General features: G+C 39.0%; 1 protein-coding gene and 1 pseudogene across 3 annotated transcripts; both read right to left on the bottom strand.

The window, feature by feature from the left end:
* Nucleotides 1–24,487: 24,487 nt before the first annotated feature.
* Nucleotides 24,488–84,928, bottom strand: LOC104602780 (putative inactive histone-lysine N-methyltransferase SUVR2). 3 transcript variants are annotated; one of them, XM_088894876.1, is made up of 11 exons: nucleotides 84,736–84,928; nucleotides 83,347–83,617; nucleotides 83,206–83,244; nucleotides 82,479–83,115; nucleotides 78,334–79,589; nucleotides 77,773–78,038; nucleotides 39,300–39,366; nucleotides 39,134–39,184; nucleotides 25,631–25,727; nucleotides 25,074–25,117; nucleotides 24,488–24,959 (listed from the first exon to the last, which is right to left on the bottom strand). In XM_088894876.1, the coding sequence occupies exons 2-10, from the start codon at nucleotides 83,527–83,529 to the stop codon at nucleotides 25,101–25,103; spliced, it is 2,613 nt and encodes an 870-aa protein (XP_088751002.1). In that variant the 5' UTR covers nucleotides 83,530–83,617; nucleotides 84,736–84,928; the 3' UTR covers nucleotides 24,488–24,959; nucleotides 25,074–25,100. The 3 variants fall into 3 exon arrangements, with proteins under 3 accessions (XP_088751002.1, XP_088751001.1, XP_010264894.1); XM_088894875.1 differs by lacking the exon at nucleotides 25,074–25,117 and having other exon boundaries at nucleotides 84,642–84,928; XM_010266592.3 differs by lacking the exon at nucleotides 25,074–25,117.
* Nucleotides 84,929–88,908: 3,980 nt separating this feature from the next.
* Nucleotides 88,909–93,365, bottom strand: LOC148804035 (cytidine deaminase 1-like; annotated as a pseudogene).
* Between the last annotated feature and the right edge of the window lie 18,070 nt (nucleotides 93,366–111,435).

Raw genomic sequence — 111,435 nt, 5'->3', positions numbered from 1 at the left:
ATTTCCTCAACATGTCATCCACTGTATAGTCTGTGAATAGCTCCAAGGATTTCATCCACTGTACAACCCTTATATAGATTAGGGCCTTTAGATCTTCAGCACTTCTTTCTTCTTCAAAGAAGATTTTGGAGTTTCTCTCTTCCCATAAAGACCAGCAGACTGTTGCTCTCAATCCTTTCCACATAGTCCTTCCCCTTTTCATACGCCACCTAAAAGAAGGAGCAAACAAACTTTGCATATTTGATGGAGGATTCCAAGTACACCCAAACAGAGATAAAGCCCACTCCTAAATAGATTTTGCAAATTGGCAGGACACTAGTAGGTGGAAACCAGTCTCCCCATTAGCCTTATAAAGAACATACCAATGAGGGGACAAACAAGAATTGGGTCTCTTCTTTTGGAGCAGATCACCGGTGTTGATTCTTTCTAGAAATGCTTCCCAACAAAAACTACCAACCCTAAGAGGAATTGGTCTGCACCATACCTCATTAACAGGGAAGGGGGGGTTATAGGAGGTGGACTGGCTTAACACTTTAAAGAATGAGGCATAGGAGAAGGAGCCAATAGGGGTGGGGGTCCAAATTCTAAAGTCTTCCTTAGATGGATCTAAGAACACATTATCAAGAAGTTGGAGTAGACATGAAACACTGTCGAGTTCTGAATCTCTCACAGCTCTTCTCAGACCCAAGTTTCAACCAAACCCAAAATGGAAGAGGAAACTGTTTCATTTTTTAAAACGGATAGTGCATACAAAAAAGGAAATTGGTCCTTTAATGGGGCATTCCCCACCCAAGTTTGTTTCCAGAATTTTATGGAGTTGCCTAAATTCAAATCATACCTGATAAGAGAGGAAAAAACTGGTAATAGATCATGAATGGCTTTCCAAGGCAAAGCTCTTGTGGTCCTAGTCTGGAGGCCGGCATCCCATCCATTTAGCTCCAACCCATGTATGCTTGTCACTATTTTAGCTCATAATTTCTCCTTTTCTAGTGGGAATCTCCACAACCATTTCCCCAAAAGAGCCACATTCCTTTTTCTAATGTTCCCAAGTCCTAATCCACTACTGTGTTTACTCCTGGTCACCACCTTCCAGCTTACCCTATGGTCCCTCTTTTTCTCTCCCGGCTCCCAAAAGAAGTCTCTCATCATCTTTTATAATTTGTTAGCAACCTTAATTGGGATTTTGAACATTGGAAGGAAATAAATGGGTAAATTTTCTAGGGTAGCCTTAATCAGTGTCATCCTACCACCAAGATAAAGGTAATTCTTTTTCTAAGAAACAAGTCTCTTTTCAAAATTTTCCACCACCGGATTCCAGAAATTCTCCCTCTTCGGATTGTCACCCAGTGGCATCCCCAAGTAGTTCAATGGCCATCCCGAAACTTCATACCCTAGCACTTCTGCACTCTCCCTAATTTCTCCCTCCTCCAAATTCACACCCACTATACAACTTTTCTCAAAGTTCACCTTCAGTCTTAACATGTGTTAAAAAAATAGTATCACCAGTTTCATGTTCCTAATGTATTCCAAGTTTCCTCCTTCACAAAACAAAATTGTGTCATCTTCAAACTGTAAATGGGTGAGGGGGGTTTCTTCTCTTTTGACTCTCCATCTTCTAATGAGACCCCTAGAGTCTACTCTAGTAATCAATCTCCTCAAGACATCAGTAGTAAATGTGAACAAGAAGGGAGAAAGGGGGTCCCTTTGTCTTATACCTCTAGTAGCTGGAAAGAAATCTACCACTATTCCATTCATCAGTATAGAGTAATGACAATTCCGAACACATCCCATAATCCATTTACACCATCTAGCCCCAAATCCAAATTTAGTCATAATTTTCCTTAAATAATCCCAATCTACCAAATCATAAGCCTTTTCCAGATCCAACTTACATACCACTCACTTTTTTCCAACCTTCCTAACATTTTCAACACTCTTATTCACAATTAGGATATGATCTGTAATTTGTCTCCCACTTACAAAGGCTCCTTGGTTTGGTGTAATGATATTTGATAATACTTCCTTCAATCTCAGTGATAGAATCTTCGCAAGGATCTTGTACAAGTTGTTTACCAAATTGATTAGTCTGAAATCCTTCGGATGGGATACATCTTTCTTTTTTGGAACCAAAGCTAAAAATGTGGAATTCACACTCGAGTTAATCACTCCTTTTCTATGAAATTCCTCAAACACCATTAACAGATCACCTTCCAATGTATCCCAACAGTCTTTGTAGAAGACCATTATGAAACCATATAGACTTGGAGCTTTAGTTCTATCCATAGAGAATATAGCCTCCTTAATTTCTTCCACCTCAAACATTCTTTCCAACCTTCTCCTGTTCTCAACCTTCTCCTACTCACAGGCCTTCTTAGTATGGATTTAAAATGTCCTACAAGGGCCCCAACAATCTCATCTTCTTGTGTTAACTCAACTCTATCCACCTCCAATTTGGAGATAAAATTCCTCCTCCTCCCATTATCCAAAGAATGAAAGAACCTTATGTTTCTATCTCCCACTTGTAACCATTTACATCTAGATTTTTGCCTCTAGCTTATTTCCTCCTTGTGTAGGCATTCCTCTAACTGTTTTCTCAAATCTCTTCTTAGTTCCCTATCTGCCTCTCCAAAAGCTCTCATTTTTTCTTTCAAATCTAAGCTCTCAAGTTGGTCCATCAAAATTCTTTTTCTTTCTTCAAGCCTTCAAAATTCCAACTGATTCCATTCCTTTATTTTTACTTTTAAAAATTGTAATTTTTTATAGAACCTCATCCCTTCCCATTCCACCCTTGGATTACACTCATTCCACCACTCATTTACTCTTTCAATGAAACCAGGATGGGATAACCACATATTTTCAAACCTATATGGGGAGGGTCCTCCACTTCTCCTTTGCTCCTTGCAAATCACTATAGGCTAGTGGTCAGAGGTCAAACAAAGAAGAGCTCTAGAATCTAAGTTCCACCAGTGTTCCTCCCAATCCAAAAAGAACAAAATCCTATCCAACTTGGAGCAAATGAGATTTGATTGGAGATTTGACCAAGTGAATGTTTTGTGAGCCAAAGGTATCTCTTTAAGTTCAAATGCATCCATAAACCAGTTAAACTTCCTCATACTAGTTATCACCCTTTGATTATTATTATTGGTTTCCTTTGTAAATCTAATCACATTAAAGTCCCCACCTACACACCAAGGACCATTCCATTGCCCTCTAATATCAGCCAACTCCTCCCACAATTCCTTTCTCTCTTTTTCTCTCTTTGTAGTCATTTGGTCCATAAACATTTGTTACTATCCCCCATAAAGAGCCCCAAGAGGGAGTAGCCACCCAACTAATACCCCTGGCTTTCCAAACACTCCTTGCCATCTATTATTAAATTCCATTCTCTTGGATTCCTGCATTAAAACAATATCTGGGTGCAGGTACCATGGCAAGGTGAAGGTTGGTTAGTCTCCAAAGGTTTGGAGGAGGTGAAAAAAAAGAGAGAGGGCGTGGGGAAGAGGGGAGAAGAGTAGAGGCAGTTGTCGTCCTGTGAGAAACCCTAGGTCCAGAGTTATCCCCCCTCAGGGAAGAGTTATTTACCCTTTTATATAGAGAGAAACCCTAAGCTATAAGGAGAAGGATTTAAAAGGAGACCTTTTCTGTTAGGAAATGAGATCTTTTCTTTATGTTAATTATTAAGAGAGCATTATTGGGGTTTCACCATGTGTCTAGCGGGATCCTTTGAAGATAGGGTTTCCTTTCCTTTTATGTATGTAACCCTTTTATACTGATGTGGCGCGGGTGACATCATCATTTGGGGTTCATCGCAAATCCATGTACGTTTTATTGATCATCATAGATTCACGTGTCTAAGCTTTATCGCAGATTCACGTTAGCCGAAGTTCATCGCGACATTTCCCAAGTATGAGTTCATCACAGATTTGCAATGAGTTATGAACTTATCACAAACGTGTGATGGTTATGGATTCATCGCAGGCATCTGTGTAATATCGATTTGACACCTTTTATATTTTGATTGTCTTAGTGACCACTATGTATCTACATTAGCCCCCTGCTTATTACCACTTACTGATAAGCATTTTGTCATTGTGTTTGCTTTGGGGTTTTGTGATGAAGCGATGAGGAACAGGATTGTAGATATTGTGGTATCCTAATATTTTACGTTAGGCCTAGTGATCGTTCCTATTCTTGATGAGATGTTGTGTGAACCAAGGATCAAAGTATCAATATCGGGTATCGTATTGGATAAGTCGGATACAGATACGAATATGCTTTAGAAACGTATGGATACAAATGAAAGATATAGAAACGCTTGGATATGCTAGTGGAATGCATACAAATCACATAAATACATTAAAAATACAAAACCAAGAGTTGAATTATCTATGAATAAGATATAAAGACATGAGAAATGCATACTTCAATAGGTTATATGAAGAGAAATATTACAATAAACAATACCAGGACTCTAGAACATTTAAACATTGTACAATAATTATCATTCTTTCAATTTTGTAATTATAATTTTCAATTTTTATTAATTTTGAGAATATTTATTAATTTAGTATTTTATTTAAATAACAACTATTTTAAATAGTAAATATGTTTTTATTTTTAACATATAGTATTTTTATTTTACACATAATTGTAAAATAAAACAAATAAATCATTTAAGATAGGTAAAATAAATTATATTTAATTTTTGATTTTATTAAATCTTTTGGTAAAATTAAATCATAAATATTTTGTTTTAATTTTTATAATTATAATTTTTTGTTTTCCATTAATTTTATTGGAAAAAATTATTCATTTAGTATTTTTATATAATAACTATTTTTTCAAATAATAACTATGTTTTTCATTTTTAACATATAATTATGTGTAAAATAAAATCGGACTTTGTCCACCGATATGGGGCGATATGGCCCAATATGGAGGCATATTGTACCGATATGCACGACTCATGGGATACGCATCTAGTCGTAGTGTATCATGCATCCATTATCATTGATATGAATACAATACGCCTTGTATCGGGAGTATCGTATCAATACCTTAATCCTTGGTGTGAACTTTGTGTTCAAAAAATTTTATTTGGGCGTGTTGATAGCCCCCCTGCTTATTGATGAGTGTGAACTTGTCAATAAGCATTGTGGTATTCAACTTAGTATTGGATGGGAATCGAGGGGTTCTCGTTCTATGATTCAGCTCCCTATCTTTTTGATAGGGTGTCATGTCGCCTTGTACACAGTTTTCTGGGTCGTCGAAGTTATTGAAGATGTAAGTGACGATAAAATCATAGGAGAATTTTGTAAGGTATAGTTCAATACTTTCTGTATTTTTATATCCCCTGTTTCTTGATAAAGTCATTGTATCAAGAAAAAAAGTTGAATGAATAGTTTGCTACTTTAATGTCCAGTCCCCCTATATCTTGATAGAATGCCTTCTATCGAGAAACACTTAAGTGAGGTTTTCCGTCCCCTCGTGAGTGGGAAGGTGTTTGTATGGGTCTTTTGTAGGCAAGGAACCCACCCCCCTTTTGCTTTAATAAAAGGCATTGCTAATATCACATCGGGCATCTAAAATATGGGACGAAGGAAAGCCCCCCCCATTTATTGTGCGAGTTTTTCGGACATGCTAACATATTGATATTCTTGTGATAATATTGTGGATCGTGTATCGATGTGGGGTGTGTTGTCACATTTTGGGAAGGTTGCATGTCATCTTATATGTGAAAGTCAGATGCGACTGAAGGTTGTATTTGAGGGAAAATAGACATCGTTGCATATGAGAAGTAAATATCATTGCAAAAAGGAAAATTGAAAATTGAAGTTTGTTATACTTCAAAAAGCTAAGTGTCGACTCAGCGCATTCCTCCCCATAGTTAGTGTTTTCAACGCATCCCCAAGTAACTTTGCCTATGCTCAAGTAAGATTTGAACATCATTTTGAGACTTAGGTGTCATCGGTCATGAAAGGCAATCAATATCCATTGAAACTTTAATCGCAAATAAACGGATTTTGAATTTTAAGGGAATTCTATGATTTCGTGAGGTACGGTGTTCACAATTATAGTGATCCTATGTTCACTCGGAATCAAAGCTTTGAAGAAAATATTGCTGCAACTCTTTGTGTTGGCGAAACAAATCGTGCATACTCTTTAGTTTGAGAATTCAATGTGACTGTCAAAATAAGATTCAATTATTTAAAGTTGGGTGTTTTGCAAACTTTTATCGCAATTGAGTACCACTATGATTGGACTATAAACATGAATGAGTATTGGCATAAGTACAATTCAGACTTTAATCGCAGACCGCTAGAGAAAGGAATTGAGTATCATACCAATTTCCAAAATATACTAAATGTATGTTAACATTAAGCCATGCCATCCTGAAAAAATTGAAGACTAAACATCATCGTGCCGTAGGTACTTATCAAAACATATTGGGCGCACTTTCGGGTTAAAGGCTCAACGCGATTGTTGAGTAAGATGGTGCAAATATTTGGAGTCACAAATTTTATCGCAAATTGTGCCTGTAGGTATCAGATAAAACCCAAGTAATCAAAATCGAATATTTTGTGAACCTTCACCGTGAGTGAATGCCTCTGTATGTTTCTTGGTGATCGGTCATCATAATTGGCCTCTAGTCACAAATCGTTAGGGAGAATAAAGAAATAGACTATTGTTCCGTTTCTTGAAACATCGCTAGGTGCGATAAGGTCATCTCTATATAATGCAAACAACTTAGCATGCACATAGGAAAGGGGAATTGAACCTTTTCATAGGAGGATACGACTTTCCTAAGGATTGGAACAAATGTGGCTGTGCCTTGAGAAAATAAGTCTCTGTGTGGGCGATATGGTTAGGGCTCGAGCCTGAGCCCTTTGTCGCCTTTTGCGATGAATTTTGGTCATCACATGAGAAAACTACTAGAACGAGCGTTGTTCTTAGCAAAGTATCATTATCTATGTATAGGATGGCTTAAGTTTGTTTTTCCACAGATCATTGCATTTATAAGTTGAACAAAGTGTTTGCATTTGTAAGTTAGGCAAAGATCATTCCTAATGTCGCCGAAGCCTCCCTGGGGTTGCCAGGGAATGTGGGTGCGCTTGGGGTTGCTAGGTGAAATGAGTGCGCCTAGGGTTGTTAGGGCCTTCCCGGGATTATCGGGGAATTTGAGTGCAAGCTGGGGTTTCCAAGTGATATGAGTGCGCCTGGGGTTGCTAGGGACTTCCTAGGGTTGCCGGGGAATTTGAATGTAAGCCTGGGGTTGCCAGGTGATATGAGTGCGCCTGGGATTACTAGGGCCTTCTTGGGGTTGCCGAGGAATCTGAGTGCGCCTGGGGTTGCCAGAGAATGTGAGTGCTCCTGGGGTTGCTAGGATCTTCTCGGGGTTGCCGGGGAATCTAAGTGCGCCTGAGATTGATAGGGCCTTCCTGGGGTTGCCAGGGAATGTGAGTGCGCCTGGGGTTGCCAGGGCATTCCTGGGGTTGCCAGGAGATAAGAGTATATGTAGTGTATCAGAATTTCATTGCAAGACTCGAAATACATTGCAAGATATGTAATGAATGTGTAAAACTCATTTCAAAATCTGTTAACCTAACTCGAAGTCATATTCTTACAATAAAAAAGAAAAACCATGTTTTAAAATCACGCTTTTGAGAAACAACGATAAAATTTCGGTGCTAGATGATAACATATCTTACATATGTTATTGAAAGTATGTTGTTGTTTTTTTTAATATATCTTAAGTGATGCTACATGAAACATGTTAGTGAGTTACGAGATATGCGATGAATGCGTAAATATTTGCCAAAAATTTATTTTAAAATTCTAGTTGAATTTGAAATCATGTGAAGTAAAATAAAAAAGAAAGAGAAAAAAAATGATGATAAAATATAATTTCGTAAATGCAATCATGTTAAAATGATAAGCATGAATCATTGTTTTCAAAACCGGACTAGATTGGACGGTCGGACCGGAAAAACGGGAAGACCTGATCGGTTCTGTTTTCCTCCAAAACCGCTTTTTCCCCCAAAACCGTTGATTTTGGTCAGCAAACCGCGACCGGATAGTTAACCGTTCGAACCATTTTCTAATTTTTTAATTTTTTTTAAAATTTTTTATTTTTTTGTCAGAACGGGCTGGCCATTCAGTTCGAACCGGTAACCGGACCCCTGACCGGTTCGGTCACTGATTCGTTTTTAAAAACCATGGAATGAATAGTTCCAATTCAAAAGTAGCCAAACAAGATGGACAACCGTACACTTCTTCGCACTATGGTTTTTTTTTTTTTGTGGTTCCAATGATTTATTGATTTGTTATGCCCTATTCTTATGAGTTACTGGGGCTGAAAGAAACGTGAACCAAGTCACCCTAAAAGTATTGTTCTATAACTTTTAGAGTTCTTACTTTAATTTGCAGATCATTTTATATAAATAAGTCGCTACGAGTTAGAAATTTGACCAGGCATCATAGAAACACCATCAGGGGGTTTATATGAGGATAGAAGTCATAACAAAGATACAAGAAAATATCAAGTGAACCCTATTCAACTCTCCAATGATCATGAGAAAATATCAAAATTCCTAGTATCAAATATTAGACCAGGATTAAGGATATTGAAATTTCATTACTAATAGCTCTTATTGTCATGTTATCATCTAGAAGATACAAGACAAATTTCTTCTTGGATACTCGTCCTTTTAAATGTTATCATCAAAATAAAATTTATCATCATCTATTTTCATTGTTAAATGGTAATTTATTCATTGACAAGAATAACATAAGTTGCAAAATGGCCCCTTAATTAAGGACGTGTCTATAAATTGGTTTTTTATAAGGCAATACCTTGATGTTCCATTTCTCCACCAAGCTAGTAGATGGTGGAATCCCCAACAGTATCCCTCCTTGTTCGAGTGGAAGTGATTAACGGTTCTGAAAATAAACACGATTTTAGTATATAAGCCTAAGAATTTTGTCTTCCCTCGCTAAATCTTTGACTATTAAGGAGTTCAACTGAAAGGGTCATATTTTATAGGAATTAGCAATTTGGGGTGTATGGAGGGATAGATGAATGAATAAATAAGGAAATGACTCATCTATACAGTCAAGAGTAAATGCATGAATTGGAGTCTTTTGAGTTTAAGTTTGATGGAAAAATTTAGTGTCAATTTTGAATTTGAGATTCTACATAGAGACTAAAGTTCTTTGAACTTAAATTTCAAATTTAAATTAATCTGACAAACATTCTATAACCTAATTCTGCAAACATGTAATGCAGTCTTGACTGAAGCGAGTCTAATCAGCCCAATAAATGTATGAAGACAATACCCATAGATACTAATAAAGAAAAGGGTCCATAGAAATGGACATTAATTGCTTTCTCGTGCTCTGTTAACCTGAGAGGTACCTCTAGATGTCCATTCCTCCATGCGACATATATTAAGGAAATAGGAGTACAGCTGTAAGCGTGATCTTGTTCTTCGTGGAGCCACCTGTCCATATGACATGCATTAGCCAGATCATAAGGATCGAAACCCAACTGAAATAAAGACCACTGGATCGAGAAAAAGATCTAATGCTGCTCATTTGCACAACAATAGATTAAAGCAATTTCGAATAAACCATTAGATTGTATTCGATAGAGTTTCTCCAGGAAATAAAACATAGTCGAATGATAGATTAAATACCAAATTGTGGCAGTATTCTTTAAAGAAAAAAAAAACATATGTAAGAATTAAATAAGATGAAAAAAGAAAAGAAAACCGAGTCTACCACAAATCTCAAGAGTTAAGGATGGGAAAAAAGGAAAAGAAAAAATAAATAAATAAAATAAATTGATGAAAGCTTTTGTGTTGAGGTTTATCGAGAGTTAAACACCAAGTCAAAACAAGAGTAAAAGAAATCCCAGTAAAACAGAGTATGTTGATCTAACGCATGGAGATGTGTTCCCCATAGACGAATTAGAGTGCGTAGTGGAGGTGGGGGGGCTAAAGAAAAGGATCTACGATTTTACCATAGACCTAAGCAATGTCAATCAGAGAAGAGAAGAAAAACAAAAGATAAAAAAAAAAAAATACGAAGGGTTGATAAGAAAAAGCATCTGAACAGAACGAGGCCCTAGGCTGATCTAGGCGGCAAACCATCTAATCGAATTGATCCGTAGTTGATGGAACGCAGCTCCAAGATTGGGATCATCATAAATCTGGGGCAAGAAACAAGTCTTCATTTGGCGATGACTCCTTAAAACCTAGCTTGATCCGTCGTCCTCTCCGCTGAAGTTGGTTTGAGGCTCCAACAAGGCAGTTTCTCCTCTCTACCCTTTGTTCACCCCTTATTAGTGCATTCCTGCTCTTTTGGCTAATTCCTTTAGCCCCATTTGCTTCACAAATCTTATATTTGCTTCCATCACATACTGATGAGGGCAGATTTGGCCCTCCAATGAAATTGCGACATGTGGCACCTCGTGACAACTAGGCAAACACCCAAGCAACAACTTACCAAGTTGGTGTCCCCCCGGGCACCGGTCTAGCTGGCCTAGCGCGACCTGCACGCGGCCTATGCACGACCTGCGCGACCTGGCCGGATCAGCCTGCCACAGACACCGACCTGGCAACCTAGCTCGGACACAGGCGCCGACCAGGCAACCTGGTCCGAACACAGGCGCCGACCTGACAACCTGGCCCGGACACAGGCACCGACCTGGCAACCTGGCCCGAACACCGACCCGCCGACTGACATAGGCGTCGACCTGGCAACCTGGCCCGGACACCGACCCGCCGACTGACATAGGCGCCGACCTGACAACCTGGCCCAGGCGCCGACCTGGCCGCCTGACACAAGCGCCAGCCTGACAACCTCGAGGAGTTCATCACCGTACCCCGGTTCTAACGGGATATGACGTCTTACCGTTTGAAGGCTTTTCACCCACCTAACCCGCGAGGGCACCACTATATAAGGACTCCGACCCCCAAAGCCAAAGGAGAGAAAAAAAAGGATGGTAACCCCCGCTCTCTAGCTCTCTCATTTCTCTCCAAGCCCTCTATAACCAGAATGCTAACTTAGGCATCGGAGAGTCACCGCCGGGAAAATACCCCCGGGTCCTCTGATTCAGTTCTCGCAGGTCCCTCAGCTCCCGCCGCCTACAAAGGAGAGAAAATCACCTCACGCGGAGGGTAGTCGGGTTGCACTGCACCAAGGAGCTCCACCATCATTTGAGTTGCAGGCCGCCCAGGAGCAAGTCAAGTGACGAGTCCACCAGGCAATTCGCCACCAGGCAGTTCGCCACCAGGCAGTTCGCCACCAGGCAGTTCGCCCCCAGGCAATTCGCCACCAAGGAGTTCGCCACCAGGCAGCTCGCCACCAGGCAGCTTGCCCCCAGGCAGCTCGCCACCAGGGAGCACCACCAGGCAATTCGCCACCCGACAGTTCGTCACCAAGTAGCTCTCCACCAGGCAGCTCGCCACCAGGCAGTTCGCCACCCGACAGTTCATCACCAAGTAGCTCTCCACCAGGGAGCTCGCCACCGGGCAGTTCGCCACCCGGCAGTTCGTCACCAAGTAGCTCTCCACCAGGGAGTTCGCCCCCAGGCAGTTCGTCACCAGGGAGTTCACCACCCAACAGTTCGTCACCAAGTAGCTCTCCACCAGGGAGCTCGCCACCGGGCAGTTCGCCACCAAGCAGTTCATCACCAAGCAATTCTCCCCCAGGGAGTTCGCCACCAAGTAGCTCATCACCAAGGCACGTCACCACGGGTCAAACAACGAGTTAGACAAAAAATTTTATACATCACAAAAAATGGTACGTGGCCAAAAACGGTTACATCAATTGGCGCCGTCTGTGGGAACACGCTACGAAAAGATAAGTTCTCATCTTACCAAAGCTAAGTCCTCACTTTTTTGAAGCTATCACTTTATAGTTTACATTTTTTATGAGCTCAAAAACTATGCAGGGAGCTAACAGACTAAGTAGCTCTACCAACCTTACTTTCAATTCAGATAATGCCTCATCAGTCCTCTCCGCAAGGTCCCCCCTACAAAGATGAGCTCTTCGTGGCTTCCGCGGGAGTTGATGGCCAACAGACTACATAGGCGCCCTTACCGGTCGAGCCTTCCAAGGCTCCTGTGTGAGCTGGCGACCTAAAGTTAGTAGTGCTGCCCCCGAAGGTCGAGCTCCTAGTAGCTTCTTGTAGGAGTGGGTGACCGGCATTACGAAGCTGATGCAGCACAATCATAGCTCGACACCTCACAGGCAAAGCCTACGAGCCACATTACTGCTTAAGACCCGGTCACCTCACCGGCACAGGCAAAGTAAAAAAAGAGTAGACTACGAGTCACTCCCAAAGCCTGCGGGCCACATTACTGCTTAAGACCTGATCGCCTCTCCGACACGGGCAAAGTCAAAAAAGAGTAGACTACGAGTCACTCCCAAAAGCCTACGGGCCACATTACTGCTTAAAGACCCGGTCGCCTCTCCGGCACGGGCAAAAGTCAAAAAAGAGTAGACTACGAGTCACTCCCAAAAGCCTACGGGCCACATTACTGCTTAAAGACCCGGTCGCCTCTCCGGCACGGGAAAGTCAAAAAAGAGTAGACTACGAGTCACTCCCAAAAGCCTACGGGCCACATTACTGCTTAAAGACCTGGTTGCCTTTCCGGCACGGGCAAAAGTAAAAAAAGAGTAGACTACGAGTCACTCCCAAAAGCCTACGGGCCACATTACTGCTTAAGACCCGGTCGCCTCTCCAGCACGGGAAAGTCAAAAAAGAGTAGACTACGAGTCACTCCCAAAGCCTACGGGCCACATTACTGCTTAAGGCTTGGTCGCCTCTCCGACATGAGCAAAAGTCAAAGAAGAGTAGACTACGAGTCACTCCCAAAGCCTGCGGGCCACACTATTGCTAAATATTCAGTCGCTTCCTCAGTAGGAACAAAATCAGCAAAAGTGAATTATAAGTTGCCCCAGAGCCTAAGGACTACACTACTGAACTGGCGGAGACCTCCTCGTCTTACTAGCAGCTCGCCACATACAGGCAACTCCCAAAGCCTAAGGAATTGGATCAAAACTTACTAGCTCGTCGACTTACGGGCCAAAAGAAATCTACTCCCTTCGCTGAGTTACTCTCAGCTCGGGAGTGGGGGGCAATTGATGAGGGCAGATTTGGCCCTCCAGTGAAATTGCGACACGTGGCACCTCGTGACAACTAGGCAAACACCCAGGCAACAACTTACCAAGTTGGTGTCCCCCCCGGGCACCGGTCTGGCTGGTCGAGCGCGACCTGCACGCGGCCTGCGCGCAACCTGGCGCGGCCTGCATGGCCTGGCGTGGCCTGCGCGCGACCTGGCGCGGCCTACGCGACCTGGCCGGATCAGCCTGCCACAGGCGTCGACCTGGCAACCTGGCCCGGACACAGGCGCCAACCTGGCAACCTGGCCCGAACACAGGCGCCGACCTGACAACCTGGCCGGACACAGGCGCCAACCTGGCAACCTGGCCCGGACACCGACCCGCCGACTGACATAGGCGCCGACCTGACAACCTGGCCTAGGCGCCGACCTGGCCGCCTGACACAAGTGCCAGCCTGACAACCTCGAGGAGTTCATCACCGTACCCCGGTTCTGACGGGATATGACGTCTTACCGTTTAAAGGCTTTTCACCCACGTAACCCGCGAGGGCACCACTATATAAGGACTCCAACCCCCAAAGCCAAAGGAGAGAAAAAAAAGGATGGTAACCCCCGCTCTCTAGCTCTCTCATTTCTCTCCAAGCCCTCTGTAATCAGAATGCTAACTTAGGCATCGGAGAGTCACCGCCGGGAAAATACCCTCGGGTCCTCTGATTCAGTTCTTGCAGGTCCCTCAGCTCCCGCCGCCTACAAAGGAGAGAAGATCACCTCACGCGGAGGGTAGTCAGGTTGCGCTGCACCAAGGAGCTTCACCATCCTCTGAGTTGTAGGTCGCCTTGGAGCAAGTCAAGTGACGAGTCCACCAGGCAGTTCACCACCAGGCAGTTCGCCACCAGGGAGTTCGCCACCAGGGAGTTCGCCACCAGGTAGTTCGCCACCAGGCAGTTCGCCAGCAGGGAGTTCGCCACCAGGCAGCTCACCCCCAGGCAGCTCGCCACCAGGCAGTTCACCACCTGGCAGTTCGTCACCAAGTAGCTCTCCACCAGGGAGCTCACCACCGGGCAGTTCACCACCCGGCAGTTCGTCACCAAGTAGCTCTCCACCAGGGAGTTCGCCACCCGGCAGTTCACCACCAGGGAGTTCGCCACCCGGCAGTTCATCACCAAGTAGCTCTCCACCAGGGAAATCGCCACCGGGCAGTTTGCCACCAAGCAGTTCTCCCCTAGGGAGTTCGCCACCAAGTAGCTCATCACCAAGGCACGTCACCACTGGGTCAAACAACGAGTTACTTAACCAAAAAATTTTATACATCACAAAAAACGGTACGTGGCCATAAACGGTTACATCACTTACCGTACCTTCCTATTCGTCTGGAATAACAATCCGTCTCTCCTCTAAAACCCCCTGAAAAAGACTTGCACAGTTCAATAGACCCGTATCGCCCACATCGCCGCCACCGTCATCATTCACACTTCTAATGCTGGTGCCTTCATCCGAGCTCTCATCCAACTCTTCATCGTGTACTTTACAATGCACCTAACCTTCGTTCACCTCCCTTTCTTCATTTCTCTCTCTTGCATATCTTGGGCTTGGTTTCTCTGAGGACCATCACACTGAGCTGAAAACTTCTCTAAGTTTCCACGGGCTATCCACTGTAGAAAACCCTAGCTATCTTCTCTCCGCCGCTGCAAGTTTTCCTTCATTGAAACCATTGATTTAGACAATGATAGACCGAGAGTTCGGTCAGCTGTCGTTGCATGTTTCATACTCTTGCCCCGACCCACGTGAGTCTTTAAATTATTACATGGGTCTCCATCTATATTGGGCTTAATAATACATGGGTTCAAAGTTTGTTTCAGGCCCATGTCCTGACCCACGTGAGTCTTTAAGTTGTCATGTGGGTCTCCATCTGTATTGGGCTTATTAATACATGAGTTTGGTGTCTGTTTCAGGCCCATGCCCCGACCCATGTGAGACTTTAAGTTATCAAGTAGTCACTACACCCCAGTTTGGTAGTTGGCCCGCCCAACCATTTAAGCAACTCAGACCAAACATTTCAGTTGTTCTGCCCTTTTAACTTCCTCGCCACGTCAGCAGAAGATAGGTGGCCCGCCTTAACTATGGTTATTTCAAATAAATTTGAATTAAGTGCCTTAATAGGCATGCTTGTCGTTTATACTCTACCAAACAACAAATTAAAGGCCAAATTAATTTCTCCCTACAACTACTTTTCGCCTCCCACTTTCTTTCCTCCACGTGTTCACCAGCCTACCACCTCACCTTCTTCTTCAACCTTGGGAAATCTTCCCTACCAGGCTTGTTCAACTTCTAAAGCCACCTACACCTTATACCATACACCATCTGAGCAGACTTCAAAAGACCTAGGCAATCTCTCATCTTTGATTCCGACGACGTTAACCTCCACGACACCTAGATGATTTTTGTTAGTCTGCAATAGCACCCTTCCAAAACTCTAAACAATTTGTTCAAGAATAGGGTCCTGCCAGAGGTTGAAGGGAAGGCCAATAAACTTTAGCAGAGTGCACCCATCTTGAACTGCAACTTCATTACAATATGGGCTCCAGTTCTGGACTTGTATAAGGCCTCCATCTACCACTACCGCTTTGAAACTTAACCCTAGGTTGCCTATATCAAGAATAGCCTCAGTTTCTATAAACGGGAATAGCATTGCATCATTACCAATGCCTATCTCCCCTGCAACTGCACTCAAAACTTCCTTCCAATCTTTAACTCCCTTATTAGCCACTAGTACAATTCTTTTTTTCCATTCAGCTGCCCTTGCTCCTACCCATATTCTTTGGTGAGAGGACGAACATGCCACTACCAAATCAGAAGGCCTAAAACCTTGCAACTTAACACTTCCAATAGTCTCAGTCGTACCTCCCTCCTTCTAAGTCTTTCTGCTTGAATCCTTAAACTGCTCCACAAAAGGTCCTCAAGTTGTTGATGAACACAAAGATGACAAGGAGCCAATAGGTCCATGACCACACCATGCGGATGATGGAGTATATAAACAAACTGGAGGCTTTTGGATCCCAGCTAGACAATAACACCAAAACTGATACCATCCTAAACTCTCTGCCTCCCTCCTTCAATCAGTTTGTCATGAACAAACTAAATGTTAGTCTTCAGGAACTCAACAATATGTTGCAGATAGCTGAAGAACTGATAAAGAAGGATAAGCCGGTAGCCATGCTTGTTGAAGGTGACAAATCGGAAAAAAGAAAGAGGAAGGTCAGGAACTCATGCATGTAATACATTGCAGGGGTTCAAAGAAAGCAGAAGACTGAATGACGATGAGGTGGTGCTCTACTTGGGGACTTCTGCAATTGTTGCAGCTACTGTTATAGGAACAATAGATTTAATTTTCAGAAAAGGAATTGTAACACTTAAAGATTGTCTTTATGTATCGTTACTTAGAAGAAATTTGATTTCAGTTTCTAAATTGTGTAAAGATGGTTATTCTGTTTTATTCAGTGATAAAATTACTATTAAATTGAATAACAAATTCCTTACCTATGGAGAACTTGAGAATTGTCTCTATGCCCTCTGTCTTTCTCTAGGAATGAACATAACCGAAACTACGTCAGAGCGTATCCCCAAGAAAAGAACACATGATACGGTTAATCCCACGTGCCTGTGGCATTACCGACTTGGCCATATCAATATAGAACGTATCACAAGATTGGTGAATGATGGTCCTTTAGATTTTTTAACTGTAGAACATCTACCAATTTGTGAGCCTTGTCTTCAGGGAAAGATGACAAAACGACCATTTACGGGAAAGCCTAAAAGATCTACGGGCACCTTTGACCTAATACATACTGATGTATGTGGTTCCATGAATGTTAGGACACGCAACCAGCACTATTATTTCATAACTTTCACCAATGATTACTCTCGGTATGGTTACATGTACCTAATGAGACATAAGTCTGAATCATTTGAAAAATTCAAAGAGTTTAGATAAGAAGTTGAGAAATAGTTGGGGAGACACATCAAAGCCCTTCGATTAGATCGAGGAAGTGAATATCTCTCCAACGAATTCAAAGACTACCTAAAGGACAATGGGATTATATCACAGTTGTCCCCTCCTACTACACCACAATTAAATGGTGTGTCGGAGAGGAGAAATCAAACTCTATTAGATATGGTCCGATCACTTCTCGTCCATTTAAAACTACCTATATCCTTTTGGGGACACACATTGGAGACTACTATATATGTGCTGAACCAGGTTCCAACCAAATCCGTTTCTAAGACTCCCTATGAGTTATGGACCGATAAGAAACTAAGTGTAAGACACTTGAACATTTGGAATTGTCCAGCACATGTTAAAAGAACAAGTGTAGACAAATTAGAATCCAAGACTAGTCGTTGCCTATTTATAGGCTACCCCAAGGGCTTTGTAGGATATCTCTTTTATGACCCAAGAGAATAAAAAATGATTTGTAGTCGAAATGCCTACTTCTTGGAGGAGGATTACATCCTAAACGATCATCGTTAGCAAATTGTTCTTGATGAGGAGAGCTCAGGAATAGTGGGAGATGTCCCACAAATTCCAGATAATACCCAACTTAGAAGATTTACCCGGGTGTCGACCTTCAGTTCATTATGGCTATGACCAAGAAAGTTACTTGATGGAAGCCACACGATCAGTTAGGAAGATCCCATGACTTATACGGAAGTTATGTTAGACATAGATTCCTTGAAGTGGGTAAATGCCATGAAAGTCAAGATGGACTCAATGAAAACCAACGAAGTCTGGACTCTCGTAAACCCATCCCCAGGGTGAAAGAAATTGGTTACAAATGGATCTACAAGAAGAAGAAGGGCCTTGATAGAAAGGTTGAGACCTATAAATCTCGTCTTGTAGAGAAAGGGTACACTTAGAAAAAATGAGTCGATTACGAGGAAACATTTTCGCTTGTGGTCATTCTTAAATCCATTACGATTCTGTTAGCCATAATAGCACATTACGATTATGAGATTTGGCATATGGCTGTCAAAACTGCGTTCCTGAATGGATATCTTACTAAAGATATATATATGCAGTAGCCACAAGGCTTTATTGCATCTGGTCAGGAACAAAAGGTGTGCAAGTTGAATAGATCCATTTATGGATTAAAGCAAGCTTCCAGAAGTTGGAACATCCAATTTGACTCTATAGTTTGACTTTGAGCAGAATCTAGATGAACCTTGTGTTTATAAGAAATCAGTGGGAGACTGTTACATTTCTGGTTCTGTATGTAGACAAAATTCTTCTCATTGGGAATGATGTAGGAATGTTGACTACGGTGAAAGTATGAATTTCACAACAATTTTTCATGAAAGATCTTGGAGAAGCCTCCTACATCTTGGGACTTCAACTCTATAGAGATAGATCAAAGAGGATAATAGGATTATCCCAATCTACTTATATTAACAATATTGTCATTAGGTACAACACGGAGAACTACAAGAAAGGATTTGTCCCTTTCAGACATGAAGTCACTTTCTCCAAGGGTACATCTCCCAAGACCCTTGAGGAGATTGAGGGCATGAGATAGGTTCCCTATGCATTTGTAGTAGAAGCATCATGTATGCCATATTGTGCACTCGACCAGACATTGCTCAGGCTGTGAGTGTGGTAATTAGATACCAACAAACCCAGGACAAGAGCATTGGACCGTTGTGAAAAACATACTCAAATACCTACAGAGGACTAAAAAATATTGTCTTGTCTTCGATGGTAGTTCACTATAGATCATCAGACATACTGATGCTGACTTCCGGTCATACCCAGATGATAGAAAGTCTACATCTGGTTACATCTTTACAATGAGATCCAGTATAGTAAGAAAAATAGTTCACGACCGAAGCCAAACACATTGTCGTAAGAGGCTACCTAATAAGTAGTATGGATGAAAATGTTCATCCTGGAATTTGGAATCTTACCATATCACCCATTCCATTGTTGTATGACAAAACTGGAAATACAGGAGGTTATTGGTAGAGGGGACGTCCAGATTCTATTAGACAGTGTATGCCCTTAGCTCCAATCAGATTGATGTACATTATGACATTTATTGTAAATGAATAAAGTACATATTCGATTCATGTTATTGTGGTGTGTTTCTATGTAATACCCTTAAACTGGACACTTATGGGACTCGTGTTAATTTAGAATTTTCACAACCGTTGGATAAGTCTAGGGAGATTTATCCTTCTAAGGCTGACACTGATGTGCCGTCAAGTGTTGGGGTGGCTTGTCTCAGCTGCTAGGGTAAGACTCAAGGTACATGCAATGTAGGTTTACTTGAAACCCTAAACCGTACCAGATTTCCAGTATTGCCCTGGACCTTGGTGATTAGTGGGCAAAACTGAAAAGTTACACCTGACCCCTAGACTCGATTATGATATTGCACTAGGTGTTAGATTGGGCTGTCTTTGATATGCCAATCAATGAGATCCTTAGCGGGGGTCAAAACCTAGGTATGTCGGGACAGTCTGAGAATTCATCTGAGTGGGTGATCATAGTGACAGGATCAACCCCTTTGTCGGACAAAGGTAATGATCGGGGATGCACTCTCTCTGATGGAAACCAAGACTGCCGGCAGCCGATTTTCAATCATTGAAATTTGTTTTGAAAAATATATTTATATACGGATATACATATATATTACGGTTTCAAAATGTTTGCAAAATGTTTTAATTCCCGAGATCTGTGTGAGTAGAGAGTGCAACACTGTTCCTTGCAGCCGAGGGAGAGGTCTTCTCTTGTCGGGTAGTGTTTGATCATTATGGGCTGAGAGGTTAAGTGTAAGACCATTGAGGGTAATACTTGATGAGCTAATCTTGCATCTGCCCACAGTCCCTAGGTTTCTATAAGGTGGCTTGGCCCTGGGACCACTTAGTGTAAGTGTTGGGCCCATTAGGAGTCAATGTGATGGGCTTCAGGGGGTTCACTGTCATTTCAGTGAATTCGGCCAGGCCTTATAATAGAGGCTGGGCTGAACCCATGTGGTTGATGTGTAGATCAATGTTTGGGTCTCACACCATACAAAGAACCCCAACTGGGCAGCAATTTGGAAGGTTAATGAGCACACAGACTTATTGGGCCTAAAGCCCATTTCGAACTGGTTTATTTAGACTAATTAAAGAAAGGGCCTAAAGCCCATTTCGGATTGGATCAGCAGATAGGATAGGGTCTTACCCCATCCACTCAGAGAGTCTAGATCTGAATACAAATTTGGATCTAGAAACCTCCTGATAAGATTAGGAGAGAGCTGATCTAATCTGCAGATAAGATAAAGACTTATCCTTATCTCTTAAAGAGAACTCCTTATCCAAATACAGATTTGGATTAGAAAACTCCTAATGAGATTATGAGCTCTCTTTAAGGCTATAAAAGGAGGAGGGGGCAAACCATTCATCCCATCCCAAACTCCAGAGATCAGATCTTAGTTTACATGGAGAGAAGATAACACCAGTGTGATTGCGCCATCTTCTCCCTGCGTTCTCCTCCAATTGCCGCCACAACCAGTTCGACCTCCATTGTTGTAGGAACAATCAAGAAGCATTCTTGATATCAGTTTTTGGTGAAAATTTGATTGAGAGTCGTGCTCACCTATCCTCCAGCGAATTCTTGGTGAAGGATTTGGTTCTTTGGAAGAATACTACTGATTCTACTCCACCCTACACTGTGTCATCTTCAGTGGGAGCAGTCTTTGGATCCTTCCTTGGGCGTGAACACTTCCATTGGAAAATATTATTTATTCGTATCAGGTATATTCCTCTCCTACTGTTTTGGTTTAGATCTGTTTCGGTTCTTGGTTTAAGATTGATCCTTGAAAAATGCAGTTTTTCTAAAACAGGGAATGTGATTTCCACAAGAGAGAGAGAAATTTTTTGAAATTTCATCCTACCTTCCTGCAGGGTTCGGCCATCCATATGATGGATCTCTCATCCCTTCAGATTCATAAGGTAGCATTAGCGGAGAATGTGGTAGACCCATTGACTAAGCCACTTACATAGAAAATGGTTGAAAAACGCATGCATTGTATGAGACTGAAGCTTGTATCAGATTGGACCTAAGTGCAACTGGGAGTTGTTAGATAGTGTATGCCCAAAGCTCCAATCAGATCGATGTACTGATACATTTATTGTAAATGAAAAAAAGTACATAATTGTTTCATGTTATGATTGGTGTGTTTTTGTGTAATTACCCCTTAAACTATACACTTATGAGACTTGTGTTAGTTTAGAATGTTCTCAGCCGTTGGATAGACTTGGGAGTTTATCCTATCAAGGCTGACACTAATGTGTTGCCAAAGAAGTTGGGGCAGCTTATCTTAGCTGCTAGGGTTGGATCAGAAGCACATGTAGTGTGTGTTTGTTTGAATCACTAAACTCGGACAAATTTCCAGTTATGCCCTAGACCTTGGAGACTGATAGGAAAAACTGGAAAGTTACACATAACTCCTACACTCAATTATGGTACTGCACTAGATGTCGGATCGGATTGTTTTTGATATGCCAATCAGTGAGATCCTTTGGGGGTCAAAACCTAGGTATGTTGGAGTAGTCTAAGAATTCGCTCGAGTGGGTGATCATAGTGATAGGATCAGCCCCTTTATCGGACAACGTGAATGATCGGGACTGCACTCTCTCTGATGGAAACCAAAATTGCCAATAGTCGATTTCAACCGTGTTTGAGACTTGTTTTGCAATATATATATATATATATATATATATATATATATATATATATATGTTTTTAAGGAAAATTGTTTGCAAAATGTTTTAATTCCTTGGACCCATCCGAGCAGAGAATGCGACACTGCACCTTGCAGCCAAGGGAGAGGTTCTTCTCTGTCGGGTAGTGTTTGATCATTATGGGTTGAAAGGTTAAGTGTAAGAGATCATTAAGGGTTGTTTTACCTAATGGGCTATATCTTGCTTAAGTCCATTGTTCGTGGGCCTTCATAGGATGGCCGAACTCAATGATCATTTATTGTAAATGTTAGGGTCAATTAAGAGCCCATACTAATGGACTTGGGGGTTCACTGTGTTTGATAGTGAATTCGGCCAAGCCTTTTTCATAAAGGCTGGGCCGAACCCATGTGGGCTTATGTAAGGTCATTATTGGGTCCCACGCCATAAAGGTGAACCTAAATAGGCTAGCAACTACCTAAGGATGTGAACCACTTGTTTAATGGGCCTAAAGTCCATGATTAATTAGATTAATCAAGTGGTCACATGACAACTTAAACAATCATGTGATTTGGGCTGATATGGGTATGAAACACTCGTTCACATAAGAGGATAAGTCTTATCCACTTATAGAGTCCATATCCAAATAAAGATTTGGATTAGGAACCTCCTAATTCGATTAGGATTGGTGCTACTTAAGGCTTATAAAAAGGGGGTGAACTGCTCCTGATTATCTTCTGCTCTCAATTCTCTCTCTGCTCTTGCCGCCCAAAAACCCTAATTCGTTCTCCATATTTTGTGACTGATCTTGATCAGTTTGATTTCTCATTTTTGCAAGAAAATATCAGATAAAATTCGTGCTCACCTCCCTTGTACGATCCAATCAGTTGGACTACAGTTTTGCTGAAAGCTACATTGCTAAACCGGCTTCAATTCTGCACCATCTTCAGTGGAAGCTGGTTTTGGGATTCAACTTGGGCGTGAACTACCACTTTGGGAGCTACACTCATGGAATCCGTATCAAGTATACTTCTCCATTCCTTTTGGTTTCAAATCTAATCCAATTTCGGTGCAAGAACGTCTTGAAAAATGCAGTTTTTTTAAAACTAAGAATACGATTCTCGAAAGGTTGCAAAAAAATTTTTGAAAATTAACCCAACCATTTAGTATGGTTCGGTCATCCATATGGATCTAACCTTCCTTCAGTCTAGAACTGAAAAAACATACATATTTGGAAAAAGAAAAAAATTCACAATTTTAGTATATTTTAAAAATGATTTTCAATTAAAAAACAAAAATGCTGATATAGACTCAAGAGTTCAATTTTGGTCAAATTTTTTGCGATAATACGAATTGCCTAAGAGGGCAACATGACTAGGTTCTATTTGTAGCACAAATCTAAATTGGACAAAAATTTTGCACCTTCTTACACTATGCATTCATTTGTATGCAACTATGGTTGGGAGAGTGACTAATCAGTCCAGGTCAGAATTTTATAGCCCCACCATGAATTGATGCCAAATTCACAGGCATGATCAATCTATAGGGGGGCTACTAGTAGACTATGGGGGCCTGTCATTCAGAATTCTTCATTAGGTTGCAGAATACTTAATCCACTGTGATTTGTGCTTCAACTTTCAGGCACCTTTCCTCATTTGTACTTGTTGGCAGTGCAAACTTTGTATACCACCTTCCTACTACCTTGAATTTCTCTCATATACAAAGTTGGGAACTTTCATTTTGCCTCTCACCACTCTTCGGAAACAAATAACCTTCTTCCTGCCTCAATTCCTTTTCACGTGCCTTTTCACATGAAGTGGGGAGTACAAATAAGGCTGCAAACGGATCAGATCAAATTTTAACATTCAAATCAAATTCTGATTATAATCAGATATTAAGACCAACTTCAATGATAGATATAGTAGACCTTTTAAGTATATTTAAACATATATTGAATCCAATAGGATTATATCGGATGGAATAGGAGTATATTCATATTTGATCCAATTATAAACAGATTGAATTCAGATCAGACTTAATAGGATCTATTTGAATTTGAAATCGGATAATTGAATACTGATTGCAGCCCCAAGTACAATACAATTTTGTAGAGTGCAAAAGCTTATATTTTGTATGTATTTATTCTGTACATATTTGTATTTGTACTCTTTACAAACAACCATCAGCATTCGGGTGCAAATTTCATTTTGTACTGCAAACAAGTAGAGACTAAATTTCCTTCAATTGCCCTCGCCTTCCTTTTGCATTGTCCAATTTCCGTTTCCTTTTATATTATTCAATGCAACTAGAACAGAGCCGACGCTGTCAGCATGGGTTCCCTTGAAAAGCAACATTCTTTATCGTTTATCATACAGGCCACAAAACCTCTATATTCAGAACTAAAGAAGGTGCAAACCCACCACCAATCATGGTGTGGGTACAAATCCATAAAACCTCCAAGTGATCAGCATTTGCACCTCGTTAGGTTTAGGATCCACACAAATCATAATGGAACTCAAGCAGAGCATTATAGTTGTTCCAACTTCCAACAAACATCACTTGGGGCCCGACTCAACTAACAAGGAAATAGGTCTTTGGTCCAAGCCTTTTCTGAATTCCCCTAATTAATCTTCAAGTTCAAATGCAGCAGACAACGGAATGTTAATTATATAAAACTTACAGAAAACATAACAAACCAGATAAGCATGACAATCATCTATAAAGAAAAGAAACAAAACAAATCAAGGAAATTTTGAATTTCAGACCGCTTTCTACAGAGCTTTTTTTTTTCCACTTCAAACTGTCACTGCTTTCCTACCCGTTCGGTAATTCACATGTTAGCGGGTGTATAATTGGGCCATACCTGCATGCCAAGATATACACATCCAAAATATTAAAGCTGTACATACTACATAGCAATCCCAAAATGCCCTTCACCAGATTTATCAAACGAACACCACTTAAAATCCGTATCCACAAGCCCAGAAGGCTGAGCAAAAAGAAATGAAACAGAAGCATCACACAACTAATAGCTTCTTCACCCCTAGTTATGGTACATTAATTCTGTCATATGCACATGTTATCACCTCAAGACCAACAAGCTTGATCTAGTTCCTGTGCCACAAAATAATAATTGTGAGATAGGCAAGGGTCAACAACTAGTACAATTATACACCCTGTTTAACTGAGGTAATGGATTCAAAACCAACAATGTTGCATCATACTCACTGATAATGGATTCAACAACTAGTACAATTATACACCCTGATAAGCTGATAAGTCAATGGTTTTAGAAAATATATTAAAACAAAATTTTGAGGTGATCATTGACTTAGAGCAGGATTACAATTACAAGTAAATTTCTATGTTTGAAAAAACAAATGCTAAACACGAACCCAGATTTCCTACCCGCCGTGAATTGCAGCCACACATCTCTCAATTCATAATAGAGATGTGTGGCTGCAATTCACGGCGGGTAGAGAGTGGGTAGGAAAAGTGAGTAGGAAATCCTGTTTGGACACACTATGCATAAGCAGGAAAATATGGCTATCAAAAAAGCGAAAAAAAAAGGCAGGAAAAGAGTTCAGATCTGCTACCCACAAAGACGCTGCCCAGACATATCCACAAGACACTACAGCCACACATCAGAAACATCTCCCCATGAATGACAACTGAGATGTTCCCAATCTGCAACTGTAGTGTCCTTGTGGGTAGCAGATCCAGACTCAGAAAAAAGTTGAATGTACATCTTTATGCTAATATGAAAAAAAATAAGATATACGAACTCTTTGGAGGCTTTATGTCTCGACAGAATTTGCTTCCGCAGCAACAATGAAATGCCTTCACAGGGTGGTCATAATCATCAAAATCAATTCCATAATCCTACAACAGACAACATATTCCAGCTTAGCTGCTAAACAATGGATAAATGCAAATAATTCCACAAATTTAATTTGAAGGGACTATTTCAAAGCCACCAACATAAGCTGTAGTTATGCTTGCCCACATTCAAGAATTTAAAACCTAGATTACATATAAATGTTTTTTTTCTTCTGTTGATAAAACTAGACATATTAACAAATTAAATTAAGAACGATACATATCTCCATCTCCCTGAGGGTGGGCCTTGGCATTAGTTGGTTTGGTTTCGGTTAACCAATACAAAAAAACCGGTGGTTAACCAAACCAACCAGTATATACATGTAAATGTGTATGTGTATATTATATGCATTTTTCATATATATTTTACAATATCTATATATTATAAATGAATATATATGTATTATATATAAATATTTACTTATAATATATAATATACTATTTATTATTTATAATATACTATATTATATGTATTTCTAGTGTTTTTATTATATATTTATTTATAATATATTATAAATATCAAAAGACCGAACTGATAAACCAGTTAACCCATTGGATTCGGTTCAGTTTCAGTTCATGGTTTTCCAAAAACCGGTAGTACCGATTCAGTTTGGAAAATAGGCCCGTGGTTTGGCTAACCAAATTGTGAGCACCCCTACGGTTGCTCCATTGTGACCTGGGTAACCAGGGTTCAAATCTTGGAAATAGCCTCTCTGTATATGCAGCCATGCAGGGGTAAGGCTGCATACATCTGTCCCTCCCCAGACCCCGCATTGCTGGGAGCCTCATGCATTAGGCTGCCCTTTTTTTTACATATCTCCATCTCCCTACACATAAGGGTAATTCTGATGTAATGGATTCCATAGACAGAGATTGATTTTTTTACCTTCTAAACAAGGGAATGAAAAAAAAAAAGGATCCCTTGCTCTCACTTGGAAAGAAACTCAACAGAAATAGAGGTTAGTGGCAGAAAAGGTGGATATCTATAAAGAAAGATACTTCAATTGACACATGCAAAACAGTGTGATATGAACAATACACCTTCAAGCGAAGAGCAGAGAAAGTTGCATCAGAGTCACTCTCTCAATGTGTGACAAGATCCAGTACGCTAAAACCCTTATCATGTGGCAATGAGATTTGTTGCTCAAATGTCTCTAGTCATGTTTGTTTCGAAATAAAGACAAAATCAAATCTTTAAGAAATGCCTCTTTTGCCACATGGAGAAACTTGAAATATGCAGAGAGGAACAGGTTAACCTATTGGAGCAGCCATTGGCAAATAAATGTCTATGCAAGCTACTTTAACTCAGGAAAGTCCAAAAGGAAATATACTTCACTTGGAACTGGGGTCACAAGCTGTTTTGGAATGGTAGAATACTGATATATTTCATTCTATTGCCAATTGGCATATTTATGCAGTAAGCTGCTGCAATAAATAGAAAGAAAGAAAATAGAAAGAAGAAAAAATAGAAATAAGAGAAAATACAAAATACAAAAATAGAAAGAAAAACTTTCTAAAGCAATCCTTCCACAATCCTAGGAATATACACAATTCTATTTTCAGATCTGAACCAGTAACCCCACGTTTTCCAACACTCCCCCTCAAGCTGGTGAATAGAGATCCTCCATTCCCAGCTTGGCTATAATTCTCCGAAAGTCTGTACTATTGAGCCCTTTAGTAAGTACATCGGCCAGTTGTCCTTTTGTAGACACATAGGGAGTGCAAATCAACTTGCTGTCCAGTTTCTCTTTTATAAAGTGTCGGTCAATTTCGATGTGCTTCGTCCTGTCATGTTGAACAGGATTGTGAGCAATATTGATGGCTGACTTGTTGTCACAATATAGTTTCATAGGCTCTTCTCGTGGAATCTTCAGGTCTTCTAAAATTATCTTCAACCAGAGTAATTCACACTCCTTGTGCCATAGCCCTGAATTCTGCCTCTGCACTTGACCGAGCCACTACATTTTGCTTCTTACTCCTCCAAGTGACTAAGTTTCCTCCTAAGAAGGTTCAATAACCAGAAGTGGACCGTCTATCTACTGGAGATCCTGCATAATCGGCATCTGTATATGCTTCAAGAGCCAGTCCTCCATTTCTTCTGAATAAAATTCCTTTTCCTGGATTGGCTTTCAAATAGTGCAGAATTCGATGAGCAGCCTACAGATAAACTTCTTTAGGATTATGCATAAACTGACTTATTACACTTGCGGCATATGCAATATCCGGTCGTGTATGTGCAAGATAAATGAGTTTTCCAACTAGTCTTTGGAACATCTCCTTGTCTACACTTGCATTCTCGTTGGCTTTTCCAAGTTTATGATTGGGATCTATAAGCGTGGAAGCTGGTTTACATGCCATATTTCTTGTTTCTCTCAAAAGATCAACAACATACTTTTGTTGAGAGATAAAGATGCCTTGTTTAGAATGTGCAACTTCAATTCCAAGAAAATACTTTAGTCTCCCCAAGTCTTTTATCTCAAATTCTCTGGCAATGCAGTTTTTCAATGCTTCCTTCTCCTTTTTATCATTCCCAGTAACGATTATATCATCCACATAGACTAATAGTGCAGTAACTCCCCCTGAGGCTGTGTGTTTGATAAACAATGTGTGGTCACCTTGACTTTGCTTGTAACCTGTACTCAGCATTACCTTCGTAAACCTTCCAAACCATGCTCTCGGAGATTGTTTGAGACCGTATAGTGCTTTCTTCAACCAACAAACTTTGTTCCCTTTAATGCCTTCTCCAAAACTCGGTGGAATGTCCATGTATATCTCCTCTTCTAGATCACCATGGAGAAACACATTTTTTACATCAAATTGTTGCAAATCCCAATTATAGTTAGCAGCCAATGACAGTAACACCCTTATTGTATTCATTTTAGCTACTGGGGCAAAAGTCTCCTGATAATCTACCCCATAAGTCTGTGTATATCCCTTGGCTACCAGGCGTGCCTTGTACCTTTCTAATGACCCATCAAATTTGTACTTAATTGTGAACACCCATTTACAGCCTACCGTCTTCTTATTTCTTGGTAGATCCACAACTTCCCATGTGTTGTTTTTTTCTAATGCCTCCATTTCCACTCTCATGGCTTTTCTCCACTCCTTATTAGAAAGTGCCTCGGCTAGAGTATTAGGAATTGGAATGGTGTTAAGGCTGGCTAGAAAACTTTTATGGGATTTAGAGAATCTTTGGAATGATACATATTTGGCTAGAGGGTACAATGGGCGTTTGGTACATTCTCTGGTTCCTTTTCTCAGTGCAATAGGTAGACCATACTCATACTCAGACTGTGAAGGTTGAGGATCCCTCAGTTCTAGGATTAGGAGTTGAATCTTGGACTTGCACAGGTTGAGGATCTAGATTTTTCCTCCTAGAGTAAACCTGCATATATCTCACATTATCATGCACATAATTTGTGGGGTTAACAGTGTCCGAATTTGGTTCAATGGTCGAGTTGTTTGACTCTTGTTGAGACTCGGGAATGTGGGGCTCAGAGGAATGTGACTCAGAGGGATGTGATTCTTGACGATTGAATGTCTATGAGGAGGGTAATACATCTAGGGAGAGTAGATCCGAGGCCTTATCTTCCATTAATGAGGGCTCCCCCTGAAGATAAGGTTGAGTGAAAAAAAATTTTCCTTCCTCAAATGTGACATTGATGGAGGTGTAGAATTTTCTAGTGACTGGATGATAACATTTATAACCTTTCTGAGTTGGGGAATATCCCAAGAAGACACCTGATTGCTCGTGGGTCTAATTTTCCCTTATTATGGACATGAACAAAGGCAGTGCAGCCAAAAATTCTTGGTGTGAGATTATTTGAGGCTCGAATATCAAGGTAAAATTGAGAAAGGATTTGTATTGGGCGTCAGTTGTCAAGAACTTTAGATGGTAGTCTATTTATGGTGTAGGCAGCAGTAAGGACAGCTTCCCCCCAATATTGTTTTGGCACCTAATTTTAAAAGAGAAAGGCTCGGGTGGTTTGCAAAAGATGGCCATTTTTTCTCTCAGCTACCCCATTCTGTTGGGGAGTGTTAACACAGGAGGATTCATGCACAATGCATTCTTTCTGAAAAAATGGGGACAAATTCATGCACAAGGAAGGAAGCATTGTTTTTAAAATAGGAAATGAAGGATGACCAAAACGGAAATGATGACGCCAAATTAAATCTTTATTAGAGGTAGATAAGAATGGCTCGTGTGTGACATGGATAACAGTGTGAGATGATTTTCTGGTTGCTTCAAGGTAGTAGAGTCCATCTCTTTCCTTAGCAAGTCCAATCTTCTTCCCCGAAACCTGGTCCTGAAATACACAGTAAGAAGGGAAGAACACAACATTGCAGTTCACATCCTAGGTGAGTTTATGTATAGAGATAAGGCTAGTGGATAACTTAGGAACATGAAGCACATTTTTGAGTAATAGGGACAGAGTAATTTGAATATTCCCAATCCCTACCACTGTGGTGAAAGAACCATCAGCAACAGAAATTTTTCTATTACTAGGACAGGGTGTATAGGTGAGAAAATGTAGTGAAGAGGGTGTCATGTGGTCAGTAGCTCCAGAATCAAGAATCCATGGAAAAAACTAGCCGAGGCATGTAATCCTAGAGATAAAGACTCACCTAAGAGAGCAAGAGAGGTAGAACCACTTCCTGGTTTCAAGGATTTTAGGAAGCACCTTAGCCTTTCAATTTATTCATCATTAAATGGTCCCTGACTTGAGTGTTCTTGCTGCGGGGTTGTGGAGAAATTATGGGCCTGTTGAACTCCTTTTGAAACTCCTCGATTTCCCCATTCCTTGCTGAATGTGGGAGGTTTCCCATGAAGTTTCTAGCACCGATCTTTCGTGTGTCTGGGCTTCTTGCAATAGGTGCACCAGAGGTTATCGTTAGAGTCACGGGTGGTTGTATCACAAGCCAAGTTGTGATTGTTCTCACCCTTTGAACCACCGTAACTTCCTCCCCTTGCCACCATGGCTGAGCCTTCGGGATCTTTAGGCTCAAGCATGATTCCACGGCAGCCTTCCTCAGCTCTGACAAGGGCTATGACTTCATTCAATTGAGGCACTTCTTCTTTGCCAATAATTTGTATTCGGACTTGATCAAATTCAGCATTCAGTCCGACCAAAAAATCATACACCCTATCTCTTTCAATAAAATTCTTCAAGATCACAACATCATCTACGCACTTTGTCTCAAGAACCCGATAATGATCAAGCTCATGCCATAAATTTTGCAGCAGATTTGCATACTCTATAACACTCCTGCTCCCTTGTTTGGCCGCCACAGTCTTCACTTTGACCTCATAGACACGAGCAACGTCATGGGCTTTGGAATAGGTTTGTCGGACAGCATCCCAAATAGCCTTTGCAGAGGGAAGAAACATACAAGTATCACTGATCTCGGGTGTCATTGAACTCCACAACCATGACATAATCATGGGGTCCTCTTCGTCCCAAGCATCAAAATTTGGCTCGCCCAACCTTGGTCCTGTTCCAAGGAGGTGACTAATTTTTCCTTTTCCCTTCAAATAGGTACACACTAGTTGTGACCACTTCAAGTAATTCTGGCCATTCAGTCTATATGTTGCCTGAATATTCTGCAAATCACCAGTGTGAGAATGAGAATTTGTTGGTCCATCGGTTTGGACGGGAGCACTTGTTGCAGTCATGTTGGACATTGTTAATGGAGGAAAAAAAAGGCCAGCAGGAAAGGAGAATAAAGGAACACTTCTGGTTACAGATCAACATTGAAGGCCAGAAGAGAAAAACACAAAAAAATGGCAATGAAGGCCTAAAAAAATCTCAAGGTTGACAAACCTAGAGCTTTGATACCATGTTTTGGAATGGTAGAATACTGATATATTTTATTCTATTGCCAATTGGCATATTTATACAGTAAGCTGCTGCAATAAATAGAAAGAAAGAAAATAGAAAGAAGAGAAAATAGAAAGAAAGAAATAGAAAGAAAAACTTTCTAAATCAATCCTTCCACAATCCTAGAAATATATACAATTCTATTTTCATATCTAAACCAGTAACCCCACATTTTCCAACACAAGCTCTAATGGAGATTCTCACAAGAAATAGAGAGAACAGACAGAAATAACTGGTAAAGATTCTTGATTTTCATTATTGATCAGAGAGAGGGGGGGGGGGAGGAGGATAAGTGGGGGAGAAATAATGAGGAATCAAAATCAAGTTGGGTTGTGAACTGTTTGTAGTCAGAAGATATACCTAGCTCCAAGTTTGATACAATTAATATTCAAATTTAAATAAAAAATTGATTAGTAAGATTTGTATTGAACTCACATCAGATTTGAATATCATACTCCAGGAACGAAATCAACCAAAATGCCTTTCATGAGACTATATTATGTATCATTAAGGAAATCAACTAAAACGATCAAAAGACTTGCACAGAAAGTAAATTAAAAATATACTTGCTTAAACCAACTATAATAAAATATACATGGCAAATTTATATTACTACGTTGATATAGGTAGTAAGATAATTACATTGGTCAAATCAGATCTATTTTTCTATTGGTGTAAGCTATAAAATCAGATCTAATTAAGGCATAGCAAATTTCGATCCAATAACAACCAGATCCACTATTTGATATTTATATTAAAGTCTGATGGCTTTGGACCATTTCCAGATGATGATCTGGTCTATTGACAGTCCTACAACCAAGGAGAAGATTCTCACTTCTCCACAAGGCAAACTTTAAACTTTCACTAAATGAAAATAGGTAATAAATGATGCTTTACAACATGGAAAACTTTGTTATGCTCACCTTACAACTATGGGAGACTGGAGGTGATAAGGCTGAGACTGATGAATACAGCCTTACTAGCAAAATTTTTCTCAAAATTTAATTAAGAATGAGAGGCATTATGGAAACAGATCATTACTGCAAAATATGGGTTGAGTGATAAAGAATGGAACCCAAGATCCAATGTATCTTTGGATGTGCAGTCTGTAAGGATATTGAAAAGGCATACATTGACATTTTAGGGGTTGGAGGGTTGGGAGAGACCAAGTAATTGTTTCACACCTCCAATTTGCTGATGATACAATCCTGTTCTGTGAGGAGATTGATCTGGAAATGGTTAGAAATTTAAAGGTGCTGATTGATAACTTTATGGGTATGTCATGCATGAGGATTAATTGGAGTAAAAGTGGAATAGTTGGAATTAATTTGGAGGATTCTAAACTCTGGGTAAATTCCACAGATAGACTTTTCAATTGCTCCTCTTTCTTCAGACACTGACTTTACCCAGTCCTCAAGGAGTGGATGTCCTGGTGAAAGAAATTTGGTGTAAGCCTAACCCACCAAAAATCCAAGATTTCTGTTGGACAAATACCCTTGGAAAGGTAAATACATGTGATGTGTTTTAGAAAAGGAGGCCTCCTTGTTGCCCCTCTCCTCGTATTTGTTTCCTAAGTATGGAAAGTGGAGAGACCATTTCCCATTTATTAATCTCCTACACCTTTGTTAGAGTTGTAATGTGGGCGAGCCGGTGGCAGGCCGGTACGACCCAGCATGACAGGGGTTGTGTTGGGCCTAGGCTGTGGAGGGGGCTGAGCCTCTAAGGCACGGCCCTGATACCAGCACGGCATGAGTGTAGCGTCGTTGGAAGGGGGCCAACAACTATATTTTCCTTCTAGGTATTTTGAGTAAAACACCACCCTAACAGCTATAAACCATCACTAGGGGGTATTTGTTAGACAGTGCATGCCCTTAGCTCCAATCAGATTGATGTACAAATACATTTATTGTAAATGAATAAAAGTACATAATTGTTTCATGTTATGATTGGTGTGTTTCTGTGTAATTACCCCTTAAACCGGACACTTATGAGACTCGTGTTAGTTTAGAATGTTCTCAGCCGTTTGATAGATTGGGGAGTGTATCCTGTGAAGGTTGACACTAATGTGCTGCCAAAGAAGTTGGGGCACCTTGTCTCAACTGCAAGGGTTGGACCCGAAGACCATGTAGTGTGTGTTTGTTTCAAACACTGAACCCGGACCATTTTCTATTTATGTCCTGGACCTTGGAGACTGATGGGCAAAACTAGAAAGTTACTTATAACCCCTAGACTTGATTATTGTACTGCACTAGGTGTCGGATTCACTCAAGTGGGTGATCATAGTGATAGGATCAGTCCCTTTGTCAGACAAAGTGAATGATCGGGTCTGCACTCTCTCTGATGGAAACCAAAACTACAGGCGGTCAATTTCAACCGTGTTTGAGATTTGTTTTGCAAAATATATTTATATGATAATATATATTATGTTTTATGGAAAAGTGTTTGCAAAAGGTTTTAATTCCCGGGACCCGTCTGAGCATAGAGTGCAACGTTGCACCTTGCAGTCAGGGGAGAAGTTGTTCCCTGCCGGTAAGTGTTTGATCATTATGGGCTGAGAGGTTAAGTGTAAGAGACCATCAAGGGTTGTTTACCTAATGGGCTATATTCCATTATCCTTGGGCCTTCATAGGATGGCCGGACTCAAGGATCATTTAACTGTAAATGTTGGGCCCATTAAGAGCCCATACTGATGGACTCAGGGGTTCGCCGTACTTGAAAGTGAATTCGGCTAGGTCTTTTCTCAGAGGCTGGGCCAAACCCATGTGGGCTTATGTAAGGTCATTGTTGGGGTCCCACACCATACAAATTAAACCTAAACGGGTCAACAACTATCTCGGAACATGAGCCACTTAAGCAGTCATGTGGTTAATGTGATTAAGCAGTCATGTGACATGGGCAAATATAGGTCTAGAGCACCCATTCTCATAAGAGGATAACTCTTATCAACTAATGGAGTTCAAATCCAAATAAAGATTTGGATTAGGAACATCCTAATTCAATTAGGAGTGGTGCTCCTTAAGGCTTAAGAAAGGAGAGATTGAACTGCTCCAGTCATCTATCTGCTTTCAATTCTCTCTCTGCTCTTACCGCCCTATTTCCCCTTTAGTGACTGGTCTTATTCAGTCTAATCTCTTATTTTTGCAAGAAAATATCAAAAATAATTCGTTCTCACCTCCTTTGTTCGATCCAAAGAGTTAGATTGCAGTTTTGTTGAAAACTGCATTGTTGAACCGGCTTCATTCCAAGCTGCACCATCTTCAGTGGATGCCAGTTCTGGGATTCAATTTGCGCATGAACTACCACTTTGGGAGCTACATTTGTGGAATCTGTATCAGGTATACTTCTTCCTCTTGTTTGGTTTAATCTGGTCCGGTTTCAGTGCAAGAACAATGCTTGAAAAATGCAATTTTTCTAAATCTTGGGAATGCAATTCCCAAAAGGCTGAAAGAAATTTTTGAAATTTCGCCCAACCATCTAGCGTGGTTCGGCCATCCATATGATGGATCTCACCTTCCTTCGGTATTTATGTATTTTGGATCATGGAAGGGCAAAAAATGACTTAAATGCCCCCTAACAACTATATAATAGATACTTTAAGGGGTCTTTAAGTCAAATACCATATAACACCTAAAAATAACCAAAATAACCCTCCCAACAGCCATAAACAATTAGTTTTGGAGGGTAATTTTGGTCAAATTAATCCCCCAATTCTCACCACAACTCTCATACTCTATTACTCTCTACAATCTACGTACATTTATAATCTTAACTCTTCATTTTCTCGATTTTATTTTTGTATTCCAATTTCCAAGTTTCAACAAGGAGGAGCTTGCTTCAAGTGTCTCAAGTCTGTAAATCAAACACTGCAATTTGGGAACTTGGGAGGCTAAGAAAGCTTCATTGGTTGAAATCAAGGATACTAGTGGTTGGACTGAGTAAGCAATAAATCAAATTTGTTTTTTTTTCTAAATTTTAATTTTCATTACAAGGGTTGGCTCTTCGTAAAATTTTTATCTTCAATTTTATTATTTTATTAATTCAACTCCATTGTATTATTTTTTTTCAATGGATTTTTTATTTTCTGTACACATTAAATTTGAAACGAAATAAAATTTTCAGAATTTTTTCGAGCTTATTGTCTATTATTCATGTTAATTTTCTGCTATTATATGTTACTTTTTTATTTTTTTTCTAATTTTTCTTAGTTTAGGAAAAATAGGCCTGGCCCGAGCCTGGACTGCCATGGCCCGGTTGCTTAGGCCCGACAGAAGGAATGAGAGATTCATCACATCGATGGCCGAACCCTACAGGAAGGTAGGGCGAAATTTCAAAAATCTCTCTCCCATCTGGGAATCACATTCCCTATTTTAGAAAACTGCATTTTCTAGGATCAATGAAGGTGTTCATGCCAAAGGAAAAAACCAAAACCCGCTTCCACTGAAGATGACATAGTGTGTGGTGAAGCAGGATCAACAGGATGGCTCTTCAACAAGAACCGAATTATTCAGCAAGAATGGAGTAGAGGGTTGGTGAGCATGACTTCAAATTGCTTCTTCTACCAAGAAGCAATATCAAGAACAATTCTTGATCACTCCCACAAGAGGAAATCGAACTGGGTAGGGGCGGCAAGAACAGGGAAGAACTCTGCAGATTGTTGTGTTGTATAACTGAGGAATTCACCCCCTTTATTTATAGCCTTCTCAGGATCAACCTCCTAATCCAATTAGGAGAGAGTTCCTTAATCCAAATCTGATATTTGGATCTAGACTCTTGAATTGATAAGACTTATCTTATCCTTCAGCTAATCCTAATCAGATTATAAATCTTATCTTGCCTCCTATTAATTAACTAACTTAAGCCCAGTTCGAATTGGGCTTTAGGCCCATTAAGTTTATGTGCTCACTTAACCTCTTAACCACTACCCAGTTGGCTATCTTTGTATGGCGTGGGACCCAAACATTGATCTACACATCAGCCACATGAGTTCAGCCCAACCTTTGTTACAAGGCCTGGCCGAATTCACTGTAGGAGACAGTGAACCCCTGAGTCCATCACTATGGGCTCTTAATGGGCCCAACATTTACACTAAATGGTCCTTGGGTCCAACCACCTTATGAAAACCCAAGGATTGTGGCCAGATGCAAGATTAGCCCATCAGGTATTACCCTCAATGGTCTTACACTTAACCTCTCAGCCCATAATGATCAAACACTGCTCGACAAGAGATGACCTCTCCCTCGGCTGCAAGGAACAGTGATGCACTCTCTACTCACATGGATCCCGGGAATTAAAACATTTTGCAAACATTTTGAAACCATAATATATATATGTATATTTCTATATAAATATATTTTGCAAAAACAAAGTTCAACGGTTGAAATCAACTGCCGACAGTTTAGGTTTCCATCAGAGAGAGTGCATCCCCGATCATTCACTTTGTCCGACAAAGGGGCTGATCTTGTCACTATGATCACCCACTCAGATGAATTCTCGGACTGTCCCAACATACCCAGGTTTTGACCCCCTCTAAGGATCTCACTGATTGGCACATCAAAGACAGCCTAATCCGACACCTAGTGCAGTATCATAATCGAGTCTAGGAGTCAGGTGTAACATTCCAATTTTGCCCATCTATCTCCAAGGTCCAGGGCAATACTGGAATTTTGGCCTGGTTCAAGGTTTCAAGAAAACCCACACTGCATGCACCTCATGTCTCACCCTGGTAGCTGAGACAAGCCAACCTAACCAACTTGGCGGCACATCAGTGTTAGCCTTGGAAGGATAAATCTCCCCAGATCTATCCAACGGCTGTGAAGATTCTAAACTAACACGAGTCTCATAGGTGTCCAGTTTAAGGGTATTACACAGAAACATACCAAAACACATGAATCAATTATGTACTTTTATTCATTTACAATAAATGTCATCAAGTACATCAATGTGATTGAAGCTAAGGGCATACACTGTCTAACACCGACACCGGCCCGGCCAGGCAAAGATGGAAATCAGGCCACAGGCCATGTTGGGCCTAACCTAGGAGGGGGACCATGCTGTCCAAGCACGGCCCCCTAAGGCTCGAGGCCCAACACAACACAACACAGATGGCATCTGGGCCACCTTCTACCTTTTGTGCTTGTGTTTGAGAGTTTTTCTATTCTCTCTTTGGTTGCAAGTCAGACCCCCTCAAGAGGTGGTGGATTTTTATATTTTATCTTCAAGGTGGTGGATATTTAGCCCACGCTTCCTTAGGCAACAAAAGAAGGGGAGAATAATGTGGAGAGCTACTATAGCAGCAGTAGCTTGGGTGGTGCAGGAAGAGAGTAATAACATAATCTTCAGAGAAAAGAGTAGGACAGTGGAGGAGGTAATAGATAGCATAAAAGTGAAGGTTGCTTTTTAGGTAAAGACTTTGGATGGCTTCCAGATATACTCGGTCATTAACATTATACGAACTTGGAAGGAAGTAGCACAATCCTCTAGAACAAAAGAAATTCATCAAAAAAAAAATCCTCTAGAACAAAACAAGAAGAAAGATTGAAATGGAAACCTCCAGAAGGCAATAAAGTTAAACTAAAACTTTGATGTCAGCTCCTTGGGTAAAATGGGATTGGTAGGAAAAGGTGGAGCAATAGGAAATTCAGAGAGCAGGATCTTGGCTTTATTTCAGGGCCAATTAGCATTACTAACTCTGTGAAGGCAGAGCTGTTGGCATTGCTACATGGGTGTCTTTTAATAGACAAATTCCTTGAACTCTCAAACATATTTTCAGGGAAGTTGAAAGGCTGGCAAAGGACTTAAATGCTGATTTCAAGTGGGTAATGGGCTTGGCCGATGACCTAGCAAAAACAAAGGGTCGCAAGGCAGCAATTTTATTGGACATTTTTCTAATCTAGTTGTATATGTAGGGAGTACACTCCTGTAATCAAATTGTACTAATCCACCTTTAATCAATTTAGTAAAATAACTGTGCTGATAAGAAAGATATTGAAAAGGCTTATCCACAGTTCTTGAAAGGAATCAGATACGAATTAGAAGATGGTGCTGGAGTTGAAGTTCTGACAGATTCATGGCGTGGTGATCAACCACCAAAGAAGTCTTTCTCATCCTAGACTCAATATCAAAAAACAAGGAAGCCTTGGTGGCAAACTGTTATAAAGCCCAAAATAATGCACATATTTGATTCCCTTAGTTTAGAACTATCACATACTGCCCAACAAGAAACCCCAACCCTGGAAGCAGAGATTAGGTAGTTTGAACTTGAGACAGATTGGTAGGTTCTCTATCCAGTCATTCCCCACCCCCTTCACAACTATAACAAGGAAAAGAAGGCATATCCAAACATCAGACTTCATGAGTAAACCAACAAGAGAAGTTCATGAAGATAAATTGTAGGATTCAACAAGAATAGTCAAAGAACAGTTTTAGCAATGCACAAGGAAAAGGCCTGAGAAATAATATATTAATGTGTGGTGGCAAAGGAAATGATGCTCAGAGTGAGATAGAATATCCATAGCAGCATAGCCGACTCACCCAAGTTAACTCTTCCATAGCATTTACTTCTCTTGTTGTGAAAAAGGCAAGCTGCATTAGAAGGAATAAAACTTTCAACTTTTAGATTCAGTTTCCTCATTCAATATTCTCAAGTCATGATGTAACATATACTAGTCTAAGAACATGAATTAAGTCAAATCCATACATGATAGTAGTGATGATCTGGAGTCTCCACTTCCACAGGGATCTCAACCAAGTTTGCATCAAAACATCTACAACAATCAGAGAAAATATAAGTAGGCTTATTCAAACAAACATAAAAGGCAGTTGTGGTGAGTCAATTCTATTAGTTTTGTCTCCTAAGTCCTAATTATTGCAACATTATTCATTAAAAAAACAAAAGACCAGAGAAGCAATGCCAGAAAAAATGAAAAAGAAAAGAAATAAACAAAACGTGGGCTAGGATTCCACAAGATATTTTAGTAGCAACTCAAATATACCGAGGATTAGAAAATAATAACTTTGTTACCAGCAATCCCATCCAGGCATCCACTATTTTCATTACAGACACCAAGGATTTTAGAAGGTGTAAACAGACAAGAGGCAATTGGCTAAGAAAATATTGCTTTAAATGGCAAGGTTTATTTATCTTGATCCCTCAAGAATTTAAAAAAAAAAAAAAACCTGGGATGAACTAAACATGCTAATGAAGAATTTCTATGTTCCACAAATTTAAAAATCATACCAATCATCACCCTCATCAAATAGCAAGTTGAGTTAAAACAATGAACTAGGCAGAAGAAAAACTACAATTAGTCTCTATGTGGTTGATAATGGCATGGTAAACAATGTTTTTAAGTTTCAACCAGTCATTGAACTAGACAGGTGGGGCCGTTCAACAAACCACCTGGTCATAATACCAGCTTGGGTTAACCAATGGTTCAGTCAAAAACCAAGCAACCCAGGTAGGTAAACCGTTGGGCAACTCAACCTGGACAACAACAACAGGTAACGAATTGATCACTTCTAAGTTAATCTGGTATATTTTCAATTTTTGGGTTTATAATTTTTTATTTATACATATATCACATCTCTATTACCTATGAGAGGAAGAGAGAGAGAGAGAGAGTTGAAAATCTACCGGCGACACAAGCAGCAATAAGTTCCTCCTCAAACTCAACCTACTTTCCTATCATCAAGTCAATCAAACTGTACTTTCTTGTAATCCTGGTTCTATTGTTTATGGCTGTCCGTACAAGACCTAAACCAATTGCAAACCTCGATATGGACACCCTATTTTCCTATTAAACCTTTATTATGCTGCATAATTGCACTTTATTAGCTAGGTGACAAAATCTTATCTGGCCCACCATTACTAATCTAACAATGGGTCAATTGAGGTTCTCTCTCCAGAGGGATTCTCCTTTAACAATCCCCAAACCAAACATGTACTCTTGAAATCCTGTATATTTATTCCATAATACAGCAGATTCCTTATTTCTTAAAACCGTAATACCACCAAAAATCATAGCCAATCCCCACTTCATATTCTATAACCTATGATCCTTCTATTTAACCACCAGAACCAGCCATTCTAACCTATTCCACCATAATGTTGAACCACATGATCTCAATTAAAAATAGTACCAAAGCCATTCTAGTTTCACCACTTACTCTCATATCCTAATCCCAACTTAAGACCCTAAACTCGCTGCTAGCCTATCCTGTTGATGTGGGATGGAGAAGGAATATTCTACCATTTCCGCACATGGAGGTTGGTAATAAAAGGGTTCAGATCTGACTCAGATATGAGAAGATGGAGGAGAAGGGAATGGAAGGGCTGTAAAGATCAATTACATATCTGAATCTGCAGCAAATAAAAGTTCACATTAAGAATTCAAAGACAAGTTGTTGGAGAAGATAGAAATGAGTATATAGATGAAAAAAAAAAAAGTTGTGGCAGAGAAGGGTTCAGCAAGGAAGAGAAAGAGAGAAGGAGAAGGGGGATGGGGGGGGGGGGGGAGATACGCATACAAGAGACATGAACATGCCCTGCTTTCTAAATGCCATTGGAGGTTTAGTGCAAAAAGAAACAGTTTGTGGATCCATCTGATAGCAAGCAAGTATGGTTTGTAGTGGACCAATTTGTTGACATACCACCAAGCCATTTTTTATTAACATAATGACACCGAGCCCATTTTTTATTAACATAATGACAACTACTCTTTGCATACCACTGATATAGCTCTTTGGAAGGTCATTCAGCAATACATACCCATTTTCTAGAAGGAATTGCTACCAAGCTGCAAAAAGGCACTTGATTGAGATTTCGGTCGAAACATGGTGTGGTAACGGGAAGCAACAGTATCTGAGATGTTCTCCCCTTATGGAGTAAATGGGTCCTGGTCCCCCATCTGTAAGAGGAATCTATTTGACTGAGAAATTAAAAGCCTAGAAGAACTGCTTCTGCAACTACAACAGTATCAGCCTAATTCCTTAGAGGAAGATGGCAGAATTTGGAAATGGAAAAGTAATGGAATCTTCTCCATTAAATCAAGGATGTAGAACCTCTGTTTGGGACATTCTACCTTCCCTCATAAGACTGTTTGGACAAAGAGAGTACCCTCAAAAGTAACCTTTCTTGTCTGGACAGCAGCCCAGGGCAAGTGTTTCACTAAAGATAAGCTAAACAGGAGAGGACTTTCAGTTACCTCCCCCAACTGCCCCATTTGCATGGCCAACTGCCCCATTTGCAAATGGGGCAGTTGGGGGAGGTAACTGAAAGTCCTCTCCTGTTTAGCTTATCTTTAGTGAAACACTTGCCCTGGGCTGCTGTCCAGACAAGAAAGGTTACTTTTGAGGGTACTCTCTTTGTCCAAACAGTCTTATGAGGGAAGGTATAATGGCCCAAACAGTCTTTGGGCTGCTGTCCAGACAAGAAAGGTTACTTTTGAGGGTACTCTCACTGTTAGCTAGTGGACAGGTATCTTTGGAATCACATTTTTGCCAATCTGCATCTGGGTTGGGTTTTCTCAGGCTCCATTATTGATTTCTTGAGAAGTTGGCCTGTTGAAGGTCTCACAAGTGATGGTAGCATTGTTTAGGGTATGCTTCCTGCGGCAGATTTTGGTCCATTTGGAGTGAGAGGAATAGGAGGATTTTTTAAGGCAAATCCTCTCAAATAGATTAAATCATTCAAAGAATGCAAATTTTTTTCTTGGGCAAAAGCTTCAAATCTTTCTACAGAGACCCTCTTCTTTAATTTTTTTTTCATGATGTTACACAATGGGGGAGGGGGATAGCCCATCCCCCATACCAATAACCCCCAACCCTGGTGGCATCGGGATTTGATCCCAAGTTTCTGTTACAACAAACCAGAGAACTTACCGGCTGAGCCACCATTAGTTGGTCCCTTGTTTGGGGGCTTACCATTATATTTTCTTTTACTTTCATGAAAAGCTATATTGATTACAAAACTCAGAATGCCTAGAACCCCTTTGTTAGACTCAGCTAACTTATCCCTTACATATTTCATTCACTTGATATAATTCCCAAATACATTCGATACCCCAGATTTTACGAAACCATCAGCTAATTGGTTAGTTGGTTAGCTAACCTTGGAATCCACCTAAATTGAACAGCAATCTCCAATTATAGCATTGCAATCTCCCTCATCATGAGCCAACTTCAAATCATCTCCATTATGTTAAGTGGCCCTATCATAGACATGACAGCAGGGATGCAACTTGGATCAGGTTGGGTTGGGAATTTGTTAAATTTTCAAGGGACCCAAGCCTAAGCCTGATGTAGTTGAAATTCTTTAAGTCAGGTGAGTCAACCTGCACTCTACTTGATGGCATGACCGAGAGGCCATGTGATAACTGGCATGGCTGAACTGAATGGTTTGTTGCTTTTTCTTTTAATGATATATTCACTAAAAGCAATAAGTTATTCAGTTCAGTCACTTCAAGCATCTTCTTTTTGATAAATGAGTAAATATTTTATTAATCCAGCAGATATGAATTAAAGGCAACCCAAGGAAAGGCACGAGATGTGACCTTTCCTTTAAGATTGATCACAGAACTACAAATTCAAATGAACATAAGTTAAGTTACAAGCAATGTTTTAAAATGCGGAGGCGTGACATAAGGCATTCCACTACCTAGAGGCGTGAGGCGTAGTTCAGAATGCAAGAGGCGTAAGCCTCCCGAACACAAGGAGGCGTAAGCCTCCTTAAGAGGAGAGGGGGGTTAGGAGGAGGATGCAGAGGAAGGGGGGATCTCATTTTTTCTTTATTTTTAATAAAAATATTTTCTATTAAGAAGAATAAAGATGCATAACATTGGTTGAAAGGGGGAGTCACCGAAGGGCTAGGGGGCAAACCACTTTCTTTCCCCTTATCTTTTCTTCCCTTCCCTTTCCTTTCCTTTCCTTTTCTTTTTTTTTTTCTTTCCCTTCCCTTCCCTTTTTTTCCTTTCCTTTCCTTTTTTTTTCTTTCCCTTCCCTTCCCTTTTTTTTCCTTTCCTTTCCTTTTTTTTTCTTTTTTCTTTTTTTTCTGTCCTTTTATATCAGTTGTGCATGAGGTGCATGAGACGTACGCCTCTAGGATGCCTCATGAAAAAAGCGCAAGAGGCACACGCCTCAGAGGTGTCAGCGCCTTTGGCATACGCCTCCAGGCATACTCCCACGCCTTTTAAAACACTGGTTACAAGGTAGCCCAAAATAAAGAATCCCAAGTGACCCCCGATTTAGCGAGTCAACCATCAAGTTTGCTGATATGTCTACCCATTGGACTCTAGCTGCCATATTCCTTGTTAGCCATTTGACCTTTTTAAGGATATCTCTATAGCCCCCAATCACCATCCCACCACCACCTGAGGAGTCCCCTTCAATAAGCAAATGCTCTATCCCCAGCTGGTTTGTAAGATGGATTCCCTGTAGCAAGCAGTTCAGCCCTTATAGACTCTCCCAGACCCACAGGATCTGAATATAAAGAGATGATAGTACTATCTTTATTTCTCAGGACTCCTATACCCGAAGGTTCAAAGTTACCTCTGCTACTCCCATCAAAGTTCAGCTTAATAAACTCCTCCCAAGGTGGCATCCATTGTACCAAATATCTGTTCTTCCCGATAGAAGTATTAGGCACTCCTAACCAACTCCTCGGAAGATCATCAAAGGAATAGATATCAAACAGGTTTAATGTTTTCAGCTACTGAACTGCCCTTGCCAGAACACAATCTTTAACTTCCGAAAAGCTTATTTCCTTTTCAGAAAAAAACTTCCGGTGTTTCTTTCTTCTCAAACAGTCCACAAGATAGCTAGCTGCTCTGATGCACTTCCACATAATTCTCCCTCTCTTTGTGTGCCACTCAAAGGTAGACGGACTAAACATCAAGCTAATATCAGATGGCAGATTCCACATTTCCACCTACACTCAAACAGCACAAAAATCCAATTCCATAAAGTTGCAGCGAAGGAACAAGGTATCACTAAAGTGGTAACAGTCCTCATTTTGAGCTTAACAAAAGACACACCAATTAGGGGATAAACACCAATTTGAACTCTTCCTTTCCAGGTTTTCAAAAGTATTAATCTTACCATAGTAGACCTCCCAATAGAAAACAGCAATATTTGGGGGAATGGGTCTAGTCCAAACTTCTTTCACTGGGAAACCCCAGGGTGTAGGAGTAGAGAAAAGGGATTTGAAAAAGGAACAAGTAAAGTTGACTTTCGGATTAGGAGTCCAAATTCTAAAATCAGGTTTGGGAGGATCCAAGCAAGCGGACTCAAGTGATAACAATAGTTTTGAGACACAACCAGATTCATCATCACATAACCCTCTTCAAAAACTAAAATCCCAGTTTAATGCCAAAGTAGAAACCAAGGAAGAAATAAACTTGGAAATTGGCTCTTTCTTGTAACGGGAAAGAGAGTAAAGAGAGGGAAAAAGGTATTTACGGGGTTGGTTTCCCACCCAAATGTCTTCCCAAAAAAGAACATTATTTCTAGAGTAGACATATAAGAGGTTGGTGGAGACTGTTGTTTAGGGTTGTTGAGATACCCCTGCATCCCAACCATTCTTCGAACAACAATCAATGCTAGTCACACCACCTTTGTGTCACAATCTCTCTCTCCAAAGGCTATCTCCATAACCACTTCCCTAAAAGAGCTTCATTCTTAAGAACTAAGTTACCCAATCGGTTAATCCTAATCTCCCTTCTTCCTTACTTCTGCTAACGATCTCCCACCTAATCAAATGATCTTTCTTCACTTCCTCTGGCTCCCACAAAAAAAAAAACCTTCATCACCTTTTTTAGCTTCTTAGCTTCCCTCAAGGGTATCCTGAATACCGAGAGAAAATAAATCAGCCGACTGGTAAGTGTAGCCCTAATCAAGGTCACTCTACCCCCAAAAGAAATGTAATTCTTCTTTCAAGTCGCCAACCTCTTTTCAAACTTTTCCACAATTGGATACCAAAAGGAACTTTCTTTTGGGTTAGCACCAAGAGGAATCCCCAAGTAGGTTAAAAGTCAAGAGGACATGGAAGACTCTAAACAACCTACAATAGCCTTTATTTCTCAATCCTCCAAATTGATTTCAATCACGCAGCTTTTATCAAAGTTGATTGTCAGATTAGAAGTAGACTTAAAGGATTTAATAAGATTCTTTAGATTTCTCACTCTCCTTAGATCTCTCCCCTCACAGAAAATGATAATATCATCCACAAACTGAAGATGGATCATCGAGATATTATTTCTACCTATCCTCCAACCACTTATTAGCTCCTCCTTGTCTACTTTATAAATCATTCTGCTAAACACATTTGCCACAAGTGTAAACAAGAAAGGTGAGAATGGATCACCATGTCTTAACCCTCTACATGTTGGGAAAAATTCCTTAACCCCTCCATTAACTAGAACTGAAAAATGACAAGAGGTTATACATCCATTCACCCAACTACACACCTATCCCCAAATCCACATCTTCTTAACACTTCTAACTATTAGTGTCGACTGTATAGGGGCAGTTTGGTCTTTTTATTTATATTTGGTGTGAGGTGTAATGTTTAAGATGAGTGATGTGTCCCATACTTAAGTAGGGGCATAACAGCCATTCTGTTTTATTATAGAAAGCTATAAATATAAACCTGGCCAACTAGAGAGACTGATTTTCTCACTTGTTCGAACCAGTCTTTTCTTCTCCTCTCTTCTCTCTTCAATCTCCTTTAATCTCTTTGTACTAGTGCTCTTAATTGAATACTAGTCCAGATCTGAACTTTATCATGGTATTAGAGCTGTTGTAACAAGTTCAGATCTGCGCAGAAATTTTCATCGCCAATTTCTCTAGGGTTTTGCATATTTCTCAACAATCCCTTGGAGAATAAGAAAAAGGCTGCAAAGGAGTGATCGTTTTTTCCCTTAGGAGGTTTTCATGCCTCCAGTTTGTGGCGCGGTGGTTTGTAGAAATCTCTCTAATCAATGGTACGAAGAGAGCAATTTCGGGTGGTGTAGTGCTCAGTCGTATACAGGTCTGTTTTGTAGTGTGCAGTATGGGTGTTATAGTGTGATCTGAATGGCAGATTGGCTGCAGATCTAGTACTAGGTGTGGTGTGGATTTGGGGGTTTTTGTGGTGTTGAAAGTGGAGGATAATAGTAAGTGTTACTAGGGTGCAGTGTGGCTACAAGTGAATTAGGCGTGTGATATACAGGTGAGTGAAGAAGAAAAAATTCAGATATGGGAGACAGTAGTGAATACAAGTCTAGTATTATGGTTCCCCCCGATTACCTGAATGTTTAGATGACTTCTATCAAATTGAATGGTATGTGCCTTGGGCGAAATCTGTAGAAGTTTTTCTTAGGGATAAGAAGAAGGTGAAGCATGTAAGAGAATAAAAACCTTCCACTGATTCTCAGGAATATAGTGCTTGGGAACAAGAAGATGCACAGATTATGACTTGGTTATGGAATAGTATGGAACCCAAGATTAGTTTGAATTTTGTGTTCTTGGATACAGCCAAGGAGATTTGGGACCATGCCAAGAAGTTGTACTCTGGACAAGACAATACTACTAGAGTGTATCAGCTTTATCAGGAGTACTTTAATCTGTAGCAGGGTGATCAAAGTCTTGAGGAATACTAGGCTAGCATGAGGAATATTCATAATGGTGTGTACCACCCGCTCACTTCTGATGTTAAGATTCAGCAACAACAGAGAGAACAACTTGATGTAACCAGATTTTTAATAGGGCTGAAACCTGAATATGAATCAGTGAGAGCACAGATACTAGGTGGGTTTGCTCTTCCCTCTCTAGAAGAGACAGAGAACTCTAATATCTTTGATAGGTCTGACTTTGCAATGACAAGAGGGGGAGGTCGTGGAGTCAGGTGGAGCTCGGGGAGTTCAACCTGGTCGTAGTGGTGGTGGTGGATGTATTGTGGTATGGAAGGACACACTCAATTTTTTTCGATCAGTAAAGAAGGATAAATTTTATTAAAACAAAAAAGATTATAACCAACAGGAGAACACAAACACAACAATCGAAAAGAATTACAAAACTACCCATAATAGACTTTGTCTGTAGACTCCTTTTGCTAGCGAGTCAGCCATCCCATTTGCAGTCCTTCTAATCCAAGTGAAAGTGACATTGAGCTTCCTTGCTAAACTTTTAATCTCTCACAAGGAATGTCTATAAATCTAAGGAGCGTTACCTCTGAAACTGGACCAAGAAATCACTCATTTTGAATCTCCTTCAACCTCCAAATTTTTAAAATTTGCTTGTTTGGCTATCTAGCTGATAAGGGCAACTTTTGGGCCCTAATATTAATAAAAATAATCTTTTTAACATAATTTCTAGAATAGGCTAACTTTTTCTTTAAAATATCAAATAGGGGCAGAAACACAATTCATTTCCTTCCTCCAGACCACCGAATAAATCTCCCCACCTCCAATTTCCCTCTCTTTGAGTTGTTCCAAACTCAGAGCAGAACTACTATGAGTTATTCATCTGAAGCAGTTAGAAGAATACATGAAACACGTACTAGATACACGAATCGGTGGTTTGATTCTAGCTACTAAGCCTATTAGAGGTATCTAATGCAGTTTTGAACGCCATTAAAGCCTAGAAGTCAGGATTGGAAGAGGTCTATGAGTATGCTAAGTGGAGAAGCGAGATACACACAACGAAATGCAAAAACGCAAGAGTGGGCTTTGCCAATTTTGCTTGTAGCAAGCCAACAACTACAAGGATGAAAAAAAAAGTAGAGATTTGTGATCAATATTTATTAATCTTGGGGGGAATTTGTTCGGTGGTTTGAAGGAGGAAGGAGATGAACAGTGTTTCTGCCCCTATTTGATATTTTTAAAAAAGTTAGCCTATTTCAATAATTATCTTAAAAAGATTATTTTTATCGATATTAGGGCCCAAAGTTGCCCTTATCGGCTACAATCCCTAGTTTTAATCCCTGCAAAAGAGCATGAAGTTCAGCCTTTATGGAGTCATCTGCCCCTATAGAATCTGAACACACCCCCTATACCTGCTAATCCCGGATTCCCTATGGAACTGCCATCAAAGTTCAACTTTAACTTATTTGCAGCAGGGGGTTTCCATTACATCACCATCTTTTCTTTCTTCTTAGTTGAACATGCCACTTCTTTCCAAGACAGCAGGATATCAGCCACATAGAAGTTTTGGAACAGCTCAAGTGTTTTATCCAATTAGTAACTTTTATCTTTACAGCTTCCATCAACTCTTCTTTTAGTCTGCACTTGCCACTGAATATTCTTGCATTCCTTTCCTTCCAAATCATCCATGCCACAGCTGCCCTCACTGATTTACACATTGTTCTTCCCCTCTTTGTCGTCTGCCTTAGGAAGTTTGGGTTGAAGAGGCTCACTACATCTTGTGGGGAGCTCCACCTGCAACCAAACAAAGAGCAAATAGACTTCCAAACAAAAAGCACACAAGGACAATGGATCAATAAATGAGAGAGGGATTCACCATTCTCAAAACAAAGAAAGCACACATGAGGGGAGAGGCACATATGAGGCCTCCGCTTTTGAAGCATATCACAGGTGTTTACCTTTCCAAGGAAAGAGTTTGAACTTTGGGTGGAATAAGCTCACTCCAAATCTCTTTCACCGGGAAACCCTCTTCCCCCAGAAGAATGCATAAGGAAGTTAAAGAATGCAGCACAGGAAAAGGATCCATTGGAAGAAGTGGACCAGACTCTAGTGTCCTCCAAAGATTGGACTATAAAAGCTGAACTGAGGTAATCAAAAAGGCTTAATAAGCTTTCACACTCACTATCCCTTAGACCTCTCCTAAACCCAAAGTCCCAACTCACACTGGATTGAGATAAGGTGATAAAACTTGAGATAGGTCTCTTCTTATAGTCAGAAATCAAGTAAAGATCGGGAAAAGAGAACAAAAAGGAGAGTAACCCCACCCAAGGTCTTTCCAGAACAGAACTCTGGAACCACAACCCGCATCATATCTAATGGAATTAAGAAAAGTTGGATATACCTCTTGAATTGCTTTCCAAGGAAAGTTCAAGGTACATGTCGAAGCAACCTTTGCATCCCAACCATTATTCCTTAGCCCATGAATGCTTTCAATAACCTTGTGCCACAACCTATTTCTTTCCAATGGAAAACTCCAAAGCCATTTTCCTAGCAACGAAAAATTCCTATGAACTAAATTACCCAACCCTAAACCTCTCTCTTCTTTTAACTTGCAAACTTGTTCCCACTTTACTAAATGGTCTCTCTTTTCGTCCCCGAGCTCCCAAAGAAAGTCCCTCATAAGTTTCTCTAACTCCCTTGCTACCCTCACCGGGACTCTAAAAGTGGACACAAGAAATAAACTGGGAGGTTCGCTAATGTTGCTCTAATTAAGGTTCTCCTTCCACCAATGGATAAGTAAATTCTCTTCCACATAGCCAATTTCTTCGTAAATCTCTCCACCACTGGTTTCCAGAAAACCTTTGATCTAGGCTTTCCACCCAAGGGTAAACCTAGGTGCTTTAAAGGCCACTTTTTGATCTCACACCCATACATCTATGCTATCATCCTCAGACTTTCATCATCCAGATTTATTCCTGTTACACAACTCTTTCCCCAATTTATCTTCGTAGTGGAGACTGATTCAAAGGAACTAATGATTTCTCGCAAATTTGAAGCAAATTCAAGGTTGCCTTCCTCACAAAATAAAATGGCTTCATCAGTGAACTGTAAATGAGTTACATCAACCTCCAAGCTTCCTATCCTCCAGCCTTTAAACAGATTATTCTGATCTGCCTTCAAAATCATCCTGCTTAGGACATCTACAATTAATGTGAAAAGGAAAGGAGAAAGGGGTTCCCCTTGCCTCAATCCCCTTTTTGCTAGAAAGTAGTCTCTTGCCACACCATTAATCAAAATCGAATACTATACGGACCTTAGACAACCCTTCATCCATTTCCTCCACCTCTCCCCTAACTCGACTTTCTCCATGACTTCCAAGAGGAAAGACCAATCCACAAAATCATAGGCCTTCTCTATGTCCAACTTACACACCAAACCCTTCCCTTTCGTCCTCTTTTCTACAACACATTCATTGGCCACCAAGATCAGGTCTACAATTTGTTTCCCTTCAATAAAGGCTCCTTGCTGTTGTGAGATTACCGATGGCAACACCTTCTTTAGTCTCCAGGCTAGCACTTTTGCTATCATTTTATAGAGACTACCCACAAGGCTTATAGGTCTGAAATCCTTGGGGACTTTTGCTTCCTTCTTCTTAGGGATTAAAGCAATGAAAGTTGAGTTTATTCCTTAAGAGATTTCCCCTTCCAGAAAGAACTCATTGAAAACTTCAAGGTCTCTTTAGATCAAATCCCAACACTCTTGAAAAAAGGCCATGGAGAAAACATTCGGCCTAGGAGCCTTTGACCTATCCATTGAAAAGATTGCCTCTTTTATCTCCTCTGAAGTAAAAACGCTCTCCAAAGCTTTTGCCTCAGCTTCAGAAACCTTATCCCACTAAAGATCTAGAGGCAATGGGCTTCTCTTCTCCCCTGGTACAGGTAAATACTCTTAAAATGGTCAGCAAATGTCTTTACTATCACTTCTTCCCTGTAGTTTCTATGCCATCCACCTCCAACCTATCAATCTGGTTTTTCCTTCTTCCACTGGCTAAGGAGTGAAAAAATCTTGTATTGTCATCCCCTTCTATGAGCCATTTGTGACTAGACTTCTGCCTCCACGAAATCTCTTCCTTTCTGAGGATCTCTTCTAAATCACACTTTAGCTTCCACCTTTCCTCTCTCTCTTCGCTACTCAACAATCTAAGAGCTTCTTTTTTTTATCTAGCTTCCACCTTCCCAAAGAGGTTTTTGTTCCAATCCTTTATTTTCTCTTTTAAACTCCTTAGTCTCCTCAAGAAATTTATCCCTTTCTAACCTCTACCTCTCTCTAGCTCCCTTCACAAACAGTTGATATTCTCTACAAATGTGGGATCCTCTAGCCACATGTTTTCAAACCTGAAAGGAGAGGGGCCACCAAACAGTGTTCCTTGTGTTAGACAAATAGGGCAATGATCAAAAGTAACTCTAACCAATGCTTTGGAAACAAGGTCCTCCCACATAATCTCCCAATCCACCAAAAAAATGGAATCTATCTAGCTTAGAGCAAATCAGGGAAGATTGGAAGTTTGACCAAGTGTAGTCAACTTGTAACAGGGGCAGCTCCTTTAGTTTAAAAGGGTCCATAAATTCATTAAACTTCCTCATACTAGTGGTTACTCTATGGCTTGGACTATTTGTCCTTGAAGAAAATCTTATTACATTAAAATCACTGCCCATACACCACAAACCCTCCCAAAGGCCTCTAACTGCACTTAGCTCTTCCCATAAGAGAACCTTGTCTCTATAAGAGTTTGGGTCGTACACATTTGTCAAAATCCATTCTTTACCATCTATCAGTCTTCTAAATTTGATTGACAGTGAAAATTGACCTATTAATTCCTCTAACCCTTCTAGCTCCTTGTTTTTCCACATTGAAAGATTTCCTCATGAAGCTCCCCAAGAGGGAGCATAAGCCCAACTCAAACCTCTTGTACTCCAAATGCTCCTAATCCATCTTCTGTCCAGCTCTTGAATTTTTGTTTCTTGCAAGAGGACCACATCCGGTTTCTCCTTTTTGAGAGCCTCTCTGATCAGTCTTCTTTCTTTTCTCACTCCCTAACCCTCTCACATTTCAACTTAGGATATTCATACCTCCTCTGCACCTGAACCCAAAGAAGACAACTTAACCTAACAGCCTTCCCCACTTCTACCCCTCCTTTTATTATTTTCTTATCATAGTCAATCTCACTTGCCAGCTTTTCAACTTCGCTCTTCTTCCTCCTATTCTTCTCCTTTCTTGAGTAGACCATCACCACTAAAAGTTTGTCAAAGATGACTCTCTTCTTTTTCCTCCTATGCAAAGCTCTATGTTTCACTGAATCTTTCCTAGCTTCTTGGTCTCTTTCTTCAAGTACACACTCTCTTGTTTGGTCTCCCCACAACCTTTGTTCCCTCTCTTCTCCTTCTGATCTGGAGCATTCAGAGTTTTTAAACCACCCTTCTACTCTTTCTCTACCCTCCCTATCTCTCTCAGGTCTTCTATTTTCAAATCAGTTCCAAGCTCTGCGGCAGGAAGATTGAAAGCATCATTTGGCCTTTGAGATAAGGTTGGATCTGTAGACACAGGGGAGGACATAGTTTCAGCAATCTAAGTATAAGTTTTTGAGGAATAATAGAATGAGATACATTTGAAGGAAACGCAAAAGGGTAGAGAACTCCCTGTTCACTACTTTCGCAAGCCCCACCCAAAACAGTCTCAAGCTGGTCAAACCCCTGTAAAGGTGAGTATTGCGCAGATTATTTTGAGAAATGGGTTTGTGCTTCTTTGCTCTGTGTCCAGTTGCAACCCATGCCCTCAACTCCTTGTACCTCCTTACATCTCAAAGTGAGACAATCTAATTTTTCTCCCATAGTTACAGGCAAGACCTTTCCATAGTTAATAGCATCCTCACCAACCTCAACCTCCTTCACCAAAGCCGTACCGATCAAAGAAACTTATGCAAATAAGATCTCCGTTCCAAGATAGCAGTCTTCCAATCCTCTGCTCGCCTTAGTCGAATTAAGGCTTCATATGCTCAAGGTTGGTAGAACTCCTCATCCCCCTCCAATTGTACATCATCCCAATCACTATTGTATCAGTCTCCTCTTTTTCTTTCCTGTCAAATTTTGGTTTTGGACGATATGGTGTGGTAGAGTTCTTTCCTGCTACAGACTTCCACACTAACCTTGTTGTCGTCCAAACACCTGATGTCTGAGAAGTTCCAACTGAGAGCTCGGCCTACGAGTAGACCTCTACATCTTTTTGGGCTTCAAAGGCACCAAACGAACTAGTCGATGGGCATGTGACTTACTAAAGAGTCATGCACCTTATTCCAAGGATCGGGCTCACACCCTCACATAAATCAAACCGAGATGGACCATCCTGCTTAGGCCACTCCAAAACCAGCCCCTTTAAACTTAGCGCCCTTTTAACTAGCTTGTTAGACACACCACCTTCTGAAACAACTTCTGCATAAGTTTTCACAGGTGCCATCTGATTCTTGTTATCAAGAGTCCCATTTTCATTAAAAGGTAAAACTTGTAGCAGCTCTTCTCTCCCCATCAACAATTGGGATTCCACTTCGAGACACCTATTTAAAACCTCCCTTGACCTATTCAACTCTGCGTGACGCCTATCCTCCAAGCCATTCCTCTCGACCAACACCGCCCCACCACATGTCACCATCCACCTCACCTTCATCGTCTTCCTTTCTCCTCCCTTCCCAGAAAAACGTTTCAACTTCCGAATCGAGCCACACCTTATACCACACCCCTTCAGATTGAATGTTTAAGAATCTTGGTATCTGCTCTAGCAAAACTCTAACCACTTTTAACTTTGTAACACTCAGGTTCTTGACATTGAAAGCCAACAGCAGACCTCCCAATGCAAAAGCACATTTATGAAAAATGGTTTCCTTCCATAAATGTAAAGGCAAACCACATATGTTGAGGATGAAGGTGCCATCGAAGGTCGGAATCTCATTTGACAAGGGGCACCACCTATTTAACCCCATTGCACCCTCTCTGGTCTCAACATTTGAAACTTCCAAAACCAAACTTTCAACATCCAACAGAGATTTATCCCCTGCGAAAGGTTTAAAGAGAACCACTCTGTTTAGTGCAAGCTTCTTTGTCACATCTTCCAAAATATGTTCCCAAACTGGGGATTCTTTTTTTGAAGTTATCACATATCTCCTCTCCCAATCTTCTTTAGCACCTTCTATAGAAAGTTTTGCTTTTGTAGCCGAGAACCAGACAAACTCAATAAGACCTATTTTAATATCTTTTTGAGACCCTACTGTCTCCTGACCGCTATCATCCCATGTTTTCTTGATCGCCAAGTCCTTCGCAAATGTAATATACTCCCCAACAGGTCTGCTAATTGAAATACTCAAATCATCTGATAAAGTCAAGAACTGTTGGAAGACATCTGCTATATGATTCCACCCCAGTCTCATTTTACCTTCAAGGATGCAAACCAACCTTTTCTTGCTAGGACTAAAAAACTCAGCAAGTTGCACATATGCACCACTCATATTCTGTTGAGGGTCCGGGAATAGGATCTCGTCACGGGTCGGTCCACGGGGAAAACCTCCTGTTTTCCCTTGTTCCTTCCTGCTCGTGAGGAACCTATCTTGGCACCTTCGGTGATTTGTCCAAGAGATCACCAACTCTCCTAACTCACTCTTGACTGAATAATTTGATATCTCATTCAATAATGGGGTCTCCTTAAATAGGAGATTACAAGAGTCCTAATCAAAGGGAGTCTCCTTGCTGAATAGGGAGACTTCCAGTTTTATCTTGCTAAGGATAAGATAAGCTAATCCTAATCTGATAAGCTACTAACAAGATAAGATAAGATAAGCTAATCCTAATCTGATAAGCTATTAACAAGATAAGATAAGAGATAAGAACAATAAGATAAGAATAAGCAAAATGAGCTAATCTAATCTAGATAAGGCTGTTGTTGCCGAACTGGGTAGGATGAGCATCATTGAATCCTTGCTGCTGCTGGCGGTGGGCCCGGGGCCTGTTGCTACTGGCGGCGATGGTACGTCTTCCCGAGGAAGGCGTCCATAACATTACTCCCCTCCTGGACTACGAGCTTGTCCTCAAGCTCGAAAGCGGGATATGTGGCTTGGAACTCTGCCAATGGGATCCATGTGGCTTCTGTTGGTGGTAGCTCACACCATTCTACTAAGACTTCAAGGATTCCACGATTAAAACGAGAGCGGGTGACAGTTTTAGGCTGGGGTACCAGTTTGCCATCTTTCAAGGGTGGCAGGGAGGGAACTTGGTCCGGGGGAACACCCGTAAATGGTTTCAGCAAGGAGATGTGGAAGACATCATGAATTCAGCTAGTCTCTGGCAATTCCAGCTAGTAGGCCACACTGCCAATCCGTCGCAGAACCTTGTAGGGCCCATAGAACTTAGGGGCCAGCTTCGGGGCAGCCTTGTGGCGCAAGGAGCACTGCCGGTAGAGCTGGAGCTTCAACCAAACAAATTGTCCTGGATCGAACGATAGTTCCCGGTGGTGCTTATCATAGTGGAGTTTCATGCGGAGCTGGGCCTGCTGTAAGCGAATGCGGACGTTAGCGAGGAGGGTGTCGCGGTCCTGTAAGGAGTGATCGATTGCATCCAAGCGAGTAGATCCAGGCTCGTAGGACAGCAAGCGAGGAGGATCCCTGCCGTAAACGACACGAAAGGGAGTCATGCCGAGGGAGGAATGGTAGGCTGTGTTGTAGCAGTACTCGGCCCAAGGAAGCCATTCCAACCACCGTCGAGGTTGATCGCCTACGAAACAGCAGAGATACATCTCGATAGTGCGGTTAACCACTTCCGTCTGACCGTCGGTTTGTGGCCGGTAAGCTGATGAGTAGGCCGGGGTGGTGCCGTGTAGTCGAATTAACTCTTTCCAGAAGGCACTAGTGAAGACCGGGTCTCTGTCGCTGACGATGGATTCCGGCAACCCATCTAAGCGAAAGATATGTGTAAAGAAGGCGAGGGAAACCGAAGTGGCACTGTACGGGTGTGATAGAGGAATGAAGTGCGCGTATTTAGAGAAGCGGTCGACTACCACAAAGAGAACTGATTTGCCCCCTACCTTGGGAAGTCCCTCAAGGAAATCCATGGAGATGTCGGCCCAGATCTGCGATGGGATGGAAAGAGGCTGAAGGAGGCCTGCCGGGTGTAGGTTTTCCCATTTGTGTTGTTGGCATGTGGAGCAATTATGGACAAAATCTCGAATAGAAGTCTTCATACCTCGCCAATGGAAATCAGTCCGGACGCGGTATAGTGTTTTTTGAATGCCCTCGTGGGTGGAGTTATGGATGCTGGTGATGATGGTGGGAATCAACGGGCAGTCTGTTGGAAGATGGACTCGTCCCTTATACAGTACCAACCCGTCGTGAAGTGACCAATCGGGGTCGGCCGTGCCGGTCTCTGCAGTAAGAGCGACCATTCTGGGGACTGTGGTGCTGCCTTCTTAATGTCGTCAAACAGAGAGATCCGAGGTTGGGAAATGCTACATAGAACCATCACGTCTTCTTCTCGCCTAGACAAGGCATCAGCTGCGCGATTAGAGGATCCCGCCTTATATTCCACCCGGAAGTCAAACCCGAGCAGTTTGCTAACCCAATGCTGCTGAGGGGAAGTGGTGAGACGCTGCTCTAACAGGTATTTGAGGCTGTAATGATCAGTTTTGACGATGAACGACCGCCCCCACAAATACGGCCTCCAGTGCTGGATGGCTCGGGCAAGGCCGATTAGTTCGTGCTCATAGGCTGGAAGCTTCAGATGCCGATCAGCCAATCTGCGGCTGAAGAAAGCGACCGGGTGCCCTTGCTACTGTAGTACGGCCCCGATACCCAGTCCGGAAGCATCGCACTCGACTATAAATTCGAGGGCGAAATTAGGTAATTGCAGGACAGGGGTTGAAGACAGTGCATTTCGCAGTGACAGAAAAGCTTCATCAGCTGCGTCGTCCCACCGGAAGGAGTTTCTCTTCAACAGGTTGGTTAACGGGGCTGCCAACACTCCATAGTTCTGTACAAATTTGCGGTAGTAACCCGTTAAACCGAGGAACCCGTGCAAGGCCTTGGCGGATTGAGGTTTGGGCCATTCTGTTATAGCCTGAATCTTGGAACTATCAATTGTTACACCCTGCCCATGGATGATGTGGCCGAGGTAAAGAACCTGTCGCTCCCCGAAGGAGCACTTGGACCGTTTCAGGAATAAGCTGTGTTGGCGTAGGAGTACGAAAACGGTCCTCAGATGGTGGACATGCTCTACCCATGATTTGCTGTAAACGAGGATATCATCAAAGAAAACTAAAACAAATTTGCGCAAATGGGGCTGGAATACCTCGTTCATTAGTGACTGAAATGTAGATGGTGAATTGGAGAGTCCGAATGGCATGACTAAAAATTCGAAGTGGCCATGGTGGGTGCGAAAAGCAGTCTTCTTCACGTCACCGGGAGCCATGCGAACTTGGAAATATCCGGACCTGAGGTCCAACTTAGAGAAATACTGGGCACCATGCAACTCGTCCAGCAGTTCGTCAACAACGGGAATAGGGAACTTATCTTTGATCGTCCGGTCATTGAGTTCTCTATAGTCAACACAGAACCTCCACGTTCCATCCTGCTTCGCCACCAACAGAACTGGCGAAGAGAAGGGGGAGTGACTTTTGCGTATGATCCCTTGGTTCAGCATCGCTGTACATTGTTTTTCTATCTTATCCTTCTGTAAGTGAGGGTAGCGATAAGGCCTGACAACGACTGGTGCTGAACCCGCCACCAAAGAAATACGATGGTCGCAAGCTCGGGAAGGGGGAAAGCCCTTCGGTTCCTGGAACAGATCTAAAAACTCGACGAGAAGTTTTTCCATGGCTGCCGGTTCTGTCTGGAGTGCATGAACCTGCGGTGTCTTTTCTTTAACCCTGCAACCATGCCATGAAACTTGCTTGCCATTTAGGTGGAAGGTCATGGTGAGTGCGCTGAAGTCCCACAAAATCGGGCCTAGGGTAATTAACCATTTGACCCCAAGAACAATATCGAACCCATCCAATGAGAGTACAAATAAATCAACAAGAATTAGTTCAGAATTGACCTGTACTGGGACGTCCTTACAAATCCCTGGACTATGAACTTTTTCACCATTTGCGACGGCTACCTGTAGTCGCGGCCGGAGTTCCATTGGTAGTTTTAACTGTAGGGCTGCATGTTCACTTATGAAGTTGTGTGTGCTCCCTGAATCGACGAGAATGCGCACCGGCTGACCTGCGATCTGTGCCTGTAACTGCATGGTCTGAGAGGTTTTAATACCGATGATTGCATGGAGAGAGATCTCTGGTTCGAATGTGACAGGTTCCCCTTCCTCCTCCTCTTGCTCATCTATGAGAAGGCAAAAAAGCCTCTTGCATCTATGTCCTGCTGAGTAGAGGTCATCACAATTGAAACATTGACCTCTCGCTCGGCGCTCTGCCATTTCTGCCCTGGTCAAGCGCTTGATGGGAGGAGTGACCATGTTACCGCCTGTACTTGTCACTGCTCTAGAGGTGGTGGTCGTGGGAGGCTTCATTTCCCAGCTGGTAGCAGAAGAAGGGATCGTTGCTGCTGGTCTTGGGGGCACACACGAGTTCGGTGGACGACCCACATTAAAAATTCCGCGGCTGAGCTGTAGCTTGCGCTCAAATGCGCGGGCTAATTTCATGGCTGTGACCAAATTTGGGGGATTCTGCATCTCGACATCCACTCGTAGGGGTTCTGCTAACCCTGTTGTGAACATATCGACTTGCTGGTCTGGTCGCACGGAGGATGTCCTCGCGAGGAGGGTTTGGAACTGTCGCTGGTATTCAGCAATTGTTCCGGTCTGTTTAAGGTTAATTAGCTCGCCCAGTGGGTTGCTGGTCAATGGGGGTCCGAACCGAAGAAGGCAATAGGATTTAAACTAGGGCCAACTGAGCCCGGGTTCTTCTTGCTCTAACCGATAAAACCAAAGTTGTGCTTCTTCTGTTAAATGAAAGGCGGCTAGGCTTACCTTGTCCTGGTCATTTGTCCGTTGATTCCGAAAGAACTGCTCGCAACGATACAGCCAGCCTAGGGGGTCTCTATTGCCGTTGTACGATGGGAACTCCAGCCTGCTGTACTTGGGGATGATGGTTGCTCCATGGCCGACGGACTGCTGTTCGCTGGAAGACTGGCAGATCTGGCCAGCGGTCGTTAGCTGCTGTCCCTCCGTCAGAGTTCCTTTCCCTGCTGGAAAGAAACATCTCCATTAATCGTCGCAGTTCTCGCACTTCACCTTTGATCTCACGAACTTCGGAGCTGGTCTCCACGAGTTGGTGCTCGAGGTCGTGGACCCTGGAAGGTAGCTGCTCCAGATCTCCCATGACGCCTTGCTCTGATACCAAGTTGTTGAGGGCCCGAGAATAGGATCTCGTCACGGGTCGGTCCACGGGGAAAACCTCCTGTTTTCCCTTGTTCCTTCCTGCTCGTGAGGAACCTATCTTGGCACCTTCGGTGATTTGTCCAAGAGATCACCAACTCTCCTAACTCACTCTTGACTGAATAATTTGATATCTCATTCAATAATGGGGTCTCCTTAAATAGGAGATTACAAGAGTCCTAATCAAAGGGAGTCTCCTTGTTGAATAGGGAGACTTCTAGTTTTATCTTGCTAAGGATAAGATAAGCTAAACCCAATCTGATAAGCTACTAACAAGATAAGATAAGATAAGCTAATCCTAATCTGATAAGCTATTAACAAGATAAGAGATAAGAACAATAAGATAAGAACAAGCAAAATGAGCTAATCTAATCTAGATAAGGCTACTGTTGCCGAACTGGGTAGGATGAGCATCACTGAATCCTTGCTGCTGCTGGCGGTGGGCCTGGGGCCTGTTGCTGCCAGCGGCGATGGTACGTCTTCCCGAGGAAGGCGTCCATAACATATTCTCTAGAGTTTCACCCCAATAAGTGGTATCACCTTCCCTGTAACTACCTTTCCATTTTACCTTCCATTGAGAGTGTATAGCTCATTCGATGAAGCCTTTGAACCACAGTACAGCTTTCCCTTTAAGCAAAACAGTTGCCTTCAATTGCTCAATGAACTTCAGGACAGACCCATATCAGGTTCTTACCTCTTCCAGAACAAAGTTTTTGGCCTCAACTTTGATTTTCTTCCTCCAGACGTTTGCTCGAAGTCTCAAGCAAAACTCCTCCCAAAGTCCATCCCGCTTAATGTTACTTTTTTACACACTATCAATTTTTGTTATGACTTAAATGGCCCACCTTCAACTTGGGAAATCATGTAGTGGCTAGAGATGGTAGTTCAAGCCAAGATACTTAACAAACTGATCAGATGCCTTCTACATCTATGAATGCCTCTAGGAAGAAGATGAAAAGTGTCCCACGTGATGAGTATGAGCAGTTTATCCAGGTCATGTCTCAATAGAATACAGTTACCCTTGCACATTCAGGTATGGCTTGTCTCAAACCCTCTCATTGGATTACCGACTCTGGAGCTTCTGATCATATGATTGGGACTCTAGGTGTGCTTTCCTCCCTTTCTCAGTGCTCCACATCACATTGTTACCCTTGCTAATGGTTCAACATCTTTCATATGACATAGATCCATTATTCTTGTCCTCAGTTTTGTACATTCCCAAATTTCTTTTTAGTCTTATGTTTGTTAGTAAGCCGACCAAGTCTCTTAATTACTCTATCACCTTTTATCCTTCTTCGTGTGTTTTTCAAGATCTCAAGACGGAGATGAAGATTGGTGGATGGCATTAAGTTGGTGAACTATATTATCTTGATGGTGGTGGTGGTTCATCAACAGCTCTTCAAACATCTCTTTCTCCTCTTCAGTGGCATTGTAGACTTGGTCATCCGTCGCTTAAAGCACTTAGTTAGTTGTTTCATCCTTGATTTGTCTTTCTGTTTTGGATTAAGAGTCGTGTAAGTTAGGGAAACATCATCGTGTTCCCTTTAGTCCTAAAGTTGATAATCGTATGTCGAATCATTTTTCTTTAGTTCATTCAAACATTTGGGTCCAAATAAAATAGTGTCATACAATGGTTACAAATACTTTGTAATTTTGTTGATGATTATTCAAGGATGACATGGTTTTATCTTATGAAAGAAATGACTGAATTGTTTTCCATTTTCCAAAACTTTTATGCTGAAATCTGCAATCAATTTGGTGTATATAATATTAAGATTCTTCGTTGTAATAATGGCCAAGCATACTCTTATACACCGTTTTAGGAGTATTTGGAACATGGCATTATCCATCAGATCTCGTGTACCTACACTCTATAGGAAAATAGGGTGCCTAAGAGAAAGAACCGCCATCTTTTGGGAAATACTCAATCCCTTTTGCATCATATGAATGTACCCAAACATTTTTGGAGTGATGTTGTGCTTACATCTTGCTTCCTTATTAACCGGATGTTCATGCCCATCCTTAAAGGTCATTCTCCTTTCACCATTTTGTTTCCTACCTTATTTATGTTTCCTCTTACCCAAGGGTTTTTGGGTAAATATGTGCTTTGCCCATAATCTTGGGCCTAGAATGGACAAATTAGATGCGCGATCCACCAAGTGTATCTTCCTTGGCTATTCCCAAACTTTTTTTGAGTAAAAGTGTTATAACCTCATTTCTCGAAGTTCCTTTGTGTGTCCTGATGTTACTTTCTTTGAGTTTATTCCTTTTTTTTCTGGGTCAGGTGATGTCTCTTCTTCTTCTTCTCCACCTCTTAAAGTTCCCATTAAGGACCCCATTCCTCTTGTTCCAGTTGTGACTAAGTCTTTGCCTCCCAGTGTTTTAAAAGTGCAAGGCACAAGGGCCAATTTGCGTTCGAGGCGAGGCGCCGCCTTTTTAAAGCAAGGCGCAAAAATACAAAAATTGCTAAAAATAAAAAAAAAAATCAGAAAATTCAAAAATGCCAAAAAAATGCAAAAAAATATTAAACATAATATTAATAAGAAATATAAACTTAATTTTTTAAAATTAATGGCTTTAAAAAACCTATTATATAAAATTAAAATAGATAAACATAACATGTAAAGCATATTCAAATGAAAATTTAAAAATAAAATCAAGCATATAAAACATTTTCAAGCACGTAAAGCCCACAATCTCTTTTTTTTCTTCAATTGCATTACTTCAAGTAGCTAATGTGATGTAAAACATGTTACATTCCTAATTCTATGAGTCGTCGTTATACCACACCCCTCAAGGCAAGCCCAAACAAGTCCATGTTAGGGTCTTAAATTCTTGATTCTCACATAAAAATAATAATTTTATAATTTTATTTGCCTTTTAAGAAGATATTTTATTAAGATGAATGAATGAACAACACTAGCAAATAGGGGGTTTGGGCTTGGCACGAGAGGCGTGGTTGAGGGTCCGGGGGCTAAGCCCCCGACCCAGCCGCTAGGTTCAAAAAAAAAGCAAAAAAGCGTACAATTTCCTTTCGAAATTGCTACGCCTAGGACTTGGGAAAGGTGCATACCCTAAATTGCACCTCGCCTATGCACCTAGGCACTCCTTTTAAATCATTGTCGCCTCCAATGCAACTTCCTATTGAACAGCCACCCATCTGCCAAGTGTATATGCATCAACATATACTAAGCCCCCGACCCAGCCACTAGGCTAAAAAAAAAAGCAAAAAAGCGTACAATTTCCTTTTGAAATTGCTACGCCTAGGATGGAAAGGTGCATACCCTAAATTGCACCTCGCTTATGCACCTAGACGCTCCTTTTAAATCATTGTCGCCTCCAATGCAACTTCCTATTGAACAGCCACCCATCTGCCAAGTGTATATGCATCAACATGTACCAGCTCCTCCAGCTTCTTTACCATCAACAGATCCAGCAGTTGTTCCCACACCAACTCCGCCCCCTGTTTCTGACCTTGATCTTCCTATTGCCTTACGAAAAGGTAAACACAGTTGCACACTTCATCTCATTTCAAATTATGTTTTTGTATCTCACCTTTCTACTTCACATCGCCAATTTGTTTCTAAGTTGTCTTCTATTTTCTATTCCTACAGATGTCCAATAAGCCCTTGCCTCTCCAGGGTGGCGTCATGCAATGAAAGAACTCACATCTTTGGCTCATAATCATATGTTGGATCTCACCATGGTCCCTCCTGGTAAGCATGTTGTAGGTTGTAAGTGGGTATACACTGTTAAGTATTTACCTGATGGTAGTGTAGAGCAGTTGAAAGCTCAATTGGTTGCCAAAGGTTATTCCCAAATGTATGGTATTGACTACACCAAGACCTTCTCTCCTGTTGCTAAAATTGGTTCAATTCGTGTTTTAACATATCTAGCTGCTATTTATGATTGGCCTCTGTTACATCAAGAATGTCTTTTTTCATGGTGATCTCTTATATGGAAAAATCACTAGGGTTTGTTGCTTAGGGGGAGGATGGTAAGGTGTGCAGACTAAAGAAGGCCATTTATGGACTTAAACAGTTCATCCCCCCTTGCATGGTTTGGTAGATTCGATGAAATGGTAAAGAAGCTTGGCATGAAACAATGTTAAGTTGATTACTCAGTATTTAGCTATGATTCAGGTGTTGGGAAGATTTTACTGGTGGTACATGTAGATGACATTGATTGATCAAAAATAAATATGTAGATGACATTGTTATTACCGGCAGTGACAAGTTGGGGATTCGGAATTGATAGGTTGAAGATCTTGTTGCAGGGTCACTTCCAAACAAAGGACCTTAGTAAATTAAAATATTTCTTGGAGATAAACAACAAGGTCTAAGAAAGGTATTAATCTATGTCAAAGTATGTCCATGATTTGTTAGAGGAGACAAGATTGTTAGGTGCCAAACCAACTGAAACACCCATGGAACCAAGTACCAAGTTGAGTAGTAATGCAAGTGAGGAATTTGAAGATCCCGTAAGGTATAGGAGGTTGGTAGGTAAGTTAAACTACCTAACCATTACTCAGCTAGATATTTTATTTGTAGTTAGTGTTGTGAGTCAGTTTATGCAGAATCCTCGAGCTCCACATTGGGATGCAATTCTAATGATTGTACGGTATTTTAAGGGAGCTCTTTGTCGTGGCTTATTATACAAGAGTGGAGGAAGTCTTGAAATAAAAGGATACACTAATGCTGATTGGACTGGTTTTGTATCCGACAGAAGGTCCACTATAGGTTATTGTATCTTTCTTGGGGGTAATTTGGTGACATGGAAGAATAAGAAAACAAATAGTGGTGGCAAGAAGCAGTGTAGAAGTTGAATATAGAATTTGTGAACTAGTGTGGTTGAGGAACCTCCTACTAGAAATGGGGTACTCGATTGACACTCCTACGAAACTTTATTGTGACAACCAAGCTGCAGTCCACATCTCTTCTAACCCAATCTTTCATGAGAAAACAAAACATATAGAAGTTGATTATCATTTGTTCACCAAAGGGTTGAGTAGGGGAAGAGTGGATTATATATGTAACAAGTTGGGACTATATGACACATCCATCAGCTTGAGGGGGAGTGCTAATGTCGATTGTATAAGGGGTAGTTTGGTCTTTTTATTTATATTTGGTGTGAGGTGTAATGTTTAAGTTGAGTGGTGTGTCCCATATTTAAGTAGGGGCACAACAATCTATAGGTACCATGGTAAGGCTTTGGAGGTCAAGTCTCCGAAGGTCTGGAGAGACAATGGGAAGAGAGAGAACATGAGGGTAGAGGAGGAGGAGGAGGAGAGAGAAAGAGAGAGAGAGCCTCTTGAGAAACCCTAGGTCAGGGTTATATTGTCTTGTCTTCTCGGGGAAGAATTGCTCTCTCCCTTTTATAGAGAGGAAGTTAAGGAAGAAGTTCTTTCCTATTAGGAAAGGAGATATTTCCTTTAGTTTGACTATTAAGGGATCGTTATTAGAGAATCCTATCCCTTCTAGATTCTCTTCGTATGCGACCCTATTATACTAACATGGTGTGGGTGACGTCATCGTTTGGCGGGCGTACTTTCATTACACTCGCATGCGTAATTTAAAGGCGTACGTATAACCGGTATCTATTCCCATTCTACCGTGATTCCGCGGTTCTGTAATGGTGTCAGGTTCATCGTAGTTTTACGCATGTTCGGGTTCATCGCAAATCCATGTGTGTCTAGGGTCCATCGCAAACCTGTGCGTCTTAGCTTTATCGCAGATTCGCGCTAGCCGAAATTCATCGCAATCGCAGATCTGCGATCACAATCATGCGATGGGTTCTGGATTCATCGCAGGCGTCCGTGTAGTGTTGGTTTGACACCTTTTGTACTATGTGGGTCTTAGTGACCACTATGTACCTACACAATCATCCTGTTTTATTATAGAAAACTATATATATAAACCTGACCGACTAGAAAGACTAATTTTCTCTCTTGTTCAAACCAATCTTTTCTTATCCTCTCTTCTCTTCTCTTCTCTTCTATCTCCTTTAATCTCTTTCTAAGGCTGCTCTTAATTGAATACTAGTGCAGATCAGAACTTTATCACTAACAAACAATTCCAGTCCACCAAGTCATAGGCCTTCTCAATATTCAGCTTACAAACAAAGCCTTGACTGCCTAATCTCCTCATCTCCTCCACACATTCATTTGCTATAAGGGCCTAATCTATAATTTGTCTACCCAGTACAAAGGCTCCTTGAGCTTGAGTAATGAGAGAGGGAAGAACCTTTTTGATCCTCAGTGATAGCACTTTTGCCACAATCTTATAAATGTTGGTCACCAAACTAATCAGCCTGAAATCTTTAGGATGTTTTGCATCTAATCTCTTAGGGATAAGAGCTAAGAAAGTGGCATTGACTCGACGACTAATGACATGGTTGTTTTCAAACTCCCTGAAAACTTCAAACAAGTCTTCTTTGATAGTGTCCCAGCAATCTTAATAAAAGGCCATAGTGAACCCATCAGGTCCAGGAGCTTTGGATCTAACCATAGAGAAAACAGCTTGTCTTATCTCCTCCTCTTCAAAGTTTCTCTCCAACCAACACACCTCTAAGGCAACTTGGTCATTCCAAATCCTCCACTCTCATCCAACTCCCCAAAGAACAGCCCCTAAGTAAGACTGTTAAAAACTAGAAACTTAAGGATGTTGAGTTGGGCCGATTTCTAGTTATTGGGCCCAGTTATTTATTTCTTATTTTTAAGTTGTTAAGTTAGGAAGTTGTTGGGCTTTAGGCCCATTAGTTTATGTTTTTAAGTTGTAACTATTCAGCTACTTAAGTAGCCGCCCTACTAAGGGCATTCTTGTAATCTCTTATTCTTTTAAGTTGAGTATATGATACAAGAGAGGTTGGCGGCCAGAATGAATTCAATTCTGGTTGACATCCTACTGTTGAAACTCTTCACCTTCTTCTTCTTTCACTTCACAAGGAATTTATCTAAAACTGCAATCAGTGATTTCTACTTGGTACCAGAACAGACCGAAGGTTCCTTGAGTTGTTCTATCATGCAGCCCTAGATTGGCCGACTGCATGGTGATTTTGGAGGCTGATCGAAGATCTCAAGTAAGCCCAGTTTTTGGATTTTTTGGTGGATCTGTTTGCCCTATAGCTGGTCTAGGGTTTTGTTACGAACCCGGTTAGGGACGTAACGTGAGTTTCGTCTGCTTCAAGGGAGACAAGAGACTTCCAATAAAAATCTAAGGAAAATTCTTCAATTGATAAGCTTTGAAGGAGCAAAGGAAATATAAATACAGACTCTTCTAACAGACTCAAACAAATACCCATAACCCATTACCTTACGTGACTAACCGTGACACTCTCCCACTACTAACTGACGCCAAAAATAAGGAACAAGTTTCTAACAAATTTCATAGTTGGGCCACATGGCTCTCCACTACTTGCATAGCCTAACAACTAACATAAAAACACCCACTACTTAATTCTTCTAATTTAGACCACATTCAATAAGTGGGCCGACTAATGGCCCCATTAGTGGGTTCGTGACATTCTGGTCCAGACTTTGTGTGTCCTTGAGGACAAGGACGCTTCCACGGGGGTGGAAATGTCATGTGTAGCAATTTTAATTTATTTATTTCAGATATTTTGGTTTACTGAGTCAGTTCAAATAACTAATAGTAGTGGGCTAAAGAATGGTTAACGTGAGCTATTCTTTAGCTAGCTATTTTTTAGCCGTTCAGTTGCTATTTTCTAGTAATTGTTGTTGTTTAATCTCTAAGTTGTTGAGTCTGTTAAGATATAAATTTCCTTATTCTCGAGCAATAAAATCATCAAATGAAAAACTTCCAAAAACTTGTCTTTGTTTTCTGCTTTACAAATTCTTTTAATTCTGCTCTTATTTTGTCTTAGCAACGTAAATCGAGGATGAGGTAGGGGCGAGCAAGGGGACGGGGACGTGCCATTAGGTTAGAACGTGACAGTTTTTTGATATGTGCCTTACGAGAACTCACCCCTAAAAGCTAGCTGTTAGAGGGAGGGAACCCAAGCACATATATACCCCACAACAGCATCCCATTCTACCGATGTGGGATACCTCACATTGGCATCCCATACTACCAACATGGGACAAATGGTTTGTAACATCCCACCACACTTCCACAGTCTCGGTGCTCACGCAGGCTGGCTTTGCACTAGTCCACCTAGTCCCGGCCGAACACTGCAATACCGACGTCACCACCTGCGCCGCACGATTGCAACTGGGAGGCATAGTGTAGCTCTGATACCATTTGACATGTGCCTTAGGAGAACTCACCCCTAAAAGCTAGCTATTAGAGGGAGGGAACTCAAGCACATATATACCCCACAACAGCATCCCATTCTACCGATGTGGGATACCTCACATTGGCATCCCATACTACCAACATGGGACAAATGGTTCGTAATAGGTTTCCCATCAAAATCAGGAGAAACTGGAGAAAGGGGGAGAGTCATGTTTCTGTTGGACTCTTCAATTTTGACCTAGGAAGTGGCGCCCTAATTTTTTGGGGTTCCTTGGAGTTTTCTGAGGGGGGCAGTTCAAGTCCTACCTGTTTTGGAGGTTTCTAGAGAGAGCGGCTGCCTCTTCTCTCTCTTCTTCCGTCCCGCAAAAAATGAATCTTTTGTGAGAGGACCATCTAGGGCACCAAAAGGGTGTCATTGGTACCAAAAGTGATTTATTTGATATTCTTGCATATTACAATAACCTTCTACCCCCTTTTTGATAATTATGGAAGGTAACGGAGTTGAAAACAAGCCCAAGAGTGAAATAGGACCAGTGAGAAGAGGTGTTGGAGGCCTTTTCGGGGCTGGAACCATTACTACAGTTAAGTTGGAAGGCTCAAATTACATAGAATGGTCACAATCTGCAAAGATGGCCATTGGTGCTCATGGGAAGTTGGGGTATATCACTGATGAAAAAGTGAAACCCGAAACTAACAACTCCCGGTGGGTACAGGAAAACTATATGGTGATGACTTGGCTATGTAGTTCGATGTTGCCCCATATAAGTAAAAAATTTTTGTGTGCAAATACAGCTAAGGAAATATGGGATTGGGTTGCAGAAACCTATTCACAGAGGGAGAATGTTGCTAGGACTTATCAGTTGAAAAATCAAATTATTGCTACAAGGCAGGGAGATAGACCTATTGTTGTTTACTTTTCAGCCCTTAAAACCATATGGTAGGAGATTGACCATCTGGAGACAGTTGTTTGGGAAACCACTAAGGATGCAACTACCTATCAGAAGCTCCTAGAGAAGTATAGGGTTTTTGAATTTCTTGTTGGCCTTAATCCCAAGTATGATATTGCAAGACAACACATTCTTTCCAAGGATAGTGTTCCTCTCTCCTAGGCATATGCCTTTGTGTCGGGGGAAGAGACAAGAGAAATGTGATGATAAAAAATTCTGGTTTTGATCAATCAGCCATGGTTAACGCTGTGAGACCTAAACAAAGTGGAGACCAAGGTGGTAGTGAAATCAAGAAGGAAGACAAAAAGGATTTGATTTGTGACTACCGTAAGAAGCCTAAACACACAAGAGATACTTGCTGGAAGCTTCATCCTCATCTAGGGCCGAATAGACTCAAAAACAAAAAGGGAAATGCTCACATGGCAGTCACTGGTGACATTCCGGCCCCTCCCACTGTAGCTAGTCTAGATTCTGTTGTAGCTGCTGCAGTGAGGGCCGAACTTGAGAGATATGGGTAGCTCCTAAATCAGTGGGATACAATCAGTCCTAATTCAGTAACAGGTGGACAGCCAGGTACAGGTGATCCTGGTGGAGCACACTCTACTTCCTTTGCTCACACAGGTAGTTCATATGCCACTGCAAATTATGCTTCTACTACAGGTAAGGAGGGGCCTCCTTGGATTATAGATTCTGGAGCCTCATAGCACATGACCCATAGTTCCACAACTAATGGATCTCATGTTCCCATTGCTAGGAAGGGGTCTTGTCAAGATTAATGATTCCATTTCCCTTCCCTCTGTCCTTCATGTTCCCAGATTACGTACCAACCCATTATCTGTTAGTAGTCCGACTAAGAACCTGAACTGTTTGGTAATTTTTTCTCCTGGTCATTGTATTTTACAGGATCTGATTCAAAGAGGACGATTGGAAGTGATTGTGAAGTGAATGGAATCTACCTCCTAGATGTGCTTCCTCCTTATCAGGGTCATCATGTCAGCAGGGATAGTGAGTCAGATTATGATTTGGCATAATCGGTTAGGTCATTTGTCTTTTTCTTCTTTGAGTTTCTTGTTTCCAAAGCTTTTTGAGTTTGTTAATTTGCCAAGTCTAGAGTGTGAAGGTTGTCAACTTAGAAAACATTGTAGGCATTCCTTTAAAGCTAGTAATAAAAGATGTTCATCTCCTTTTGATGCTATTCATTCTGATGTGTGGGGACTTTATCATGTTCCTTCTATGGGTGGTTATCGATATTTTCTCTTATTTGTGGATGATTTTTCTCGATATTCTTAGATTTACTTAATGAGATCCCGAGATAAGGTACAATCCTTGGTAAGGCAATTTCATCAGATGGTACTAACACAGTTTTGGATACGAATAAAGGTGTTCAAATCAGATAATGTCAGGGAATGGTGTTGTCCATCAGAGTAGTTGTTGTTAGAATGTTAGAGTGATGTTCGGCTGATAAGAGTTCTTATTAGCCCATTCTTATGTTTAACTTATCTTGTAACTGGGCTTGTGTTAATGGGCCTAATCCTGTTTAATGATTTAAGTCATCTGGGTGTCCCATCACTAATCAGGGGCATCCCAGTAATTTCTTGTACCTTGTACTATATTCATCTATAAATAAAGAACTGGTCGACTGGCTAGAAAAAGTTCGACATTTTCAGCATCTCTTCTTCTTCTCCTCTTCTCTGCTACTTAGACTACAGTGGTTCAGCTTACATGGTATCAGAGCATTGAGCACTTTCCTGGTTACTGCCGACGCCATCTCATCTTTCTTGCTGTAGTTCACCTTTTTTTTTATCTGGGTTGCTGCTGTGAAACCCTAGGGTTGCAGGAGAACAACACAAGGTTCGACCTAGGGTTTCCCTTGGTTGTAGGGCGCAAGGGAGGTAAGACCCTGAAGCTGGAGTCCTACTAGTTTCTAGCAGTTAGCAGCTATTCGGCTGCTAAGAAGAGGTCTGTATAGGACAGACCTAGTTGAGGACTGATTTCAGCAGTCCTAGTGTTGTCTGTAAGGAGGGAAACTCCCTTTACAGTAGCAGTACTCGAAGTGCAAAGTGGAGTCTACATAGCACAGGTTGGTTACCAGCCCAGAACATTTTTTGCTGCTGTAACAGAGCTGCTTCAGAACTGTGACAGTCTCGGCAAGTCTGAAACTGTGTTGCGAGCTGTCAGGACCTGCTGAGGTTACTTCAGATAATCAGAACCTGCATCAGAACCTGCATCAGAACTGGTTCAGAAAAACCTTTACAAGACTGTGGCGACTTCAGTTACTGATCATTTCTAGGTCGGTTACCAACCCTACTCCAGCTCTGTGAACTGGTTCAGTTACAGGAATTTTTTTTTCTTGCTGTTGTACCCGAACTGGTTTAGTCCAAGTGAAGCCTATCCGGTGTGCTATCAGCACTGTGAACTCTGTGACTACTTCGGCCAGCCCTAACCAGAACCACCAACAGTACTGTAAACAACTCCTTGACTGAAGTTAGGATGTCATCACTATCCAGTGAAGTTTCTTCTAAAGATAACAGACCTCTTATAAGGTCTTCAAACCTGGAGAACCCTAATCTGCATAGCTTGCAGATTACAAGTGTGCTATTGGATGAGTATAACTTTAGAGAGTGGTCTGTCTCAGCAAGACTGTTTATTACCTCTCGTGACCTCACTGGCTATTTGGATGGAGACAAGAAACAACCAGAAATTGGCAGTCCTGAATACACTGTGTGGCGTAAGGAAAATGCCACAGTCATGTCTTGGTTGCTGGCCTCTATGACTCCTAGGGTGGCCAGAACTGTTCATCACTTCCCCACAGCTGCTAAAATTTGGGAGAAAGTATCTAAGACATATGGCCAGAAAAAGAACAATGCTAGAATCTACAGGCTGAACCAAGACATTGCAGCCCTAAGGCAAGGAGACATGTCCGTGGCAACCTACTTTGCAACACTGGAAGGCCTCTGGGAAGAGCTTGACCACCATTTGATTTTGGATTGGGAAAATGCTAATGATAAGGGGAGGCATGATAAGCAGATTGAGGAGGGCAGAGCCTTTAAGTTTCTGGCGGGTCTTGACCCTGTATATGAAGGTATAAGGTCACAGATTCTAGGGAGAGATGAATTACCTGAGCTTCACCATGTCTACTACCTGGTGAGGAATGAAGAAGTAAGGAGAAAGGAGATGCAAGTTGACTCCCAGACACAGTCAACAGAACAACCTGGAGAGCATTCAGCCTTAGTCTCCACTAAGGGGAATAGATTTTCAGACAAGAAGTCCCTCAAGTGTACACATTGTGGTGGTGAGAAACACACAACGGAGAAATGTTGGGTCCTGTACCCTCATCTGAAGCCAGCTGCTCTGAGAAAGGACAAAAGGCAACAGAAGGGCCACACAGCAAGTGGGAATCTTGCCACAAATAACAGTAGTGACAACTCACAGAGTATTCAGACAGTGTCATCTTCCACCGCAAGGCAGGCTGCCGACTCCTCTGGACCAAGTACTTTGGGCTTCACAGCTAGTGAGGTAGAGATTCTCAGTCGGGCATTAGCCCGTCTGAAGAACAATTCTTTAGCTTCCACCTCTCTTGCCAAGTCAGGTACAGCCTCTGCATTTAGTGCATCTAGTTCCATTAATTCTACCTCTTGGGTGATTGATTCCGGAGCCACTGACCATATGACACATATGTCCTCCTTATTCTCCACATATCATTTGTTGTCTGGCCAGGATAAGATGAGAGTAGCTGATGGGTCCCTCTCCACCATATCTGGAAAGGGGGTGGTTGACCTAAGCAAGGATCTCTCTCTTAAATCAGTCCTACATGTTCCTAGTCTTACCTCAAATCTGTTGTCTGTTTCAAAGCTTACAAAAAACTTGAACTGCAGTATAACTTTCTTTCCTTCTCATTGTGTCTTCCAGGACAGATTGACGAGGAGAACGATTGGGAGTGGTCATGAGTATGGGGGCCTCTACTACTTTGATGAAGATGTTAGCTCAGCCATGCAAGCTTCTACTACTAGTCCGGAGAGTGTGGAGTCAATAGCTAGGCTGCACTTGTGGCATGCTAGGCTAGGTCATTTGTCCTTTTCTTCCTTAGCAATGTTGTTTCCCGAATTATGTAAGGGCATTTCGAGTCAAAGTTTAATTTGTGATGTGTGTCAAATGTCAAAACAATGTAGATCAATGTATCCAATTTCTAGTAATGAAATTCAAGCCCCTTTTGACTTGGTTCATTCTGATGTTTGGGGTCCTTCACCCATTGTTTCCATTGATGGCTTCCGTTACTTCATCAGTTTTATTGACCATTATTCTCGGTGCACTTGGATTTATCTATTGAAAGGACGTGAAGAAGTTCCCCGGATAACTATGATGTTTTGCAAGATGGTTGAAACACAATTTGATAAAAAGATCAAGCAATTCCGTTCAGACAATGCAGCTGAATACTTTGAAAGATCCCTGAACTCATTCATGGAAGATGCAGGCATGTTACATCAATCATCGTGTGCTTACACCCCTCAGCAAAATGGGGTCGCTGAGCGCAAGAACAGACATCTATTGGAGACAGCTCAAGCCCTTCTTTTCCAGCACAATGTGCCCAAGCAATATTGGTCTCAAGCTGTTCTCACTGCATCATACCTGATAAATCGGATGCCATCTAAGGTACTGGATATGAAGACCCCTTTCTCTGTTTTGTGTCCCACTCTTCCAGAATTTCCTCTTCCCCCGTGGGTTTTTGGTTGTACATGCTTCATACATGTGAAAGATCCAAAGAAGACCAAGCTGGATCCTAAGGCTACAAAGAGAATATTTTTGGGGTACTCTCCTACGCAGAAGGGGTATAAGTGTTATGATCCTGTCTCCAAGAAAAAATATGTCACCAGGGATGTAGTCTTTTTTGAGTTTCAACCCTATTTCAAGTCTTCTCAGAATCCTCTTCAGGGGGAGAGTAGTGGGTTGGAAGAGGATTCTCATTCTCCCTTCCTTTTTGTTCCCATTTCAGCACCCTCCACTACTACTAGCTATAACATTCCGGGTCAACCTAGTGAGACTTCCACTGTGCCAGTTGCTTCTCCAGATTCGGCTGATACTTCTGAAGGTTCCAGTAAACAAGAGAAAGAGATACTTACATACAGTAGAAGGAAGAAGGCCCCTCAACCTCATGATTGCAACCAGTTGAACTCAGATCAATCTGTCTCTGCAATCCAAGGTAATTCTGATTCACTCAATTCAGATTTGGATCTTCCTATTGCTCTCCGTAAGCCTGTTCGTTCTTGTACCACTCGGCATCTCATAGCCGATTATGTTTTTTACTCACACTTATCCCCTGCCTATCATTCCTTTGTGTCTGCTCTTTCCTCTGTATGTGTCCCTTCCAGGTATTCAGAGGCGGCATCTGATCCAAGGTGGAAAGAAGCCATGAATGAGGAGATGAAAGCCCTAATGAAAGCAAGGACATGGGAATTGGTGGACCTGCCAGAAGGGAAAGGCACTGTTGGGTGCAAGTGGGTATTCACAGTAAAGCACAGGGAAGATGGGTCATTTGAGAGGTACAAGGCCAGACTCGTGGCAAAGGGGTTTACACAAAAGGAAGGAATTGACTACAAGGAAACCTTTGCCCCAGTAGCAAAGCTCAACACAATCAGGGTTCTACTGTCACTAGCAGCAAAATTCTCTTGGGAACTTCATCAGCTGGATGTGAAGAATGTCTTCCTAAATGGTGATCTTCATGAAGAGGTATTCATGGAACCCCCACCTGAATATGATGCTGGAAAGAAGGTATGTAAACTAAGGAAAGCATTATATGGTTTGAAGCAATCTCCCCGGGCATGGTTTGAGAGACTTTGTTTGGCCATGAAGAAAGTAGGGTACACTCAGAGCAGTGCAGATCATACATTGTTTACAAGGAGACAGGATGACAAACTTACAGCACTCATTGTGTATGTGGATGATATGGTGATTACTGGAAATGATGTGAGAGAGATGAAGAGGCTGAAGGAGTTCTTAGCTTCAGAGTTTGAGATCAAAGACCTGGGAAATCTGAGATACTTTCTTGGAATTGAAGTTGCTAGATCAAGAGAAGGAATCTACATATGTCAAAGAAAGTATGTGCTAGATCTCCTAGAGGAAACAGGCATGATGGGGTGTAGGCCAGCAGACACTCCAATAGAACCAAGCCATGGATTACAAGAATCAATGGGTGAGAAATACTGTGATAAGGAAAGGTACCAAAAGTTGGTAGGAAAACTGATATACTTATCCCTTACTCGGCCAGACATTGCCTATGCAGTGCATGTTGTCAGTCAATTCATGCACTCACCAAAGACCCCTCATATGAGAGCAGTGGAAAGAATCCTCAGATACTTGAAGACTTGCCCAGGGAAAGGAATTTTATTCAGAAAAAACAGCAGACTTGAAATTGAAGCCTACACTGATGCTGATTGGGCTGGGTCTGTTGGAGACAGAAAATCAACCTCAGGTTATTGTACATTCTTGGGAGGAAACCTAGTCACATGGCGTAGTAAGAAGCAGAATGTTGTGGCTAGATCAAGTGCAGAAGCAGAATACCGGGCTATGGCACACGGGGTTGCTGAACTCTTATGGCTCAGGACTCTCCTTAATGAGCTTGGTATCAAGACAGAGGGTCCTCTCAAGCTGTATTGTGATAATAAAGCTGCTATCAACATTGCCAACAATCCTGTGCAGCATGACAGGACAAAACATATTGAAATTGATCAACACTTTGTCAGAGAGAGAATTATTTCAGGAGAACTCTGTGTGCCTTATACTCCATCAGAGATGCAGATTGCAGACGTATTAACTAAAGGGCTGGCATCAACAAAGTTCAGGGACATACTTGGCAAGCTAAACATGATTGATATCTATGCTTAGCTTGAGGGGGAGTGTTAGAATGTTAGAGTGATGTTCGGCTGATAAGAGTTCTTATTAGCCCATTCTTATGTTTAACTTATCTTGTAACTGGGCTTGTGTTAATGGGCCTAATCCTGTTTAATGATTTAAGTCATCTGGGTGTCCCATCACTAATCAGGGGCATCCCAGTAATTTCTTGTACCTTGTACTATATTCATCTATAAATAAAGAACCGGTCGACTGGCTAGAAAAAGTTCGACATTTTCAGCATCTCTTCTTCTTCTCCTCTTCTCTGCTACTTAGACTACAGTGGTTCAGCTTACAGTTGTTCCTACAATTCACAGCAGAATGGTGTTGCAGAAAGAAAGAACAGGCACATTGTTGAGATTGCAAGAAGCATGATGATCACATCTACAATTCCAGTTCGTTTTTGGGGTGATGCAGTTCTCACAGCAGTCTTTTTGATTAACATGGTGCCCTCCCGTATACTTGGATCCGGCACCCCATTCAGTCTCCTTTTTCTCGAGGGGGAGATGTTCCATATTCCTCTCAGAGTGTTTGGGTGTGTTTGCTTTGCACATATTCTTGGTCCTCATCGTTCGAAACTTGATCCAAAGGCAAAGAAGTGTGACTTCCTTGGATATGTAGAAAATTAAAAAGGGTACTGCTGCTATGATCCAGTCTCTGAGAGTCGGTATGTTACTATGGACGTCACCTTTTTTGAGTCCACATCCTTCTTCTCGAAGAATCCTTCTCAAGGGAAATGTTTTGGGGAAGTGAGTGAGAAGTCTATCCCTCTTCCGGTTCCAGTTCTTGTGTCCACTCCTGTGTCTACTCCTTTTCTTCTCCTCTTTTCTTCTCTACTACTGATCCAGTCTCTGAGAGTCGGTATGTTACTATGGACGTCACCTTTTTTGAGTCCACATCCTTCTTCTCGAAGAATCCTTCTCAGGGGAAATGTTTTGGGGAAGTGAGTGAGAAGTCTATCCCTCTTCCGGTTCCAGTTCTTGTGTCCACTCCTGTGTCTACTCCTTTTCTTCTCCTCTTTTCTTCTCTACTACTGAAACTCTTCACCTTCTTCTTCTTTCTCTTCACATGGAATTTATCTAAAACTGCAATCAGTGATTTCTACTAAGAAAATAAAAAAAGATTTTACACCTAATGGGGATAAGAAGGCCAAGACTTTTGGAGCACGTTCACATCTATTGTATTTGTATGTTGGGGAACTTGGAAAGAAGGGCATACACAACTTCAAGGAAAGTCTAGAATTAGATGCACTAGCTTACCCCCAATACATCTAAAAAGCTTTATTTGGAAATCAACTTTGGTCTGGCTTTAACTTAGTTGATGAACTGTATAGACATGTAAGTTGTATAGTGTATACTCTTGAGAAACAATTCTGTCTTATTTAATATTTTTCGCTTTACCCAACTGACAACATGACATAAAAAGATTCCTCAAGACAACTTTTTAACTAATCACTACCTTAAAATAAAATGAAACCTATATATAAAATAAAATAAACCACCTAAATTTGTTAGATTTTACAAAATTGCCGCAACAAATCCTATAAAAGGGAGATTGAGTGACTTTCAGACTAATGATACTTTCTTGGAGATAAAGATAATGATACCCATTTTTGGTTTTTGGACATCCTCTAGAGGTGGAATGGGCTAGTGACCTTTTTTCTGCTCCAGTGATGTTATTGACTACTTTCTTCTTGTACTGTTTCTTGATTTTTCTGAAGATTCTGCTACAAAACTATTAAAACAAAACCAGGATGATAAAATTTTGCTCGAATCAGCATGAGGAATCTTTTATTAATATTATTAGGAAACCCAACACAAGGCAGGTTATTGGGTAAGTTTCTTAAGTGACAAATTTGGTTTTCCGCCTCTCTGTTTTTGCATATGGTGTGTGTGTGTGTGTGTGTCTGCATGTGTGCATGCAAATACATCTGTGAGACAGATAGACAGAGAGGCAGGTAAAGAAATGACTTAAATGGTTTTCAAAGAAAAAGTGATAGACAATTACCTGTGATTAACAAACCTTGCAACATTTCCATAATATGTAGCATCTAAACATAATGCTTCTTCATCTTTTAAGACCCCTTCTGAGCCCCAATCAGCATCTAATAATACTGGGTATGTATGTTTCTCATTGCCGCTGCTTCGCATATTTCTCTCATGTAACTCCAAGTTTGTTAAAATTTCCCCAACATATTCACATACAAAAGCACCTCTCGGTAGGTCCTCAAGGGTACGTAGACCCCACCCTTTCTCTTCAGATGTCAAGAAAACCTGAAATATTAAAAGGTTATCAAATTCCCGTAATTCAGAGATGATATTTAAACCTAAATTTAAACAAGATATATGTGCCCTACAACTAGCTTCTGAAAAATCATTTCTGCCTCTATTAAGTTGTATTTAAAAAACTTAAACAATACATATATAATTTTTCTCAACAGGGACTTGTATATAATTCATTATTCAGAAAAATCCTTAAATTCAAGTTGCCATAAAAGAATCAAAAAGCAAGATACAGATCTAGAGTCAACTAACAGTTGCATGTAAGATCCTAAGGACAAAGATTGACCTGTAAGTTGCGTGTTATGCCACGTTGCACTACTCGGTTGCCACATTGCTTATTGCAGCCACATTTGCTCCAGCATTCTTTAATAAATTTCCTCACTAGATGGCCCTTGCATGGGTCAGGTAAATCCTCATTCTTGGACCTTTCCAGAGGGCAATCCTTACAATAAAAGAGGCGATGTTGCTGGGGGTCACGGTTCATAGAAATTGCTTTATCCAAAAATTCTTTCTTAACTAGACCTTCTAGAGTGTAGGCAAACTCCCCTCCAGTTTCCTGTGCACATGCACAAGGTATGGATGATGACAAACAGTCACCCAAACAGCTTGAACAACAATCTTCATCTGCAACCCGAGCAAGTGAGAAGCTCACATACCCATTTTGATAAACAATGTTCTGTGGTATGTAAAAAAAGGTTGGTGGATACTTCTCATTGCTAATTTCGTTTACAACTGATATTTTGACTCTTTCTTCACCCTTGGATATGTCATTGACATCATGAAGGGGCCTGATATCATCAAGAGAAATGTGGTGTTGCTGAACCACCACCAAACTACGTGAATTTGAATACTCTAGATCTTTCGGTTCATTTTTCTTCATACTCCTTTCACCATTAGAATTCCCAACAAACTTCTGGTTGCATTTCACGACATGGTTAAGGCCACCCAAACCATTCAGACCAAGAAGCTCTGATATTCGGGGTACATGAAATGCAATAGAAGAATGCAAATCTAGAGATCCATTTGAAAAACTTGCTGGCAAACAAAAATTGCTGGAAGGGTTGCCATTGGAACCCAATGAATTTTTCATATTATCCTTTGATGTTATTTTGGTTAATCTTTGTTGTTCATCATCAGCAGAATTAGTACCCAATTCCAGAAAGCACTGGCACAATTCCTTCATCAGGTTCATCACAGAAAATCCAGGATCAGTAATCCGGTAAGTTTTGAGACATTTATCTTCTACCATCTTTAGAACTGTATCTAAATTTGGCATCTGAAAGTCTTTATGTCCAACAGCAGAGCTACAGTTAAGAGAAATTTTGACCTCTCCCAAGGGTGACGAAGCAATTTCAAAATTAGCAAGAGATTCCTCGTCGACATTTGTAAGTTCAGAATTTGTTCCAGTCTTGCATGCTAGGTCTGAAACAACATCTTGGTCCATAGCATCCACATTAGACATCATGGGGTCCAATCTTTCTGTTTCTGCAGTAGAATGATCTCTAACCAAAGAATGTCCATTACGTACAGGATCTGGGATAGCTATAAAATATAAAGCTAGCTGGTTAATATTCCATTCTTTTTTTTTTCAAATCGAAAATAAGGCATATATGGATCTTATTCTGCAGAATAACAATGACAAATTACTTGCTATTTTTTGTCAATAATAATATATAATATTATCGAGAAATGATGACACAAACAGTACTTCTAGAAATATACTATGTAAGGTAAAAGCATACAGGGGAAACAATACAACAATTATAGTTGTATCTGGATCTCCCACAATAAGTTCACAGCCAAAATATTTGCAAGAGGAATATTTTCACCAAATTTTGTAATGTTTGACTGCAACTTGAAGATAAATTTGGAAAATTGGGTCATTGACTGAACTCCTAGATTTTAGACTTGTGCGGAGGAGAGAGACTTCCATCATTCAAAAGGTTTCTTCAATGTGACTTAAGGAGACAGTCACCTAGTAGAACTCTTAAAAGGAAAATTCATGATCTCATCCAACACTCCAAGTAAAATCACTTGTTTTAGAAAGGATGCAAGTCATTTTCCCCATTAACACTCTAGTTTTGAATAAAGTTGTCTTCCCTTAGTTTTTTTTTTTTTTTGATAAGTGGTAAAGATGATTGTATTAATTATAAACTATAGAGGAAGGCAAGAAGCCCTCAATCATGTACAAAAAGTGTGCCTGTAAACATGCATAGAAATCAAAATATCAGAGATGACCAATTATCAATAAATGACTAGATGGAGTTCCCTCAAAGTCCATTAAATACCAGCCCATTTTTCAGAGTCCATTCCACCTTGGTAATGACCACCTCCAATGGAGCACATTTACCTTCAAAATTCTGCAATTCCACTCCTTCCACACTATCCAGCAGATAGCGAAGGGAACAGCTCAGCAAATGAGTGAGGAAGAACCCATCGAACCTGAAATAGCCTTAAAAATGGCACCAGATCTCGTAGTAGGGGGCAATGAAGTAACAAATAATGAACAGACTCTGAAGCCAAACCACATAGACAACGCATAGCATACACCTCCATATCCCGCTTCACTAAGCATCCACACAGCCTGAATCCTCTCTTCTAGCAAGCTAGACAAAAAATATAATCTTGGAAGGCACCTTAGATTTCCAAATCCAAGACGATGCAACCTTATCAAAAGGCCCCAACAGAACATGGTAGCAAGATTTGGTTGAAAACAGCCATCTCTTCTCCCCAGACCACAGCTGAGCATCACCAGATATAAGTCAATCTTCACCCCATACAGCCTGCCCAGTAAATCCTCAAAAAAAGTCACTTCCCAATCATTTAGGTTTGCACCAACCTAGGAGACCAGCCCGCTTGGCCATTAAACAGCTCCACAAACTCATTAACTGCCCCTTGTTAGAGGCAATGGCAAAGAGAGGAAGGAAGAGCTCACAAAGGCCAAAACTCATTCCAAAAGGAGATATGTTGCCACCATCTCCAATTTGCAAACGACATAATAATCTTTTGTGAAGGTTATGATTTGATGGAGGTAAGGAATCTGAAGGATTTAATAATCCACTTTGAGAAGGTCTCAAATTTAAAGGTAAATTTTGAGAAGAGTTGTGTTGTGGGAGTTCACTTGAACAGAGAGGGGTTGGAGTCTATAGCAGCCTTCCTGGAATGCACCTGCACTCAATGGCCTCTATCCTACTTAGGACTTCCATTAGGTGCAAATCCAAAGGAAAGTAGGTTCTGGAACCCGGTGGTGGAAAAATTCGAAAAAAGATTGGCAGCTTGGAAGAGAAACTATATTTTCAAGGGGGGTAGAGTTACTTTGATTAAAGCAACTTTAGCCAACTTGCCTTTATACTTCCCGTCAGTATTTAGAATTCCTAAAAGAAAGGCAAAGAGGTTGGAAAAACTAACGAGGGATTTCTTATGGGATCCTGGTGAAGAGAAAAAATATCACTTGATGAGGTGGGAGGTGGTGTGTCGGAGTAAGGAAGGAGGAGGGCTAGGATTAGGGAATGTGGTGAACAAGAATGGGGCTCTTTTAGGTAAGTGGCTTTGGAGGTGGCCCCTGGAGAGGGAGAGGTTGTGGCATGAAGTAGTGAAAAGTATCCATGGCTATTCCGAATCAGGTTGGGATGCAGGAGTATCCCGAAGGGCTTTACTCACAACACCTTGGAAGGCTATCTCTGGCATTCTCCCCAAGTTCCTCAGTTTTGTAAGGTATGATGCTTGCTCTGGGAACTCCATTCTTTTTTGGGAAGATACTTGGGTGAGCTCTCAACCCCTAAAAGGCTGTTTCCCTTCTCTCTATTCCATCTCCCTCTTTAAAAAGAAACCCATTTCTTGGTTCCTTTTTTTTTTTGATGAATAATAATAAGTTTATTGATTCAGATGTGATTAATTAAGTATGAAATACAAAAAGAATGCTAATCAGGGTAGAGGAGAAGAAAGAAGAGGCAGTAGCAATAAAATAAGAAATGAAAAAAAAAAGAGACCTAACAGGCACAATTACATAATCAGCCCACAAACAGATAAGAATAAAGAAAACAGAACAGAACAGGCCCATATTTCAATGAAACTGGATAAGTTATAACAGTAGAAAAGAGTAGTCACATTGTTTTTCCTCCAATAAGTACTAATTAGAAAAGCTCATCACCACCACAATCATAATTATGGTATACAAGGTAACTTAGTTGCTTCCAAGATCACAATACCATAAAGAAAACCATCATAGTTGACCTCACCTATGCTTGAGTTTAAAGCATTTACATGCCTCTAACCAGTCCTATAAATTGTCAATCTCATTGCAAAAGCATATAACGATACAACTCTTTAAGTAATCATTTGTTTTTCAGCTTGCGATGGATCCCCACTCCTCTCATCAAATACAACTGAAAAACAAAGTATATATATTATCCAAGTAGAGAAATACTCTACCTTCATTTGTCAGGAAACCTTTGTCAGGTGGACAGATAGCAATTGGAACTTCAAACTCTGGCAAGTCATCAGTGAATGGCTCACTTTTAGGCTTCATTAAAACAGGCATGGGCTTCTCTTTGGGCAAAAGAATAATTCCTGGCTCAACCTTTGGCTCTTTTAGGCATATAGAACGAGTCGGGCTTTCAGTGAGTGATCTTTTCTTCCTAGGAGAAATTTGGGGTGAAACAGGTTCTTTCCCTTTGTTTCTATGATGCATTTGAGAGTTGACATCAGATTCAGTTCTGTCACGGAAAGATGGCTGACATCGCTCTGCTTCTCCCTGCTTGGGACAATGTTGAGTTGAAGGATATTCCTTTCTCTTGTCCCTAAGATGTGTCTCAGGTGAGACAGATTCAGGTTCAGATCTTTCATCTTCAAGATGCACATGAGAGAGAACTGTTCTTTCCTGCCTCGAACTACATTGAGGCGAACCAGTGCCTAGTGTTAGCTTTCTAGATGAACTTTCGCCCATTGTCAAACAAGAGCTAACAAAAGAAGATGAGGCCTGATTATCTTGATGTTTTGAACGCAGCCTTTTAAATGGAGGTTCAGACTCATTATGCACCAGACTTTCTTTGGCCATATCATCCATTCCCTGGTAAACAAAGCCAGAGCGCAACATCAATTAGAAACTTCAATAGAAGGGTCTAAGAAAAACAATGAAGTATAAGAATAGGCTACATACATGAACATTCTCAGCTCTCTTATTCTTCCCTTCTGCGGCCTAAAAGGTAAGACCAACAAGTTTAAAGAGATATTAGGAATAAAGGATAAGAAAACAAGATAGACAGCTCAGAGTGATATAAAAAAGAAAAACAATCTGTACCTTAGTTTCCTCGTATTCAAATATGGCATCTGCAAGAGCTCTGTAGTTTTCTTCTTCAATAAGTTCCCATTTTTTATCATACAACTTCAATAGATTTTTCAGGATAGGCCTCACAGTTTCTTCGGGAATACCCAAGACTTTCATAGCATTAAAGGCCTTTGCCGCTCTAGGGGTAGGTGCCATTTGTGGCACAAAATATAGAGTAACCCTGATGATAAACTAGCTCACCACCTGACGACACTCTTGCCCTTCGGGTTCCTATACTCCAAATCTGTACCCACATTTGAACGGACTTATAAGAGGAAGGGAAGACAGCTATTTAGATATGCTAGACTGGGACATAATATAGCACAAATAAAAAGGTTAAAAAAAATGAGGTGATAGAGGACCAGAAGTAGAAAATAAAAGAAGAAATCTCGTCACCAAGAGCTTGAAAAGAAAAACTAAAAAGAATTAATAGGAAATAACTTGCAGAGAAAGCATTAGTCATTGATAGGAAAATGAACCATCCAAAATCTTCAACTTCAGTCAACTCAAAACCTCCAAAATGTTACAGAGTAAGAGCCAGATGAGAGAGAGAGAGATGCAAAAATCTTCTTCCAACTAAAATGATTAAACCCAAAAAAGACGACCGGTTATGCAAAAATCTTCTTCCATTAGGAAGAACAAATACAAAAAAAAAAAAAAAAAATCCTCCAATGGGAAGAACAAACAAATGCATAAACCCTGCAAAACATGCAAAATCAGCGCCGCAAAATAATTGAAAAAAGAAAATCCACTAACAAACACTGCAACAAGAATCCCCAAAGAAATAGATGAGAGAAAGGCGTGGCAAGAAAAATATAATAAGAGACAAAATAACGCCGAGCTTAGCTTTAAACTGGAACACTGAGATACTAGGAAGAACATGCAAGGACTCTCTATGAGACCCATTACGTGTAATATAACAATGAACTCCTTACAACCATCAAATAACAAGGAATAAGACAAAACAGTCCACATTATACAAATCTCAATTCTCAAAAGAAGTACAAAAGCATAACCCTCCAAAAATCTTACTGAATTTCATCTTCTAACCACTAACTTAGTAATAAATTAAACAAATGGCATAATAGAACTCAATAATTTTATAGAGATTCTGAAGTAACCCAAAGTAACTTCAGTGCCGAAGTTGCAATGTACTTAGTAATGTACACAATCTTCAGAAACTCATCCCAGAAAAAAAAAATGCATAGAAAGAAACTTCTGCCATTAGTTTCAAGCTCAAGCTCCAGGAAGCAGAGATAGAGACAAACCCAAACCAGCGATTCTGGACAGAATTTCAATAAGAAACCCTCGAAAAAGACCAGTGAGAAACAAATTAGTAACAGATACAAGCAAGATATGTACCGCATTCCCCAAACGAATTGGTAGAGGAAACTCGAAAGCTAGATCAAACCCAGCGAAGCGAACCACTCGAAGTAACATAAAAAAGTTGCAGACTTGAACAGAGAGCGTGAGAGAAATTGCATGCGAGAGGGAAACATTGCGAGTGGAAGTACGAGTAGACAGGGAAAGGAGGAATACGTAAAATATGAAATGCCTTTTCAGTGTCTCACCTGTCATCGCTCGCGGTATGGAAAGCGTAAATGCGTTTACGTATCCCAGATCTTTTACCGTTGGATCCATCATCGGTCTCGTCAAGAAAATCGAGAGCCATCTAACGGCTTTAATTATCCCAAGTAATAAACATCCTAACCAAATCCGAAGTATGGTTGATACCAGATATCAGTGTTTCCATTGACCCGACCGGTTGAACCGTTCGAACGGTCACCCAACCAGGATTTTGGGTCCGATTCTACTAAAAACCTATCAGCGGGTCAAAATTGTTGATTTGTCAAAAACCGTTCAATTTAATTAGTTCAACCGTCAACCTGGTCACTAGGTCGCAGGTTGCACATTCAATGCATGCAAACATTCGGTTAATCGAATTGTTCAGTTCGGTTTTGGTTTGATGTTTTCAAAAAACCAAAAGTTTCGATTCGGTTTCAGTTAACTATTTAAAAAATCCAACGATTAACCGAACCAATCGATATATATTTTTATATAATATTATATTTTACTCTTTTAAAAAATAAACAAAAAATCGCCAATCTGAGAGTGTTCAAACTATCGAACTGAGAGTTGAGACAGGTTCGCCAGTATGAATCGTTTGACAAACTAACACCCGCTAGCCGCTGCGCATGCCTTCTTTTTCTTTCCCTCTCTCTCGGACTCTCACTCTCTTTGAACTCTCTCTCGCCTCTCAGTCTCTCTGAACTCTCTCTCTCTCTCTCTCTCTCTCTCTCTCTCTCTCTCTCTCTCTGTGGTTCTGGCCTTTGGCGCTCCGCCCGCCGACTGATTCACCGGCGGCCTCCGACACTGGTGATCTATGACACTAGAGGCTCGACCTGCGGGTTAGAGGCTAATGCATCTCGGCGACACTGGTGATCCCAATTATCGTGTTTTTCCTTTTCTTTTTAATTTTAAGGGCATAAAAAATCAAAAAACCGAACCGCGGTTAATCAATTGTATCGGTTCGGTTGAAAATCATAGCTCCAGCGCGTACAGTGGGGTAGGTGCTAGTTCAGAATCGATGCCAATACAATGGCAGGTATTGGTGTTTGAAATTTTGAATTATTATAGGTCTATAGGGAATTTAGAATTCTAAGGTGGAGTGTAGTCTACTTATCCCTTTCTTTTTTTTATTTTGGGTAACTTTTCAAGATCTGAGTCCCAATGAGCCATAGGCTCTCCCCCCCACCACAAAAAAAAAGGTTTGCCTCAAATCACAATTTTTTATATTTTTTAAAACTAAAGGATTAAAAATTGAATGAAAAAACATAAATTAAATATAAAATAATATATATAACATATTTAAAACATAATATACATTATTTATTGATAAAATATGTATTTGTACACACACATATATATTAGTAAAAGTTGTGTGTTGCACATGGCAATATCAAATGATGACTATGATAATAGTCAGCAACCAAATGACCTTACGGGTTGAACCATTAACCTATTTAACCAAGAAAATGGACTATAATTGACATTAATTCATTTTTTCTTTGTATTTTAGCCATTTCTATATTTACTAACAATGATTCTTATTTTTCAAATATAGTTTTGTTTAATGTGAAGACATATAATATCAATGCATGTTCAAATTTTTTTATAAAATTTATAAAAAAATTATATATTTTTGATTAATTTAATTTATGAGAATAATAAAAATTACTTATTTACCAAGAACAAATGCAATTCCAATATATTGTTTGAATATTGGTTATTAATACTGTGGTCAAATCAATTATTTATATGTATATCATTTATATATAATATATATGTTATTTATTATTTATTTATAAATATGCTACTTATATTGCATTTTTGTAAACTTCTTATATAATGAAAATTCCTTATATTTTTTATTTTTCTTTATTTCAACTATTATATTTTCTTTTCCTTTTAATAATTTATTATTTTTTAAATTAAATCGAGTCGTATCAGATTTGAATATTTAACATATTGATTGAATTCATATTTGAATCAATATTTATGAGATCCGATCAAATCTTTGGATCAAATCAAATTCAAATATACCATGATTCAAATCTTATCTGATCTATTTGAATCCCTACTAAACCACTTGCCTACAATGACCTAAATAATTAAATCATTGAACCATTTGACATGGTTAGTGGGATCATGTGTTAGACATTAATGCTCTTTATTTTTTATCACATTTCTATGAATAATGAAAATAATTCTCATTAATCACATTTTTATATGATGAATATATCATATTATAGAATGTACCAAAAATTTATGAGGTTTTACATTTTCTATAATTTTATGTATTTTATTATTTAATAATAACATCATGTGTTGATCCATTTGACATGGATAGTTGAACTACTAACCCACCACTAGGATGGAAAATCATTTTTTCTTTTTTGATTGATTTTAAATCATGTTTTACATTTTCATCATTAATAAAAGTAATTATTATTTCTGTATTTATTTTTGCACGTGGCATTAACAAATGATGATGATAATAATAATTAATAACCAAATGACTTTACTCATTGAACCATTAACCTATTTAACTAGGAAAATGGACTATGATTAAGACATTAATTCATTTTTTTCTTTGTATTTTAGCCATTTCTACATTTACTAACAATAATTCTCATTTTTCAAACATATTTTTGTTTAATACGAAGAATATATAATATTAATGTATGCTCAAATTTTTTTATAAAATTTATAAAAAATTCTATATTTTTTTTATTATTTAATCTAAGAGATAATAAAAATTACTTATTTACCAAGAGGAAATGTAATTTCAATATATTGTTTGAACATTGGTTTTTAATATTATGGTCAAATAAAATATTTATATATAGTACATATGTTATTTATTGTTTATTTATAAATGTGTTATTTATATTGCATTTTTGTAAACTTTTTATATGATGTAAATAGTTGAAAAAATACTTATATTTTTTTGTTTTTTTATTTAAATTATTATATTTTTCTTTTTTCTTTTAATAACTTATTACTTTTTTTAAACTAAATAGGATCGTATCAAATTCGAATATCTGACATATTGATCGGATTCAGATTCAAATCAATATTCGAATATTTGGATATTCAAATATGATCGAATATTTGGATCAGATCATATTTGAATATACACTAATTCAAATATGACCTAATCTATTTGCATCCCTACCAAATCATTTGCCTATGATAACCTAGCTAATTAAATTATTGAACCATTTGGCATGGTTAGTCAGGTTATGTATTAGACATTAATGCTCATTATTTTTTATCCTAACTATTATCCCATTTCTATCGTTAATGAAAACAATTCTCATTAATCACACTTTTTTATATGATGAATATATAATATTATAGAATGTACACAAAATTATCACAAATTTCTACATTTTCTAGAATTTTATGTATTTTATTATTTAATAATAACATCCATTCAGCATAGATAGTTTAACCACCAACCCATCACTTGGATGGAAAAACCATTTTGATTTTTCGGTTTATTTTAAATCATGTATTCCATTTTCATCATCGATACAAGTAGTTCTTATTTTTACATTTATTTTGTTTAATACGGTGAATATATAACAATATAATTGTATCAAAATGCTTTATACAAAGCTTATATTTTTCGTTGAGTTTATATGTATGTATGTATTTAATATTTGTTACTTAGTTATGACATCTAACTTATATAATTAAGTTAAAGCATTTGGGGGTGTACCATAACCCCATTGCATCCGATATGTGTCACCTGAAATGGCTTTCTTAGCCCTTTATGAAACCTCCACCAAGCATGGCTTCCTCCACAAGCCTTTTCTTACAGACTAACACTTGCATTAGACACGTGTCCTCCGGAATGGCTTCCTCTACTAGCCTTTTCTTAGAACAACGTAAAGCGAGCCTTTTCTTACACAAACTAATAGACACAGACGTAAAGTGAGCATTTTCTTGCGGTGGAAGAGCCTTTTCTTCAAATTCCGATTATGTCCGACCGGAAGAGCTTACAGTGGAAGAAGTCGAATGTTTAAGAATAAAAATTCAAAGCATTCGTTTTTTCTTCAGATTGCTTGTGCTCGATTGGAAGAGCTTACAGTGGAAGAAGTCGAATGTTTGAGAACCATGCCTTCTTGGCCCACCACCATTTCTTCCTTCTCCACCAACGCTCCCGCCACAATCTTATCATACCTGCCTCCTCCGCTGTAAGGCGCGTGCAACTCATTCAAGTGTTGCCCACTTTAACTTGTCATTGTCGGAGTATACGATGTCGTAGTTAAAGGATTGGTTGTCGTCACCGTTGGCCTTGACGACATCGTGGTGGGCATCTTCATTGAAAGTCAAGCCATTATGATGAGGCTCTAAATGCAACTTTTGAGTCTCGACTGTCACTTGGGTTATTGGTGGATGTGATCAAAATCTTAATATCGGGGGCATTGCCCATCTCTTGCATGATTTGGTGGCAATGGCCGCAGGGCATGGAGGACCCGATAATGTAACGGAGTTGGGTCTCACCATTGATGGCGGCGATGATGATCATGAATTGCTCGGCATGGACGAAGTGGTGGAGGGGGAGGCCAGGGAACTCGAGGTTGATGTCGAGGAAGATACGACCATTGGATCCTAATCCAACGACTCCAACAGAGTAATTCAAAATGGTAGTCTATGGAGAGATAGAGAGAGAGCTTGCTCTACAGTCATTGTTGTGGCGTTCCAAGGAAGGAGACGATGAATAGTGCCATTGAAATTTGGGTTGGTGTGCAAAATTTAAGAAAAGAAAATTTTTGTTGTTACATTGTTTTTGTAATATATTTCTAAACGTATCTTATTTTTTAGTTTTTTTTTTTGTAAAAACCCCAATAATTTAAACATTTTTTAATGCAAACGTCCAAGTTGAAGAGCAAAATCAGCCCTCATAGGAAAACAATATTCCTTCGATAGTACAATAAACTTTTATTTATTCATTTATTTATTTTATTCAATTTAATAAAATATTATCTAAACTTTTATTTATTTAATAAAATTGAAATATATTATTTATTATTTTATTTTTAGTTATTTATTTAGTTAGGAATAATTTACTAACAAACTATAATTACTAGCAAAAAGGTAACTAGATTAGGATTATGTTATCGATGGGTTGGGTCTACCTAATGGATCCAAACTGACTAAACCAATTATAACAGTTCCAATTCTATGATTTTGTCTCGATTAATGGTTAGGTTTGTTTTGGTTCTTGCCTATCCAGAACTAATTCAAACCTGAATATATATATAATTTTTTATAATTTTTGTCATATGTTTATGTTTGAAATAGTAAATTTGATATATAATAAATAAGATAATATTAGTTAGAAATGTTTGAGTTATTAACATATAAATAATTTAGTATTTTTCTAATATATTTTTAAGATTATATTATCAAAATTTAAATTTTAAGTTATTATTTGAATAAACAACTATTGTTTTCAGGTATAATCGGGTCTATAATTTTGTCCTGATTAAATAACCGGTTCAAGATTAATCCTACCTAGACCCAACCCAATGACAATCGTAACTAGACTAAGGCTTCCCTACTATAGTTACTTATTGTTCTCAAATAATATAGTTATAGTTATTTTATTTAACAAGATAATAATAATCTAATCTATAACTATATGCTTAAAGCATTCGGTTCGTGTACAGATGTGGTTAGAGATCAACACGTGGAACGTTTATGGCTTAACGCTCATTATATGTCTAGGTAACAAAGAAAAACTAAACCAGAGTTTTGCATTCTCTCTTCTAATGGGACATTTTCTTACCAGATTTGCAGGGTATCATTTTATTTGAAATTTTACTTTATTTACTATTTTCTATTTGAAATTGCAGGGAGCCTTGATGGTTTCTTGTTGATTTTAAATATGGTAAGATTTGCAGTTGTCTCTAACTTATAATTTAATTGAAGTCCATCATCTGGGTGAAGGATTGCAAATATATATTCTACACCTTTGAATGTTTCCCTTAATCAAGGTATTAATGAATAACTTATCTACTTTTGGCTATTACTTAACCTACAATAGTTTCTCTAATCAAGATATTAATACATAACTTATCTGTTTCTGATTGTTGGTTGTTCTACAATTTGCTAGCTATTTGTTCTGCAACCCTCTCTTTTATTGTATAAGGGTTTCTGCACATTAATTGGGTGTAGTTTGATTGAATACCCTTATTCAAGGTGAATGCTTTCAGCTTTTGTTCTTATTTCCCTGCTTTCTAATTAAAGACCAACACCAATCATGAATTGTCATGGGTATTGTTATATTCTACAAGTCTATGACTTCCAACAGTCCCACCAAACTGGTAGTGCCTGTTTGGGAGGGCTGAAGCTTAAAGGCTTCTAACTTGCCAAGGTGGTCCCCATATAGATATCTATAAACCATGTTTTTTGAAGCAAAATCTACTCTCAATATAGTTCCATTCTGCCTTCTTATAGTTCCATTTTGCCTTCTTATACTATTATTTTTACAACAATTCATCTGAAGGGTTGTGCTAAACTAACTCAGCTGAAATTTTAGCTACTATACATTAAATTGATTACCTATACTTCAATAGTTCAAATATCTTACCAAAAAATTTCGGTTGTTGGTTATTTTATTTTAATTTTTTGCATTTCCCTTATTTTATTTGAATACAAGGGATTTATTCTACTTTTTTCTAAATTTTTCACAATTAATGACGAGAGGGATGAGGAAGGGAAGTTTTTCTTTGTGCTTAAAAAATATATTGGATTGGGTGATGGTTTTGTAATGCAGTTTATAAGGGGGGTGGACAGGAGGAGAGAGATGAGAAGAGAGATGGGGAATGAGGGAGGGAGGGAAAGGTAGGGAAGGGCATATGGAGATGACAAACAAAAAGAAATGTGATTTTATAATCTATATATTTTGTGATGGGGAAGGGTATATGGAGATGACAAACAAAAATAAATAATTTTTTAAATCCCAAAAATTTCATAATTTGATCAATTTTTATATGACCATATTTTAAATAAACAACCATTCCTTTGTTTCTCCTTTGCCTGTTATGTTTGGGTGAAGGGGGGGGGGGAGGGATATTTATCAAGCCTTAATTGAAATTATCTGCATTTTGGGTTTACAAATTTTACTATTTTAGTAAGTTCTATGTTATATGTAATTTCATGTACTTCAGAAAAAAAAAAAACTCAACTATGTGTGGTCCCAATCCCTTTCTTAGATTGGGAGCATGAATTTGGTACCATAAATTCAGCACCTAGCATTTAGGAATTTTTTTTTTATAAGCAAACACAAAATTTATTAACTAATAAGATTAAAAAGCATATACAACAAGAAGTTGTGGGCAGAAGGAATATAACAAACCAGCCTAGAACATAGATTGTCTTTGGAGCATGATGTATAGGTTATGGTACTTTTTTATGCTTATTTTACCTTTTACCACTAATTAAAAACCTTAATGAGTGGTGTCGTTTAGGTTTACCTTTTACCATCAATGCCAAATATGTCCACTGAAGCAAAAGCATTCTAACAATAACTCTAAGGATAAAATGGCAGCTGATAGTAAGAATTAGTAAACCAATGAAACTTCACCAAAATGAATATCAGAAAGTAGGTACTAAAGGAAAAACAAGATATTCATGTTTCTAGCCATAAACCTTCATTGTGACAGCATATCTTTGTTTTCCAAAGACCAGCTCACCTCCTTGCTATGTTCTACTGCCAAAGACACTGTATTTGCAACTTTCTCCAAATCTTGGGCGAGATTGGAGTCCATTGATTCCATATCAGGTGAATCAAGTTTGCGACCAACTTCCACCTTCAAAGAATCCAATACAATGTTCTTAATTAACTGTACTAGATCCAAGGATTTAGAAGGGATCAATTCATCCTTTTTATTACAAGTATTTATGGTTTCATATTCTCCAACTGGTTCCTATTCTTTCTTAGCTTCTAAAATTACATAAGATGGCTCAATAAATGTGTCTATATCGTTGCCTGATCTGGTGATAGGATAGCCTAACCGTTTCCATCAAGGCCCACATCAGTTGTTCCGTCATTAGCATAACTTCTATTGTTTTCCGATTGATCCAATAGCTTATATTGACTGTCTTCTGGAAAGTAGTCAAGCAATAGATCAGTAGTTGTATCTAAATCTAGTGATTTGGTGGAAGTGATGGGGAAGTTTCTTCATATTTTATGAAACCTTGTTTGCTATGATTAGTTGCAGGCGGCATATCATTGTCTTCACTTTTCTCGTTACCATGGAACTTCAATTCTTCTACACAATTTATCCATAGAATAACTGCTCAGGAGGGAATTCACCTTCTAATGGTGGTTCTACCTTTATTTCTGATGGCAAAGAGTTTGACTGATCTTCACTTACAAATGTATAAGCAGGCAAGAGGAATCCAATTGACATGATTTCTGGTTCCTCAGATACATGAGCCCTCCTTGCATCTTTTTTCCAATCTCTCTCGCGACGCACACGAGTCGCAAACTTACTAATGGAGCCATCCAGTTGGGAGTGTTCTATGTTCCTAGTGTATTGAGATCAAAATTGATGGATAACGTCTTGTAAATCTGTATTCAAAGCAGTTTTGTATGGGCAAGATTTATAGTTTTCTTCCATAATTGCATGGTAAATACAACCCTTTCCTTTTCTGACCAACTATCTTGAAATCATAGAGTTCCAATTTATTAATCATGGAGTAAAGGAGTTTGATGTCCTCTGCATCATTTTCAAAAATACAGGACACCGCAATTTTGTTGTTGTTGGTGTACAAAGCTACTCAGTATATAGAATTTTGAGTATTTGCAGATCTCAAGACAAAAAAAAAAAATTATGTGTTGTACCTTGATGGATTAGCCATTCATGCAAAATAACAATAATTGCAAATGATTACGGTGCACATTAATTTGTACTTTTTAGCTTATTTCAATAATCTTTATTGTCTTGTGTTGAGCATCAAACTTTCATCTAGATGAAGAAAGTAGTCCCCATGTTTTTTGTTTAGTTTTCTTTTTATCTTCTTTACCCGTGCTTAGCATGGGTTTTTCTGCTAGTCATAGATTGACCCATTTGACTCGGAATGTTAGATCATTGACCTACCTACCATCTAGATATGAAAATGGTTCATTTTCAAATTGGTTTTAAAATTTTCATTTAATTTATATAATTGATAGAATAATTATTATTTATCATACTTATTTTTGTTTATACTATTAGTATATAATATTATAGATGTGCCCAAAATTCTTTCATATCATACTTATTTTTTGTACTATTCTATTTTAAAAAATTACTTTTAATTATACATCATATGTTAACCTATTTAACCTAAAAGGTTGAACCACTAACCCACCCCCTAGACAGAAAGATGGCTTAATTTTCCATCGATTTTAAGTTGTATATTTGATGTCTATCATTAATAAAATTATGTCTATTTTATCATAGTAATTTTTTAATATAACAAATATATAATAATAGAAATGTGTCCAATTTTTTTCAATATTACTTTTTTTCAATATTTTTTGTATTTCTTATATTTCTAAAATTGTATTATTTATTTATGACATTATGAAATTATCCATTTAACCCAAATGGTTTAAGTAATTACCCACGACCTAGGTGGAAAATATGATTTCATTTCTAGGTTTGCTTTAAAAATAAAAAAATTCATTCTAATAATAATTATTGTGTATGGATTAGTGGGACTTAATGATGATAAACAAAAGTACTTTTTATATTTCTATATTTATATTACTTATTTATGATATCATGAAATTATCCATTTGACCCAAATGTTGAACTACTTACCCACCACCTAGATGAAAATCATAATTTAATTTCTATGTTTATTTTAAAATATAAAATTCATTCTATTAATAATTATTGCGTATGGATTAGTGGAATTTAATGATGATAAACAAAAGTATTTTTTATATTTCTAAATTTATATTATTTATTTATGATATCATGAAATTATCCATTTGACCCAAATGGTTGAACTACTTACCCACCACCTAGATGAAAATTATAATTTAATTTATATGTTTATTTTAAAATATAAAATTCATTTTATTAATAATTATTGTGTATGGATTGATTAGTGGAATTTAATGATGATAAACAAAAGTATAATTGTTGGATTAAATGAGAGAGAAAGTGATTTATTTAATGACTTAAATGTGAGACTTAATGAGAGGTAATTGAATGTACTTAATGATATTCTTTTAATTACATTTTCTACCCTTTCAAAAGAGATAAATTAAACTCAAGAGGAGGGGTATTTCAGTAAAGAAAAATTCCACAAGCCAATACCTCATCATTTACACTTGCACGGTTTTGACCTATTCAAACCTAGATGGTTAAACTGGTGACATGCAATCCAAAGGCAAAAACAGTTTGGCCTCCAGTCAATTTTTAAAACATTGGTTGAAAGTTGAAAAAAAAAAGTGAGACATGGTTCTCTAAAGTGAAGCTAAAGTGCCCACGTGGAGGAGTTCACATTTTATCTTATGGACCCTTAGTATTATTTCTCACCGCATTATCTTAGGACTTTCTTATACATTTTACAACATTTGGAGCCATTGTTTTAAAAGGCTTAAGTCTTTAGGCAAGCATAGAGATTTTGCCTTAAGGCTTAAGCCTCATAATTTTGATTTGAAGCTTAAGGCTTTGTCAGAATGAGGCTTAAGCTTGAAGCCTAAAGCCTCAAGGTGTGAGTCATATATTGAGGCATAAAATGACATAAGCCTCAAGTATCAATGATTATTTAGTGATTTAGTGTAAAAAAATATTTTATGCATTGTTATAGTTCAAAATACATGGAAGAAGCACTTTAAAAATTATGGGTCAAATAAATAAGAAGATTAAAAATGAATAACCAATAGGGAAAATGAAGTTCCATGACTTTCTCTTAGGTTATGTTTGGTTTGAAGGAAAAGGTAGGGAAAGGAAGGGAAAGGTATCAAAATCTATACAAGATTTGTAAAGGTTTTCTTACCTTTCCTTTCCTTTCCCTGCTTTTTCCTTCAAACCAAACATAGCTTAAGTGTTTTAAGAGAGTTCAATGCAAATAGTGCCAATCAAGTTCTTAGTTTCTCTTGGATACATCAAGTCAGATTTTTTTTTTCAAATTATTCTAAATTTAACATCCCAAGTTTGTTATTTTTCTCATTTATTTTCCTAATGGAATTATTTTATTTTTATTGATTTTTTTTTGCATAGATCAAATTAACTAGGTTGTTTTCTTTCTTATGAACTATTGAGTGACCATAAATCTAATATCCAATTATATGGTATGTTTCTTTTCTTCCAAAATAATTATTTAAGAAATTTGCATTTTGAAACATGAAATATAAAATGTTCATAGTCCTTAGTTGGTTAGTTATTATTTTATTTAATGCTTAAATGCTGAAACTTATTTCTTATAAACTTATTTTATGGATATTTATACCTTCTATCATTTGAACTTGGAAGATTATGTGCTATTTTTATCAATTTTATAAACTTTAATTAATTTTATTCTTAAGCTTTGAGGCTTAGGCCTTGCAATGCCTCAAGGCTTACACCTCACCTTCTTGGGCCATTATGCCTCAACTGCACCTTTAGCATTTTAAAACCTTGGTTAGAGCGCTTGGACAAAAGCAAGTAGTGCCATTGCAACCTCCCCACCTTGATACCCCCTCCCTCTCTCTCTGTCTTCTCCGTTGCTGGTTTCTACTGCAGTAGTGGTATAACAGAGCCCTTATCTTGTTGCTACTAAAGTCTCCTTTCACATATTCAATACAGTCACCCACCACAAAATAGAACAACAAAATAATTAAGGGTTTGTTTGATTAACAGTCGGAAGTTGAATTAAAAGTAGAACTAAAATCTATTGGAATCTGAATGGGAAATTGTTTTTTCCCATATTCTTTGGTTCAAACAATAATCAAAATGGGAATTGAAATCGGTTGGAATGAAATTTCATTCTCAAGGAAGGGGTAATGGGGGAATTCCATTCCATCAATAATGGGGTTCCAATTTTGCCCAACCAAACATTTGGAATTGGAATGGCCCATTCTAATTTTGATTCCAAACCATTGTTCTTGTAAACCAAACAGGTTGTACAAATGTAATGGCTAGTCTATAACATAAGTATAGCACATTCTCAAAATCTAAGTTGAAAAACCCAATAATCTAAGGACTGATGAAAGGAGGAAACCCAAATGATCGAACTCAAATCAATAAAATCAAAGGAAATTTGTAGTAAATTTGAGAGGGATGCGGAGGAACCCTGTAAAACTTAGAATAAAAAAACAAATAAAAATGACAAATCAACCAAATCTTCCCCTTCCTCAATCACTATGATGTTCCTCATCATGAAACCCCTCTCCACCTCATTGTCCACCTAGACAACTCTTTCACCGCTCAACCTTCGTTGTTGTTGAAATCGATGTCCTCCTTCAGAATGCCTCTAGATGGAACCCTTTATAGGAGGTTGTGTATCGTTGCAACTCTGATATTGCTCTCACCCTCCTTTGCCTTCAGCATCGTTTCACCTAGTATAAATGGCATTGTAGACTTCCTTGCCTCATTATCGTTCTTCAAAGAATGCAAGACTCTTACATGGAGATTTCCTTTCATTTCAAGAGCTCAATAGCTCCCATTCATTAGCAAGATCGCTCCTTTGAAGACTTATAAGATTTGGAAGGGCGACCATAACCTTTGTACCAACTAGGGGTGGCCATGAGCCGAGCATCTCACTAGTTCGAGCTTGACTCATGAAAAGCTTAGCTCAGCTTAGTTTAAACCGAGCTTTGAGTTGAGCTCAAGCCTGATATATAGGCTTATTTGTTAATCGAGCTGAGCTCAAGCCTGATATATAGGCTTGTTTGTTAATCGAGCTGAGCTCGAGCCCAGTGAAGTTCGGCTTGTGAGCCTCACGAGCCTAGTATAATAAATAAATATTTTTTTATTATATACATACATATAAATATATAATAAATAATTTTTATTATATATATAATATTTTTATTTTTATATATAATAGTAAATAATTTTTATAATTACTATTTTTTTGTATATAAAATAAAAAAAAGATTTTTATATGTATAATTTTTATTTTTTTAGAAAAAAACTTGGCTTGCAGTCGAGCTCGAACCGGCCCGAATTCGAACTTACAAGCTTTAAACCAAGCCAATCTCGAGCTCAAATAGCGAAATTTTTGGCTCGACTGGACTTGAATGCACTCCAAGTACCAACATTTCTCACATTAGATTTGGCGCTTTGAAGATATAGTGGCCTAATTATGCCTTTTTTGTTCCTTGGAGATGGTGACTAAGAGTTTGGTGTCCCCTTGGCTCTTTTATAATACTCAGTCACGATGAATGAAAGATATTTGACCCCATTCGAAAATGTTAGTGATGCTGAAAGCTGATGTTGCCTGATCTATTTGCATATGAGTGTTTTTTGCCCTAGCATGAACATTAACAATTAAGGTTGAGCTAGTGGGAAGAAGTAATGAAAAACAACAAGCTAAGGGCTAATCAGTTGTAATATGGAAGACCAAATATAAGAAGAAAATGAATAAGAGAGAGAGAGAGAGAGAGATGTAAAGTGCCTGACGGCTTGCGCAAATTTTGGGGGTTGGCATGGCATGGCCCACAGTCCAGGCCCGTGTGGGCCCGTGCTGTGCCATGCCCGTGGGCTGAGCCTTGGGCCAAGTTGGGTTGTGCATCGGGTCAAAGCTATTTATTTAAAAAAATTGACAAAAAACTTAAAATTTTAATTTTATATGAATTTTATGTATACAATTGCTTATATATACAATAATTAAATAAATTAGTATAATAAAATTAAAAAAAAAAATATTTATTTTATCAACATATTATATACTATATATTATTATATAATTATAATTTATATAATATTATATAAATATATATAAAATATATGAAATATATATGGGTCATGCCGGCCCACGGGCCATGGGCAGCATGGCCTGCACGGTTGTGCCGTGTTGTGCTGGCCCATGGACCTAAAAGCCCAGACCCAACATAGCCTGCATAATCGTGCTGGGCCTAGCACGGCCCGTGGACCATTGTGCTAGGCCGCAAGCAACATGACCCAATTTACACTTCTAAGAAAGAGAGAAAGAGTACAATAGTTGCCATTAAAGTCCCATTAAGCCCCCTATAGAGTTAAGAGGACATGGCCAAAAATAATTGGTGGGTACACGTAAAAGGTGGACCGAAGGGTCCATAGAATGTGAGTTTTGTTTGTAAGGCTTTTTCACACAACTTTCTAGCCTCGTAAGGCAAGCCTAATAAGCTCAAGTACTAGGGGTGCTCGACAAAAATAAAAAATTTTGATTAAGATGTTTTGCAAAAACTGGTGGTTGAACAATATATACAAATATAAATATATTTTATTCTAATTGTCTATTTGTAAGATGGTGCACATTTTGGCAGCTCCCGGCTGGCAGGTGACTTAGATGTCTGGCTGAATAATCCCCACCTGGAATGTGGCTTGGATGCCTAGCTGAATGGTTCCTACATGGAAGGTGGCTTAGATGCCTAGCTGAATGGTGATGAGTTGGAGAGGTGGCTCTGATGCCTAGCTGAATGATGACGAGCTGGAGAGGTGACTCTAATGCCTAATTGAGTGATGACGAGCTAAAGAAGTGGCTTTGATGTCTAACTAAATGGTGACGAGCTGAATGATGACTTTGATGCCTAGCCGAATGGTGACAAGTTGAACGGTGACGAGCTGGAGAGGTGACTCTAATACCTAACTGAGTGGTGACGAGCTGAAGAAGTGGCTCTGATGTCTAGCTGAATGGTGACTCTGATGCCTAGCCGAATGGTGACGAATTGGAGAGGTGGCTCTGATGTGACCTGCAAGGAAACAATGTTTAAGTGCCCGGGTTGCTTTACCTGGGGTGGGCACTCCGATGCTTAAACTAGCGAATCAGAGATTTTAAGATAGCTAAATGTGAAAGAGTTGGAGAGTTACGAGAACTAAAATTGCGCATCTACCTGGGCCTCAGGGGTTGATGCCCTTATATAGTTGGGCTGCCATGGCTCTCGCAAAACGCTCATGGAATCCTCGGCCCATGACGTAGGGGTCCGTTCCGCTTTGGAAGGAGGATAACATGCCAATTAATAAGGCTTGCCATTTCCCTCCGATTCAGGCGGGATGAGGATAAGGCCTATGGTTACGCGTCGTGATCCTGAAAGGTTCGGAGACAATTGGCAAGCTTCTAGAGACGTAGGTCACCAGGTCGGCGATAGGGGCGGATCGCTAGGTCGGCGGCAGAAGTAGGTCGCCAGGTTGGCGGCAGAGGCAAGTCGCCAGGTCGACAACAGAAGTAGGTCGCCAGGTCAGAGGCTAAGGCAGGTCACCAGGTTGATGACAGAGGCAGGTCACCAGCTGGGACCCCATTTTGGCTAAGGTAAGTTGTCGCCTAGGTGATGCTGGGATATAGTCCAGCTGTTCTGATATGCCATGTGTCATGATGTTAGTGGAGGGCCAAATCTGCCCTCAACAATTATTATTAAATAAATTATATATGTTTATAATATTTATATTATATATTTTTATATTTTATAATATATATTAAAATATAAAAAATAGAGAAACCGAAGCACCCCAATCGACTAACCGATTGGTTTCCCAATTTTTCAAAAACTAGCAATACCAATTTAGTTTCAAAAATTTAATGCCCATTAGTTACCAAAACACAAACACCCCCTATCAAGTACGCATTATCTCACTAGGAAATCAATTTTCGGGTGAAACTAATTTTAGTGCAACTAATTTTAATGCCCATTGCTTACAAAAAAAAGTCCATTTGGAAGGATTTTCACACGACTTATGGTGTTGCAAGGTAGGCCCCATACATGAAGCCATGAAACCAAGCCAAATGTAGGCCCCACACAAAAAAGCAAGGCCCTTAATAACTTCTTTAATCAATGTTGAAGCCCTCTCAAACGGGCCATTAATAGTTTATGCAAAATGTGTGAGTGAATCAAAACTAAAGCCCTCCCAAAATGTGTGAGTGAATCAAACGGGCCATTAATAGTTTTTTCAGTACCACCATAGTTACCACCTGATTGGTTATCACTTTTATGATACCAATTGATTGGTTGTGAGGTCTTTTCAGTACCATAGTTAGATTCATGATAAAAAAAAAGCATTATTAAAAAGCATATATTATATTTATTGTGCGTATATATTATGTCACTTTTTTTTCTTGAATCAAGAAAATCTTCTATTGGTTTCTTAACATATATTATATAATATAGAATAACATTTATTATCTAAGTTAATATAATATAATATGTACTTTTTTGTATTATATATATTTTTTATTTGTATTTATGTTATTATATATTTACATGATAATATATAATATATAATATCTATATATCTACATCTATACTACATAAAGCAAATACCTATTTGGATTTCATACATGTCATAAAAATTAAATCCAAATATTATATATCATATATCACTAATATTTTGCACATGTGCATAACACATACGCTTATACCAATAAATGATAATATATGCATAATATACATAATTCCTTCCTTTTCACTAAGTCAAACTGGTGTTTAATATTGAATCAAACCAAAGGCTCCACCACCACCTTGATTAAGCCTAATCATGACTTTCTAATGGCACACACTTTGGGCTGTTGGGAGGCTATTACTTTACTTGGTCTAAACCTGTCTGCCATGATGATGCCGTATGATGCAGATTATTTGTTGGCCTACCTTTTGCCAACAACTTTTAAGTTGTGTTTTGAAGTCATCATCTCCTCATGCATTAACACATTAACATAAGTAGGGGTGAATTTGATCTGAATTGATTCAACCAAATATTTGGCTATTCAAGCTTGACTCAATAAAAAAATAACAAGTTCAAGTTCAGACTTAAGCAACTAAATTCGAGCTTGACATATGAGCTCAACAGTATATATATATATATATATATATATGTAGACATACACACACACAAACATATACATATACATCTATATCTATACTACTTATAAAAGTGCGAATGAGAAGGTATTGACTTTTGGAAAATTTCTTTACTGAAATACGCCTCTTCTTGAATTTAGTTTATCTCCATTAAAATGATAGAAAATGTAATTAAAAGAATATCATTAAGCACATTCAATTACCTCTCATTAAGTCTCACATTTAAGTCATTAAATAAATCACATTCACTTTTATTGAATCCAACATTTATACTTTTGATTATAATCATTAAATTCCACTAATAAATCCATACACAATAATTATTAATAGAATAAAATTTTATATTTTTAAAATAAACATAGAAATAAAATCATATTTTTCATCTGGGTGGGTGGTAAGTAGTTCAACCATTTGGGTCAAATGGATAATTTCATGATGTCATAAATAAATAATCCAAATTTAGAAATATAAAAAATACTTTTGTTTATCATCATTAAATTCCACTAATAAATTCATACACAATAATTATTAATAGAATGGAATTTTATATTTTTAAAATAAACCTAGAAATGAAATCATATTTTTCATCTAAGTCGTGGGTAAGTACTTCAACCATTTGGGTCAAGTGGATAATTTTATGATGTCATAAATAAATAATATAAATTTAGAAATATAAAAAATATAGAAAAAATGAAATTTAAAAAAAAATTAGACACGTTTTTATTATTATATATTTGTCATATTAAAAAATTACTATAATAAATTAGACATAATTTTATTAATGATGGACATCAAATATACAACTTAAACCGATGGTAAATTAAACCATCTTCATATCTAGGGACGGGTTAGTGGTTCAACCTTTCATGTCAAATAGGTTAACTCATGATGTATAATTAAAAAAAAAATTGAAAATAGAATAGTACAAAAATAATATGAAACAATTTTGGGTACATCTATAATATTATATACTAATAATATAAACAAAATAAGTATGACAAATAATAATTATTTTATCAATGATATAAATGAAATGCAAAATTTAAAACCAGTTTGAAAATGAAACCATTTCCATATCTAGATGGTAGGTAGGTCAATAATCTATCATTCCGGGTTAAATGGATCAATCTATGATGCCATAACTAAGTAACGAATATTAAATACATACATACATACATACATACATACATACATACTTACATACAAAGAAAAATATAAATTTTGTATAAAGCATTTTGATACAATTCTATTATTATATATTCACCATATTAAATAAATATAAATGTGAAAATAAAAATTACTTTTATCAATGATGAAAATGGAATACATGATTTTCCATCCAAGTGGTGGGCTAGTGGTTAAACTATCCATGTCAAATGGATGTTATCATTAAATAATAAAATTCCAGAAAATGTAGAAAATTGCCAATTAATGAGAATTATATAATATTATATATATTCATAATATAAATGTGATAAAAATGCGATTAATGATTCTATAATATTATATATTCATCATGTAAAAAGTGTGATTAATGAGAATTATTTTCATTAATGATAGAAATGTGATAAAAATTAGGATAAAAAATAAAGAGCATTAATATCTAACACATGACCCGACTAACCATGTCAAATGGTTCAATAATTTAATTAGCTAGGTCATTGTAGGCAAGTGGTTTGGTAGGGTTGCAAAGAGACCAGATCATATTTGAATTAGGGTATATTCAAATATGATCTAATCCAAAGATTTAATCGGATTTCATAAATATTGATTTGAATTCGAATCTGATCAAGATGTCAGATATTCGAATGTGATATGATCCAATTTATTTTTTTTAAAAGTAATAAATTATTTAAAGGAAAAGGAAAATATAATAGTTAGAATAAAAAACAAAAAGTATAAGTATTTTTTCAACTATTTCCATCATATAAAAAGTTTACAAAAATGCAATATAAATAACACATTTTTAAATAAATAATAAATAACATATATTATGTATAAATAATATATATATATACTATATATAAATACTTGATTTGACAACAATATTAAAAACCAATATTCAAACAATATATTGGAATTACATTTCCTCTTTGTAAATAAATAATTTTTATTCTCATAAATTAAATAATAAAAATAAAAATATAGAATTTTTTATAAACTTTATAGAAAACTTTGAACATGCATTAATATTATATATTCTTCATATTAAACAAAAAAATGTTTGAAAAAATATGAATTATTGTTAGTAAAAATAGAAATGGCTAAAATACAAAGAAAATAAAATGAATTAATGTCTTAACCCTAGTCCATTTTCCTGGTTAAATAGGTTAATAGTTCAACCAGTAAGATCATTTGGTTGTTGACTAACTATCATCATCATCATCATCATTTGATATTGCCATGTGCAACGCGTGGTCACTTTCCTAGTATACATATATGCACACATACTTGAAGCTCGATTTAAACTAAGCCAAATCAAGTTTTTCACAAGCCAAGTTCGAATAGCTCATGAAAAGCTAAGTTTGTGTCCACCTCTAAACATAAAACAACAAAGCAATTGGGTTTGGATCTGAATTAGTGTTGTTAAAGGATAAATTCATTTTCAAAATGATGGTTTTTGAAACATAGCTTAAAATCATCCTCCCTCCATGATTACAAATGATTAGTGTAGTTTTTTTTACATTTTGGTAATGTAGCTTTAGCTCTTACAAGGGATGGGTGCCATGTGTTAAGGCATAACTAGTGGGATAGTGGTATGGAACACACAAGGCCTATTGCCACACAACATGGAAAGCTTACTTTTTTTTTGTGGTTTGAATGGATGTCTCAATACAAGGGATGTCTTATAACCAACTTGATACAAGTGGATTGGATTTCATAACAACATTATTTTGGCAACACCTTTTAGGGATAGAAGGTCTAGTCATTATTGTCCAAAGATTAATTTGCAAAAAAGGTAAGGGTCCGTTTGGTTCATGGTTTGAATCATAATTGAGATCCTCCTAAAATCAGAATTGAAATCGCTTATCCCTTACTTGCATAACTCCCAAAAGAGGTTTGGCATTATTTAAAGAGAAATATGGCTTAGGGGTTTTAAGCCACTTTCTTATATTTAACTAACTGGTCATCCTAGGGGGAGGTTGGAATGGCCATTGCCTCAAATGGGGGAATGTTATTCCACTAGGAATGGAAATCGGAATCCCATTTTGCCCAACCAAATAATTGGAACCAAAATGGGCCATTATGATTGTGATTCTAGACCATTGGTCATATGGTTAGGCATCCACATTAGATATAAAAGGCTAAGAAATGCTCAAAATGGGGTGCCCTTTTTGTGGTTGTGTTTGTGTTAGCATTTTAGAAGTCATGTTCATTTTGTTGTTGGTTCCAAAACCATTTAAACATTATGAAAGACACCCTTTTGAACACAATCTCATTGTTAGGTGATGTGGCCAAGTGATTTTGTATATCTTGGGTTATATTCTTATATTGTATAAAATGCAATATATATTTTATACATGTGAAAAAATACATAATTATATTTACTTGTTAACATAGTGTATTATATTTTCAACACACTATATATTATTGTTCACATATGATAAAAAAATAGTTGTATGATGAAAGTTGAATAATGGTAAATGGATTGCTTACATACACATGAGTGTCAACACCCGATTTTTTGCTCGGTTCCTTCCCTTACCTCCTTAAACCCTTCTTTTTAGACTTAAAACTTAAAAACAAAACCAAACCAACCTAAGGCTAGTTAAAACCCAAAATTCCCTCTTCAAATGCAATTCATACGATAAACGAGAACATTGAAATCAACATCGAACATCCAATTAAACACAACTCTTAGATTTAGGAAAGTAGATCTTAATTGCATTTCATCACGCTAGCCTCCTTTATAACAGTCCTAATTTACAAAACATTCAAACATTGACTTTGCCAAATCCAAATCCAACACTTTCATTGACCAAATGACACTAAGGTACGATCAACCCCAAAATCCCACCTCAAATCTACAGCGATTAACCTTGAAAATACCAAGCAACAGCCCTAAACAACTAGAGTTAGAAAACCAAGATCAACCGTTGCTTTCTTAGATTAGAACCATCCACTTGTCTTCTCACTTTAATCTGTGCCCACTTGTCAAATTCACTTGTTTAACCATTCAATCAATAAAGATTCCAATTTCACATTTTCTATTAAACCACTTAAAAAGTCTTATACCAAGTTCAAAATTCTCAAAATAAACCGCTCATCATATTTAGCCTTAAATTCATCAATTTCCTCAAAAAATAAGAAAGATTCCATTTTGGACATTATCATTGGTTGGTAACCCATAAGCCCAAACCTTGACATGATCAAATTCATCAATCCACATATCTGATCAAGTACCCATCACATCCATCATATTTAGCACATCAAAAAGTGCTTACCCACCAAATTTCATCCCAATATTCACTCGTTTGGTCGTCAATCAAGTTAAGATTATATTTTCAGCAAATCTCATTAATTAGAGCTTATAATCCAACTTCATTGTGATAGCTATAAATATATAACCCTAGCAAGTGCACTAGTTATCAAGTAGTATAAAAAATATCATTCCCACGGGGATTTAACAAAATAAGTATTAGAACCACAGTCTTCCCTAATTATTTGGACAATCGAAATTCTGATTTGAGCATGAACTATTGGAAATAAAAACTAGAAAAAGAAAATAGAAGCAAGGGTGATCACTAACTGTATATGCAATGGATGAAATCGCTAGGGCTTTTGGTCCACCTAACCAATGTAATGAATATTAATGGACTCGATTAACCAAGGTTATTTGTCATTCCCATAAGCTGAGGTTTTTCCTATTTTATTTAATATTCTCTCTGGAGATATACTAAAACTACGTCCATCAAATAACCCTTCGATCTCTCGAGTAGAACTCTCAAGATGGAAATGCATTAAGTCCAAGAAAAACCATTAAATTCAGATGAATCATGTATATATATCTCTATATACCATTCAATTCACAGTGTGAATTGTTCAGTCAATTATATGAATTCCTCTCTTGATTCATTCACATAACACAATTCAATTAAGAGGTGGCCAAGCTCTTAATTGCATTAAGCACAATAATTCATAGACTATATGGAAATCACAATCTTGGATAAATCATAAAGATAAAAATATATTCATTAACATGGTTAGGCTTTCCATAGTCATAGCAAGAAATCAGTTCATGATAAAAGAATTAAAGCAAACAAAGGGAAAGAAAGAACTATTGGATTCACCCATGGTGCTGAGATCTCCTCTTCTTGCCGCCACCTTCTTCTTAAAGTTTCTTGAATTCTTGCTCCTTTCTTGACTGATTGCTCTTTGCTTCTTGATTCAATCCCCAAGATTGAGCGATGCCTCAAGCTAGTCTGCCCCCTCCTTTATATAGCTTAAAGGGGAGGTGGTGGTCTCCTACTTCCTCTTGAAGTTTATCTTACAAGAATAGAAAGTCATATTCTAATCCTATCTTATCTCTTTATCTAATGAACTCAATCTCTTTATCTTTCTAAGATTACATCAAGAATTTAGATCTGGAAGGACTGCTCTCAGTTTCTTGTTCTTGGATTCGTATTAAACCTCCTCTGCGAATTGGGCTTCAGCCAGGCTTTTCTGCAAGTTGGGCTTCAGCTGTGGATTGGGCCTTCCTACGAATTTGTCCCGACTTCGGGCTCGGATTTGACTTTGATGCAGGCCGAATCTGTGAAAGCCCAAAACTTGAAAGTTGTGACTTTTTCTCTTATCTTTCTAGTGGGTCTTGAATCAGCCCAATCGGAGTTCGGATACGCGAGTTAGGCCCAGATTACTGAACGATTGAAATTGTGAAAAATCATCCGATTTGTCTTTCTTTGCTCCTGATGCCTTCTTTCATGCCCTGAACCGAAATACAAGAAATATGAGTCTAATTAAGTACTAATTCAATATAAAAGACAGAATATTAGGGGATAAAATATGATAGATTTTATTTCATCACATTGGACCAATCAAACCTCACCACCATGTTTAGAGACCCACAAAACCCTTGGGTGTTAATTTCATGAATTAACTATTTCATTTAACCATTAAACAATCAAGGTTCCATTTCGGGTCTTCTCGTTAGTTGATAAACCATAAGCCAAAACCTTTGATCTAAATTAAATCCTTTAAACCACACCTCTGATTAAAGATCCATTATTTCCATTAGATTTGGGATGTCTAAAGATGCCTACCCACCAAATTTCATCCCAAGATTCACTTGCTTGACCATCCATCAAGCAAAGGTTTTGTTTTAGTAAATCTCATGAATTAAGGCATATCATCCATGTATCTCCATCTTCCCAACCTTATTTGGCTAATCAGACCTCACCGTCATGCTTAGAGACCCAAAAAACCCTAACACATCAAGTTTCATGATCTAATTCACTAATTTGACCATTAAACTAGAAGGATTTTATTTCAACGCACTAGATTAAATTGACACATCAACTGAGACATCAAAAGGGTGAGAGCTTATATTAGCCCCTTACTGGACTTGTCAAAACATCTAGACCAATAAAATTACATCTAATAGACTTAAAAAATCCAAAACCCAAAGATACCTCTGCTTAAAGTCATGAAAATACAAAATGACATTTATGGTTGAGTCAAATTTATATTTTAGGCCACCAACAACCCCAAATACAAAACTACAATGTCAGACACTCCTCAATCTCCCATTAGATGCACAAAACCTGTGAAAGTCAACACAAAATTGAGGAAAATATTTCACTAAAAAGTATAACTTGATTAAGCACCTTTTTATACAAAAATCTTTGCCTATTTTATTGAAAATCTCTTTTAAAGCCCAAACTCTTTGATTGGGCTAGATTCATACATGTTCCTCTCCCATTTTCTATAAATAGAGACTCAACTCAAGCTCTAGGGCGGACCCTTTTGGGGCTAGAGAAGGGAGGAGCAGTAGAGAGACCTGAGAAGCATTTATTGCCTCTGTAGAACTCCATTTACTTGAAATCCCAAAGCACTTTGAATCTTAGACTTCAAACTCACCTCCCATATTTTTAGATGGAATAATTTGCAACTAAAAGCACTCTCCCAGCTCAAGAACCCATTCAAGCTTCATTCTAACTCATTCCAACTATTGGAAAACCTTTGTCAAGGTCATGCACACGAGAGGTATGCTTATCACTCTCTCATTTACTTAGATTTGAAATCTTTATGTTTTTTCTCTCAGTGCTGGGTTGTTTGAAGTTTTGAAACATTGGATAACTTGCGTTCTCAACTTCTTCTAAACTAAGAATAAAGGCAAAGATGTGAGGGTCTTAGGGAAATTAGCACCTAAGGCCCGATAACAACACCTCAAAATGGTTTCAAGGGAAGTTATGAGCATTTTTCTCTAAATTTTAGAAATTCTTAAATCCATTTTACTAGATTTTTTGTTAGAAATTGAGCCTACACCATTCCCATATTGGGTTTCTACAATAGCTTGGAGAGAAGGGTGCCTAACACCTTCCCTCACCTAATCCTTGGGAACCTGAAATCTCTTGGTTAGGTGCCTTTCCGGGTGGAGAAGGGAGTCACTATCAAAGGAATGAAACTCGAGTTTTCAAAATTGAAATGAAGGCCAATTTCCTCTAAAAAAAGGTTGGTGACTCCATCTTTTGAGCTGGCCATGAGCTTCCCGAAGCTCACAATGAGTCACATGGAAAAGCTGGCTATGTTTTGAGTACAAAAAATGAACCACTAATAAAACAATGGTTATGGCTCTGTGTGATTCAAAAATAGACAATGATAGACAATAAAACAACTATGATGATTCAAAACCAATATTTTTATTTTCAATAAGAGATGGTATGATTTTGAAACACAACCACCTTTTTATTGAACCAAGGGAAGGATACCCCCTTAGGTAGGGGTGAGCAAAAAAAAAAAAAAATATGGAACATCGAACCGACCAAAATTGAATTGAAAAATAGGTTAACCGATCTGGTCGGTTTGATATTCTTAAAAACCAAAAATTTTGGTTTGATTTGGTTAACCTTATAAAAAAATTGGCGGTTAACCGAACCGACCAGTATATATACAATAATATATTATTTTTATTTTTATTTTTAATTAAAATCGAATAGACCTGGGTGCGCGCCACACGCTTGTGGCTTGTCCGTTTTTCAATTTTTACCTTTCCTGATTTCCCACTTTCAAAATCAATTTTACATGGGTCAAAACTTTCAAATTTCCCCTTTCCCAAATCTCAACAGGCTGGTGCATGTGCAAATATAGAAATAAGAAATGAATGCAAAGATATCATACTCGCGTTTTCACTTTTTCAGTTGCACGAGCTTCAACCTTTTTAGTTTTTTGAGTGAATAAACTTGGGCACACCTTTTTAGTTTTCCCCTTCTTCAAAAATCGAAACTTAAAGTATTAAACCAGTAAACTTAAAGTCTTAAACTAGTGAATAAACTTGGGCGCGCCTATTGTTTCTCCTTTCTGAGTTTCTCAACTTCCTCTTTCTCACTCTTTTAGTCTTGTCTCTTCATTTTCTGACTCTTTCCCAATCCCCAGTTTTTCCTCTGGCACCGATCATCACCAGTTTTTCCCTATCTCTTTCTCTCCCTTAGTCTCTGCCTCACTTGCCTGTCATCTTTGTCTCCGTCACGCAAACCATCAAGTAGACAAGCACGTAGTAACAGTGCAACATTGGCCGCTGCCTCGCCAGCAAGAACCAAACTAACTTAACCAGCCCTAGCTACAATAACCAACCAAGACGTCGGTTGCCACCTCGACTCCACTAGGACTGTCATGCTTGTTCAAATATTTTTTCCCTTTTTTTCTTAATTTTGAGTGCAAAAAAAACCAAAAGACTGAACCGTGGTTAACCGGTGGACCGGTTAATTGATTGCATCAATTCGGTTCAGAGTTAAAAAAAAATCGATTTGATCGGTTCGGTTAAAAAACCCATGGTTTCGTTAACCGAACCATGAGCACCCCTACCCTTAGGTTGTGTGTAGAATCTTGATGTTGCATTTAAATTTTGATTCTACAAATGCTACATAGATGATTTAGTTTTAATGTACAAAAAAGAAAACAAAACAAATGGACACACCACGTATTTTCATGGAGTTATATGCATGGGAGCATCAAAGGAATCATAAAAAACGATGATCTTGTATTTGGGGGGAATTCTCACTTATTGCCCTTTGTGGTGCAATAATACTTTAGTGTTTGACGTTATGATAAACTATCATCCAATGTTATTTTATGCCAAAATATGACAATTTCTTCTTTGTTTCTCAATGTAATAATTAAGTTCAAATATTGCAACTTAAAACACCATCAAACCAAATGCCAACTTAAATATATGGGTTGGGTAGTGGCAACCCAATGACCAACTACACTATCTCAATTTATAGACTTCCAATTTTGTTGGATATACGAGGCACTCCAGATTTAGTACAAATGTAGCATGTACAAATGGGCTA

This window comes from Nelumbo nucifera, chromosome 1, assembly GCF_055504915.1.
Source record: "Nelumbo nucifera cultivar China Antique chromosome 1, China Antique-T2T, whole genome shotgun sequence".
Classification (NCBI taxonomy): domain Eukaryota; kingdom Viridiplantae; phylum Streptophyta; class Magnoliopsida; order Proteales; family Nelumbonaceae; genus Nelumbo; species Nelumbo nucifera.
Note: the sequence above shows the minus strand (reverse complement) of the source record. Positions and strands in the feature narration are given on the sequence as shown.

Excerpts from the sequence above, each read along its gene's own strand:
- LOC104602780 (XM_088894875.1), bottom strand. The coding sequence starts at position 83,529 with ATGGCACCTACCCCTAGAGCGGCAAAGGCCTTTAATGCTATGAAAGTC. Across the intron at positions 83,245-83,346 it reads TTGAATACGAGGAAACTAAG|GCCGCAGAAGGGAAGAATAA; the intron begins GTACAGATTGTT and ends CTTACCTTTTAG. Across the intron at positions 24,960-25,630 it reads AGACATAAAGCCTCCAAAGA|GAACTAGATCAAGCTTGTTG; the intron begins GTTCGTATATCT and ends TTTGTGGCACAG.